This window comes from Macrotis lagotis, chromosome X (assembly GCF_037893015.1).
Source record: "Macrotis lagotis isolate mMagLag1 chromosome X, bilby.v1.9.chrom.fasta, whole genome shotgun sequence".
Lineage (NCBI taxonomy): Eukaryota > Metazoa > Chordata > Mammalia > Peramelemorphia > Peramelidae > Macrotis > Macrotis lagotis.
Genome location: NC_133666.1, coordinates 542719243 through 542863421, shown reverse-complemented (window position 1 = coordinate 542863421; position 144179 = coordinate 542719243). Strand labels below are relative to the sequence as shown.

At 35.6% G+C, this 144179-nt stretch overlaps 1 protein-coding gene and 1 long non-coding RNA gene across 4 annotated transcripts; one reads left to right on the top strand and one right to left on the bottom strand.

Annotated features, from left to right (window-relative positions):
* Positions 1-38724: 38724 nt before the first annotated feature.
* Positions 38725-109607, bottom strand: LOC141497336 (uncharacterized). Its single transcript, XR_012471298.1, has 3 exons — positions 109549-109607; positions 109184-109266; positions 38725-39149 (listed from the first exon to the last, which is right to left on the bottom strand). It is a non-coding gene; the product is annotated as an uncharacterized LOC141497336 (long non-coding RNA).
* Positions 87211-124679, top strand: TMEM64 (transmembrane protein 64). 3 transcript variants are annotated; one of them, XM_074199981.1, is made up of 4 exons: positions 87211-87953; positions 102356-102511; positions 112328-112513; positions 120540-124679. In XM_074199981.1, the coding sequence occupies exons 1-4, from the start codon at positions 87252-87254 to the stop codon at positions 120732-120734; spliced, it is 1239 nt and encodes a 412-aa protein (XP_074056082.1). In that variant the 5' UTR covers positions 87211-87251; the 3' UTR covers positions 120735-124679. The 3 variants fall into 3 exon arrangements, with proteins under 3 accessions (XP_074056082.1, XP_074056083.1, XP_074056084.1); XM_074199982.1 differs by lacking the exon at positions 120540-124679 and adding an exon at positions 114857-120533 and having other exon boundaries at positions 87213-87953; XM_074199983.1 differs by lacking the exon at positions 120540-124679 and having other exon boundaries at positions 87215-87953; positions 112328-114718.
* The last annotated feature ends 19500 nt before the right edge of the window (positions 124680-144179 follow it).

Below are 144179 nucleotides of genomic sequence, written 5' to 3'. Positions count from 1 at the left end.
TCCTAACATCTTTGGTACTTTGGATTTCACTTCCCCTACTTTTTTCTTATTTTCTTCACTTTACTTACTGAGTCCCTTCCCTCTGACTGTGGTTTTTATTAGGGTCTAGATTTCAAAAGCACATCAGTCTCTTCTCATACTGACTAATTCACAGTTCACTATCCTGAGTCTCTGCCTCATCTGGACCCACCTGGATGCTTGCTCTTTTGTCCAGGCTTGGAGAGTGCTGCACAGCAACCCATATGCATGATGTCCTATTCTATTGACCTATTCCATTTCCTCTTTATCTCATTTCTTTGATCCAGAACAAGCAATCCAGAGTCTTGAAATATTGGTGCTTCTAGCATGCAACCCTCAGAAGATTTTTGCTCCTAAAAAATAGGAGTCCAAGTTGGCTATTGAGGACTGAGGACACTGCCATAGCTTTGGTTATGGGGTCTTCACAGCACTGGTAAGTTTGCTCTAGAGAAAAAAAGACTTAGAATATGAGAATTTTTATTCAAGTACTTGAAGTTTTCCTCATGTAGAAATGGGGCTAAATTGATTCTATTTCACTTCCAAGGACAAAGCGAGGGCCAATGGGTAGACATTTCAGAAAGAAAGATTTTTTTTCCTTGGAAAAAATTTCCTATTAGCGTTCTCTAAAAGTAGATTGGGCTTCCTAAAAAGATAGATTTTTATGTAGAAGATAGATATAAATTTTTCATAGCATTATAAAGGCAAGGTTCCCATTTCTATATGTGCCAGACTAGATGATTCCTTACAATTTAATTATTCTGTGAGGGGAATCTTTTTTCACCCCTCTTCCAGATTTTTTAGTGAATTCAGAGCAAAGTCAAGTCTGTGGTTTCCCAGAGACCTCTCTGATAATCCTTAGACGTTCCTAGGAATAATGCTTAGCAAATATTAGTTAAATGAATTGCATTTAATACTATCAATGTCACTAATGTACATTTTAATGCATGAAACTTGTTTATTGTAATATGTAAATATCACCATTATTCATAAAGCATTTAAATCTTTATTAAGGTGGCCCTTTGTGAATAAGTAATGGTGATTTCTCTCAAGGGTATTTTGAAGATTAATTAGTTAATTTTCATAAAATGCCTGAGAGATGAAAAGTGTTTTGTAAAAACCTAATTATAAATATAGAATATGCATATGCAACAATTTATAACTAAAATAGAAACTCAATAGGATATAGATTGGAATTTAGCTACTTTGGAAGTCAAAATAAAACACCATAATGTAATGGATGCTATGGATTTCATACTGCAAAGGGAAATGATACCAAAAAGTAATCCTTTTCTTAAGTAGTTGAAGCATTTCCCTTACAATCCTATTTGCCCAACTAATTTGGCAGTAACTCCTTTGTAATAGCTAGTACAGTTTAACTCTGAAGTAATAAGATTTTATCATACTCTTATGAAGTTTAAAAACTGGAATAAATTCATATTTTAGCATTATTATTTACTCTGTAGAATCATTTTGCACAATTTCTTTAAGGTCTTTGAATGAGGAAACAAGGATTTTTTTGCTGTAAAATCAGATTTGGATTAATTTTTTTAATAGTCTAAATTTAGAAACAGCTGGGGAGGAGGAAAACATTGTAATGTGGTGTGATCTATATCACTGTAGAGACTACACACCTTGAGGAGATACAAGATCCATTCAAGAATTGGATTTTTATTCAGCCAGTTCAAAAATCTCTTGGAACACATACTGCACCACTCTACATTGCAAGAAATAACAATAATAATAACAAATATATAGCAAACAGCCATGATCTGCTAGATTTATGCATTGAAAATTCACTATTTTTCTAACAGATGACAAGTACATACTACAAGTACAGTCCTCAAAATATCCTTGAAAATTCAACAAATAAACTATACTGGAACAGGATATTTTCAATGACAAAAGTGTTGCCTATGATCACTTGGATATAACATAAGTGCACACAAATTAAAAGATTGTGGAGTGATTAATTTCTGTAATCCCCATTGCTGCGGGAAGCAGCTCAGGAGTTTTGAGCTTCAATGACTTAAGCCGATCATGTCCAGATTTAGTGTGGTAAAAATATTGTGAGTCTCTTGTTGTGGTTAGAGAAATTAACTCTTGTGTTATTCAGTTGGGATGTAAGACTATGAATAGCCCTTACATTTCCAGTCAGAGTAAAAAGTTAAAACAATTTTAAAAGCCTTAAAAAAATTAAAAGCAATGCTTTCAGAATAGTTCCAGTATCAAATGCTTACAATTTCCAAGGTAAATGGAATGAACAATTGTCAAAATGTAAAGAACAAGTACAAAGAAATCCAAACCATATGGATACAGGATGAAAACAAATATATCTACTAAGAAACATCAAACAAATGTCTGAGTCAAGATTTGTTTACAGAAATGGAGTGCTTCATAACAGTAAGACAGGGTTTCTATTGTTCTTCGGTTTTGACTGACCCTTCACAACTATTATTGTAGTTTTCTTGGCAAAGATTTTGGAGTGGTTTGCCATTTCCTTCACCTCATTGTACAGATGTTGAAGCTGAGGCAAGCAAGGTTAAGTGATTTACTTGCACAGGATCATATAAGTGGTAAGTATCTGAGTTCGGAGTTCAGATTTAAATTAAAAATGAGTCCTTCTAATTTCAAGAACAATGTTCTTTTCTCTGCACAATCTAGTTGTCCATATATTAACACTAGTATTTCATAGCACTTTAAGATATACAAAGTACTTTAAAAATATTAGCTCACTTTGTCCTCACACAACACTTGAAAGTTTTGCTATTATCTCCTTCTACAAATGAGGAGAATAAAGGCACAGAAATGTTATGTAACTTAAAGTTGTATATTTGAACACAGGTCTTCCTAACTCTGGGACTAGAAATCTGTTCACTGCCCTACCTAGCTTTTGTCAGTGATACACTAAAAACTTTCCATATTCTTCATACATTAATTAATGACCCAGTCTACACTGAAAATACAAATCTCAAAATGTTTCTGTGAATTCAAAAAATAATGTGCTCTTGTACTGGAGACCCTATCAAAAATAAACCATCTCCCCAAAACCCAGTTATAACATGCTTCCATTGAAGCATGATTTTATTGATTTATTTTTTTGTGTAGGCAATTCCTGTTATATGACTTGTGCTGGTTAACACAATTAGTGAACTAGAAAATTTGAGAATAAAACAAGAAGCCTTTTGTGAATTGATGCAGAGGAAAGTGAGAGCAAAACTAAAAGAACAATTTATATAATGGCAGCATCCCAGAGGAAAATAACTTTGAAATACTTTAGAACTTCGATCAACACAATCACAAGTTTAGAAGAAGGTTTCACTCACCTCTCATCAGAAAAGTAATGAATTTAAGATGCAGAAAGAGACATATATCTTTGACCATGGTTGATGTGGGGAAAATATTTCTAGACCATCTAGATATGTATCTAGGGATTCTTTTGAAAATTTGATTAATTGGGGAGGGGAGTAGTTAAAGAAATTAATTGTTTTTATATTTATTTTTAAAAATACATGAACATATGTTTTGTTGACCAGAAATAAGTATATATAATAAAGTCACTGGAAGAAGAAAGGTAAAACAAGGCAAAAAAGAAAAGAAGAAAAAAAAAGTCTTGTGATTAGAACTAATGAACCTAGGTTCAAATATTACTTTTACCACCTGTAAGTTATTAGGTGAGTCACTTAACTGCTTTTTCATCATTTATACAATGAGGAAGCTGTATTAAATGATCTCTATGGATTTCCACTAGCTCCAGATCCCCTCTAGAGGATGTGAATAGTAATGAAAGCAATATTCCCCACCTTTCAGGCAGTCATAGGGATTGCAGGGCTCTTCCTTTCCTTAGAAACTTCCACCTGTCCCTTTCTTCTTCTATGGTTAGAATAGCTCTTCCATCAATAATAAAGAAATCAAGTCTAGTTCTGCTCCTTCCTTTTTCCCCCACCTACAAACTACAAGCAACCAAACTCAGCTGGGACTCCTGGGAGTTCCTGGTTAGATTTCATAGCAACAAGAGCCACCTGGTCAATGGGCTTTATGTGGACCAGAAACTGAGAAGTATGAAAGATGAAGTTCTAACTCCTGGAAGTCTACAGATAAGCTCTGTCCATTTCCCTGACTCAACTCACAACTTTTAATATTTTAGTGGGGACTGATGGGGACCACATTATCTCTGGATTCCTACCTATGTTTAATTTCCATTCTAGCTCAATTGGCTAAGTTATTTTTAGGATCTGATAGATTTTCTGCTCATAAAAAAGATAGTAAGAGGCAGAATAACAGTATGTACAATCAACCCTTAAGCCAGAAAGACTTGGGTTCAGGTCCTACCTCTGGTATACACTAGCTATGCGACCCTGAGCAAGTCAACTTCTCAGTGCTATAGACAGCTAAGACTAAGTTTAGGAGAATGAGTAACTCTGCCTTGGTAAAAGGAGTTAGTTTCCTCATTTGGAAATATCCAAAATCAATGAAAACACAGTTCCTGTCCCTCCTTCTAAGAAAAGGAAGTACATTGACTAAAATTCTTGGTCTGAAGTTGGGAAGGCTCATCTTCCTGAATTCAAATCTAGCCTCAGACACTTACCAACTGTGTGACCCTGGATAAGTCATTTTTTCATGTTTGCCTCAGTTTTCTCATCCATAAGATGAGTTGGAGAAAGAAATGGCAAACCATTCCAATATCTTTGCCAAGAAAACACTAATTGGGGTCAATGAAGAGTTAGACACAATGGAAACAATATCATTAACGTGGATTTTCAGTTGGTCTGTTACAAGCAATTCTAAAGCAACCAACTTCCCAGGTAGTAACTTCAGAAATCAGGATTTTTTAATATCTAAATTTTTAATGATGTTACACATTGTGGCCCAATGGAAAACAAGATAGTAGGCGATTAGATATATAAGGCTATCTACTTTATTCATCTAAAGAGGGAAGTCTTCCAAATGTGTTATTCGTACAGTGCCTACATCTTCACTGGAATCTTCTAACCTTAGGGAAATAGAAGCCCTTTTGTGGAGATTTGGTTTTTCTAGTCAAACGAATACTATTTAAATTCTAATGCTGCTAATATATAACCTTAAATAGATTTCTCTAGGTCTCAGAAAGAACTAGAGAAAGGATTGAACTGGATGCTCCCAACTCTTGAGACATTCATAAATCAAATTTACATAGTGATTTACTTCCTCCTTTATACCTAATTCAATAATATAAAAATCTGTTATTTTTTTTCAAGAGGCAGAGGAGCACAGAAGAAATATGGCTAGTCTTTACTGGATCCAGGAAAACATTAGTTTAAGTCTTTCCTTTGACATATATATAATGTGTGACCTTGGGCAATATCTCTCAGGTCTATCTCCATTGCTCCAGTCATTGGTTCACTGTACTAGTTCATGGTTCATCACCTCTCATTATACTACTTCAAAATAGGAAGGGGGAAGTGGAGGAAGGAAAGGGAATAGCATTTATATGGTACCTACTACATATTAGGCAATATGGTAAATACATTTTCTTACAATTATTATCTAATTTTATCTTCACAACTCTTTGAGGATAGTGCTATGATTATGCTCACCTTATATTTGAGAAAAACAGAGGCAGGTAAGAGGTTGTATGACTTGCCTAGAGTCACATAGTTAGTGAGTGTCTGAGATGGTGCTTTTACACAGGTTTTTCCCTTCTGCCCAGAATACACTTCCTTTGGAGTACATCCATCTCTTTGCTTCCCTTGCTTCTTCCAGGGTTGAGTTCAATGGCCACCTCCTTCAGGAAGTCTCTCCTGATTCCTCTCCACCCACACAATCTAATTTCTTTTCTGCAGAAATTACTTTGCTCTTAATGTATACAAAATCTGAATTTTTATAATACCCATGTTGAATGAAGTATTTATTTAAGACTTTCTATGGGTAAAGCACTGTGAAAATATAAATAAAAAATAAGTCAGTCCCTGTACTCATCTTCTAGTGATGTAGGCAATACATATGAAGGATTTCTGTATAAATCAGAGGGAAAGCTTATATAGTCCTTGGGGATACAACAGCAAAAACACATGATGATGCCTTTTCTTTCATGCCATTTCTATAGAGAAGAATTGTTTCCATTTCTAATGGTGAACAATACCAAGGACCTGGAGGATAAGAGCTTTCTTTTCAGAGTCATCAGTAGATGTGGCTGCTGTCCTGGGCAGATTTTTGTCTATTTGGTTCAAGGTCCTGGGAAGGGATATGGTGGTCAAGATGGTGGTGGTGGTGGTTTGACCTGTCTAGTACATCCTGTCTCCTATCTCTCCCTCAAGCAAGTTTAACTTGCATAAAGTGAAAGTTGGTGGAGAAAATTGGCCCATCCTTTATAGGAGCTGATTCCCTAAATGGAGGCTTTGAGGACTGTGCTAGAAGCAAGAAACAGTGGTTCTTGGGATTTCTGCCGCTCCTAGGGGCTCATGTTCCTATCTTCCTATTGGTGGCAGTTGAACAACAGTGATTAATAGTGATAATAAAAATGAGCTCCTCTTCACAATGATTTCTCAACTCAATGATGGCAGAAGGCCCCAGAATCAGAAGCAAGACTGGTGATTTGGAGATAAATGCTATTCTAAAGGGTCTTTGGCTTAGAGTCCTGGAGCCATCTCTGTCAAGGTCCAAGAAGATACTAGTGGTCAAGGTGGTGGTGGTTCGACATGCCCTGGGCACACTACCTCCCACTTGCCCCTCAGAGTGTCTGTTGCTTCAAGGCAGTCTGACTTGCTTCACCTGTGAATGGCAATATAACTTCTGAGGGTAGTTAGTGGCTAACTCACTTTTGTACGGATATATTCTGAGCCTAATAGAGCTTCTGAGATATAGTAGGCATTTGATAGATGAATATGCATTCATCTATCAATGTAAATAATGCACATGATTTACCTTTATATCTGATGTTGAGCAAGGGAAATGATAGGATGACCTAAAAATAGAAGGAAACAGTTTCTAACTTATAATATTTGTTTCAAAAGTGTATCTATAAATCAGTTGCTTGGAAATGGGAACATATTTATCCCCATAGAAACCTATAGTTGTTGATTAGATCACTAGCCAGGAAAAGCCATAGAAGCCTCTTGATCATCTCTCAGGAATACTCACACAGAATTGAGAGAAAAATTAGACCAAATAACAATGGTCTCTTCCAAAAAAAAAACTATTTGATTTTGATCAAAGGCTTCATCACATTACTTTGTCTTCTCCTTATCCCTAAAGGTCCAAGTATCCTGCTCTTTCCCCTTACCAGGCAGTGTATGGAGATAAAGCGCTTTCCTCCAGCATCACTTGTGCATCAATATTTAAGAGACATTAGTAACTACAGTGGTACTAGTGAACACCTGTAGTTAATGGAATCTACAATTCTAGGAAGTAAAAACTAGCAAATGCAGAGGTTTTCCTTAGAAATCATGTCTTTATATCTAAAAGTCTATGCATTGCAATGGCTACTACGCCATTGCAAATCAATAGACACAAGGATTAGATAGGTCAAAATGGGACCAGTGCTATAAGGTATTTTATAGGAAGCCCCATTGGAAAGATAAGGTACACATTTCATTGATAAACTAGTTTTGGGGGATGTCCCAGATTATTAATCTGAGGGAACAGGGATTTTGCCAGCACTGTAGTATTAGATATAAGGATTTTATGTTTGTTTTTAGAGGGAGCCTCTGAAGTTGTTAACAGGAAAAGGGGATAATAACATTTTACATGCTGTTGGAAAAGTTTTCTATTATTTCTTATAATTTCTTGTACTGTACTAACCTTTTATAAAACTCATTTATGAATAGTAGTTACTTTATAAAACAACATAGCATATTATAATATTAAAAATAAAGACAAAAGTACCTTGACTCAATTGAATTGGAGATGGACTGAGGATTTGTATCTTGAATCATCCACAGTGCTTTCTATGAGACTTTTACAAAGTCATTAATCTCTTTATATTTTAATATCCTTATTTCAATTAGGAACCATTCACACTCTCAGGTCTCTTGGTAGTATTTTCAAAACCTAAAGTTGCTAACTAGCTGCTTTCTGAAATGGGTTTCTTTGTTTTTCTTAGGGTAGCTGGCTCACTGAGAGACTGTTATGTCATTTGCTCAGTCTATTTATTTGACTCATTTCCTCTGCAGAAATATAAAGAATAAGGAAGTGTTGGTATTCTATTGCATTATAAAATGGTGATATAGTAGCAATGTATTATAAATGGTTATATTTAGTGATGTATTATAATGCATTATATTACTAATGTAGTAATGGCTATATTTAACAGTTAGATGTCAGTGAATTCTAGGCCCAAGCCAAAATGAGTCATACAAAGGTATGATTTCCTTTTCCCAATGTAGAACTGAACCAGTAATCTTAAAAATCCCATTTTCTAACATTCCAAGATGGATTTAGTGCATGAAGAAATATTTGAAGTAGGAAATATGATTTCAGTCCCTTCACACTGAGGTTCATCTGCTTTGTCTAACTTGCTATTATTATTGCAGTGGTGCCATCTTCTGGTCTATGCTCAGTTGCAAATCAGCTGAATGAACATCAGCAGTGTTAGCTTGATGCTTCTTCTGGAGCTATTGTCAGTGCTCAAGCAAATTTTTTTTGCTTATCTTTTTACACTACATTCATGTCTAAATTAAAAGGAAAAATATAAAGTTAAAATGCAAGTATGGATGATCTCATAATTAGAAACTATCATTACTGATTCTGCAGAATAGTGTTCTAAATGCTTCCTGAATAAGGATCCTTGAATTATTTCAAACAAAATCTTATCTTCTGTAAGAAACCTTTCCCCATTTCCCTTAATGCCAGGGTCTGCTTTCTGACATTATCTCTAACTTTTCCCGGTATATAAGAATATGTCATTTTTAATATGCATATTGGACCTGCTTTTTCAATACCAGTGCATCTATATCTAGTTTCATAGAGGTTGTATTACAAAAAGTATTTTCAAGTTTCTCATTTGAAATTTTTGCTCTATTTCTACTTTTTGTATGCTTTGTATGTGAAAAACATTGCTCCCAAACATACATACTCTTTAAAAGAGACATTGTGTACAGCGCTTGTTCATGAAATGCCCTTTTCTTTAGGTGGGTACAACCTATAAAAGTTCAATAAAGACACAAATATATTTTTCTTTAAGTTCAATGTGACTGCGATTCCATACATTCTGTTTTCAAGTTTGCAGGCAATGTATTGATATCAACTGAGAATGGAGTAGCAAATATACTGAAGTGCAGTTGGTGTTTTCTACAATCTTGAAATCTATTCCTATATATCTATTCTTATTGTAAAAAAGCAACAAAACTGGTGGTCTGTGAGACTGCACAATGCTAGCTTCATGACAAAGTTGAGCTCATGTTAGTTAAGGTTAAGTTGGTTTGTGATATTGCAACACTGGGACATGGGTTCATTTATTTCTTCATTATCTTATATTTATTTATCTTGGAATCTTAATGTTTTCCCACAATAGAAAGGAAGGAACCTTGTTTTTTGTTTTCCTAATATATTCATAAATTCCAAAATGCTTGGTGAATTAAAATTGTATTGAATTCTTATTGTTTATGGCTCATATTGGTACCAACTGGGAAAATATCAGTGGTCTATGTCAGAAGGATACAGTAGAAAACTCATTGGATTTTAAGTCAAATGAACTATATTTGAATTTGAGTTTTGCCATTTATAAACCATATGACCTTGAACAATTTCTCTAAGTCTCAATTTCTTCGCTTATAAAATGAGGATTTAGACTAAATTACCTCTAAGATTTCTTCCAACTCTTAAAGTATGAGCCTTCATTTAGTTTGAACTTAATGCTTTTCATGTAAATTTTTTTATTTTTTCCAATTATATGTAAAGAATGTTTCCAACATTCATTTTTATAAGATTTTGATTTCCAAATTTTTCTCCCTTCCTCCCCCTCTCCCCAAGATGACAAGCACTGCAATATAGGTTATACCTGTGCAACCATGTTAAACATATTTCCACATTAGTCATATTGTAAAAGAAGAAACAGAACAAAAGGAAAAAATAAGAAAAAGTACAAGAAAATGAAAATAGTATGCTTGGATCTATATTCAGATTCCATCAGTTCTTTCTCTGGACGTTAATAGCATTTTCCATTGTGAGTCTTTTGGAATTATCTTGGATCATTATATTTCTAAAATAATCATAGTTGATTCTCATACAATGTTGCTGTTCCTATATACAATGTTCTCCTGGTTCTGTTTACTTCATTCAGCATCAGTTCATATAAGTATTTCTAGGGTTTTCTGAAATGTACCTACTAATCATTTCCTATATCACAATAGCATTCCAATTCATTCACATCCTGGAACTTGTTTAGCCATTCCCCAATTGATGGGCATCCCCTTGATTTCCAATTCTTTTAGTACCACAAAAAGAGCTGCTATATACTTGTAGGTATTTTTCCTTTTTTTAATGGTCTCTGAATATAATGTTTTAAATAGTATTTAAATATATATATATATATATATATATATATATGTTTTAAATAGTATTTAAATAGCATTAAATGACTAGAAGTCTAGAAAATGATATGGGAACCAAGCATGACCAATAATTCCTGTCACTGATATTAAGGGAGAAATATCTCCCTTATAAGAAACATTCCACTAGAGTTTCTATCATTTCTACCTAAACTATTTATTCTTCCTCATTAGTGAAAATTAGATTCAAAGTCTCACCATCAACCAACATTTTAAAAGCTATGCTCTCGGAATTCAAAGAAAGGCAAAAATACAATCTTTGCCCTCAGAGAACTCCTATTCTTTCCCAAGATGATTATTAAACTTTTTTTTTTAATTTTTGCAAGGCAATTGGGTTAAGTGACTTGCCCAAGGTCACATAGCTAAGGCAGTATTAAGTGTCTGAGACTGGATTTGAACTCATGTCCTCCTGACTCCAGGGCTGGTACTCTAGCCACTGGACCACTAGTTGCCTATTCTAAGGCAGCTTAGTTGCCAAAATAGATTATTATGCTAAATAAACCTATCACACTGCAGAAATTATAAGAATAAAACCCTGTGTTTTATCTTGGTTAAGCAGAGGTTCGGAAGGTAGAAAAATAACCCTGAATAAAGATTAGGAGTCTAACTGAGGAATTTATAGACAAAATAGAGACAGAGAAAATTTTTCAGGTACAGCAATCACATATATCCTCTTAGGTCATAAAACTTTGTCAAACAATCATAATCTCATGTACCCTATAAGGAAATAGATCTAGTTAAATAGACTCTATAGGTAGAATATGTCAGGTTGCAATTAAGCTACATTTAAAGGGTTCCCAATGGACTAATTGAAGAGAGGAGATAATCAAAGGCTTAGAACAAAAAGAATCCCTTCACAGTTGGCCAATTCATCCTGGAAAGCTTAAACTTCCCCTTTGGCTTCTTACCTGAGGATTATCAAAAAGTCTTCCCTTAATAATCATTAAATAAGTCATAATTTTAGCCAGGTGAACTTATTATTAATACGAGGCAGGCTTCAATCAGCCAAATAGTCCAGGAGGAACAGCATAATAAAATTAAATAAAAGAAAAATTTTAAATTCTCATAACAGTGGGGATGGGGGATTGATGTTAGCAGATACTTGGGGAGTTTTGAGAGACAGAAGGGCTAAAAGGCTAAAGATAGGTGTCAGCAGTGAGTCTAAAATGGTAAATTCAAGTGAATGAGGAACTATTAAGGTGCCTGAAGAATGACAAACATATCCAGGTCTTAAACTGAGAAAATCAAAATTTCCATGTTGCCCATCAATGGAATCAGAGTTCTGAGGGGTCACTGTATATCAAGCCTAGTAGAGATGATAAAATCTGGTATTGAAGATAAGAGGGAAAAGAGAGTAAGAATTAGAGAAGAGGAAAACAAAAAAAGAAAACAAAAAGAAAATGGAAAAGAAGAGATTTGACTTCTTGCCTTTTTTAAGATAGCTTCAATCTTTAAAAAGTTTAGTTATTGAGGCAGCTAATGGTCCAGTGGATAGAGTACTAGCCCTGGAGTCAGGAGGACATGAGGCACTTAATACTTACTTAGCTATGTGACCTTGGGCAAGTCACTTAACTCCATTCTCTTGCAAAAAATTTTTTTAAAAGTTTAATAATCATCTTGGGAAAGAATAGGAGTTCTCTGAGGGCAAAGATTGTATTTTTGCCTTTCTTTGAATTTCCAGAGCATAGCTTTTAAAATATTGGTTGATGGTGATACTTTGAATCTAATTTTCACTGAGGAAGAATAAATAGTTTAGGTATAAATGATAGAAACTCTAGTGGAATGTTTCTTATAATTTATGAAAGATAAGAAGAAATTCAGCATGTTTTGACATGGATCCCAGATCCAAGAAAAACAGATTTGAAATGATTTAGAAAAAAGAGAACAAGTTTCCCTGGATCCCTAAGAGGGATATGAAATGCCTAAGAAAGACATTCTTAAGACACAAAGGAAGCAATTCTAATGAGAAGGAAAAATTGGAGTTGTCTAAAGAGACCAAAATGCATGCACGATGAATTCACCAACCAATTTAGAATTTTATAGTTTTCTTTTATTTTTTTTTGGCAAGGCAATAGGGTTAAGTGACTTGCCCAAGGTCAAAGCTAAGTATTAAATGTCTGCGGTCATATTTGAACTCAGGTTCTCCTGACTCTAGGGCCAGTGTTCTATCCACTGGCTAGATAAAACTAGCTGCCCTTCAATTTAGAATTTTAAAAGAAATTTATTTTTAAAAAATGAAAACAAGTCCAGGTAACAATGGATGAATATAGGAGTATAGTTTTGTCATATAAAAATAGGTTCAGGACTGCTAAAACTTAGAATGGGCTAAGGTTGACATGGAAAGCTAAGGGCTTCAGAAAAGCTTTCTTCTCTATATTGGGAGAAAAATGAAGATATTTCTATGGGTGATGGGGCAATGATAACTGGCTCCAGAGAGAAGCCAGTTTGTTAATTCTTAGTTTGCCTCTGCTTTCCTCTGTCAAAGGGAATGCCCTTTGTCCTGTAAATGGGAGAATAAAAATCACTCACAGAGTAAATACCCAAATTGAGCAAGAATATAAGAGAAACATTAAAAGAAGCATAGCTTGCAGGAATTGAGAGGTGATAAACCCATTGTACTCTATCCTCTTGACCTTATTTGGAGTAGTGCTAGTTAAAAAGGATATAGACAAACTGACAAATGTCCAGAGAAGGTCAAATGGATGATGAAGGTCGTTCCATATATCATAAGGCCATGTTTAAAATTAGGCTTAGTTGAATTCAATCAGATTTAAGATTTTAAAAATGCAATAAGCAATAATGGACCATAAAATTCAATTAAAACCCACTTATTAATTAAGAATTTAAAAAAAACTTTAAAAGGATACAGTTCAAATATTATTTTCATAAGATTAAAAATACTCGGGGCAGCTAGGTGGCTCAGTGGATAAAGCACCAGCCCTGGAGTCAGGAGTACCTGGGTTCAAATCCAGTCTCAGACATTTAATAATTACCTACCTGTGTGGCCTTGGGCAAGCCACTTAACCCCATTTGCCTTGCAAAAAAAAAACACATTAAAAAAAAGATTAAAAATACTCTTCTCTGCCTCCAATATAACCAGGCAAGAAGAACTCAAAGCACATGCTATAAGCAATAAGCCTTGCAAGAGTCTGATGTTAATCAACTAACAGTGTTTTCTATAAAAATGTCTAGCAACCGGTATTTCCCCAAAGGAATGAAAGCTCAGTATTCTTTTGATAGTCTTTCTCCCTCCACTAAGCCTTTTATACTCAAAGCCCCATTGTGGACAAAACACTACCTGAGGAAAAAAGGGAAAGGGAATATACAGGATCCACAATTGACTGTTCCTTTCCAATAACTATCAGTCGATCATACTAGACCATTTCATAGGAAGTTTGGTTGCAGGCACTGGAAATACTTAATCTGGAGAAGGGAAGATTCTAGAGACACATGATTGTTATTTAAAAGGAAGGCAAAAAATAAAGGACAATCAGAAGCAGTAGAGGTCTCTTTAGTCCCAAAGGGTAGAAGCAGGAGTAATGGAGTGAAAGTGGTAGAAAGGTAAACTGAGGTCTGATGGTAGGAAATGTTTCCTAATAATTAGAGTTGTTCAAAAGTGGGATGAGAGATTATGGATTCTGCTCCTTGGAGGTTTTCTATTAGTGTCTGGATGATCATTGTTAGATATGTTCTAGTGGGGTTTCCTTTTGTATAAAAATTGAATCATATGGCTTCTGAGGTCTTTGTTATCTTTCAAAATCTCTGCTCATAAAATCAATATTAACATAATCTACTAAACATGCTATTAACTTAAAAAAATAAATGAAAAAAGGTCTTTGACTTTGATTTACACAATTTCTAAGAAAAGTTTATACTAGAATTCATAGCAGATAAAGAGTTGGTTTTAGAGTCAGGAAGATATGCTCAAGTATCACTTCTGATAAATTGACTTGGACCAAAACTATTAGTGCCCCAGGTAACTGTGTGATTATAAGTTGTAGAGAGTGAACCAGACTGCTTTGTAAGAGAAAATTTTTTAACTGAGAACTACCTACTCAGAAGACATTGCAGGTCCTGTCAAAACAAACTAACAAAAAAATTTCTTTTAATGAGACCAAAGGAGCTCTAAAACTACTGCAGGAAGCTAACATCTGATGGCCTTGTCAATTTGAGAGGTATGGTGGCTAAAAGCAATGGTAACTTGAAGTAAAAACCCACTCACAAAATATTACAAAAAGATAATAGAAGAATTTGAGCAATATTTTTTATGAAACAAAAAAGAATAATAAGGACAAAATGGGGCAGCAAAATCAAAACAAAACAAAATGAAATGAAAAAAAAAACCTTTTGTGAGACCTAGTTAAGCCAAATCATCCCAAGGGCATTTGTAGATAAAAATTGAAAGAAAGCAACAAAGTCACAAAATGCAGCAGATATAATGCTTTACTCCTACACCAATTAATATATTTAGCACTGGGAGGGAGCATGAAATCCATTGAATACAAACCCTTTATTTTGCAAAGAAGGTAAGTCAGGCATAAAGAGGTTGTCACTTGGCCAAGGTCATAATATTCTCATCAACAGGAATAATAGAACCAACTCATCTGGACTCAACCAGTTCAGCAGCCAGTGTTTTGATGTGAGGAAATGGCAACAGAAATGAAGAAAGAAACTGGGAAGAATGGACTGAAGTCATCAAGCATACAAAGAAGAATACTGTGCTGTAAGAAATACAATTTTAAAAAGTCTCAAAGATTGATGTTGAAGCTATTTCAAAGAGGAAAAAATTCTCAAGGAAGAAAAAGGGTTGTAGATTAATGACAAACAAAAATAGTGATCAAGAAGATGTTAGGAGCACTCATTAAGTGCTTTATAATCTCTATGAATTTTTAAAGTGATTTTTGTTCAATGGCATAGTTAATGAAAATAAGAAAGAAAGAAAACTGACTTTTATAAATAATTTTCTACAGGAGACATTTTTTCAGAATCATATAGTTGATTGAAAGGTATTTAATTTAAAATCTTATTGTGAGTATACTGGCTGATCACAACAAAGTATTTCCACTTAGTAGAACAAGTTCCAGTTTTAAAATCTCTCTGTCAAAAGAGGAGATTCCTTGAATATGTTAATATGGCACAACATTCCATGACAGCTGTGACCAGCAAGGTAACTATTTAATAGTCTTCAAAATGTCAACATCAAACAAAGCATCAATAGAAAGACATATGCTCTGCAAATTGCAGTCATATGGGGATTAAATACCTGGAAAAGTCATCTATGTTGAAGGCTGTATAATTTTTTTCAAATTGGTATTTTATTTTATTTATTTTTTTCCAACTACAAGCACAAAATAGTTTTCAACAATTATTTTTGTAAAGTTTTGAGTACCACATTTTTCTCCCTCCCTCTACCCTCTGACAGAAAGCAATCTAATATATTCATATTAATCATGTTATGAAAGAAGAATCAAATCAAAACAAGGAAAATACACTAGAGAGAGGAAATATATAATATGTAAAAACAAGTTTTAAAAATTGAGGATTGTCAGCTTTACTTTGTATTTAAACCTCCATAAGAATTCTCTGGATATGGATGGTATTTTCTATTGCAAATCTTTTAGAATTGTCTTTGATTATTGTACTGCTGAAATGAACAAGTGCATCAGAGTTGATCATCATCCAATGTTGCTGTTAGTGTGTACCATGGTCTGGTTCTTTTCACTTCACTCAGTCTCAGTTCATGCAAGTCTTTCCAGGCTATTCTGAAGTCCCATCCCTTATGATTTCTAGTAGAATAGGCTCCATCACATTCATATTCAAGGCTGTATGATTTTATTTATTTTTTATGGTTTTTTTGCAAGGCAAATGGGGTTAAGTGGCTTGCTTAAGGCCACACAGCTAGGTAATTAATAAGTGTCTGAGACCGGATTTGAACTCAGGTACTCCTGACTCCAGGGCCAGTGCTTTATCCACTATGCCACCTAGCTGCCCCCAGGCTATATGATTTTAAAGGAGAGACAACATGCAAACAAATACATATATGACTATATAACATATATATGATATATACTTATATATGTATATATCAAGCTATATCAGGAATAAATAGAAAAGAATTATCAGAGGGCAGAAACTAGACTCAACTCATTCCACTTGGTATCTGCTACTACTCTGACTGATTTCAACTCCATGGAACAAAATCCCCCCTTCTGGGTATTCTCTAGAGCTACCTCCACTCCTCCTTCTGCCTCTTTTGGTGTGTGTTCCCTCCATTTCTACATTATAAATTCCTTTAGGACAAGGGTTATCTTTTATTAATTGTATTGCTAGAGTTGACCAGCACAAAGAAGGTATTTAATACATCTTAATTGGATTGGATTAGATTTGAAAGCTTCCTATAGAAGGCAGGAATTAAAGGGACATAAAGAAAGTTAATAGTCTAAGTAGGGTGGAGAGCATTACTAGACATGAGGGACAGCCAGGGATAATATTTGGAGCTGTGAGACAGAATGTCTTATTAATGGAATATCAAGGAAGCTAGTGATGCTGGATCCAAGTGTTTATAACACAGAATAAAGTGTTAGAAGACTGAAAAGGAAGGATTGAGCTAGGTTATAAAGAACTTTTAATGCAAAATAGAACATTTTGTATTTGATCCTGCAGGCAACAGGAAATCCCTATAGTTTATTGAGTGATGTAATCCTCATTATCATAATGGGGATAATAATACTCAAATTTCTTATGTCACAAGATTGTTGTGAGAATTAAATGAGATATTGCATTCATGTACTTTATAACTATTTGAAAATGATGTAAATGTGAGTAATTTTAGTAGTAGTGTTGGTGGTGATGATGGTGGTGGTAGTAGCAGTAGTGGGGAGTAATGGTAGTATTAGTGGTAGTAGTAGTAGTAGTAGTAGCAGCAGCAGCAGCAGCAGTAGTAGTAGTAGTAGTAATAATAGTCATAATAATCTTAGTAGTTCACTGTCATTATTCATTTCTTCTTTGGGAAAGGACTAAAAGGGCTAGAGTTTCATAAGCAGAACCTTCATAGGGTTAGGAAGGTTGAGGAAACCAATGGATAAAACATCTACAGAGACTGTTTTGCTCAAGGAATTCTAAATATCTTTAGGATTGAGATTGAGCTCTTTGAGGGGGTTCACTTTCCAAGATACCCATTAATGAAAGAAGTTCTCACATTTCCCTGACTTTGTGAAAAGCTGATGCTGCTGAATATGAGACAGGAGAGTGAATGCAATGGGAGGAAATGAAAATATTGATTGAATAGATAGTTCCCTTTCCCCACACCTCATTCTAAGAAGTACTGTGACATCAAATTCACAAAGTACTATAGTACAGCAGGGGAGTTTTAAAGATTGAGTAGCTTGGATTCAGTTGGCTATTGGAACCTATTTACAATTACTAAGAAAAAGAATAAACTGGATTGGAATTTTCTATTAGAAAAAGTAATCTAAAATCATAATATAGAATGAATTAGAGGAAGAAGAAGAGAGATCACTACAGCAGTCCAAGACAAAAGTACAAATAGGCTAGACTATGGAACAGTTGATTAAAATAGCAAAGTAAGGATGGCTAAGTTGTTAACATAGGGTCTAGGGGTTTTGGCCTCTGTTTTGAGGAGGAAATCTAGAGTGATCTGAATTAAAGTTATACATTAAGAGAACTGTTGGGACAGCTAGGTAGCGCAGTGAATAGAGCACCAGCCCTGGAGTCAGAAGTACCTGAGTTCAAATCTGACCTCAGACACTTAATAATTACCTAGCTGTGTAACCTTGGGCAAGACACTTAACCCAATTTGCCTTGCAAAAACCTAAAAAAAAAAAGAGAGAGAACTAAGGATGTCAGGAAAATTCAGTCTATGACATAGAGTTGCAAACCATTATTTAATGATTTCATTTTCTGCTTACATCAGTCCTATGAGGTAGGTGGTAAGTACTCTATCCAATTTATAGATGAAAAGACTGATCTTTGGAGAAGTTAAGTGACATACTTATTTCATCTAGCTAAGAAAGTGTTGAAAGTAGAATTCAGAACCACATCTCTTTAAGTCTCATACTCTCTATTGTAACACACTGTCACTTTAATAACTATTATGTTAACAATGTCCATAATGATCATCAAGAATGAATGGATAGGGCAGCCATGGATAGAGCATGGACCCTGGAGTTAGGAGGACCTGAGATCAAATCCAGCCTCAGACACTTAATAATTACCTAGTTGTGTGACCTTGGGCAAGTCACTTATCCCATTGCCTTGCAACTCCCCCCCAAAAAAACCCTAAATGAATGAAGGAATGAAGTATTATTAAACCTTTGCTATATTCAAAGCATTGTACTGAGAGCTAGGGATAAAAACATGAAAAAGAAAGACAGTTCCTGCTTGCAAGAAACTTCAATTCTAATAAGGGAGACAACACACACACACACATACACACACACACACACACACATACATATATATATATATATATATGTATATATGTGTGTGTGTATATATATATATATATATATATATATATATAGAGAGAGAGAGAGAGAGAGAGAGAGAGAGAGAGAGAGAGAGAGAGAGAGAGAGAGAGAAGGTTTCAGAAGCTGCAAGATCCATGGGAAAAGTGTCAAGGTTCTTAGGGAACAAGACAAAGCAAATGTCAATTAATCTCTCCTCTTTTTCCCCCAGTTTTCAGTTGTAGTTGTAACACCTGTAGGGGCAGTGACAGGCTGCACTTTCAGAAGCATTGTTTCCCAAGATGCTGGCTGAGAACAATCAAGAAAAGATTAAATTATGTTCAATGTATTCTATATAAAAATAACAAGTTATATTGTTCTTTTTAGAAAGTTTCCATAAAAATGGTTCAGAAGTCTGACTTCCTAATGATTCTGAATTTACAAAAGAAAGCAAACTTCTCTAATGGTATGTATCTTGTATAGGTATAAGAGTAGCAATTAGACCATGATTCCACTGGATATTTCACAGGAAATTCCCAGATGAGGATTCTCCTCTCTACCAATGTAGATTAGAACCTTCTCTGTGTCTGTAGTCTTAAAAAGCCAGCTAGGGTGCTGAGAGTTTAAGTCACTTGTCCAGGATCACACAGTCAATATGTAAAATTAAATGTGTCAGAGGTCTATGGACAAAGAGTAGCCAAAAGCCACCTGTTTTGTTATTTGACTAAATAGCTTTCATCCAATCCAGTTTCTTTAATTGCCCTTTTCACAGATTTGAATAATTGTTTGACTGACCCGACAGTTTTGAAGGCTGTGTCAATTTGACTTTATTAGGTAAGAGTCAAGAGCTTTGGAAATGATTGTTTATACAGTCATCCTACCATGCAAAATCTTGCAATAAAAGTCAAAGGGTTTATGGGTAAATGGATTTAGGGGCACAATATTCAAAAGCTTCATCAGTGATATATGTAAAAATCAGACAGGAACTTAATAAAAATGATAGTACTGTTTTATGAATTCCAAGTGGTTAAAAATACATAGATTTTGTTATTGTTCAGTCGTGCCTGACTCTTCATGACCCCATTTGAGGTTTTCTTGGCAACGATATAGAGTATGGGGCAGCTAGGTGGCACAGTGGATAAAGCACCAGCCCTGGAGTCAGGAGTGCCTGGGTTCAAATCTGGTCTCAGACACTTAATAATTATCTAGCCGTGTGGCCTTGGGCAAGCCACTTAACCCCATTGCCTTGCAAAAACCTAAACAAAAAGAAAAAAATATATAGAGTAGTTTGCCATTTCCTTCTCCAGCTCATTTTACAGAAGAGGAACTAAAGCAAATAGGGTTAAGTGACTCATCCAGGATCCCATAATTAGAATATGTCTGAGATCAAACTTAAACTCACAAAAATGAGTCTACCTGACTTCAGCCCCAGTACTCTACTCACTGTGCCACCAATAATCGTAGGATCCAAGGTCTCAGGATGCTACTAGGTTGGGCCCTGGTTCCCTTGGGGATGACACAGTTGAGTTGCTGTAAGAGAACAGGATTGAGTGAGCTGCAACTCCAATGTCAGGGGTGGGGTGCAAGGGGATGAGGAGGGAAGAGACAGAATAGTTCTTTTTAGGTCACAGCTTCTATTGCACTAGAAGATATATAATGAATATGGTATCTTACCTTGATAAAAGACCTGAAGTTTACACGTGGAAGTATGTGTCCTAAGGGCTACAGGTTATGAGTTAGTGTAAAGTGATACAATTTTCAGTGTTCTCTTACTATATCTCCAAATGAAATCTTGAATAATCATAAGTAATGTTCAAATCATCCCCTAACATATCAGTTGTGTGGGAATAAATTCATATTTTCAAAGCAAGCATTACAGCAGAACTCACTGTAGCTCTTCTTTGTACAGCATCTGTTATAGCACAAAGGGATTTTGGGTGCTTTCCAGACATTTTTTTTCTAGAGTGCTAGTGATGATGGCAGTAATGGAAGGTGAAGAAAAATCTTTTGAAACAACAAAATTTCTGTTATTTTGAACAGATACTTGGAACTTCAAGACTAGAACAAGCTGATCAATTTGGGAATTTGATGAGCATGTTGATTCTTAATAGTTATGAGCTCCGTGAAGTCAAGGATAATGACTTATGTAATCTTCTCAATCAACTAGAAAGTGGTCTGCTTATAATATATGCTTAATAAGTGTAAGTTTGATAGAATTAAATTGGCCAAGACCAAATCAACGTCCTATGTATAGGGAATAAAAGGACATTCACTGTACTACTGTTAAATCTCTGGACACAAGGTAAAGAAAATATTGTGATGCTTAGTTTAATCCTAAAAAATAATTCTTATTATTAGTATTTTTTCCTTTATTTCCTTTCTTTTCACTCACTACCTTATACTGCTGAATTATAACTACAGTTTTATGACTGATATATCCTGTATGACGTTTATTCATCAAATGGGAGGAATCCACACAATTCATGGCTTGACTTTCAAGGCTTTCATTTTTAAATCCCATGAAACTCTCTTTTCAAAAGTAGGATCACTGAAGTCAAGTTCTATGAAAAGATCATTCTCTTTTCTTAATAACAATAGTCTGGCTCCCTTTCTTTGCATTATGTTTCTCTTATCTTGATAATTAATATTATCTAGAAGAAAGATTTAAAGCTTCATTTTTTTTTTGGTCCTACAGTTGCTCCCAGATAATCTTTCTAATCAAAATGCTCCATTATATTCCTCCTCCCAGTGAATTTCCCAGAAAACATGCTTTCTTTTATAATTTAACAAAAAAGAGGGAGAGGTCACTATAATCAAGTAAGATGAAATATTTTATTAGTTTTGCCCATTTTTAGGGTTTGTTTAAACTTTCCCATTGATTTAAATGTAAGAAAGCCCCACAATTTTCATTCTTATTAAAAAATGTAAACACGTTTTCATGCTAACCTTTAAAAAGCAGTCATAAAATCTTGGAGCTAGATTTAAGTCTGCTGACAGTTTCAGTGTAAAATTTAGATAAATAAATTCAACTCGTATGATGGTATTTTTGATGTGTGTCAATAGGGGAGGAGAAGACATGTTTTATATATACATATATATATATAAAATCTGTGTACAAATATGTGGATAAACAGTACATATATGCTTATACATATAGTATTCTAAACATCTTAGAGCTGTTTTAAGCTTTAAAAACCATTTTTAAGTTTTAATATCCATCAAAAAGCTATTTTAAATTTCAATAATTATTTAACAGCTATTATAAATGCTAATTGATTAATAAAATGCAAAGATACTAAATAGTGGCAATATCCAAGGTATTGATCTGCTGTTAAACCTGTGCCCTGTTCCCATAAGGAATGGCAAAATTAAAATGCTATAGATAAGAGGACAGGACTAGGTACATTGCAGTTCCAAGGTTCTTGGTGGAAGGGGTTAGAAGGGATAGGCAGATTATTCCTCTATATCTCATAGCTTCTACTGCACTCGTGGATACATAATAAATATGGCATTTTTACTTTTTAAAAATGATCTGAAGTTTATTTGTGGAAGAGTGTGTCAGAAGAGTTGTAGCCTGTGAGTTCTCTGTGTGTGTGTATGTGTGCTTGTGTGTGTGCGTTGTATGTGTAAGTGTGTAATCAGCTATAAAGCCAAGGAATCAATTTACATAAAAAGTAACTTGAAAAGAGGAGATTCTTTTCTCCTCTTATTTCTATCAAATAAGAGTATACTGGATTGTGAATAGATAAGATCACAGATCTAGCACTAGAAGGGACTTCAGACTTTAGACTGGTCCAACCTCCTCACACAAGTTCCAGGGAGGTTATGATTTATCATAAAAGAAATAGGTATCATTGGTGAGATTTGAACCATATCAATAGGCAACATGAAATGGAAGACCAGACCTTTTCTCTGATTCTTCTGATAATCTCTCAAACTTCTCTAAAACAGAATTTATGTGTCAAAGATAAAGCAATTTCAACTGTTTTGAGGATCTGACATCAAGAACCAAATGAAGATTAAAAAGTTCATTAACTAGTGAATAACTCAAGCCCACTCAGCACCTCTTCTCCAATAGCCCATGGTCATCCTACTAACTGAGCTTACCTATGGACTTGCAAAAGATTGTAATGCTGATGTATACCTGACCCTCCATGCTTTCTTTTCCATATCTGGAAATCCAAACCCTAAAATATAGAAATTTGCTGAGGCTTTGATAGCCAGTCAGAGTAGCATTGAGCTCCATAAGGAAATGGGGGCATAACATATATCTAGACTTATAAAAACAACTCAACTCTATACCCCAATTCCACCTCCTCCCAGAGACGTATACTCCGAAAGGAAGAAATTTGCTGAAATTGTAATAAAATCTGTTTGGCGGACCTTGATATGACTGGGTCAAAAATTTGAGGAACAGAGGGAAAAGAGCAAGACACCATGTGAGGAGTGCTGTGGGCAGGATTGAGGGGGTGGGGCAGTGTCTCAGATTCTACTAAGCCTGAGGGAAAGAGCACAGTATTAAGTGGACTAAGTTTCTGTCTCTTGAAAAGTCACATGGGTCAGAAACTTTGGCTAGAGAATTATCCAATGTGAAAAGTGGCTGAGAAGCTTTGAGATTCAGTCCCCAGGGAAACCATCATCAGAGGAAAAGGAATCAGAAAGTGACAAATAGAGGAAAATAAGGGGGAAAAGAAATTATCAAAGATCTAAATAGGAAGAATAGTCAAAGACCTTGAGCATAAGAAGAAAAATCAACAGACAAGACACTAAAAGCAGAGGAAAAATGTGGTCTCCACATCAAAAATACAAGTTCAGAATCTATGTATACATACTGTAAAACAAAGGAAAATGATTCAACATATGATAAGGCAGAAGATGTGGATTCTGAGAACAGAAAGAAGCACAACATTTTGTTCTGAATGATTTAAAACAGAAATGAGAATTGTGGAAGCAGAATTTATGGCCTGTACAGCAGAGATAATTAGCACAATAGAAGAACTTGAATCTGCAGTGGTGAATCTCACCAAAAATACAAAGTGAAGGACAACTGATAGAGAATGCAAAAACAAGGAGGTGAAAGATAATCTGAACCCAGTTTCTCTTTTCATTATGTCACATTGCTTCCATAACCACAAATTGTAAAGATTTCTTCAGAGGAAAACCATCTGGCCATTATTGAAAGTGAAGAACTGTTAGATAAACATTTTCCTTACTCTCCAAGTCAGACCCACTAAGAATACTGCGGATATTATCATATTACTAGTTAAAAGCAACGTTCAAATAAAAAAAAAAACGATGGCAGAAAGACAGTTTCAATACCAAAGAAATTAAAAGGGAAGAGGGAGGAATATTTGCAATTTTTATAAACTTAGAGAACTGAAAGTCATAGAAGTAGTTTTAATATTTCAAAGAAGGAGGGGCTCAAAAACACAGAAATATATGTTCTTGGCACTTCTACTTCAATCCCCCCCCTTTTTTTGCTTTACTATAACATAGTCAAACTTAATGATAGGAGCTGCTCAGGATTATGTTTCTTTTGAGATTGAATCCTCTCTATCATCCCATTCTCAAAGCCCAGATTCCTCTGACAAGATTTCCCTTATCTCTCTCTAAATAAAAGGTCTGAATGAACTGCTAACTATATTTTTTAATGCCTTTGGTTATGTCATCTTAAAATTAGATCCCTCAACAGAGGCGATATACTTCAGATGTTTATTTATGGGATAATAGCTTTCCTCTGATAAGCTCAAGGCATTTCTCAGAAGACATTTGCAAGAGACAGATGTAAGCTGATTCTGGAACTTCATGAATGCTTTCTTATCCTTTCACTCTATGACATATTATTATAAGAGCCACTTTTCTTTTACATTTTCTTTCTCGATTGATACTGAGAAAAACTTTCCCTGCCAATTCCTCCTTGATATTTTACACTTCAAAATTAATTATTCTCTGCTTGATCATTGTGCCTTGGTTTCCAATGTTTTCAGTTATCTAGTCTTAAAATTAATTAAATAAAATTTCTTGTAATTTATATATATATTATTTATGCATAGAAATGTATGTATATGTATTGTACATATACATATTGTACATATACATATATATATGTGTATATATATATATATATATATCTGTGTAGATAGATAGATAGTTGTCCATTCTTGCAAAGGACCAAAATGATACTACTATGTTAGAGTCAAGTTACAATATGTCCAACTGTGGTTGAGCAGATCAATATTAATTCTTCAGTTTCCACATTATTTTGCCCTCTCTAAAAATAGCATTTAATATTTGCCAAGATGAATTCTAAACAATTCATTAGTAGTGTTCCTTTAAAAAAGTTATTTTTGCTAGACAATCAATAAATGACTAAAAACAATGAAATTAGAGAAAATTTATAGGGAATGGAGAAAGAATTATCATTGAGATCACAAGTAAACTAAAAATTTTAAGTTGAATGATACTTTAGAAATCATCTAATACAATCCTTTCATTTTGCATGTTAAAACAAAAAAAAACAAAAACCTGAGAAATAAAAAAGTTAAGTGACTTAATTGTTGGTTGTTGTCTTTCAATCTCAAAGAGAACCAGAACACCATCACTGTACTAGAGTCTTACAGTATGTCTGACTGTGACTGATTAGAACAATATGGGTTCTGAATGCTCTACCATAGGACTGGCACAAATAGTCCATGTGAACACCCAGGGTGAATTCTGTAAACTTGTATGTCTTTCATTTCCTTTGAGTTACTTCAATTCTGTTTTGCTCATGGACAACAGTATTTTCTCCGATGAGGGTATGCCATGTTGACCCAGATGCCAATGTCTCTCATGTTGTACAATAGATTCCAAAGTTCTTAAGAGAGACTTTGAGAAAATACTTGTCTCACTTTTTCTGACCTCCATATCACTGCTTGCCCCATGTGGTTCTCCATAAAATGGCCTTTTAGGCAAATGTAGAACAGTATGACCAAGCCATTGGAGTTGCTCTTTCTGTAGTAGAATTTGAATGCTTGGCTGTTTTAATTCAAGAAAGGACCTCAGTGTCTTCCAGGCAGTCTTTAGAATCTTCCTAAGACAACACAAATTGAGGTGATTCAGCTTTCTCATATGGTGCTGGCATAATGTCTAAGTTTCATAGACATACAACAATGAGATGAGCACAACTTTGTAGACCTTCACCTTGATAGTCAGTCTAATACTTCTCTCACATACTTTCTCTCAGAGTTTCCCAAATACTTTAGGTAGCTCTGGCAATGCTTGTGTCATTATCAATGCATACCTCCCTGGAAAGTATACTACCAAGGTAAATGAACTTATCCACAGTATTCAAAACTTTTCTATTTGCTGTAACAAATGGTTTCATATATGAATAGTGTGGTCCTGACTGATGATTGTTAGATCAAAGCAGCAGAAAATTTATTCATACTTTGTTGCATTCTCAGTTTCAGAGGCTGCATTGAGTACACAATCATATGCAAACAGAAAATCATGTGCTGGGAAAATACAAGAGCATCATCCTTTATTTAGAACCCAGGCAAGTATACCATCATGAAAATGATGTACAATACTTATAAAATTCTTCAAGCAATCAAATTTTGGCATAATTTTCCATAAATTCTCATAACTGACAGTACCAAAGGCCTTGGTCAGATCTACAAATGTTGTATACAGACCTTTATTCTACTTTGCCACCTTTTCTGGAGTTGTTAGGCAGCCAAGGTCATTATACCAACTCTTCCTTGGTCCTTTCTGAAGTCACACTAGTTCCTCCCTCTTCCAGGTCAATACGTTTGAGGACTCTAGGAAGAATCTTGCTAGCAGTGACTATGAGAAAGAATCCTGTAATTGTCACAGGACAATCTATTTCTTTCACTTTTATAAGGATAGAAGAGAGAAACAAACTTGAACTTCAGGGGGATAATTTCCTCTTGCCATATAACTGGTAAAATTTTAGTTAGCTTTTATATTAGCAATGCTTCATCCACCTTGCAATCTCACCTGAAATAGAATCAGCACCAGGGGAATAAACTAATGGTATTTAAACCTCTTCCTCAGTTGAAAATTTGTCTCGAGAGGGACTGACTCAACCTGATGGTCAATGGCTTCAGCATTGATTGTAGATGGTTGAGAATACTATGGAACTGTTCAACCCACCTCTCTAGGATCATGTCCTTATCACTAATCAATGTGGCTTCATCAGAACTGAGGAGTTGAGATGTAGTTTGGACCATAAATAAGTCTTGGTATCATAAATAGCCATCACAACATAATAAAAATGCTTCAGATTGTTTCTATCAGCATAAGACTGAATTTCATCTGCCTTCTTACTGAGCCTAGAATTCTTTATCTCTCTACTCTTTGTTTGTACTTTACTTTTGATGGAATTAAACGCTGCCTTCTTAGAGGTGGATGAACTACACTGCTGGTAAATCCTGTGGAATTACTGGTTTTTATATAAGGGCTAATGCATTTTTGCTATCATTTTCAACAGACCAGTCCTGATGTTGGTGAATGTTCTAGCCCATATGAGCAAATGCAGTGTGGTAAAACAAATCTTTGAAAGCTGCCCATTCCTTTTCTGTTACACTTTTGCCAACAGTGTGTTGGCTCAACTTTCCCTTCAACTTAACCACAAACTATTTCAGTTCAAAGAAGCATTTTACATTCTTGAAATGGAGTCTTCTAGTTGTCAGTTTGCTTTGAGGCTACCACTTTTGTCAAATGCAGAATATTTAGCTTGGAAATGTGTCTATCATCAGTCCAATACTCTGCACCACATTCTGTCTTCATCATTTTCATATCTTTCTTTATTGGTGTAGGTTGAGGGCTGCCAAGCCCTTTCCAGGACTGCTTTTCCGCTTTGATGTCTACCTGAGCCACCTAACTCTTACTATGGCTCCAAGAAGCTGTAGTATGCACAGCTATCACACATTAGTAAACTGTTTTAACAGGTGAGCTAAATCAGGTTGAGAGTAACCAAAGGAGTCTCAAATTCATCATGAGTTGTGAGGAATGTCTACCCCAAGCATGCAAAGTCTTCCACTAGTGGAATGGGCAGATAAGAATACTTCATTCCAATGGCCATGAAAGCAGCTGAAGTAGGTGTTGTAGAGTGCTTGGAGCTTGGTTAGATATCAAGGTCATCCACTACATCTAGAGCCATCACCAGCTGCCTTGACTGTCTTGCCCTGCTTGACTTTGTGCAACTCTACCTCACTTAAATTCAATTTACCCATACATCAAAAATTCAATATATACATACATCACCCATACTTTATCATTTCTCAAAATCCTGTGGTGACAGGCAAATGATGTAGCAGCAGTTGCAAATACACTGGGAGCTGTAGTCACAACCCTGCACTCAGGTGGCCCAGGACAAAGGATCATTTCCCCACTGAGAGCAGCAGTGAGATTCAGCAGTTCCCCTGGGTGACTGAGCAGCCCTTAAGGATAGCACTGCTCATGTCCTAATGTAATGACGGGGCTAGAAAAGGTGCCCTAAAAATTGTCTGCTTACCTAACCCTGGCCTGATTACCTAACCCTGGCCTGATTACCATGGTAGATAGGGATCCCACAGTGTGGTTGAGACACAAAAAAATCTACAAAAACTTTTTCAAAGAAAATTCCATTCACCATCAATGCAGGAAACATGCACACATGCATAAACAACACCAGATCCAATAGACCTGAAAGACAAACAGCTCTTGTTGCAAAAGAATTCAGCAGGTGTCATATCAAAATAGCAGCCTTAAGTGAAACGAAATGGGCAAATAAAGGCCACCTTACTGAAACTGGAGCTGGACACACATTTTTTCTGGAATGGCCATAGTAATGGGGAACACTATGAAGTAGGTTTTTGCAATCAAAATGAATATAGTCAACATTCTTGAATGCATACTAAAAAGGAGTGAACAACAGACTCATGACAATGAGATTGCCACTTCCAGAAAAATGCCATGCCACCATCATCAATGCCTATGTTCTCACAATGATGAACCCTGATGAAGTCAAGGAAAAATTTTATGAAGATCTGGAAATCCTTACCATCAGTGTTCCAAAAGAGGATATGCTAATAATTCTAGGTAACTTTAATGCTAGAGTAACTCGGATTACTAGACATGGCAGGAAGTACTTGTGAGGAATGGAGTTAGAAACAGCAACAACAATGATCACCTACTGTTGAAGGCTTACATATATCATGACATTCTGTTTATAAACATTGTCTTCTGGTTACTAAATACAATAAAACATCCTGGATGCCCCCTCATAGCAAACAAATAAACTATGTGATCATAAGGAGAAGAAACAGACAGGATGTGAGAGTGACAAAGACAATTTGTGGTGCAGTGTTGGACTGACCACAGACTCATGCTCTCCAACCTAAATATAACATTCAACCAAAGCAGCAGATCCAAGTCAAAATGAGTACTAGAAGAATTAATGTCAAGAGATTAGAGTGTTTCTCTGAGCAGGAACAGTTTGTTACAAACTTGGAGGGGAAATTGAGCCAACACACACTATTGGCAACAGTGGTTAGCAGAAAAAGAATGGGCAGCTTTCAGAGATCTGATGTACAGCAGCACTGCAGTTGCTCATCTGGGTCAGAACACTCACAAACATCAAGACTAGTTTGATAAAAATGAAATATAGAAACTGCTAAGTGAAAAACGAGAGCTCCACAGGATTTACCAGCAGGATAGTTCATCCATTTCTAAGAAGGCATTTATTTCCATCAAAAGTAAAGTACAAGCTAAGCTTAGAGAAATGCAGGATTTTTGGCTCAGTAAGAAGGCAGATGAAATTCAATTTTATACAGATAGAAAGAAATCAAAGTGATTTTTGATGACCTGAAGGCGATTTATGAGCCAAAGACCTGTGGGGCATCTCAACTGCTCAGTGCTGATGGATCCACTTTGATCGTCCATAGGGACATGATCCTAGAGAGATGGATTGAACACTTTCATAGTGTTCTTTCACTTCCATAGTGCATCAGTCAATGCAGAAGTCATTGACCATTTACCTCAGGTTAAAGTCAATCAGTTCTTAGCTGGAGTTTAACTGATGAAAAGATTTTAAATGTCATTAGATTCCTCTGATGCTGATTCTATTACAGCTGAGATCTACAATGTGGGGTGTCCATTGCTCATACAAAAGCTGACTGAAATTTTCAGGTTATATGACATGAAGAGGTAATCCCCCAAGAATTCAGGGATGATTCCATTGTCTATCTCTATAAAGGTAAAGGAAATAGATTGTCCTGTGATAATCATGGCGTATTTATCTTTTAGTCATTGCTGGTAAGATTCTTGCCAGGGTCCTTCTCAACAGGCTGATCCTTCACCTGAAAGATAGTCACCTCCCTGAGAGCCAGAGTGGATTCAGAAAGGGTAGAGGGACAGTCAACATAATTTTTGTTACAAGACAGCTCCAGGAAAAATGGCCTGGGGCAGAACAGAGGTCTGTTTATAACATCTGTAGATATGACCAAGGCCTTTGACACCATCAGTTATGAGGATTTTGGAAATTATGTCAAAATTTGGTTGCCTGGAGCAGTTCATCAGTATTATATGTCAATTCCATGATGACATGCATACCAGGTTCTGGATAGTTGAAGAAGCTCTTGAGATTTCTCTGTCACAAATGGAATATAACAATGATGTGTCCTTACTCCCATACTTTTTAGCATGATGTTTTCAGCCATGTTATCAAATGCCTTCACTGAGGATGAACATGGCCTCAAGGTTAACTACCACACTGATGGCAAATTCTTCCACTTAAAGAGTCTACAAGCCAAGACCAAAGTGGAGGGAGTGTTGGTGCATGATCCTCTATTTGGAGATGATTGTACACCCAATGCAGCCTGTGAAGCTGAGAATTCAACAAAGTATGGATCAACTCTCTGCTGCTTGTGTTAATTTTAATCTTAACAATTAAAACCAAGAAATCACAGGTGTTTCATCAGCCAGCACCCCACCATCTATATGTGGAAGCATCAATTATTAGCAAATGGAGAAGTTTTGAATACTGTGGACAAGTTCACTTACCTAAGCAGGGAGGCACACATTGACAATGAAGTTCATATATACATTGCCAGAGCTAGCTCAGTATTTGGTTCTGAAAGAAAATGTAGGAAAGATAAAGTATTAGACTAACTATCAAACTGAAGGACTACACAGCTGTTGTGCTCACTTCATTGTTATATACCTGTGAAACCTGAACAGTCTACTAGTGTCATGTCAGGAAATTGAATTGCTTCCATTTAAATTATCTTAGGAAGATTCTGAAGCTCACCTGGCAGGAGAAGATATCAGAAATTGAGGCCCTTTCTCCAGCTAAACTGCCTAGCATTCCAACTTTACTACAGAGAGTACAACTGTGATGATCTAGGCATGTTGTTAGACCACCAGAAGTATGCTCACCAAAAAAAAGATTATTTTATGGAGAACTCATACAGGGCAAGTTATAAGAACTTTAGAATTGTACAACATGGAAAACACTGGCACAGGATCACCCAATATGGCATGCCCTCATCAGTGACGGTGCTTAGTTCTATGAGGAAGGCAGAATTGAAGCAGCTCACAGAAAATGTGACATATGTAAGTTTAGAGTAAGCATCCAGGTTTTCACATGGACTATTTGTGCCCAACCTGTGGTAGAGCATTCAGAGCTCATATTGGTCTGATCAGCTACAGTCAGACACACTGTAATTTGTTGCACACATAGTGATGTCATTTTGGTCTTCTTCAATGATGAAGAACAAGAACCAACCAACCAATCATCCTTGTCTATCTCCTCTTTATAATTATATAGTCTATTAAATGCCCATGTTAGCTGCAGGATGTATCCACAAAATTTTATTACATTTAGGTAAACAGAACACAGTGTTGGTGAGGAGAAAGTCAAGAGATGCACAAGTCTTCAGTAGCAAGTGACTAATGCTGTTGCTGTCTCCAACTCCATTTCTCCAAAGGACTCCCTTTGTATCTGATAGTCTGAGCCCCTTCTAGCATCAAAGTCACCTAGAATTATAATCATGTTCTCTTTCACCACTTTGATAAGCATCTCCAAGTATTCCTAAGAATTTTCTTTAACCTCATCAGGGTTTGTCATAGTGGGAAAATAAGCATTTTTATGTAAATAGCAATTACATTGTTAAGAGCCTGTCATTCGTTCCTTTTGGTAGGCAGATAAGATTGTTGACTTGATTAGTTTTGATTGCAAAATCTACTCCAGTTTCATGACACTCTTCTTCACTGTGGCTGCTCCAGAAAAATATGTGTACTACTCTAACTTCAGTAAGCTGTACTTCATTGGATGTGATACCTGCTGGGTTCTTTTGCAACAAGAACTGTTTTTCTTTCAAGTCTAATAGATTTTGTTGCCTATAAGTAAGAACATATTCCACCTACTGATGGTGAGTGGAAACTTCTTTGCTGAAGCTGTTGTACACTTTTTGGTGTGTTTCTACCACAGAGTGGAATTCTTATTGCATGAGCAGATAATTTTTACAGTACCATTTTTTACCCCCTTCCTAACCACCAGGAGGAGAGCAGTATGGTCCTTAAACAGCTACTCAGGAAGGTAGAGTCTGCCTGCTGCTTCTTGTGAAAAGACAACCCTATGACCTGGGTAACCTGTGTGCAGGGATATGACCACAGCTCCTAGAATATCCACACCTGTTGCTTCATCACTTGCCTGTCAACTCAGGGCTTCAAAGTAGGTAAAAATAGTAAAATCATATGGATGATATCCTTTTTATTTATGCATAAATTGGTTTTAGGTGAGACATAATTGCACAAAGTCATTGGTTTCACCCTCTCTTCTAGAGTTATCACAGTCCAGTGGCAGGATAGAGTCAAGACAACTGGTGATACTGTGGTGCCTTTGGCATCTTGAATGTCTAACCAAGATCCAAGTGCTCCACAGCACTTGCTTCAGCTCCCTTCATGACCACTGGAACAAATTGTTCTCATCCACCCACTCTACCAGGGGAAGTCTTCACTTGCTTGGGGTAGACACCCCCCCCCCCCGCCCAACTCACCATCAGATTTTAGAACTCTCAGTTACCTATAATTTGGTTTTTAGTTTGTCTGCCAAAATGTTTTACTGGGGTATGACCATTGTGCATGCTACAGCACACACTTAGCTCAGAGAGTTAGGTAGATCAGATAGATACTAGGGGTGAAAGTAGCCCTGAAAAAGGGCTGGACAACTCTCACAGCAGAGATATTAGTCCTTAATGAACACATGAATGACTAGAATCAAGAACAGAAATTGCTCTTGTTCACAATATATTACTGCACATTCCATACCAACTGACTTTTAGGGGATGTCAAAAAAGAAGAAAGGATGGTCATGTGGTTAGAGCACATGTTAGATGGCCTATATAGTTTTCTGGTATTATCACAATATCAAAAGAAAGCAAGAAAAGTTCTTGGTATCCTAGGTGGAACGTTAATGATGAACTTATGGAAAGCATGGACAAGAAACACACAGTGGGATGAGCAAGCAAGAATGGAATCTCATCTTCACTGTTTAAGAAAGTCTCCAAATTGGTAAGGTCTCTGAGTTATCTGAGTTAAATGCTTATTAAATATCTACTGGTGGGAAGGTAGGGGTGCAGTGGATAGAGCACTGGTCTTGGAGTCAGGAGGACTGGAATTTGAATACAGTCTCAGACACCTGACACTAAATAGCTGTGTGACCTTGGATAGGGCTCTCAACCTTGATTGCCTCCCATCCAGAGCTATCTCCAGTTGTCCTGATCCATATCTGACCACTGGACCCAGATAACTCTGGAGAAGAAAATGAGGCTGGTGACTTAGCACATCACCCCCTCACTCAAATCCAGTTCATGTGCTTGTCATGGCATCACCTCCCTGATGTCATGATCTTCTTTGAGAATGAAGGACAAATATCATCATCAACATCTGAGTTAAGTGCTGGGGATAAAAAGAAAGGCAAAAGACAGAACTGATTCTCATGAAGCTCACAATTTAATGGGAAAGACAATAAGAAAACATGTATAAGTAGCCAGGTGGCCTTGTAGATAGCGAATTGGACTTGGAGTTGTGAAGACTCATCTCCCTGAGTTCAAACCTGGTCTCAGACACTAGCTAGTTATGTGACTCCTGGTAAGTTACTCAACTTTATTTCTTCTGGAGAAGGAAATGGCAAACCACTCCAGTATATTTGCCAAGAAAAGCCCAAATAGGGTCACAAAAAGTCAGCCATGACTGAACAGCAACAATAACATATGCAAACGTGATATTTGCTAGTTAAGTTGGAGAAAATCAAAAGGAAAGCTGGGTATGCTGGCAAAAGTTTAACTAATTCCATGATGTAGTTTTATGTTTAGCCTGCATTAATAACATTTTCTCTATCACTTTCCATTTTAGATTCTAGACAGTAAATAAAACAATAAATCAAGTCCCATTTTGTAATGTTTGCCAATTTCCAAGGAATGAAGCTTACACTTAAAATTACCAGTTGCCTCTCTCAAGCCAGAAGATCTGGCTTCAGTCCCCAGCAATTGAAAAGACACTATCAGTAAAAGAGGACCAGAAATGGTTTCTTGTAGAAAGTGGAATTTCACCTGCTACTTGAAGGAAACCAGAGAATCCAAAAGATGAAGATGAGGAAGAAGAGTATTCCAAACATAAGACTAATGTCAATATAATGCTAGTAGCCCATAGAAGTGGTGGTAGAGAAAGAGGAGTAAGAAGTAAGAACAGATTTTTAAAGAGAAACAGGGGAGGAGCACTGTCTTTTAAGTATGGAATATTCAAGTATGGAAACATGAGGGGTAAAACATGATGAGAAAACTTTTGAAAGAAAATAAAAGAATGGAGGAGGAGAAGTGAATATCATTGTGGAGAGTCTTCTATAGATCTCCCAACCAAGTGGAAAATCTGGATTATGGGTTGTATAATGGATTCCTGAGCAAATTCCAAAGTTAGCATTAAGAAATGACTGTTTGCCTCAGTTTCCGCAATTATAAAATGATGGACTGATTGAGTTTCCCTTTTTGCCAGCAATGTCTCTAAAAATGTGTAAAACATTATATAAGTATTCATCTCCCTTTGTTTGGGGTTGTTCCTGTCCAGCAATCCACTTGGTGATGCTAACAAAATCTTTATATTCTAGTTTTGCCTCCTCATTTATTGATCTCCAGTCAAACAGATAAAATTGGGAGGAATTACTCTCCAAAAAGATTTTAGGACCTCTGGGAGGAATTACTCTCCAAAAAGATTTTAGGACCTCTAGTTTGAGGAATTTCCCATCAACCTGCTGGCAAAAGCCTATGGACCCCAGTTTAGGATAATGTTTTGCCAACTAGAAAAACTAACCTATAACCTGTGAATGACTAGAGCTGAACAAATTAGTCTATAAGACTGGAGAATAAGGCATCATACAGAAGTTTAATTTCAAAGTGAAGGAAATAGCTTGCAAGCAAGGTGGTGAACTAGACACATGTACTGGAACCCCATCCCATCCCATCATGAGAGGATTGGCTTTAGTGTGGCTAATCCTTGATTAATATACTTGTGCCCAAACAGTATAGTGTAGTAATAGGAGTGAAGCACAATAGCAACCGTGTAGTTACAAAAAGTACATTCATAGTAGGGTTTCATGTCTGGGCCTGCTGGTTCCAGAAGGTGAAGACAAAGGATTGTTGTTCAGGGCACAACTTACTTCTGGACCTTAGCCCTGGAAAACAGCATGCCTCCTAATAGTATCATGATAGTTTTTAAAGAGCTAGAATTATAAATTATATTGAAATAGTTATAAATGTTTTTTAAGTTTGTGATATAATTTATGCTCCCTGAAATTTCTCTGTAGACCTTAAAGAGACTATAGAAGGACCATTTTCTTAGAGCTAAGATATTACAACCTTCCAAGAAAGAGAAATAGAGCCAGAAACAGTCATCAAAGGGGTTATTGGAAAAGTAAAGGCTAGTCTCTATTGGTATATTGTAGTAACTCTCTAGCACCTTGGGCTATCAGGTAATCTTTTTTTTTTGGTTTTTGCAAGGCAGTGGGGTTAAGTGACTTTCCCAAGGTCACACAGCTAGGTAATTATTAAGTGTCTGAAGTCACATTTGAACTGAGGTCTTCCTGAATCCAGGGCCAGTGCTCTATCCATTGCACCATCTAGCTGCCCCCATTATTAGGTAATCTTGAGGCCATCCTTACTGTATTCTATGATCAACATATTTGAATCACCAAAGGAATGCAAGTCTTCTCTATTGCAAACTGCTAGGGAGGAATAATCAGGGTGCATAATGTTGATTGTAATGATAAATTTCAAAGGTTTGTGCCTAAAACTGTTATTATATATCCAACACCAGTAAGATTTATATTATTGGGTTAATCTGGTGAAAACTGAAACAATAGTTTTATTCTTAATGCCTAGGTATTGAAATATTTACTGGAAATTTATATATCAACTGTTTCATATAAGCTCAAATTTGACTGGATTGAACATACTGGAGAAGTAGCAAAGGTAACCATTTAAGTGTTTAGTTACTACAAAGACACAAATATGTAGAAAGACAATGTGCTGTAGGACAAGAGAGCACTGGATCAGGAATGAGAAGACCTGAATTTGTCAATAGGTCTCCTCCTTATCTGTAGGCAAAATGATATAGTGTTATTTTTATTACCTACCTTTGCAAGAGCAATGTGATGAATGAAAGATGAAATATTTGTTTAAGTTTTTTGGAACTATAAAATGCAATAAAATATAAACCATTAAGGAGGAAACAGAAGCTATAATTAAGCTTTCATCTGATTTTTTTTTAATTTTATTTTTTAATGTGTTTTCATTCCTAAAGGGAGCTTCCAGTTTGGAAATTCTCCCTATCAATGTAGTTTGACAACTATTGTACAGCTTTTAGTTGTAGAGAGCTATCTCGGCCACTTTGAAGTTAAGTGACTTGTACTTGATGGATTGAATATGTCAGATGCAGGATGTGTATCTGATCTGAAGGTCATAGCCAGGTTTTTTCAGTTCTTGGACAGATCCCTAAACACATGGTCAGACTACTTCCCCTGGCCTAATTATAGTTTTAATTAGATCATTAGGTAGATTTTCTCATGCCATTTAATTTAAATTTTTTATCATGATAAATCATTATGCTACAAGAGACAGCTTAAAGAGCAGATGAAGAGTTGGGATGAAGAACTGGTCTGGAAGTTAAGAAATCTCAGGTTCAAGACTTGTTTCTGCCACATACTGGCTATATGATTTTGGGCATATCTTTTAATCTACTTAATATCTCAATGCACCTTGAAACATTTAGACTATTAAGTTGCAGAGAAGGTGCTATAATTGCTAGAAGAAATTTTTCAATGGAAACTCCTTCCTTGGATGAAATCACAGGTCTGGTCAAAAACCCTTTTTGCCTGTCCTGGAGTCAGAGGTGTACATGTTGGAGAATGTTGGAGAATACTATAGTCATAATCTCTTCCATTGTCATTAAACTGCCAATATAGCAAAGTTCTGGGTAGCTCTTGGAGAATATAAAATGTTCACTGCCCCTTTTAATGTTGGGTCAACAGTATTAGGGTCTGAAGTCTCAGATTACTGCTGCTCAGTGTCTACTGTAACCTTTTAGTCAAGAGCACAATGGATCCTGCATGCCTCCAAGTGAGGCATTTCCCCAAATGTCTATTTTAATTATGGCCCCGAGTAAAGTTATCTGATTTAAGTGATGTAAAATTTACTTAAATTGTTGCATCCTTGTACCACATGGCTATGATTTCAACTAATTCCCTAGTTAAATGGAAAATAAATTAGTGAGTCAAACAAGAAATATGCTAAACAAAAGCACTGAACATATGGACATGGTAGTATAATTCTATATCCTAAGTTCTAAGTTTCAGATGATCTGTATTCAAATATTATACCCAAATATTTGTTTAATTGTTATAATTTAACATCATTTATCCAAAGAAGTAGACTAGCTAATTTTGTGTCACTTTAGATACTAGACTTGTGGGAAATCTGTATTTTAAATTCATCATCTGTAAAATGGGAATAACAATATCCATGCTGTCTAACAGAGGTTAAACCAATAAATGATAATATAAAGATTCTTGGGAAAGAATATAATGATGAATATATGAAGCTTTAAAAAGATAATTGTAAAAAAGGTAATTGAAAAAAAGCAAATCATTTTCTGAGTCCAAGCAACAATGAATAAAAATGTAAATTAGGAACAATTCAAATGATTTTATGTTAACAGCTTGGAATATTCTATAATAGAGCTAGAACTAGCACAAGGTAAGTGGGGTTGAATCCCAGATATTGACATCCCAAGGTGGGGAGGTAGCTCTCCTCCTTTCCCATTACCCCTTGTCAGCCTGGTCTACTGGACACCTCCACCAGATCTCTATGGTCATCATACTCTTCTCTAATGGGGTCTTTCCATGAGAATGGGACAGACTGCCCTTTTCTGTTCAAGTCATTTGACTTAGGTACCTTTACCACACAAGTCAATCAGGATCAATGAGTGGAGTGGATTAGTTGCTAAGATGACTTACTGATGGCTACCATGACTTCCTCTGTTCTTAATAGCCCCTCTCTAATAGCAAACCTCACCATCCACAATGTACTATTACTACTTTTTCTACCCTCTAAAAGCTTCTTCTATTGTGGAAAGACGAATGACTCTAGAGTCAGTGGAATTGAATTTGAAATCTTGTTCTCTTATTTATTGCCTCTGTGACCTGGACAAATCAGTTCTCTATATTTCAGTTTCCTCATCTATAAAATGAAAATCCTTTAAGGTCCCTTGTAGCTCTAAACTGGTGGCCTTATGACCAGAGATTTCCTTTTCTCATCTTTCTTCCTTCTTCTGATGCTCACCGAAATGTGAATTTTCTCCTGAAGACCCTGTCACCTCTTGTCATCCTCTCCAAGGCATATCAATCCTCTTAAATACAAAAGATCATGAAAAGGAGGCAACACAAACTGTTACAGTGAGCTCTCCCACTCAACTCTGACCTAAGGCCACCAAGATGCTTCAGTAATCAATACAGGTGAATCAGTCCAGGCCTGCAATGGAACAGGTCAAAGCTTCAGTGCCAGTTATCATTGGGGTCAAGTTGGTGAGAGGCTGCTGCACTTCCAACCTGGACAAAATATGGAGTCAGAATAAAACAAAACAAAATAGGAGGAGAAACAGGAGGAGGAGAAGGAGGAGAAGAAAAAAAGGAGAAAAAAGAAATTTCAGAAAATTTTTTTCTCATTATCTGAAAGTATATTCTTCTCTTATTCTTCTATGGTTACTATAATTTTCTCACTATAAATTTATGACCATGTGGAACTATTTTCTTTACTTCTCAGAAGTTAAGGACAATAAAGATTAAAGAATGCATCATTTACAAAATGTGCAGAGATATATATTATGAAATGCCCACATAAAAATAATAATCACTTCAAAAGATCACCCCACCACCACCAAAGACCTCCTGAAATGGTGCAGTGACTGCAAAGAATTTTCCATAGCTTGTTTACTTTCTAAAACGCAAAAATTAGTGAACTGGTATTTTGGCATCTAAAACACTGATAAGGGACTTCAAAAGCAAAAGACTCAGTGTTCTGACCTCTTGAACTTAACTTTGACATTCATAAGCATATAACTATGCATGAATGATTCAAACTTTCTCTGAGGTCTTAGATAATATTAAACATTACCTAATTTGTTGAAATATTCTGAAGGGATTCCAGTTTTTAAAAAAATCAGACAAATATTGAGTACCTAACACATGTATGATAGACACATAAAAAATTCATATGCATATATAGAGGAGACCTGCTCCCTGCCCTCAGAGTTCTCACAAGTTAGATGTTCAAACAAGTCATGGAGTCCTTCTTATACCTTACTTCCCTACATGTACTCTCTGACAGCTACTCATCAGTCCAGTGATACTGGCTGTTCCTCTCCAGCCATTCTCTTTGACTGTCCTCCAGGCTCTTCTTTCTACACCCTGACTACTTGCTTCCTTTAAATACCAACAAAAATCCCATCTTTTACATGAAGCCTCCCTCAACTCTTCTAAATTGTAAGGCTTCTCTATTAATTAGCTTCCTTTATATTTGTCTTCCCTATTAAGATGGTAAATTCCTTGAGGTTAGGGACTATCTTTTGCATTCTTTTGTATCCCTCACCATTTAGCATAATGTCTGGTGTTTAATAAACATTGATTGATTAGACTGTCAAAGAGCAGTTTGGACAATTATAACCCTTAGGGAGCTAAAGATCACTAAGTCCACTAAAGTCCACTAATGGTAAAGTGATTGTGGAAGGCTTTCTGGAAGACTTGAGATTTAAGTTGGCTGGCCCTTAATGATAAGTGGTATAAAGAAAAGAAATGGGTATAGTGAAAGGTATTATTGCAGTGGGAGGGACAAAGGCAAAAAAGCATATGATTAATTTAAGGACAATGAACTCTGTCTAGTCAATGTGGAGTGTAGAACAGATGAGAGTAAAAGAAAGAGACTGACAGACAGAAACAGAGACAGAGAGATAGAGACAGACAGAGAGAGAGAGAGAGACAGACAGACAGAGAGGGGTACTTAAATGTCTTAGAGAGTTGCTTTAGGTAGAGAGGTTAAGTGATTTGACATCAATCAGTTTATGGCAAAAGATGAGACAACCCAAGTTTTTGAAACCCCATGATCAACCATTTTTTAGGCAGTTTAAATTCTGCCTCAGTTGTGTGATCTAGGACAAATCATTAAAACTTTTTCAGCCTCAGTTTCCTCATGTGCAAATTAGGAAAAAATAATAGCTTTGGTAAGCTTTGTAAACCCGAAATACCTATAAAATGCTATTATTATAATTTTATAATGTTGCAAATCCTGCCACCCTTTATTTTTCAGGGCTAGTTTTAATTCTTCCTAATTTTCTTCCCTTCTCTTTTTTCCTTTTCCTCTCTTCCCTTCTCTAGTCCAAGCGTAATGATAAGAATTCCATCCTTAGAATTTAGTCACATCTCCTAGCAAAGCAGAATTGTGGAGGGGGTGTAAAGGAGAACAACCTTCAAACAGCAGCTGCCGATAAGCTACCATAATTCTCATCAGACTCTGTATGCTTGTCCTGGACTCAGTTCAAGTCTAGCCCTTGATCTATTACCATTGTAACTACTTGGCCACCATGACATGAATAGCAGTTAAAAGGTAATGAAGAACCAACTGTTACAGATGATGGAGTCAAAGTTAACTAAGCAGACAATGTCCTAACAAAAGGCTTTCAGTTAATTGGTATGCTGACACACCTGTACATCTTGTCATAGGATCTATGTTATCATCGATTCACACACAGCTCTAGCTTCTCATATAACTCACTCTTGCTTTAGCATACTATACAAGGTTATTGGTCTTATTCTAGAGAGTTTCAGGTCAGAATTGTTTCATTTCAGCCTCCCAGCACTCCATAACTGTCCTTTTGATAATTCCTCTTCTAGGGAAGATGTTAAATGTAGACTACCAAAAAGTTATTTGTGTTATTTTTTTCCCTTTTCTAGTTTTTTCTGAACAAGGGAAGCAAGTGATAATTTCTACATCTCATTCATACTCCTCTAGCCTCTTGAGATTTCCCAAAAATGTTCATTTCCTCTTCCTCCATGAAATGTTCCACAATAAAAATATAAAATGCTAGTCTAATACTCTGGCTAGTGAGACATTGCTAAACAGAAGGCAGAGAGACTGGCAATCTTTGCCAATCCATCTTCTTTACCTACTATCAGGTTTTGCTCAAGCTTCATTGCTCTCTGGGTGACGAATTTTGCAACATGAGAACCTAAGTTTCCCAGTGCTCCACCACTACCCAGAATCCAGAATTCCAAGAAACATTTCTATTTTTGTCTCTAATCTCAGGAATCATTTTCTTCAAAGAGGGAGCCAAAGTAAAAAGGTTATCAGGAGTATAAACTTGAACTAGGTATGGAATAACACCTTTATTTATATATAGAATAAATGATCATAGAATGATTATAACGATCATGAAATGATTATAATGATTTGAAAGACTAATATGTAAACCTCATCGACACCTTTACAACAAAGCTGCTCAATAACTATTTCACATTTTACCTTCCCAAAGAACAAGCCTGACCAATGCCAAGAGGGCTTTTTCTTTCTGGTGGTTTTTCTCTGTGTGGGTAACTACCTCTCTAGAAGTCTGCTACTGCCTCTGTTGCACTACAAGTGGTCCATTGCCCAGAAAGTGGGTAATACGTCAAGACTTGTGAGATCTCACAAAGCCTCATGCCATAAGAAAGAAGACACAAACAGGAGGTGTTCTTAAATCAGATTCAGACTTCCCTCAGAGGCCATAAGCTCATGTTGCTAATACAGGAGTGCAAAAGACACTTCAAAACTAGCAGGAAGAAGATGAGGAGGTGGCAATTGCTCCTTTAATATAAAGTACCAGTTCAGCAAACGGTAAAAAAAAAAAGTGTCATGGCATGATATGAAGCAATTAGAGCATAGCTATATCTCCTCTGGAATCATACATCTCTAAGGGAATGCTACATTTCCTGCATGTTCTGCTGATAGTATGCTAGACTTTGGCTTTTCTGACCCAAGATGTGAGGTTAGATCCCTAGAAAGAAAGAAAGAACTCACTGGAAAATGGAAAAAAGTAATGGGATCCAAGGAAGGAGGAAAATGAATATAAGACTAGAAAAAAAATGAGGTTTGACAATTTAAGAAAAAAAAATTTTGAATTAAAAACTCCCTTTCCCAAAGGAGAGATACTAAGAAAAATAATAAAAAAATTCTGATTCTTTCTGTTTGAAGCTGATCCTTTGGATTTATTAAAGGTAATTAATGGTTAAGGATATTAGGTGCTAAAAATATATAATTATCATCATGTTTTGGGTGATTAAAAATTTCTGAATTTTTCTTTAAAAAAGTAATTTAAACATTAGCAAATAAAATGAAATAAATCACAAATCCTTGACTATATAGTTAAAAATCCCTCAAGGCTAATGCTTTTCCTATTACTGGAACTAAACTATATTGATCAGTCATGTATCTTGGCTGACTGGGTTCCCTACAGATTTGTATTATATAATTTTAGTTAGGCCCTCACTGCCACAGGGAAAACCTATTATTATTCCCTAATTGGTTTTTATATTTTCAAACTTTGTTTTCCAAACTTTCACTTCATTCCTAAATCCTTGGAACATTCCATCTGCCTTATCTCAGTCCTCCATATCATCAGAGGACCTGTCTCATTTTTTATTAAGGAAATAGGTAGCTCTTTATCTCATCTTTGACATCATCCTCAATATAGATGCAGTCCTTCTCAAGAAAGCCAAAAACTTTACTTGTATTATTGATCAAATTCCCTCCCACCTATTCCAGAAGATTGCACCCTCATAATCATTTCCTCTCTGTTTAGTCTTCAGTCTATCTATTGACTACTACCCTGATGGCTGCATCCTTTCTCATCATTATCCTGACTTCTGACTTTATCATTCAATTAAAATTGTTTTTTGCAAAGTTACATTTTTTAATTGTCAAACCCAAAGGCTTTTTTTCAGTTATTAGTCTTCTTGAATTCTTTGCATCATTTGACATCCTTGGCCATCCTCTCCTGGTTACTCTCTCCTATCTATTTTCCCTATGAAGCCATTTTTCAGTGTCTTTGATGAATCATCAAGTCCCACATCTTAAGAATGGATATATCTCAAGATTGTAACCTGGACTGCCTTTTCTTCTCTCATATTTTGTAACACACTAGTGATCATAGGATCAATTATCACCATTATGTAGATGATATTAAATCTTTGTATCTAGATTTAGTCTCTCTCCACTTGTGCACTGACAACGTCCTCCTGGACATTTCCCACTGGATGTCCCATACACATCTCTAACTCAAACTATAGCAGAATTAGCTATCTACCCCCTAAAAATCATTCTCTTCTACCATTACCCTTGTAGTCATTCAGATTCAGCACGTTAGATTCATCTTCAACTACTCATTGTGACTCACTCTTCAATGCAATCAGTTTCCATGGCTGTCAATTTGCCTCCAAATGATTACTCCCATTATATATACAACATAGTGAAAACAATGCTTTAGGGTTATATAATATAACATAAGATAATATAATACCATATACTATTTATAAGATTTATAAGATTCATTATATTGATATTATATTGGTTAATATAATACATTTGTAATCAATTGACATACATGTTTCATGTAATATGTATGTTATATACACAATATTCATATATACAATATGTATGTACATATAATATGCAATATAATATAATTATATAACATCTAATAAATATAATTAACATAATAGCATATACTAGTATATATTTATATTGATTGTATACAATATTATAGTTTGTGCTATATATTATAGTATATTTTCTATATATTATAGCATAATTATTGCTATATATTTATTTGTTATATATTATAGCAAATATATATTTACACATAAATATATAAATATACTTATTATTTTATATATTTATTGTATTTATTTATATATTTACTTATTAATATATGTTTATATATATTAGAGCTATAGTTTGTGTTATATATTATAACATAATATATATTGTGATATTTTTTATAATATATTGTGCTATATGATATATTATGATATATTCCTAAAATATATTTTATATAATGCATTATATATATATATATATAATATATAAAACACAGTTTTCATTATATTGTTACTCTCCTACTCATAAAAGCTCTAGGTGACTTCTAGGATAAAATGCAGTTTTTATTGCATTAGTACTTAAAGCTTTCCATCAGTTGGCTCTAGTCTCTTTTCCCAGTCTTATTATATACTACTCTCCTTTACATATGAGTATTTCAGCCAAATGATTTACTTGTTGATGGTTTGTTCTTGTCCTTCTTTATTGAAGAAGACCAAAATTACATCATGATGTTTGAGACAAATTACAGTGCATCAGACTGTGGCTGATTAGATCAATATGAAATCGGAATTCTCTATCCTCCAGTTGGGAGGTTGGACACAAATAGTCCATATGAACACCTAGAGAGGGTACTCTAAACTTACGTATATCTCATTTCCTTCAAGCTGCTTCAATTTTGGCTTCTTTGTAGAGTGCAGCACCCTTACTGATGAGGGCATGCCATGCTGGTGGTCCTGTGCCAGTGTCTCCCATGCTGTACAATCAATTCTAAAGTTCTACAATAAGACCTTCAGGGTATATCAGTATTGCTTCTTCTGATCCATTTGTGAGTTCTCCACAAAATAGTTTTTTTGGCAAGCATACATCTGGCATTCTAACAACATGTCCAGTCCACCATAGTTGCACTCTCTGTCATAATGTTGGAATGCTAGACAGTTTAGTTTGAGAAAGGACTTCAGTGTCTGGTATCTTTTCCTGCCAGGTGATCTTCAGAATCTTCCTAAGAAATTTAGATGGAAGTGATTCAGTTTCCTGTCATGGTGCTAGTAAACTGTCCAGGTTTCACAAGCATATATAGCAATGAGGTCAGCAGAATGGCTCTGTAGATCTTCAGTTTGGTATCCAGTATAACACCTTTTCTCCTTTCAAAACCTCCCAAATATTGAGCAAGCTCTGGCGATTAGTGTTTCAACCTCATTGTGAATATGTACCTCCTTGGAAAGGATACTGCCAAGGTAAGTGAACTTGTCCATAGCACTCATAACTTCTCCATTTACTGTAATCAATGGATCCACATATGGATGGTGTGGTTCTGGCTGTTTTCTTGGTGTTTAATGGTTAAACCAAAATTGGCACAAACAGAAGAGAATTAATCCATATGTTGTTGCATCTCAGCTTCAGAGGCTGTATCAAGTGCATGATCATCTGCAAATAGAAGATCATGCACCAACACTCCTTCCAGTTTGGTCTTATCTTGGAGCCTTTTCAAGTGGAAGAATTTGCCATCAGTGTGGTAGTTAACCTTGAGGCTATGTTCATCTTCAGTGAAGGCATTTGATAACATGGCTGAAAACATTATGCTAAAAAGTATGGGAATAAGGATACATCCTTGTTATACTCCATTGGTGACTGGTAAATCTCAAGAATTTCTTAACTATTTAGAATGTAGTAATGCAAGCCATCATGGAATTGACATTTATATTACTGATGAATTTCTCCAGGCAACCAAATTTTGACATAATTTTCCAAAAACCCTCACAACCAATGGTATCAAAGGCCTTGGTCAGATCTAAAATGTTACATACAGTCCTCTGTTCTGCTCTTGACATTTTTCCTGGAGTTGTTGGGCAGGAAACATCATATCAACCATTCCTCTACCCTTTCTGAAGCCACACTAGGTCTCATGGAGCTGACCATCTTCCTGGTGAAGGATCAGCCTATTGAGAAGGACTCTGGCAAGAGTCTTACCAACAATGACTAAAAGAGAAATATCCATGTGATTGTCACAGGAAAATCTATTCCCTTTACCTTATAGAGATGGATGATGGAGGCATCCTTGAACTCTTTTGGGATAACCTCTTTATGCCATATAATCTGAAAATTTCAGTTAGCTTTTGGATGAGCAATGGACCCCCACCACCACCACCTTGTGATTTCAGCTGGAATAGAATCAACTCCAGGTGCTCTGTCACTTGAAAGGAGCCTAATGACATTCAAAATCTCTTCTTCAGTTGGAATTTCAGCTAGGAACAGATGGACTTCAACTTGAGATAAATGATCAATGATTTTTGCATTGATTGATAAATACTTTGGAAGTGTTCAAGCCATCTCTCTAGGATCAATTCTAAATTTCTATCCCTATCATTAATCAATATGAATCCATCAGCACTGAGTACTTGAGATGCACCATTTGTCTTTGGCTCATAAATAACCTTCAGGGCATCATAAAAGCATTTTGATTTGCTATTGTCTGCATAAAATTTTCTTCTTAATTGAGTCAGAGTCCTGCATCTCTCTAAGCTCCATTTTTACTTTACTTTTGATGGAATTAAATGCTGCCTTCTTAGAAATGGATGAATTATCCTGCTGGTAAACCCTGAGGAGTTCTTGTTTCTCATTTATCAGCTTCTGTATTTCCCCATGATTTTCATCAAACCAGTCTTGGTGTTTGTGAGTAAGTAAAATGCGGTGCAGTATACCAGATTTCTGAAAGCTACCCACTCCTTTTCTGCTCCTCTGTTGCCAAATGTGTATTAGCTCAGTTTTCCCTCCAAATTAGCAGCAACCTGTAACCACTCAGAGAGATATTCTAATCTCTTGACATTAATTCTTCCAGTATTCATTTTGCCTTGTGGTGCCACTTTGGTTGAATATAAATATTTAGTTTAGAGAGGATAAGTCTGATCAGTCCAGCACTCTTCACCACACATTGCCTTTTTCACACTCACATCCTGTCTGTCTCTTCTCCTTACAATCACATAGTCTTAGATATATCAACTTCTTGTTATTCATTTATAATATACCATTTTTCAAATCCTTTTTATAACTTGTCCCAAGGCATAAAACTCAGTCCTTCTTGATCTATAAGTGTTCAAACCCTAAACTTCCTTTAAAACTCAACTTAAATTTTACTTTTTATATGACACCTTCCCTGATTGGCCCATTCTCTAGTATCTCTTTAAGAAAAAATATTTTGTATCTGCTTTGCTTTCATCCCAAATCCTAAACAAAAAAGACCATAGGCTCAAATGGACCAGGTATACTTCTGAAGGTTTACTCCCAAGAGAGTCTATTTCTTTCTCTTTGACTTTTGATCTCACTCATTTTACTATGAGAAAATATTGCATGAATTTTAGATATAGCTTGAGTCTAACTGTCAAAATGTGGTAAGAGCAACTCCACATCCCACACGAGAACTCTGAAAAATATGGGTAGTACATGTGAGATAGTCTCTACTTCCCCCACCGAATTTAAATTTAAATTGCCTATTACACTGTAAGGATACAGACAATTTTGGGAAACAGTTAAACATTTGTTATTCATCTATTTCAATACTAGGGAAACAATTCACAATAAATAGCTGAGTTGGCAAGTTCCAGACTCTTAATCTCAGTGTTCTACTTCCCTCTCTCCATGGTGTGAAATGTGTTGGGGAAATTTCTCAGTCTGCAATGTGTTGGGAAAAATTCCCAGGGAGAACCTCAGCTACCAGCTGGATCCATTGACTAGAGGTCATGATTTGATTAGCCAAACTGAAAATGGAAATATTTATTGGTTCACTTAGAAAGACTGCTTGCTGATAGTAGCTCTGGATTCAGCTTCATAGGATACATATTTATTTTACTGTAACTTTCCAGTCTTGCTCAGAGTATACAGGCAATCTTCAGCATTCTGTGGCAACCAAAGATTGATAAGTAAAGCATTTCCCAGGAGAGAGAGGGATAAAGAAAAGGGGACAATTAACCAAAAGAAAAAGAGGGATTTCCTGAAAATATATGCTGTGTAGTATAAGGAAACACATTCTATTCAAGGGTAGCAAAGAAAAAGTAATCAAATAGTTTTATAATTATTAAAGAAGTACATTTTACTCTAGTACAAGAAGGCTGATTTAGCGATTTTAGACAAAGTCATAAATGACTTTCATCCAAAGATAACAAAGAATTTTTATACCAGCGATGAGACCATCTTTCTTTCCATGTACCACATAATATGTTATAATTTATTGTGTGAGTCCTGTAGTTCAGTTTCAGAATGACATCCTCCTTCTTCTACAAAAAACATACTGCTAAGGAATAGTCATGCTATAGAAGGCCAATACATGAACAGTAGAGGAACTGTCCAACTTTGGGGTACTTTCTAACTTGTCTGGAAAGTCCATTCTCATGAACTTTAGTGTCTGACTTCTTATAAAGAAAACAGAATAATAGGAAGAAATTTCCCCTCTCAGAATTATCATTTGAGACCACTACACTATACATTAGGATCCCTGACAGCCCATTTTAACTTAGAAAATTATATAGATAGATAGATGGATGGATAGATAGATAGATATAGATATTATGCTTTATTGTATTTTTATTTTAGTAAATATTTTTCAATTGCATTTTAATCTGGTTCAGGCTACCCTAATTTAACATCTCCAGTCTACAGCATTGCAAAAATGTCTGTAAGGGAACAATAAAACTTGAAAAGATCTTAATTTAAGGTCAAAGAAACCCATTGCATTCTGGGCCATCAGATATTTTGACTTGTTTCACACTATACTTACTATAGAGGAGAGAGAGCAAAAAATAGTGACTTTATAGCTCTGCTTCACTTAATTTCAGTTCAATCCCAAGTGAAGACATGACCCTCATGATTCATCTCTTCAGGAATGAGAGATGAACAAGAGATTTAAAAAGACTATAATGAAATGTGTCTCCCATCGCTTGGCAAAGATAATATATGAAAGATTCAGAATGGAACATGAATTCTGAGACATGGTTGGTATATTAATTTGTTTTTGCTGAACTTTATAGATTAGTTGTGGGCAATAGAAGAGAGTCAGATTAGCATTTAGGAATAAGCATGAATCTCAAAAGCATCATAAAAAATTTTTAATGCACAGAAAAATTAAAAAAAATGAAGGGAACACAATTTGTTACCACCTTGCTAAATTGAAGATTATAGATAATGCACACATATACACTATGCAGATACATATATACATATATGCATATTTGTAAGCATACATATCTTTTCCACATGATTTTCTTCATCTTTTTTGTAACACTGGAACTGATGCATCAATTCTACTCTATGGCGCTGTGTTTGTAGGGTAATCATGAAAGAAAATGAAATATATTTTTCAAGCCCTTAAACCAAATGAGTTCAAGATTCTTTGATTTCATTGTCAATCTAGATCATCACAGGTATACTTTGGAGGTGAATATGTTTGTTTAGTCAAGGTTATGCAGATGCCACTGAAACTGATGCAAGTTACTTAGGTTTTTTGGTTTCTATTCTTTATCCAAGCTGTTTCCCTGACAAATTTTGTAATCAAGGTAAAGATTTTAACATTTTTTCAGTCTCTAAGCCATAAACCAGTATTATTTCTTTGGAGGCAGTATCTGTAGCACATGACAGTGGGAGCTATGAGGAAAATAATTTGCCATTCAGAAGATCTGGTTCTGCCTTATCTGTGTGACCTTGGGAAAGTCACTTGATCTTCCTAACCTAAGTTTCCTGAACTTTAAAATTGAAGGGTTGGAAAGAGCAATTTCTAAGATCTCTTCCCTTCTAAATCTTATGCATTCAGTTAATTGAAGCTCAATTCTAATCCAATTATTTTAAAAGTCTGTTATAATTATTTTGGCTTTTCTTAGAGTTCTAGGATGATATATTCATACAAAACACAACTATCTTCAAAAAGCAAGTGTGTGGGGTGACATCTCTCCCACCCTCTTCTAAGTATCTATGTTTCAATCAAGATACTAAAACAATGACTCCAATAAAGCCATAAGTAGTTCTGGGGAGATTTATTTCCTTAGTTAATTCTTGGCACAACTTCCACTTTGATTTTAGCAATGCTTCAGGTATTTATCTCCTTGGAGATAGTGTCACAGACTAGCTTTATTCTGATGTCCTTCAATGTACTCAGCAAAACAATTTTCTTTTTTTAAACAGCAAATACAAAACCAGAGATGTAATTGTCTTTTCCATTCCCTTGAAGATGCCAAAACAAAAACCCCCTTCCTCACTTATGGCTGTTGGAATTCTTCACAGCTTTTTTAATAGAAGGGAGAGAGTGATGCTTATAGATATGCAAAGCAATTGAATGTCAGATGTGGAGATATTCTGAGTGACATTCTGTCTCTGTCTCTTTTGTCTCTCTATCTCTGTCTGTGACACACACACAGACACACACACAAACAGAACTTTCAGCACTTTCCACACAGGATGTACCTGGACTAGTTAAGAGAAAATGTGCAAACTCTAAGTACCTGATGCATTGTATGTCTATCTGTCTCGAAATGATGAATTTCATCATTTCCTGGATATTTTCTGATTTCTCTTGTTTAACTGCCATTGTCCCTTCATCCCATATAAAGTACAGAATGTCTTTGTCATTGAAATATGGGCCTTGACCTCTCACACAGATGCTATAGCCATAAAAATCATTATTGAATGTTCACAAATGATATCCATTTTGTTGACAGACCATAGTACAGTGAATAAAAAATTAATCTGGGCCTTACTTAGGTTGCGAGATGAAAGAAAAGATGGTTTTGTTTTTAGTTACAGGACTAATACAAAGCAGTTCCAAAAATTTATTTCTGTGAATATTTCGAAAATACACAGACTAATTTGGGTCAATTTTCTGTGACCCAAATACAAAATGCACATTATAATTACAATGTAATGTGACTAGAATGAAAAATGAGGTTTATTTTTTAAAGTATGCTATTTTTTCCCTTGATAGATTTAGATTATGTTGCAATCTTTGGGTTGCATTGGGAGCAGATATATGGCCTTGGGCAAGTCCTATAAACTCTTAGTGCACCCTAGTCAGCACTCTAAGCCTATAAATTGTAGAAAAGAGAATTTCCTCATTTGAAAGAGTTGTGTGTACAGTCTTCTGCTTGTGAAGAATCATTCTTTGACCTGGGAATGCAGGTGTAAAAAGAAAATAGAAATTTATTAAAAGAAGGTACAATACAAATGAAAGTGATAGAAATATTAAGAAAAGATTAAAGAAAAAAGTCACGTGGATTGCTAATTAATCTTGGCAGGCCAGCTGCCATTCTCAGCAGAAGTCTGGGGGGAGGGGGAGGCAGCAACAGGGCCTGGTTTAACCACATGGTGATGCCCATAGTGCTCCACGTGGATTAAGAAAGAGTAGGAGAAAGCCCCATCCTTATGAATGGGAGGCTGAGAGAAGCAAGAGAGCTTGAATGGGCAGTGCTTTCTGTTATATATCCCTCTATAGCAGGTGGTGCTTGGGGAGTGGTCTTATACTTTGGACCAGGTATCCTCCAATGGCAAGCCATATACTGGTCCTTCCTGTCTCAACATATTGAGCCAGCCCCAGGGCAAGGTGAAGTGAAAGGGGACCAGATACAAACAACAGTGTCCAGGGAAGGCAGGATCTTGAGAGCAGGAAACTCCACCCATTTAACAGGATTTTACAGCATCTAAGATCACAGATTCTGTTTCTGCTACATTCATAATTCTCTACATCATTTCCCTGCATCAAAAGTTGCCTATATCATTTAATTCACAGGTCCAGTCCTTAATCCTGTCCCTGGGAATAAATAGGAGTGGGGAACAGAAAATAATGTAAAACAGGTATACATGGGAATGTTTCTAACTTATTCTACTGGCATATCTCCATACCCAATTGATTTTATTTTTAATCAAAAACCTGTTTTTCCTTTTGGCTTTACTTTTTGTTCAGCACTTGCACACCATCAGTTAGAAATAATGCAACTTAACTAGTTTTGTTTTGTTTTTAGTTTTTGCAAGGCAATGGGGTTAAGTGGCTTGCCCAATGCCACACAGCTAGGCAATTATTAAGTGTCTGAGACTGGATTTGAACTCAGGTACTCCTGACTCCAGGGCAGTGCTCTATCCACTGCGCCACCTAGATGCCCCAACTTAACTAGTTGTTGATGCTTAATCATTTCAGTTGTCTGACACTTCTTTGTTTCCTTGAAAGTTTTCTTGGCAAAGATACTAAAGGTGTTTGTCATTTCTTTCTTCAGCTCATTTTATTTAACAGAAGAGGAAACTGAGCCAGCCAACACGACTAAATAACTTGCTCAGGGTGACATAACTAATGATTATCTGAGACAGGATTTGAAATCCCAAAGATGACACTTCCTTGCTCCAGGCCCAACACTATCCACTACCATCACCTATTTGCCCTAACTACTAGTTACCAAGGATAATTATATAAAAAAAAACAAGCTAACATCTTCCTATCTTCATTCTTGGTCAACTACTCTGACCCTGCTTGCCCACCTTGCTTCCCTCTCCTCATGCCTTCTCTTCACCTACTGGGTCTTATATCCTGGCCTCTCAATTCCTTACTATAATTCACCTGTGAGAATATTTTGAACTGCTTCCCCCAGACATGTTTTGAAATCCTTGACCTGAGTACAAAGTATCCATTTCTGTTGGCTTCTGCCCCTCCAATATCTTCCTCATCTATGTCTACCATCTCTATCAATACTGCCCCCATTTTGCCTTCTTTTTAGGGAATGTCCTGAGCCAGTTCACTTTCATTCCCCTTCCTGTCAGGTTTCTACTTTTCTGAACCTCATCACTGATGCATTCTTCACCTTCTCATCTCCAGGTCCCCCCCCCTCCACTCCGTGTTGTTTTCCACCATTAGAATGTAAGCTCCTTGAGGGTAGGCTCTGTCATTTTTTCTCTCTAGAATTGGTATTCTCAGTGCTTAACAGTGTCTGCCACTTGAAAAGCCCTTCATAAATATTTGTTGCCTCCCTATTCCAGTACCAGATTTCAATCCTACCCATCTGACCAACTGTAACGGCCTCCTAACCTGTTGCCTTGCCTTTACTCTTTCCCTTACATTCAAACATATATATGAAAACACACATATACATTGTATATACATATGAAAACAGACTATATGTGTATATAATTTAAAACAACCAACATGCCTTTCCTGAAAGTAGTATAGGTAATATTCAGAATAGTCAGGGGAATAACAGCTGCAGCATGTCCAAAATAGCAGTAGATCAAATGTATTACTAATTTCACCCTTCACCCAGAGTCTTAAATGAGACCTGTAAGTAAATGAACCCTAGTAATATGCTTCTCTGTAAGACAAGAGTCCTGGTGGAAGTGAAATCTCCCTATCCCTTTACCTCCCAGAAATTCTATAAAGAACTTTCCTACAAAGATATATTCCTCTCTCTCTCTTAAGTCTTTTGGGTCATGGTGCTCCTCAAATATTTAAAGAAACAATTCTACTTCTTCTTGTAAAAGATTCACACCGTCAAAGCAGTGCTTTAATTCTGGCCCTAAATGACAAAAGCAGAAAGTTACCATTGTCCACTGGGTTTTCAGTGTCCTTCATTAAAGTAATTGGTTGTCTAACTTTAATTCCCAAAGGATAAGCATACACAACCCAGAATCGACTCTAAAAAGAGAAATTAATTGGCTTCATTGTTATCTCTTTCATCAGAGGACAAAAACATTTAGGTGCATTTTAGTCCAGGGTTTATGATAACACTCATCTTATCATGAAACTGCTATGGTCCTAGAATACAATCATTTTATCACCTTTCTGGCAAAAAAAAATGTGATTCCCTGTTTCTTCTATGTTAAGGTGCAAATTCCTTGGCTTCCTTCAAGGCTCTTCTGAGAATAGTCATGCTCTACAGTAATTCTTTCTGGGTTTCCCATTATTATGTTCTTTCCCTCCCAAATTATATTTAATTTTTTTAATTAGTATAGATCAATTTTATGTCCTTTCCACCACCTTTTACCCAATGGGGAAAATTCTGTAAGAAATATTCCTAATCAAGCAAAACAAATTCCCACATTGGTCATGTCCAACAGATAAGTCTTATTCTTACTCATCACTGATGATGTTTGTCCTTCATTCTGGAAAAAGAACATATCAGGGGAGATGATATGATGACAAGCACGTGAGTTTGATTTGAGGGAGGGAGTGCTGTGCTAAGTCACCAGTCTCACTTTCTCCTTCAAAGCCATCTTGGTCCAATGGATAGATATAAATCAAGATGACTGGAGATGGACCCAGATGTGAGAAAATCAGGGTTAAGTGACTTGTCCAAGGTCACACAGCTAGTAAGAGTCTGAGGTTGGATTCAAACTCCTGTTCTTCTCACTCCATGGTCAGTGTTCTAACCACTGCACCACCTAGTTGCCCCTTACTCATCACCTCTGTTTTGGAAGATGAATTGTATGTTTCTTCATCAGTCTTCTGAAAATGTGTTTGATCATTGTTCATCACAGTTTTTAAGTTTTACAAAGTTATCTATGCAATATTGTTGTTGTTATTGTGTCAGTTCTTTGGTTTTAACCTATATAAAATTTTGTGACCCACCCTACTGTCTTAATTCAAGGAGATGAGGAATACCAAAGTCCTGTACAAATAAAGATATCAATCTTTCCTATCACTTATTTTTGCTTGAGAAAAGCACTTAGCTCCTGCTCCTAGCTCTGGTGTCAGGGAGGAGGAGGATTCAGCCCTTGATTTCTACATTCCCTAAGGCAAAAACTTGGGATATAGGCACAATGGATGAACCATTATTCAAGTCCCTGGACCACAGCCCAGGCTTCTAAGGACACAGCCAGCTTAGATGAGAGATGCAGCATCCCTTGGAGGAAAGGCAGCACTAGAATGGGACAGGCAGAGAAAGTGAAGCAAGTCAGCTTTGTGAGGGGTAGTCAGAAGGAAATGACCCCAGGACAGTCTGCTGTACTCAGGGATCAATGTGGTTCAGAAGGAAGGGTTCTAATAGGATGCTTTCCTGGGTCAAACTGAACCAGACACTGGGAGCTTGGGGGTAGGTCAAGTTTCAGGATTGGTGGTGACACCCTGGAAGGAACACAGGAAGAAATTAGTGTCTAGTCTAGAAGAAGACTCAGTTTAAGAGGGGAAAAATAATGATCCTTCAGTCATCTTTTATCCCTTGGGAATAGTCATTTATGAGAGTTTGGGTTTCTAAGCAGATGAATCTACTATTTTCATTTTGAGGTTTTGGCTCTTCCTTTGCCCTCATCATCATCTGGGAAGACTTTTAAACCTCATTCTCCAGGGCAGCTTCTTCTGCTAATTTAACCAAATTTATTTCTAATGGGTCAAGGTCAAGGTCCTCTTGTTGGGCAATGAGTATTTTCTGACTTTTCCAAATTACTGTGGGCTAAGTGGTCCTTAAGGAGTTCCTTTGACTCATTAGCAGTAGGTGGCTTGTCACATTGAAGAGGAACCAAACTCAATCACAGTCAGTTTTTTTTAATTAGTCCAAAGTTTTCCTCAAGTCCTCAGAAAGGAGGTGATGCAGTTAGAGCCCTTCTTCACAGCATACCAAGGATTCACCGAGGGTTGGTATGGGTTGTTAGGGAAGCACTTTGTACATCCTGAGAGCTTTTCATGGCTGCTTATCCTCCTTGCATGTCTACCTTTACCCAACTCTTACCTGTGGCTCCAAGAAGCTACTGTAGCATGTGCAGTGGCCATACCTCAGTAAAACTCTCTCAGCAGATAGGCTAAAGCAGGTTGAGAGCAAACCACAAAGCTCAAAACCACTGGTGAGTCGGGGGCGGGGGGTGTCTTCCGCCAGTGGAATGGGCAGATGAGAACAATTTGTTCATTGGCTTTGAAGGCAGCTGACACAGGAGCTGTGGAATGCTTACAACTTGGTCAGATCATCCAAGGTCATCGTCCATGTCCTCTTATCTTACCATTGGACTTAAATGACTCTGGAAGTCCATAAAGCTAATGACTTTGTGCAACTCTGCTTCACTTTAAATGCATTACAAGGGGAAATCAAGACATCAGCCACAATGCCACTGGTCCTATTCACTAACAAAGAACAAATAACAAAACCCTAGGATTCAAGGGAAGATAGGCTGGGGGGATAGGACTCTATATGAGCAACAATAATAAGCTATATTTAATTCTCTGCTTCATTTCTTGCCATATCCTAGCAAATTTATTTGAGGAGTTAATCTAGAAGGTTTGGGCTAGAAAATGCTTTTTTATTTCTTTTTAAATATATATATATATATATATATATATATATATATATATATATATATATAGAGAGAGAGAGAGAGAGAGAGAGAGAGAGAGAGAGAGAGAGAGAGAGAAGTCAGTAAAATTTCCCTTTCCAAACTCAAGGATCTCAAATACAGAAAGGTCACCCTGAGGGTAATTCAATAGAGACCAGTGGGAACAGAGTGTTCCTACATTAATTCAAATCTATTACTTAGGGTTTTCTTTTTAACTTGGCTGTCTATAATTATTTTGATATTTTTCTCTCTGTGCAATTCAGACATGAAAATCAATGTCAAGTTTTAATTTTAGTTTATGTTTATATGATAATCACAATTCTTTTATTAATCCTAAATATTGATCTAAATAATATTGTGTTTTGTAAATAAAATGTTTCCAAGATCAAGGGAAGAAAATGAGCTAAGTCCATAGACTATCTGAGCAAGATAAGGAGACTGGATGGATTTATAGTAGGTTTTAAGACCATAACAAACATTGGAGAAAGATAAAAATAGAATTCATAGATGAGCAAGGAGATAAAAAGACAGAGGTTCTAGTGATCACTAACAAAGTAGTTAATGAACAGGAGAATCTGAAAACATGCAAGAATTACATATGCAATCTATCCTGAATATCAATTTATAATCAGTAAAGACTAAAGATCACCAGGGCATGATCTCTGCAATTAAAGATACAGCATGATTATGTTTATTTTCTGTTAGTACTATAACATATATAGGACAATTGTAAAAATTTATGGTTAAGGGAACAAGACTTGTTCCAGACTGATTCTTTCCCTCTATAGGTAACAATCAACAAAGAATGAAATTGAGCCAACTAGCATTTTTATCTACATGATTTACAAATGACACAAAATCAGAAGAGTTAGCTTCCAGCTATTCCTGCATGACAGATTGAGGATTCACAATGATAATGAGAAGTTAGAACACTGAGGGAGAATATAATAAATTTAAATTATTAGGTTTAAACTTAAAATCTTAGTTTTTGGTTTAAAAAAATCAATTTCCCAAGTGTTATAGATCAACGATTAGGTCTTCCAAAAAAGGAAGGACATGAATGTATATCCTTTCCACCCATCTTCATTTCTCCTTTTTGAACTCAAAGAGTTTAAACAGGGTCTTAAGCAGCTGTTGCTGTAGTGTCATTTTACCATCGGCTGGATAAGCAGTAAAAAAAAAAAAAAAACTGGCAAAAGCATAGTCATACTCTCTTTTGGTGTGAATCTATGACTGGTCTCCAAAATTAAGATCTTATTTTGAACCCTATAAATTGCTTCTTTTGCCAACGATTCATCTGGTGATTGGAAATGTGTCCATATGGAAGATTGACTTACAAAAGATCTTGTTGGTACATCTAAGAAAGAAGAAAAATGACAGTAAAAATAATAATAACTAAATGGAGAGAGAGGGAGACAGAAAAAGATAGACAATGACAGAGTCCCAAAGAGAAAGAAAGAGAGCAGGGGAGAGGGAGCCAAAGTAGGAGAAGGAAGGAGAGGGAGACATAAGAGACTAGGGGAAAGAAGTGAGGAAAAGTAAACAAACTAACATAGTATAGATTTATCTTTGAGGAATGGTCCTATAAATTTTCCATTCTATATTGAGTAGCAAAATCCTTGATCTAATGATTCTGTCCCTATTGGAACCAACTGGGAGAATGGTGCAACTCCATTCAGGATAAGAGGTCAAGTAGTATTTCTGGAGTATGGGTAATTCACAAAAAGACCTTCTAATATCAAATGATCAACAAGGATTAATTTAGTACTCATTGTATGCCAGGCACCCATTATATGCCAAGTCAGAAATGAAATAACCTTGGTACAGTAAGGAATTTAGATAGTTTAGATGAGTTTACAATTCATTAGGGAAGATGATAAACACCTGGGGGAAAATGTTATATTTAAGAGTTAGAGTCTTGGGTCTTTTCTTAGTTCAAAGGTAAACTAGGTAATTCTTTTCTCTTTTCATTTGCTTAAGATGGGACCTTTTATTTATGTCTTATAGCTATTTGATCTTTTGTTGGTGTATGGTGTGAGATTCTTTTTTTAAAATCTAAACTTAATTTTGGTCAGACTACTTGCCAATTTTCCCAGTGTTTTTTGTCAAATACATAGTTTATCAAATACAGGTTACTGTGTTTGTTTATTTCTATATGTTGTGTACTTAATTACTAATATCTCACTGTCTCTTTCTCAATCAGTATAAAATAAAATAAAATATAAAAGAAAGAGCTAAAGGGTCAGAAGTTGTCACAGACAGCATTCTTCCCATATTAAAACTGTGTCCGAATGACGCTAGTGATGCTAATTCCTGCAGAACATCTCCTTTAAAAGTGACTCTTCTATATCTATCTATTCTACCCAGACAAAATGTCAAATGAGATCAAGGTACACAGGTTTAACTACATTTTGTTCTACTTTGGTAATTCAAGCAGCAAAGAAATTCACTTGTAAACAAAGTTATTTTAGCTGTTTTCATTCTTTGGGGAGAAATTATTTATATTATATTCCTAATTTAACATTTCAAAAGATTTTTTTAAATTTGTTCAATGGCAAGGGGGAAGCTAGGTGGCATAGTGGAGAGTGTATTGGCCTTGGGAGTCAGGAGGACCTGACTCCAAATTTGAACAGCCACTTGATACTTACTAGGATGAATGACCCTGGGCAAGTCACTCCATGAAAAAGTATATTATCAATGACAATATTTATTCCATTGGCACAGATTGTAGCCCCTCCATGTCTGTCCATGGTTTGACACAGACAAAATAGAATATATATAATCATAAAGGGAATAAACTTCTGATAAAAAACAACTTTTGAAATTACAAAGTCTGTTTTTCAGATTATAGTTTAATTGATAAGCCTATGTTCGAAGTCTTTCTGGCTTTTTAGAGTTTAACTCATTTGGCACAGACTTCAACAACCCACAGTCACATCCACAGTAAGATGAGGCTTCTGGTTAGGACTTTGATGATGATACTGAAAACAAAAATTTGAACTTTCTACTTCAGTTGATCTGTAATCCCACAGAGGATTATTATATCTTAATTCAGCCTCATGTCTCATCCCATGTGGTTCTTATCTATGCTACCGGATATATCATTCTTTGAAATTATGTTCAATAGGGATTTTTAAAAAAAGAATAAAGGGAGACTTGCATCTATAGACTAGTGTTTTTGTTTTGTTTTGTTTTGACTTTACTCCCTGGCAAAATTACTGAATGAATTATTGAAGGAATAGTTAAAGGACTTTTATTAAAAAGAAGAAAATCACAAAGAGGCATAGTGGCTTTTATTCCTTTTTTTGAAGGAAGAGAAGAGAGATGCAATATACAGCTTTAAGCAAAACATTTGCTGAAACCTCTTAGGCTAACCTATAAACAAGATAGGATAATAACATGGCTTGGTGGATTTAGACTTGGACCAGACCCAAAGAGTAGCCATTAATGGTTCAGTATCAGTTGGGAAGGAGATCCCCAGTGCCAGGATTCAGTGATGTGTACTTAGCCTTGGCTTAACATTATTATCAGTAATTGGATAAAGGTTTTGATGACATGCTTATAAAATTTTCAGATGACACAAAGCTCAAATGAAAAATAGACATGAGGGGCAGCTAGGTGGATAGAGCACCGGCCCTGGAGTCAGGAGTACCTGGGTTCGAATCCAGTCTCAGACACTTAATAATTACCTAGCTGTGTGGCCTTGGGCAAGCCACTTAACCCCATTTGCTTTTCAAAAACCTAAAAAAGTAATAGACATGAAGGATGTCAGAGTTAGAACAAAAAGAAAGAATAAAATTGGAGGTGTTTAGCTTGGAAAATATTGGTTTAGGGGAAAGCATTAGAGTTGTCTCCAAATAATTTAAAAGCTCACATATGGAATATGAGTTAGATAGGCTCATAAAAACTGGATCTATTTAGACTTCAAGGGGTAAAATCAGTAGGATGAGAGAAAGTTACAGTCTATCAGACTTTAGCTCAATTTTAGAAAACAAAACACAAACTTCCTAAACAAAAAAGTCTGAAAAGTTGAATGTGTTACTTGAAAAAAGAATAATGAATTTTCCATTACTAGAAATCTTTAATTTAAGACTGGAAGACTTGTCAGAAATTTTGTGAAGGAAATTCTTGGCCAGGTAATTGGTTGAATTGGATGATCTCCAAGATCCTTTCCAACTTGAAATTCCATAACATTTCAAAATCTTATCCTTTCTTACTTGGCTATTCTAATTGCTTTCTGTCTCTTTTCCACGATATCTTATCTTTAATCCATGGCTCACATTTTGCTCAATGCATTTTTTAAGGTACTTCAATCATATCACCCTTCTCAAAAAAACTTCCACATTCCTACTGAAAATAGAAATCTCTGACTGATACTCAAGGTCCTACTCTATATCCCATGTTGATCAAATTCTTCCAAACTCTTCTCTCAAAAGTCTTCCCCTACACTTTCATAAAAAAAAAAGTTTATAATAGTTTTGAATCTTGGTTTAAATTTTCCTACCTATGCAGAATACCTCATAATTTCTTTTTCTAGCCTAAGGAAGTCTAAATACAATATTGGCCATTGAAGGTTTTTTTTAAGAAATATTCAGCCGAGTATAATTGGGGATACCCTTAACTGCAAGGCATTTTGCAGAAGTTGAGGCAGATCAAATGGCAGATCTTGTAATATTCTCCTGACTGACACTAGGCCTTTATACAAGAGCAGATGCATCTTATCAACTTAACCTCATTTTTTTAACTAATATAATTAAACATTATCTTAATATATTATGCAGCTCTTTCAATCTTGATAGCAAATCCCCTTGAGCCTAACATGTGTGAGCATGAACACAGACCACTTTTCTCTTTGGATTCAGATATCCATTATATAATTATAGAAATATGTGTTCAGAGAAAAGAACATTGAAAAAAGGACTTTTTGTGGGGTATGTTGTTCCTTTCTTTTTGGATAGGGAGCATTTCTCCCTGTCTATATTTTCTTTCTCTTTGCAGGACCACCTACTATTAGACCATGACTTTCTCAAACATATGGTGATTTCTTGACTGAAAAATCTGGCCTATGTCCAAAATCATATAGTGGAAGCAAATTAAACACAGATCCTGTCTAACTAGCATAGAATCACAAAGTTATAAAAAATCTAATAAATCACAGATAACAACTTTACCTTGTATTTAACTCCATTTAATCCTTGCTGAGACAAGAGATATAACTTCCCTTGGTAACTAACATACTGCAATATCTCAAAATCTTTAAAGAGGAAATTTTTTCTGTGTATGCTAAATTAGTACAGCTGTCTTTAAATGTGCCTTTAGTGGACATAGTTAACAATTAATTCATTCAGGCATTTGCTGTGTATAAATAGCACCATACTACCATCCATCAAAATTGTCCTTCAAATAATTGGAGGTCATTGTGCAATTGAATTCCCTTCAATTTTTCCTTCTTCAAGTGAAATCATAAAATTTATTACATTATCCTCAAGATACCGATTTCTCTAATCTTTTTGCTTTTATTATTCCCCTTAGACATCCTCTAAATTTTTCATCTGGTGTAAAGTAAATTGAATGCAATATTTTAATCAAGCCTAGTGCTGAATACAAACAATTTTATATGACATATATATACATCCTAAAGAGTGGTGTTTATATTGTGCTTCCAGATCCTAATGTGGTGAGTTATTAATTATGCTAATTCATATTCAGCTAAAAATTTGCTAAGATTCCCAAATCTCCCCAAAATGTCTTTTCCTATAAATAGGCCTCTTTCAGTTCTTCAAATCTAGAGCTTGAAGGGACCTCAGAAGCCATTTGGTACAATCTTCTCATTTTATAGATGAGGTTACCGGGACCAAGGAAGTTAAGTGACTTGGTCAAGGTCAGACAAGTTCTAAGCATCAGAGATGGAGTATGAACCTACATCTTAGAACAAAGAACCAAAGACCAAAAACCAAACTCTTGACCCAGTGTGGTCTTTCCACTATGCCATGCTGACTCAAAATCTACTGTAATATTTTTATGTACTTATTTTTTTAGCTAGTCATGGTCAATTTCTGTTTAAATTATAGCTCATTGTAGTACCAGATCTCCCATAAACTTTGGGTTATCCCAATATCTGGTAATCACATTTTACTTGGGTAAGTTTCTAACAAAAAGTATAGAGACAGCTAGGTGGTACAGTGGATAGAGTACTGGACCTAGAGTCAGAAAGGTCTGGGTTCAAATACAGCTCAGATGTTTATTAGTATAGTCACTCCTATCTGCCCTAATTTCCTCAAATTAAAAAAAAGGTAATAATTAAAGCACTTCCTTCCTAGGGTTGTTAGGAGGATCAAATGAGATAATAATAATTTAGGATAATGTCTGACACTTGGTCAGCATTTAATACATGAATTTTTACCTTTTTTCTTCCTTCTGAGCAATATAAGTCTAATTATTATTATTATTATTATTATTATTATTATTATTATTATGAGAAATAGGTAGCATTTGTGTAGCACTTTGAATAGAAAAGTCCTTTATAAATATCTCATTCTATCCTCACAATAATCCTGAGAGTGAAGTGCCATTATTATTGCCATTTTACAGATGGTGAAACTGAGACAGATGGGTGAAGTGACTTGCATAGGGTCATACGGACAATAACTATTTTAGGCTGAATTTGAATCCAGGTCTTTGTGAATCCAGATCCAGTGATCTATCTTCTTTGTCACCGAAAAAGTCTAATTTTTATGCATATATGAATTGAAGTTTTTTGTGAAGTTTTAATCTTAGATTATTTTTTAGGGTTTTTCTTTTTTTTTGCAAAGCAAATGGGGTTAAGTGACTTGCCCAAGGCAAGGTAGGTAATCATTAAGTGTCTGAGGCCGGATTTGAACTCAGGTATTCCTGACTCCAGGGCCGGTGCTCTATCCACTGCACTACGTAGCTGCCCCCTAATCTTAGATTATTATACCATATTTCCTAAAAAATTATTAGGTACCTTGCAAGAATGAGAGCCATCCATCCTCAAAGTTCTAACTGCTTATGGATGTTAAGACAATATGAAAAGAGAATGCTCATTTATCCCCTGTTTTAAAAACTAATTAGGATCATGTCCTCCATGTTTTTGGATCATGTACCCTCATCTGCTAAAAGTTTTGAAATATACTACAATTATAAGTATATACTTTTAATAAGATATATGCATGTAGCACAATTTTATATATATATATATATCAATGAGTTATATACACGATAACATGTGCATTATAAAATACACAAAATAGACATTAAAAGGGATGAAATAAACATGAAATACCTTTTGACCCTAAAGCCAATAGAGAGCACCTGAAATTTGTTGAAGAGAGAAGCAATATGGTCAAAACTTCACTTTAGGGGTAGGCAGTGAATAGAGCACCAATCCTGGAGTCAGGAAAACCTGAGTTCAAATGTGAACTCATATACATAATATTACTTAGCTGTGTAACTTTGGCCAAGTCACTTATCCCCACTGTCTTGTCAAAAAGAAAAAAAGAAAAGAAAACTCCACTTTAGGAAAATTAATTGGGAATTGGGGGTGGGTTGAGCAGGAGGATATAACGTAATCAGATCTTCTCATCCTATACTACTCAATCTTATCAAAGTTAACTATAAAGTGAGGAGGGGGAAGCTTTCTTATTGGTGCCATTCAAGTACACAGTCTGCCCACTAAAGGATGTCTGAGGCAGCTCAATACACAGGATGTGGTGAACCCAAGGAGTTGGAATTTTGCCTGTTCAGCTGCTGTAAATCTAGTGAGAGGGGGAAGAGTAGGGAAAGATTGAAAGAGGTATTCTTGTTGTATTGGAGACAAGACCAGTCGACTAGGGGTTAGGGGAAAGTGGGATATAACCCATTTTTCCACCCTCTGACTGGTTGGTCACACAAGCCTTGGGGGCAAGTCACAGACCTTTTCGGTGTCATTTCAGAGTTCCACAGGGAACCCCAGCTTCTGCTTTGAAAACCACTGAATTAGGAAGCTGAAAAGTTCATAAGTGGTTTTGATTGCACAAACTCTTTCATAGAATCAGTCAGAAAATCTCAAAGATGGAAAGGGCCCTAAAGACCACCTAGATCAATTTATTGCTGAAAAGGAATACATCTATAACATATCTGACAAGTCATCATCCAATTTTTTGCTTGATGACCTCTAGGGAGGGCAATCCATTTCCTCCTAAGGCGGTCTATTCCATTTTGGGATTGATCTCATTTTTAGGATGTTTTCATTCTAACTCAAATATAAGACTTTATATTCATCTCTATTAAATTTCATCTTATTAAATTAGACCTAATGACCTATTTTGACAAGGTTTTTCTGGATCCTTACTCTTAGCCAAGGTCTTATTCGTCCCTCTAAGTTTTGGGTCATCTGAAAATTTGATAAATATGCTAGCTTTATCTAAGTCAGGGGTGGGGAACATGCAGCCCAAGGGTCATATAAGGCCTGATGCTGCCTCAACAACTGCAAGTGGGACTCAAAATTCAATCTAATTTTTTAAAGGATGAATTAATGGTTTGACCAAATAAAGAAGGTGAATTATGTTATAAATAGTCAAATTGAGGCAACTAGGTGGGGAAGTATAAAGAGCACTGGCTCTGGAGTCAGGAGAATCTAAGTTCAAACACGTAATACTTACTTAGCTGTGTGATCTGGGAAAGTCACTTAACTCCACTGCCTTGCAAAAACTTTTTTTTAAATAATCAAATGGTACTTGGCAGAAAAAAGGTTCCCCACCTCTGATCTAAGTCAATGATATCATATTAAATAGAAAATGGCCAAGAATAAATCCTAAAACAGTCAATTGAAAATATCCTTCTTTGTTAATATCAAATTATTAATGATTATTTTTTAGGTCTAGTCATTCAACCAGTTCTGATTTTATCTAGTTGTACTATTGTCTATCTTTCCACTTTTCCACAAGAATGGCATGAGAATTTTGTCAAACATTATGCCTAACTCTGCAAACTACATCTAAAGAATTCTCTTAAATATTCAGTAACCCTGTCAAAAATTAAATGTTTAGTCTCATATGACCTGTTGTTAATAAAGGCCAGCCATGATGACACTAGGTGTGTCATCCTTGGTCATCATTATTTCCTTTAGATTTTTTAGAAATCCCATTTAATAATACATTCTAGAACTTTGCTAGGAATTGAAGTTAATTAATTTCATAAATCTATAGTCTGAAGAATATGTTTTCTTTGTCATCCTACATCACGGCACCTTCCTTATTTTTTATCATCTTTCAAAAATTACTGACAGATGTGTATTGATTTCACACATCAGTTTTTTAAGTACCTTGAGAAGCAGTTCAACTGGGACAGATGACTTGAATTCATCTAGGGAAGTTAGATGCTCTTTTACTTGCCTTGCTAATTTTGAATGTCTATTTATGTTATCAATTTCCCATTTACAAATGATAATACCTAGAATTTGCTAAAGTACTAATTACAAATGGTATTTGCATTCAAGTGTAATTATTTAAATATGGGAGTCACATGAATAGCGCTGATTAATTATAAAAAGATATTTTTATCTAATGGAATGTAAAAGAAGAGCCACAAAGGAGTAAGCACTACTAAGAAATCATGCTGACATGTTCTTTTCAATGAAGTAATACATGTTTAGAAGATATTTTATTTGACCTTTTAACATTTAGGTATACTCTTATGGGTAGCATTTTTAAATACCTAGACGTGCTTATCATAGGCAGTTAGAATATTCTTATTATCTACTAAATCTTGAAAAGTTTCCAGGTGATTGAACATAGAAACAAATTTTCCAAGGAAAATTACAATACATGAGAAATTATATTAATAATCTGAATTATGACATTATCATATATCCAACAAAAGAAGTAAAAGTTCTAGCAAAATACTTATTTCAACCTTGAATGTATGAGAATCTCTGGCCTAGAGGAAGGCCTCAACTTGAGCTTTTTTTTTAACAAGTCTTTACACTTCAATAAATACTTACTGGAATATATTTTTGTGGTGATTAATGATCTTTATCTGTTCGCTACATTCTGCATGATATGGCTTTACAATATGACCCAATAAGGTCTCTGCTAATATCCTCAACAGAAGGATAAAATCAAATATGGATGTTCTTCCTAATGTTTAGCAATTCCGCAATCTTGCTCATGTGTGGCAATGACAAAAAGGAATGCTCACAACAGGGGTGGGCAATGCCAATGGTGTCTAAGGTTCAACTATGATATGTACTAATTTATTGCTAACATACTTTATTTTGGATTCCTGAGGATTTGATATATATATTTGAGTAATTATGAGTAAATTTCAATTGGCATTATAATTCACAGTTTTATAAAAAACTGGTATTTTATTAGTTTCATAAAATAGCTGTTTTAGAAAACTAGCTGGTTTTTTCCCTTGGAAGTTTATTTTTACCTCCTTTATATTAACGATGTTCTAAATTGTGAAAGTTATGCTGTAGTGAAATGAGTGCTGAACTAATAAGTCTAGTGGGATCTATGTGAGGATCTGTAGCACTGTACCAAGCTTGGAGTCAGGAAGATCTGAGTTTATATCTGACATATCTACTACCTGATTCTGGCCAAATCACTTAACTTCTGTTTGTCTGTTTCCTCTTCTCTAAAAGAGGGATAATAGCGTTTATATTTCAGGGTTCTTTTAAGGATCAAAGGAGCTAATTGTAAAAAGGTTTGGCATAGTGTTTAGCACCTAGTAAATATATTATAAGTTTTTTACTCCTACTCCTACTCCTACTCCTACTCCTACTCCTACTACTACTACTACTACTACTACTACTACTACTACTACTACTACTACTATTACTACCACTTAATTGTATCTTAACCTGTTTACTTATCTATAACTTGAAGATACGATCTGAAGTAACTACCTCATAGATTTGCTGTAAAGGTTGCAAATACAGTGTTTCAAAAACCTTAGGGTATTATATAAATAGTCATTATTATTCACAATTCTTTGGTAGTTGCCTTGAAGATGTATTTGGTGTAGTTTTCTATGCTCTTCACTATTTTGGAGTGTCAGAAATGTCCTGGGTTTCCCCAAGGACCTCTGATTCTTCCTTTCCTGAAGCTGGATTGGTGGCATCTCTAAGCACCAATCTTTGAAGATTATAACCATTATGAGGAACCTATCCCCATTTATTTAATCTTTCTTCACCAAAGGAAGTATTCTTCACTGGAACCCAATATACTACTGAAACAATATTTCCCTCTTTCTTCCCATTCATGTTGATTTAACTGAGTTCTTTCCCACTCGAGATATCTTTTATTTCTATTTTTCTTAATTCCCTATTTCTCACTCATTCCCTTTGATGAAGATTTTAATGAGTGTTAGTCTTCAATATTATCTCAGCCTCCTTCAATTCTGGACACTTTACATTTCATTAGATTTAGTTTTGTACATATTGTGACTAGAGATGGAACAGAACTGACCCCAGCTAAATGCCAGTCCCTATTTCTTCAGCTGGCATCCTGCTCCAGTTCTCTGAGTGTTGTTGGAATATATAGTGCTGACATGCTGAGGTCCTAAGCAGAAGAAACTGTTGCATTTTGGTTCCAAAAAACCATGAGGGAAAGGGAAATAGAGGAGGCAGAACTGAATTTCTTATTCAAATACATCAAGATTTCCACAATCATCTTTTTTTCCACCAATAATAGTAGAACTATCACATTTAATGTGATCATTTAAATTCTAATGTCAGGATATCAAATGTATTATATGAGGAAGTAGAAATGAAACTTAAAAAAAACCAAATTTCTAAATATTAGCTAAACCAGACTAAATATACACATAAGAGTTCTGTGCTGAACTCAGTAAAATTTTGAGTGTGTTATGGGGTCAGCTCTTAAGATATTTGAAATGGGAAATCAGTTAATGATTGGAAAAATCATGAATGTAATTGTTCCTGAAAAAACTGAGAGAATATAAATAACTATCGATCTATATACTTTTCCATCTCATTTCCATAAAATAAGGATTATTAGCAAAGGTCTTCCCTATTGAAAGCATTCTTGACAAAAATGAGAAAAGGCCCAATTTTCACATGATCTACAATAGGTCTCATTTTTTTCAATTAAATAACTGAATGGAAGAATCCAGTATCATTTGTTGATTAAAAAAAACCATTTAATTCATTTCAACAAAATTCAACATAACTACCAAGATTCCTTGAAAGATATAATGGGGGGGAGGTGGAGCCAAGATGGTGACAGGAGAGGACCTTCTTTCAGTTGCTCTGGAGCAAAACTTAGAAACTAAGGACTCTAACTACATTTTCAAGAGACAGAACCCACAGAGGGATCCAGTGAGGCAATTCTCCAACCCAAAGTAACCTGGAAAAGAGCAGAAAGGTTCAGCTCTGGGGGGTCAGAGGAGTGGCCCAGCAGAGGAAGGAAATTCAGCCTCCTGGAGGCAGCACCAGGGCACTGGGAGCCGCAGCTCACAGCATCGGGGGCAGTTTCCTGACTTACATCCCAGGGAGCATCAAGCACAACTTGGGGGAACAGCGGGGGAACCTCTACCAGAGCGAGCACATGAAGCCCAGCCCTCAGGGTACACAGCTAGCAGCTTGGCCAGGGCAGCCCAGATCCAGGAATCAGAAGCAGGCAGAGCTAAACAGGAGTCCCCAGGGCATGAGCACACTGAGCATGGCGGGGAGTGAAGAGAGACTGCCAAGCTCTGTCCTCTGTCCCTGAAACAGGACTCTAGGACTCTGACCACATTCAGATCCTGATCACAGTCTAGGCCCCCCCATAGAACAGCAGGGCCCTCTCCACCTCAGCCCCGTGGCAGGGCGGGGCACATATGGTCATTCACAGACCAGGAGGGAGGACAGAACCTCACACACTGAGATCCTTGTGGGTATGTCCCAAAAGCTCAGGAAGCACCCCCAAAATGAGTAAGGAGAGAAAATGAGTAAGGAGAGAAAAAAGAGGAACACCATTGACAAATACTTTGTCTGTGATCCCACCCAAGAAGAATCAAAACATTCAATCTGAAGATGAGGAGGTACAAGCTCCTGCATCTAAAGACCCCCAAGAAAAAACAGAAATTGGGCTCAGGCGGTGACAAAGCTCAAAAAAGACTTTGAAAATCAAGTGAGGGAGATAGAGGAAAAATTGGAAAAAAAGAAATGAGAGAGAGAGATGCAGGAAAAAACATGAAAATGAAGTCAGCAGCTTAGTCAAGGAGATCCAAAAAATTGCTGAAGAAAATAACATGTTAAAAACCAACATAGGTCAAATGGATAATACAGTTCAAAAAGTTATTGAGGAGAAGAATGCTTTAAAAAGTAGAATCAGCTAGATGGAAAAGGAGATAAGAAAGCTCTCTGAGGAAAACAAATCCTTCAGACAAAGAATAGAACTCAGGGAGATTTCTGATTTTATGAGAAATCAGTACTCAATACTTCAAAACCAAAAGAATGAAAAACAACTGATATGGAAAACAGATTTAGGAAAGATAATTTGAAAAATTATTGGAATACCTGAAAGTCATGACCATGAAAAGAGCCTTGACGTCATTTTCAAAGAATTATTACAGGAAAATTGCCTTAATATCCTAGAAGCAGAGGACAAAATAGAAATGGAGAGAATCCACCAATCTCCCCAAGAAAGAGATCCAAAAAAACAACCCCCAGGAATATTATAGCCAAGTTCCAGAACTCCCAAGTCAAAGAGAAAATATTACAAGCAGCCAGAAGGACACAACTCAAATATCATGGAGCTGTAGTCAGGATCACACAGGACTTAGCAGCAACTGCATTAAAAGCTTGTAAGGCTTGGAATATAATATTCCAGAAGGCAAAAGAGCTTAGAATGCAACCAAGAATCAACTACCCAGCAAAATTGAACATCCTCTTCCAGGGAAAAAGATGGACTTTCAATGAACCAGGGAAATTTCAAATGTTCCTGTTGGAATGGCCAGAGCTGAACAGAAGGTTTGACCTTCAAATACGGGACTCGGGTGAAGCATAGAGGGTGGAGGAGAAGGGAAAAATATGAGGGACTTAATGATGATGAACTACATGTATTCTTGTATAGAAAAATGACACTGATAATACTCATATGAACCTTCTCATTTAATAGGGCAGGTAGAAGGAGCTTTTATAGATGAAGCACAGGAGAAAACTGAATCTGAAGATATATTGTGGCATAAAAATGGAGTCAATAGATAAAAGGGAAATGTAATGGGAGAAAGAAAAAAGAGAAGAGGAATAGGCTAAGATATTTCATATAATAAGATTTTTCTTTATTACAATGAGCTATTGCAATGATATGGAAGGGGGGAAGGCTAGGGGGAAATTAGGGAATCTTTGCCCTCATCAGAGGTGGCTAGGAGAGGAAACAGCATATATACTCAATGGGGTATAGACATCTGTAGTAAGAAGGAGAGAAGGGGGACAGGGGGAAGGTGGGGTATGTGAGTGATAGAAGAGAGGATGGACCATGGGGGGAGAGTAGTCAGATATAACACATTTTCTTTTTTATTTCTTGTATGGGGCTGGGATTGGATGGCCTGTCCAGGACCATAGGGCCAGTTGTATGCTGGGTAAGGGCTGGTATGTGGGTTCGGGGCCTCTTGGCCTCAGGGCTGGGGAGCTGTCTGCTGTACCACTCAGCTACCCTACAGCAGAGGCAGAGTGAAAGGAGAGAGAAAATATAGTTCATGGTCGTAGAAAAGTATGAATGGAGGAAGTTACTATCAGCAATGACAATGGTGGAAAAATATGGAAGTAACTTTTGTGATGGACTTATCCTAAAGAATGTGCTCCACAAGTGACAGAGCTGGTGGTGTTGGAACACAGACTGAAGCACATTTTTATTATTTTCTGAGGGGGAGTGTTGCAGGGCAAATGGGACTGGGTGGGACCACACAGCTAGGTAATTGTTGGGTGTCTGAGGCCAGATTTGGATCTGGGTGCTCCTGGCTCTAGGGCTAGTGATCTGTCTGCCACTCAGCCACCCCTACTATTATTATAACTATTTTATTTTAAGTTTTTTTTGGGGGGGTTGTAGGGCAATGGGGTTGGGGTGGCTTGGATAGGGTCACGCAGCTGGGTGATTGTTGGGTGTCTGGGGCCGGATTTGGGCTCAGGTGCTCCTGGCTCCAGGGTCGATGCTCCATCCATTGTGCCACCTGGCCATACCTACAATTATTATTATTATTATTATTATTTTTAATTTTAATTTCAATTTTTTTCTCTCCCCTTTACTTTATCGCCTATGTGGGTCTATATTTTCTTGGGGGGGAGGGGGTATTATTTTTACTCTTAAACAAGAATATTTTCGTAATGTATAAAAAACATTATTTGTACAAAATAAGAATAAATAAATTTTAAAAAAAGAGAATCAATCTCCTATTCCTATCTGTAATCCAAGTCTAATTTAAATTTCCCCAGCAGTTTTTTCTCTTAGAAATGGGGAGTTTTCCTCTAGGTAATTTTTGTTTTCCACTCTATCACTGATATAGCTCTGTTCTTTAACCAGTACCAGATGGCTTTATAAATGTTGCTTTATAATAGAGTGTGAGGTCTAGAAGTACTATTGCCCTTCCTTCTTACTTCTTTTTCATCATTTCTGTTCTTCCTATTTATGGAAAAAAGAATTTTCATAACATAGTACTATAAAAAAGATGATTGTATATAAAAAGAAAGATATAATAGGGATAAATTTTATTAAATGGAATGCAATTCAACTAAAACACAAATTGACCAACTGTATAGGAAATGCAATTAATTAATCTAATTAATTAATTATTTAAGCAAATTAATTAATTAATAAAAAATTAATCAAATGGAATACAAAAATTAACTGAAGAAAATAAAACCCTAAAAATTAGAATTGAAACAAACAGAAACCAGTGAATTTATGAGCCACCAAGATTGAATCAAACAAGATCAAAAGGCTGAAAAAAAATCAAAGAAATGTAAAGTAACTTTTAGGAAAACTAAACAACCTAGAAAATGGATTCAGGAAAGATAATCTAGAAAGTATTGTCTACCAGAGAGTCTAGATCAAAAAAAAAAAAGACCCTGGAAAATGTCTTTCAGAAAATTATCAGGAATAACTGTCCCAAAATATAGGATAAAGAAGAAAAAATAATCCTTGAAAAAATATATAGAACACCCCCCAGAAAGATACCTCAGAATAGTTCCAAAGACCATCATAGTCAAATTCCAGAATTCTCAAATAAAGGAACTTTTCCCTATACTAGCAACTGAAAAGAAACAATTTAAATATAAAGGAAACACAATCAGAATTACACAGAATTTATCAGCTTCTACATTAAAGGATCAGAGTGCCTGGAATATGACATTTTGGAGGGTAAAGGACCTTAATTACAACCAAGAATTTATTACGTTGCCAAAATCAGCATATTCCATCAGGAGAAAAGATTGATTAAATAGAATGAATTCAATACATTCAATGAAATAGGGCACTTATTTTCTGATACAAGGACCAGAACTGAACAGCGAATTTGATCTTCAAATACAAGGCTCGAGACAAAAGCTAAATAGAAAAGGGGAAAAAAATGTTAATCAAGAACAATAATCGTATATAGCCCTACAAGGGAAGATAACTCTTGAGAATGGTATTTCTCTTAGGATAGTTAAAGGGTTGAATATAATTGAAGAGATCATACTTAGAGCTTATGGGTATATTTGGTTCTCATCCTTCAAAGATGACGAAAATGATCTCACTATGTTTGAGAAAAATTAAAATGAGTCCAACTGTGGGTGATCAGAACAATATGAGCTCAGAATGCTCTACCAAAAGTTGGACCCAAATAGTACACGTGAACACCTGGGGTGTTTACTCTAAACTTATGTGTCTTACATTTCTTTTGGCCTACTTTAATTCTGCCTTACTCAAAAGAGTTCATCACTTTCTCTGATGAGGGCACCCTATGTCGGGTGGTCCTGTGCCAGTATCTCCCATGCCTTACAATCAATTCTAAAGTTCCTAAGAGAGACCTTTAGAGTATCCCAGTACTTAAGAGTACTTATAGGCTCTATACATAATTAAAAGAGATGCGACTTTGCTGGATACCTAGAGCCTTGTTGTACAAAAGGGGGCAGAGGGTAGGAGCTTATTTAAAAGGATTAAACATAAAGAGATTCGGAAGTTATCTTATCTTAATCCATACTTTAGGGTTTGGTACCATGGTTGGGGTGCTAAAGGGACAGTGGAAGAGAGTGTGCAGGATACTTTGGTTGGGGAGAGTTGAAGGGTTATGGTTGGAGTGCTATAGAAATGGAGGGAAGGAGAAAGTATACTTAGAGGGACTAGACATGAAAATATCATGAAGAGATTTTGCTTTGCTTGAGGCTTTAGCTAAAACTGGAGGGAGTATGCTTGGGGGAAGGGGCATAAATGATTCATGAAATAATTTGGCTTAGCATGATGCTTCGGCTCATGAGGATTGTGTGTGTCCATGGAGGGTACTTGAAAAAGGGGTAAGAAAAAAATGAATATAATTAGATGTGATTCATGACTCTTGAGAAGTGTATTTCTAATGATACAGAAGAGGCATGGGTACTTAGTGACTATGGAGAGTTAAATCAATAAAAAGATAAAAAGGACTATACTAGGAGAAGGCTAGTCTTTAGTGGATAAATAATATCCAGTTAGGAGGCACAAAGATCTATTATGGTACAAGGAAAGAGTAAAACCTACTCAATACATTTGACCTAGAGAGAGAATAACAATTGTGTTTAAAAACTATCCTACCCCACAGGGAAAGGCAAAGAAAAGGGAAGAAGGGACTGATAAAAGATAAGGTAAAAGTTTAAGTGAAAGTAAACTTAAAAGTTAAAATTTAAAAGAAAAGTTAAAGGGGAAAGGGAGGAAAACATTAGAAGGAGGAATAAGAGAAAGGGAAAGAGAAAAGTACAAATGGGAAAAGATAACATGCAGGGAAACATAGAATAAGTAATCTTAACTGTAAATGTGAAAGATTCAGATCTTCCATACAATGGAAACAGTGCAATGGTTTAAAAACCAGAATCCTGGGGGCAGCTAGGTGGCACAGTGGATAGAGCATTGGTCCTGGAGTTGGGAGTACCTGAGTTCAAATCCAGCCTTAGACGTTTAATAATTACTTAGCTGTGTGACCTTGGACAAGTCACTTAACTCCATTGCCTTGCAAAAAACAAAAAAATAATAAAAATAAAAACCATAATCTTCCCATATCTTGTTTACATGAAACACATTTGAATCAGAGACATACACACAGGGTAAAGGTAAAAGACTGGAGTAATGTATATTATGTTTCATTAAAAGTAAGAAAATCAGGGGTAGTGATCCTGATCTCAGGCAAAGCAAAAGCAAAAATAGATCTTATGAACAGGGATAAGGAAAGAAACTGAAGCTTCTTTAAAGGCACTGTGAGTGATAAAATTACATTAAATAAAATTTTCAGAGACTGATCTGAGCAAAGGAAAGTTTTTATTTACTTTTCTCAAGAAAAGGGAGGGCAAACTTACATACACACCAAGATAGTATCTTAGAGAGCCATGCTGAAAGCATAGCAACTTTGGTTTATAAAGATTCTAACTGCAGTTTCCCTACTCTAACTCCCTTTCCCCTTTATCCCATTGGTTGGATTTCAGTCTATTCATAGAAATCTACCCCAGCAACAGATGCAAAGAAAGGAATTCAGTGTTTTCAAAACATGTATCTCACCAGATGGTGGGGTGACCTGTTACTGGACTCTCTTAGTTTAGAGATCTTGATGACCTTCATAATTATTTTGACTAGAACAAGCAGGATCCTCATGGTCAGTGCCTCAGCAAAACAGTTATTGCAAAAGAAAAGCTAGAAAAAGAATAAATTAATAATTCCCAAGTCCCTTGGAATTCAAGGTTTTCTTCACAAAAGCATTTCTTAATCCTGAGAGGACTTTACCAAGAACTTTCCCCACACAACACCATAGACAATAAAGTTATATCATTATTAAACATATATATGCACCTAGTGGTAAAGCATCCAGATTCTTAGAGGAGAAGCTGAATGAATACAAGGAGACAGCAAAACTACAATAATGAGGGACCTCAACCTCCCTCTTTCAGAAATAGATAATTCTAACCACAAAATACCCAAGAAGGAAGTTAAGAAGATGGATAATATCTTAGAAAACTTAGATATGATAGATCTCTAGGAAAGAAACTAAATGAAAATAGAAAGAATTTATGTTTTTCTCTGCAGGTACATGGCACCTATACCAAAACTGACCATGTACTAGGGCATAAAAACCTTACAATCAAATGCAGAAAGGCAGTAATAATAAATGCATGCATTTTAGTTCATGATGCAAAAAATATATATATAATAAAACATCATGGAAAGATAAACCTAAAATTAATTAGAAACTAAATAATTAATCTGACAGAACAAGTGGATCAAACAACAAATGAGAGAAATAAACATTTTATCCAAGAAAATAACAATAAAAGATCACACCAAAATATATGGTAGACAGTCAAAGCAGTTTTTAGGGGAATTTTTATCTTTCTAAATGCTTTTAGGAAAAAAAATAGAGAAAGAGGAGATCAATGAATTAGGTATGCAGCTAGAAAAGCTAGAAAAAGAATAATTAAAGATCACCAATTAAATACCAAATTAGAAATTCTGAAAATCAAAGGAGAGATTAATAAAATTAAAGGCAAGAAAATCATTGAACTAATAAATAAAACTAAGAGTTGGTTTTATGAAGAAAAAATAAAATAGATAAATCTTTGAGTAATTTGATTTTAAGAAAGAAAGAAGAATATCAAATTTCCAGAATCAAAAATGGAAAAGGTGAACTCACCACAATGAGGAAGAAATTAAAGAGAAAATTCGGAGCTATTTTGCTCAACCGTATGCCTATAAATTTGATAACCTGAGTGGAGTGGATGAATATGTACAAAAATACAAACTACACAGATCAACAGAAGAGGAAAAAATACTTAACCCCATTTCAGAAAAAGAAAATGAAGAAATTATCAATAAACTTCCTCAGAAATAGTCTCCAGGTCCAGATGGATTTACAAGTGAATTCTACCAAATATTTAAGGAGCAATTAATTCCAATTCTACACAAACTATTTTTAAAAAATAGGAGAAGGAGTTGTGTCAAATTCCTTTTATGACACCAGTATGGTGCTGATACCCAAACCAGGGAGAGTCAAAACAAAGAAAATTGTAGACCAATCTCCCTAATGAATATTGATGCAAAAATCTTAAATAAAATTTTAGCAAAGAGGTTACAACAAGTTATTACAAGGACAATACACCATGATCAGATAAGATATACCAGGTAGGCATAGATGATTCAATATTAGGAAAAAAACTCTCAACATAATTGAACATATCAATAACAAAATTAAAAGAAATCACATATTATCTCAATATATCTGAAGAAGTCTTTGACAAAGTATATCAACATCTACTAAAACACTAGAGTATAGGAATAAGTGTAATTTTTCTTAAAATAATAAGCAGTATCTATCTAAAACCATCAACAAATATTATATGTAATGGGGATAAACTAGGAGCATTTCCAAATAAGACCAGACGTGAAACAAGGATACCCAGTGTCACCATTACTATTCAATATAATATTAGAAATGTTAACTTTGGCAATAAGAAGAAAAGAAATCGAAAGAATCACAATTGGCAATGAGGAAGCACTCTTTATAGATGATATGCTGGTATACTTAGTAAACCCTAGGAAATCATCTTAAAAACTACTTAAAACAATTAAATTCAGCAAAGTAGCAGGATATAAAATAAAGCTGTATATGTCATCAACATTTCTATTTATGAGCAAAAAAAAAACAACCAAGGGCAAGAGACAGAAAGAAAAATTCCATTAAATTAACTGCAGACAACATAAAATACTTGGGAATCTACCTACCAAGACAAACCCAGAAATGTTATGAACATAATTACCAAACACTTTTCACACAAATAAAATCAGATCAAAACAGTTGGAAAAATATCAATTGCTCATAGGTCAAATTAATATAATAAAAAATGACAGTTCTACTGTCTACACTAATTCCCAAATTAGATTACTTATTTAGTGCTATACCAATCAAAATACAAAATCACTATTTTACTGAGCAAGGAAAAATAATAACAAAATTCATCTGGAGCAACAAAAGATCAAGATCATTAAGGGAACTGATGGAAAAAAAAAATGTGAATGAATGTAGTTTAGTTCCAACCAGATCTAAAATTCTAGGTGGCAGTCATCAAAACTGCCTGACTGGTTAAGAAATAGAGTAATGGACCAGCGGAATAGGTACAAAAGAAGCATTAGTAAATGACTATAGTTCTGACAAACCTAAAGGCATCAGCTTCTGGGATAAGAACTCACTATATGACAAAAATTTTTGGGAAAACTGGAAAATAGTTGGCAAAAACTAGGCATAGATCCACACTCACACACACTCACACCCTTTCCCAAAATAAGGTCAAAATGGGTACAAGATTTAGATGAACAGATCAAGAAATACTCTGTCAGATCTATAGAAAGAGGGGAAATTTATGACCAAAGAAGAAATAGAGTACATTATAAATTGTAAAATGAATGATTTTGACTATATTAAATTTAAAATGTTTTCAGTAATAAAACCAATATTGGCAAGACTAAAAAAAAAACAGAAAGCTGTGAAACAGCTTGTAAATATCCCATTTCTAAACTATATAGATAATTGAATCAAATTGACAAGATTGCATGTCATTCCCCAATGACAAATGGTCAAAGGATAAGAACAGGCAGTTTTCAAATGAAGAAATTAACTCTGCATAATCATGTGAAAAAATGTTCAAAATCATTACTGATCAGAGAAATGCAAATTAAAATAACTATGAGGTATTACCTCACACCTATTGATTGGCTAAGATGACAAAAAGGGAAAATGATAAATGTTGGAGAGGTTGTGGGAGAATTGGGACATTAATGCACTATTGGTGGAGTTGTGAATTAATACAACCATCCTGGAGAGCTATATGAAACTATGCCCAAAGAGCAATAAAATTGGTCATACTCTTTGACACAGAAATACCAATACTAGGCCTATATCCAGAAGAAATCATAAAAAATGGGAAAAGTTCCACATGTTCCAAAATATTCACAGTAGCATTAAGAATTAGAATTTGAGGGAATACCCATCCATTAGGGAATGACTGAACAAGATATGGAATCTGAATGTCATGGAGTTCTATTGTTCTGTAAGTAATCATGAATGGTTGGACTTCAGAGAAGCATGGAAAGAATTGCAGGAACTGATGTTAAGTGAAGGAAGCAGAACCAAAAGAGCTTTGTACACATTAATAACAACATCGTGAGTTGGTCAGCTTTGATAGATGTAATTACTTGCAGCAGTTCAGAGAGCTAGGACATCCCTGGGAGAACTGTTATGGACAATGCAATCCACATCCATACAAAGGAAAAAACATAACAAAACATTTAAAAAAACAACAACTACAGAATAAGAATGAACATTGTGTTCATGTTTTAAAATTTCTCCCTCTCTCATGGTTTTCTTTCATTTCCCTTAGTCCTGATTCCTCAAACAGAAAATGACTTGTTAGACACAAATGAATATGTGCAATATTCACTAGACTGTTTGACACTGGGGAGAACGGTGGGGGGGTGGAGGATGGAAGAAAATTACATAACATAAATATATAGGTGGATGAATGTTGAAAAAAAGAAATGACGAATTGGTTGTTTTTAAAAAATGTGGAAAGAATTCCATGAAAAGAATGAAAATGAAATGAGTAGTTCGAAATGACTTGTTAGAACCAAAGAACAACTTTGAATGACTAATTCATCTTGAGTATCATATTCAAATCAGCTATAAAGGACAGATGAAGGAAGAGGCTATCCACCTCCAGAGAAAGAACTGATAAATAGAAGCAGGAGAGTATATATATATATATATATATATATATATATATGATTTGTGGAGAGAGGGAGAAAAAAAAGTGAAGAGAGAACAAAAGAAAACTTAGAAGGAAGCACAGAAAAGCAGGATAACTTTGAAAACAATGTGCAGTACTTATTAGAGTTGTTTTTTAAGTGAATATTCTGAAATGAAAGTTCATGATAATATTTACTGAATCTTTTTATATGTTGTGCTGTATATATGGAAATGTTGTTTATCTTGTATTTAAGTTCAAAGTCAGTTTAAAATGTAAAAAAAATTGTAAATGTAGTCTGAAAGTATTCATTGAGGCCAAGATTATTCACTTACTTTTGTTTCCATTGTCAACCTGATTGTTTATTTAACTTAGTTCTTTTAGAAAAAAACAAAAAATGCATTACTTCATTCTGTTAAAGCTTACTAACAATAAAAGCTAAACATACAAATGATATGTTCATTGAACCTGGCAGAGTGATAAATTGTTTAAATTTATTCTTTATAAAATTGTTTAATCTCTTGTAAAAAGAAAGTATTATCTTTTAAAAACCATTTGCTTTTTTTTGAGAATATCTAATTAAGTTACATAAACAAATCATTAGATTTTTTGAACTAAAGTTTCAGTACAGGCTTAATGTACTCATTTTCTGATCTTTGATAGTCATTAGTCTTTATTGACATTCAACAAACTAAAGTACCATAAAAGAGACTGACTATAATCAACTTCTCTGAAATGTTATTTAGGCATATGCTTGAAGATGAGTGCAAAGACATTTGGAAAAGAAGATCACAATAAGACTGTGGGCAGGCATTATCTCAATTACTTTTTTCACTGTCTGATGATTGTTTCTCATTCTTATTCCATGACTGGCCCATCCTCCTTTTTCAGTCTTTATAGTTTCAAAAATTCCCTTGATACTACTTGCTTATATCTTTACAGAAGTAGTATGATCTCATCAATAGGAATGACAGAACTGGATTTAGAAAGATCTGTATTCAGATCTTGACTCCAAATTACTAGTTCTATGATCATGGGCAAGTGATTCAATTATTATTATTATTATTATTATTACTATTATTGATGATGATGATAACAAATTCAAAGTTCATCACTGTGCTTTGGAGGAAGGACAATGGTAAAACAAGGAAAAGCCTCCTGCTGAAGGTGGGATCTGAGAAGTGAAGGATATCTTGAAGGGCAAGCAGAAGGAAGAGGATGGAGTTGTGGAGATGAGATATCAAGTGTCATTTATCTATAATGGCTATTGTAAAATATATAGAAGAGATTAAAGGCTATTATTCAGTCATTTTTCAGTGTTGACTCCATTTGGTGTTTTCTTGGTAGAAATACTGGAATGGGTTAGCTACTGCCTTCTTTTTATAGATAAGAAAACTAAGGAAAACGGGTTGTCGAAGGTCACAAAGACAGTAAGTATCTGAGATCAGAATTGAATTCAGGGACATGAGTCTTCCTGATTCCAGGTCTGGCACTCTATCTACTGTACTGCCTAGCTGCACAATATGTACGATGATTAAAAAGGTATAAGAAAGGGACTAAGTTGTCAAAAGCTTTTAATGAAATAAAAATTTATATTTGAAGCTAGAGATAATAGCTTATGAAATATGGGGGTTATATCAGATTCATATTTTAGGAAAATCAATTTGGTGGCATTATGAAAGATAGTTTGGAGTGGGGGGGGATTTGAAGCTGGGAAACCAATTAGAAAACTACAGAAATAGCCCTGGAGAATTATGATGTCAACCTAAACTTTAATGGTGGTTTATGTGAGTGGAAAGAAGTAAATGTGTTCTATAGGCATAATAGAGAAAGGAACTAAAAGATCTGGCAAGTGATTGGATAGATAGGTGAGTGACAATAATGAGCTGATAATTGTGAACATGAATGACTGAAAGGATGGTGACACTCAACTGTAATTGGAAAGTTTAGATATGTTGAATCTGAGATAACCTAAGGGACATTTACTTTGAAATGATAAGAAGTAATATGAAATTTAAACTCAGGAGAAGAGAGCATAATACTGAATGTACAGGTCTATGAGTCATCTGCATAGAGATGATAATTAAATCAATTAGGCTGATGAGATCACCAAATGAGAAAGTATAAACAGAAAAAAGAACTCAGGAAAGAGGTTTGGAGTATATTGACATTTAGTGGACATGACAGATGAAGATCCAGCAAAAAAGTCTGAGATGGAGACTATGACAGGTAAGAAAAGAATCAAGGGAAAACAGGTTCACAAAAATCCAGAGAGGAGAGAGTATGCATCAGGATCATGTGGTCAAGTATCAAATGCTGCAGAGAGGTCAAGAAGGACGGCGATTGAGAAAAAGCCATTAGAATAGGCAGTTGAAGAGCTACAAGCTGTTTGGTGAGTGATAAACTGAAAAGCCTGAATGCAGAGGCATTAGAATCTGAAAGTAGAAGTGGCACCAAGTATAAGGGGGCTTTTTCAAGATTAAATGAGGAGAAATATAAGGCAATAGCTAATAGGGATTTTTATTTGCATGGTAACTAATGAAATCAGACGCTTTATGAACTCCTAGCACTCTAAGGAGGTTAAACCCTACCAGTAAATATTTTTTGAATGATTTGTCCCTAGTGCTCAAATTTATAGTTGCATTCATAAGGCATGCCTGCAGGATTAGCATGTTATTGCCAATTCTTCTACTTCAGGAACTAAATATTGACCCAATTACCAAATACTGTAATTACCTCTCCCTCCCCGCCCCACCCCCACCCCCATCAAGTTATGCTGTCTCATATTAATTTCATATAAGCCATTAATATTGGTCCTTGATTACATTTTATTTTTATTTTGTAAAAGATCAAAATTATGAAATAAAACTAACTGGGAGATACTAAAGATCTTTCTGAATGCTTCCCTTCCTTAGTCTTTAATAATAGTATACTTATTTTTCATCACATCTTATATGATGAAAAAGTGTTTCACTGCCCCTCATCAAGAAATGTGTAGAGTTATGCTGTGGGTAGTGAGCCAGCATAATGGAAATAGTCTGTCATAAATGTACAAAGATCTGAAAATCTTACTAGTTGCTGCTGCATTTTATGATTCCAGAATCATGTGACTTCTTTGCAACAAATTAGGCCATTTTTTTTGTTTTTTTTCTGGCTTTACTGCTATTTCTGATGAATAATCTCTTTCATCTCTAAAAATTCTATATCATCACTATGCAAAACTAGTCTATTACTGTTTTCTCCTATGATACAACTGCTGTTATTTTTTATTAGCTGATATGAAATACTCTTTTCCCTTTTCCCCTGTAGATCCAAACCTATAATTTCCTTTTAATTAGAGATCAGAACTCAATCCATTTATTTCCAATTTGTAGGTGAGGGCCTAATGAAAGGGAGAGAATAGAGAGGGTTGTTTCAGGGAAAGAAATGAAAGAAAAAGTGAGAGCTTGAGTAGGAAAATAAAATAATTTAAGAAAACAAAACTATACCATTATGCACCGTAATTAAGGAACTAAGACAAGAAGAAAGGCTAATGGAAAGTAGTTTTCCATCATTTAGATTAGGTTAGCAATAGAGTGTCATCATCATTTTCAGAACATTTCTTAAATGCTTGATGTTAAGCTCTGGGGACACAAAGAAAGTCAAAACCATGGCTGTTGCACTCAGGTAGTTCACATTCGAATAGCAGTCACAACACACAAACAACTAGATAAATACAAGATTTCATACAGTGAAAATGGGAGATAATCTCAGAGAGAAGGCACCAGTTGGGGGCTGGTAGTTTTTTAATTGATATTTTATTTCATTTTCCAATTACATGTTATGACAGTTTTTTAACATTCATCCACATTGCACATGCATATTTATAATTTACATAATTTCCTTCTTCCTTCCCATCTCCCTCCCCTCAGCATTGAACAGTTTGGTGAACACTGTACATATACATTTTTGTTTAATATGTTTACAGATTAGTCATTTTCTGTAAAAGAAATTAGAACTAAGGGAAAAGAAAGAAAACCACGAGACAGGCAGGAAAAACATAAGAGAATATCTCTTGTATCTGTTCCTTTCGCTCAGCATCAGTTCCTGTAATTCATTCCATGCTTCCCTGGAATTTGACCATTTATGGTTTCTTATAGAACAATAGTACTCCATAACATTCATGTACCATAACTTGTTCAGCCATTCTCCAATTGATGGGCATCCCCTCAATTTCCAATTCTTTGTCATTACAAAAAGAGTTGCTATGAATATTTTGGAACATGTGGCTTCTTGTAGAAGATGCATTTTGAACTGAGTTTTGAAGGAAGCTGGAGTAGCCAGGCTAAGTGGGGGGGGTCATTCCAGGTGGGGGGACAGTCAATGAAAAATGTCAGAGAGAGAGAGAGAGAGAGAGAGAGAGAGAGAGAGAGAGAGAGAGAGAATGCATGCGTGCAGTTATAAGGAATTGAGGGTCTACACAAGGGTGGACAACTGTGTGAGTAAATAGAATGCTGGAGAGTTTTAGAAATACATTCAATGTGAGATGTCCAAGAAAGAGTTGGTGATTTGAGGCTGAAAAGTTTCTAACTGAAAGGTAGAATTCTGGAATAAAATTCAGAAACGATCCTTGGAAATATTCCATCCTTTGACTTTTCATGGCACTTATTGGCAAACATTTTTAAAGCTTTTAGTGTGGACAAGTACAGTGCTAAATGCTGGGAACATGAAAAAACTAAGAATGAAAGACAGTCCCTGCACTCAAGGAGTTAAATTCCAAAGGTGGAATACAAGGAATTAAAGGAGACTGAAAGAGAAGGCCTAGTGGGGAGATGAATATAGAGAGAGTCTCTCCTGTAGCTAGGAGGAAAAAGGAGATATAGGGCCTAGACATCCTCCTCAAGGGGGGGTTTGGGGAGGAGTTATCTAAGCTGTGGGAGAGGTAGCAGTGCTATTCTTTTGTAATTCCTCACTTTCACTCCCTTCCCCCTCACCCAGGATAACTGGATTTGTAGGCAGGTAGAATTAACCTTTCAGGCCCAATATGTGAAAGAGCATCTATTTATTTTATGGCTTCTGGAAACCTGATGAGATAAGAGATGTTGATTTCTACCTCAGTATCCTAAGCCTAAAGAATACACCTAGATTATAGACAGATAAGAAATTGAGGATGGGAAAGACATTTCTTAGGATATTAGGAAAAGAGGAGGAATGGAATTTCCAAAACTAATCACTAATCTGTTTTCCTAATGAACTTTAATATTTGCTTCCAACACAACCTTTTACCAAAACATGTTTCTATATTTAGGGAGCTGGGGAGGTCAAAATAAAGAGTAGGACTTGGAGGACTAGTTCAAATCCTACCTCAGATGTATACTGAGTAAATCACTTAATCTCAATTTCATTATCTGAAAAATAGAAATAAAAGCATCTACTTTATTGAGATCAAATTAACATATGTAAAGTGTTTTGCAGGTAATTAAAGCTTATCTAAGTGCTAGTTATAGGGAAACACCCATTTACCAGATATCTAAATTTACCCTTCCTAAAGCTTAATACTTTGAGGTTTACAAAGTTTGATTTTCCAAACAGCACTGAGTAGGGTAGTAGTATTGTCTCCCTTTTATGGATAAAGCAAAAACCTAAGGCCAGCCTGTCACAGAAAAGATTTCACCCCAGGGGGTAATTGAGAAGAATAGGTGGAAGTTGTAGAGGCTGATTTTTGGCTCCATGGAGAGAAACTTGACAACTGAACTGTTTAAAAGAGTGAAGTTCCCCTAGAGTGGAGTGGATGAACAGTTATTGGTAGTCACTCTTTTTTTTTTTTTTTTTAGGCTTTTTGCAAGGCAATGGGGTTAAGTGGCTTACCCAAAGCCAAAGTATCTGAGGCTGGATTTGAACTCAGGTACTCCTGACTCCAGGGCCTGTGCTTTATCTACTGCACCACCTAGATGCCCCCACACTTTTCAATAGTATAGGGATTGGACTAGAGACTGGATGACTTCAGAAGGGCCTTCAAATTCTGCTGCTTCAAATTTGTTTTACATGACTTTATTTTATTTTTTTATTATTTTTGTATTAAAGATTTTTGAGTTTTATATTTTTTCTCCCAATTTTACTTCCTTCCCCCTCCACACCCCCAAAACTTTTTTAAAAATGATTTTTTCCCCCATCTGGCACTTCCTCAAGCTATTCCTTTTGCTAAAAGAACTTTCCTTCAAAACAAGGACCTCGGCTGTGTTTGTAAATGTAAGCCTTATTTCTCAAGTATCATCCATTACCCTCACCCTTAGTCCAGAGGCACATTTCACCAGGGAATACTCTGGGGTCACTATTGCTAATCAATGCTCTTTCCACGGGAGGCAGTTGGCTGGGCTGGAATTGGGGGGCACCGAATTGGAAGCCGGTCTCAATCGTTCCCCCAGCGAGTCCCTGCCTCAGTTTCCTCGACTGTAAAATGGGGCTAAGCAAGCCCCTTCCTCCCGGAGTCCCCGTGGGGGTCAGCTGGGACGTCTACCTCCGTCGCATCCCAATTAGACGGCGATTTGCCAGGATGTTACTTCGGTAACAGACACTGAAATAAACTGTGACGCGCAAGTCTTTGTATCGCGTTGGACAAGAGCGTGCCACGGAGCAGGGCCAGGGAGGCTGTGGCAGCTGAGCCCGTTTCCTGGCCCGGCCCCGGTGGCGCCGGGAGCCCGGGGACCCCCGACCCAGCTGGTGGCCCCGGGACTCCCGGGGCCGCCCGGCTCTGCTTGTTTATGGGCCTGGAAAGTCTGGGGAAACACCGCAGCCCGGGGGCAGCCGCGCAAACTTCCCGCATTCCCGCCAAGCCCGGGAGGAGGAGGAGGAGGAGGAGACGCTGCTGGTCCGGGCCCGCACTGCCCCCCCCCCGAGGCCATTCACCCTCCCGGGAGCGGAGGTGGCACCGCGGTGCCCAGGGCGCCCGCTCCTACGGCCAACTTTGAGGTAACGGTCCTGCGGCGCGCCAAGCCCTCTGGTCCGACTGCCCCCTCCCCGCATGGGTGAGGAGAAGTGCAGCCGGGGCTGGGCACAGCCCCCCGAGCGCTTCGGGGGAGAGGCAGGAGGCCCCCCCCCCCCCCCCCCGCCAGGAGCGGCTCTGGGCTCGCGCCAGCCCCCCGCGCACGCGCACGCGCACGCAGCGAGGCGTTCAGTGGCGGGCGCGCGCGCGGCTTCTCGGGTTCGCCCCCTCGCCTCTCCGGCCGGCCGCCCTCCGTCTCCCCACCCCCCCGGGCGGGAGGGGCCGGGGTGCTCCGGCCGCCCCTCCCCCCCCCCCGGACCCCCGGGTTCGGCCCGGTCGGCGGCACGCGACGTCACGGGGCGGGGCCTCGTGCTGGGGCCCGCCCCCTGGCGGGCGGGGCGGGGCGGGGCAGCGGCGGGGCTCTGCCTGTCTCCCGCCGGGCTGGGCCGAGGCCGCGGCGGCGGGGCGGGGGCCGGCCCTGGGCTCGGGGCTCGCGGCCGCTGAGCGGGGGGCGCCGGGAGGCGCGGACATGAGGCGCCGCGCGGGCCCCGGAGCGGCGGGGGGCTGGGCGGGCTGAGAGGCCGGGGCCGGTCGGGGGCGGGGCGGCGCGGCGGCGGCATGTGGAGCTCCGCGGGGAGCCTGCTGCAGCTGCTGCCCCGGCTCCTCAAGTACGCGGCCTCGCCGAGCCGGCGGCAGCCCCGGGACCCCGCGGACCGGCTCCCGAGGGGCGCGGGCGAGGCCGCGGGCGCGGCGGACGCGCTGCTCGGCCCCTACCCGGAGCGCAACAGTTCGCAGTCGGAGCCGCCGCCGCCCGCCGCGGCCGGCGGCCCCGCGGCCGAGGTGAGGACCTGGCGCCGCTGCTGCCTGCTGGGCACCTGTTGGTGCCGGAGCGTCCTGCTGCTCTGCGCCCTGGCCGCCCTCTGCTTCTCCTCGCTGGCCCTGGTCCGCCACTCTCTGCAGCACCTCCTGCTCTGGGTGGAGAGCCTGGACAGCCTGCTGGGCGTGCTGCTCTTCGTCGTGGGCTTCATCGTGGTCTCCTTCCCCTGCGGCTGGGGCTACATCGTGCTCAACGTGGCCGCCGGCTACCTCTACGGCTTCGTGCTGGGCATGGGGCTCATGGTGGTGGGGGTCCTCATCGGCACCTTCATCGCGCACGTGGCCTGCAAGAAGCTGCTGGCCCACTGGGTGGCCTCCAAGATCGAGGGCAGCGAGAAGCTGAGCGCCGTCATCCGCGTGGTGGAAGGGGGCAGCGGCCTCAAGGTGGTGGCCCTGGCCCGCCTCACCCCGATCCCCTTCGGCCTGCAGAATGCCGTGTTTTCGGTGAGTCGCCGCTTATTTCGAAGCGCCGGGATAGCCGTGCGTGCGTGCGTGCGTGTGTGTGTGTGTGACCGGAGTCTCTTCCACGTCGGACCAGAAAGTCCACTGAGACCTTGGGGACAGCCTCCGTGAGGAGTCCGGAATGGGGGCGATGGGCTGGAAGCACCCCGAGAGTCCTGCGGGCCGAGCAGCCTCTGACAGGAAGTGCTGGGGGAAGGCTTGTGGACTCCGTGGAACGAGGAGCTGGGAAGGCGAAGAGCCGGGGGCTGTTCTCTGGCCATTGGCAGCCCCTTCACCCCGGCCGAGGCGCTGAGCTCTACCAGCCGATTTTGTAAAGTGTTTTCCATGTGAGGAAGGCATTCTGATGGAGGATTCTACCTATGTTTAGATTGTTAGTTGTATGTGCACGATAGATCAGGAGTTGTGAGGACCCCGGGTGGAATCACTTGGTAAGGAGCCCGCAAGAGCCCGAATAGCCACAAAAAAAGTTGACAAATAGATCTTGGATACATTCTGTAGAGACTGAGAGGAGCCAAACTCAAATGTCTTTTCAGTAACTATTTTTTTCCTGGATTCATTTAGTAACTTTCACTTAATGACAGGCATTCATTCAGTGCTTTTTTAATATCTTAAAATACTTGATAAATATAGGACGTTTTAAAAAATGTTTATACTTCTCTCTTGCCTGCATTTTAACATTTGTCAAACATCAAAGGATAGTGTTTGTTAAAACAGGATTTGAAGTATGTATTTAGGCCTGGACCTATAATTAATTCATTTTTTTTTGAGGAGTTTCTGGTAAGCATCCTCTTCTTCCTTTTTAGTATTAGATAGCTTTTGTGAAACAAAGTGACCTACCCATGTTTACCATCCAATGAGCCAGAAACAAGACCGGAACACAGGACTTTCCAAGTTATATATACCAGCTCTCTGTTCTCTTCTGCTTAACAAAATTAAGAAACCACACTGAATGGTTTTAGCTTCCAGAAGGTAGATGCTTGTTGACTGACTTAGTTTCTTAAAAGTTGTTTAAATTCATGACATTTCAAATACCATTTTTGCTTGTTTAGGAATTATTTTTAAAAGTTCTAAAAGTTGGGACATTAATAAAATTTGTGTCTGTGTGTGTGAAAGAGAGGGAGATTTTTATTTACTTAAAAGGTTAGTCCTACCTATCTTTGTAGTATCTTTCAGGGATGATTGAATTCTGGGATTTCAAAATATATAATTTATGTAAAATTTAATAATCTTACATGTTAGGAATGATTATGTAACTGAAGTAAGTATTCAGGATAGAAAATTTTAAAACAAAACAAAAAGTTATCTTTACTAAGACTGCTTTTTCTGCCACTTAGGGTCTTAGAGAGTTGCCTACAGCACTGAGAAGTTAAGTGAAGTCACATAGCCACTATCTTTAAGGTAAAGGCCAGCCTTAAACCCTTCCTTCAAGGCAGACTCCCCAATCCACTTTGCCACATTGCTCCTGGATGGTAGACAGAAAAGATAGACAATTGTTGTGCTTCAACTGTAATTCTCTTCTTACCATTTCATTCCTGCATTTAGAAATGTAAAAAAAAATAATCTTTGACATTTCCAGAGTTTCTTGTGCCATCTGCAGAAAGCGAACTCAGGTTGCTTTCTTCCTGACACACTTATTAAGGTAGATTACTTCCATTCTGAGTGGATGGACTCTGTATCATTAGAGTCCATAGGTAGGAATCAGTCAAGTTTTCAATTTAAGAAGGATATGCTTTTTTCATATTACTTTAGAAGGATTTTATTTCATCATTGAGAATATTCTTTCAACTTAAATAGAAAGTAGCCCCTTGGGGCAGCTAGGTGGCGTAGCAGATAAAGCACCGGCCTTGGAGTCAGGAGTACCTGGGTTCAAATCCTGTCTCAGACACTTAATTACCTAGCTGTGTGGCCTTGGGCAAGCCACTTAACCCCGTTTGCCTTGCAAAAAAAAACAAACCTAAAAAAGAAAAAAGAAAGTAGCCCCTCTAAATTTTAGTTGATGGTTGTGGAGAGTTATGATTGAAAAAAGTTACCATCAACTATATACTTGGTTTGACTTGTCTTTACATAGCAAAAATAGAAACAATCACCAACTGGGTCTACTTAAAATGTTGTAGGTTAATCAGAACTTGCTTTCTCCTTTCCTTACTTGGAAGAACTCTTGATTACTCCCAGGACACAATGAGATTTAGGAATAGAAGAAAGGAATAAGTATTTATATTGTGCCTGCTATGTGCCACATACTGTCTTAAGCACTTGACCTATATCTCATTTGATCTTCACCACAGTCCTTTGAGGGAGATGATATTATCATTTCTATTTTACACGTGAGGAAACTAAGGCATTCATTTTAAGTTACTTGTCTGTGGTTATACAACTAGTTAAATGTCTGAGGTAGATTTGAACTTCGGTCTTCCTAACTCTAGGCCTCATGAAATCTAGAACAGTCATGTAGATCTTTCCATTTATGTGTAGCTAAGGGTAATGGGAGTGATAGTAGTTATTGTTGGTGGTCATAATTCTTTTTTTTCCCTTGTCTTTCTTCATGTTTAGGGTAATTACCTATCTAAAATAGTAGAAACATTATTTGGTGGATTTGATAGCCTTAAGAATGACTTTCTAGATGTCAAAGATAGTAATTTTTAAATTAACTACTATATTTTAAGGCTCTTATTAAGCAAAATAGATGAAGACCTTTGTAAGTACTTTGCTTACTTTTACTGTGCAGATTTTTTGTTTTTAGGAGCAGACCTTAAACCCATTTTCTCCTTCAGCATGTAGAGCAGGAATGGGATAGTTATTAAGAAGAAAGGAGATTGGGTTTAAATAGTTATGCAGTCTCATATTCAGTTTTTTTCTTACTCATCTTGGCTCTGTTGAAGTCATCTAGTGACTTTGTCTCAGTGTTCATTAGGTTTTAAGAATTTCTTTCTTTTCTTTTAAGAAATTCACCTTAAAGTATAGAAAAAGAAGTTGACTAGACAACTAGACTTTAGTACAGATATTTGTTTTTTACTTTTTTTTTTTTAAGGTTTTTGCAAGGCAAACGGGGTTAAGTGGCTTGCCCAAGGCCACACAGCTAGGTAATTATTAAGTGTCTGAGACCGGATTTGAACCCAGGTACTCCTGACTCCAAGGTTGGTGCTTTATCTACTATGCCACCTAGCCGCCTCTAGATATTTGTTTTTTAAAAGGAGATGTTATCCCCAGGAGATTCCAGGTTCAGATATTGATGGAGAAGGGATCTTAAAAGTCCTCTAATACAACTTTTTTTTTTTTACTTAGACCTGAAGAGAGGTTACATGACTTGCCCAAAATCTTATAGGTATTAAATATAAGGGGTGGAATTTGTGGGAATACTGGTTCAGTGCTTTTTCACTATCCCTTTTCAAGGTAAAAATGTTTTTAAATAGAGTAAGGGTGGAAAAAGGGGAGGGGGTGGCTAGTGCCTTTGCATAAATCTTTCTTGTTACTTCTCTTCAGAAGTCTTGAGTCATTAATAGTTTTCTTAAAATTTATACTCAAAGTATTTTCTCTAAGAATAAAAATTCTTGTAATTGCATTAAAATGGAGTCTTTTTAATAAAGCATGGGTTATTTATTTTAAATTTTTAAACACAATTTAAACAAAGTTTTAAACATTTTAAACAAAATTTTTAAAATACATTTTAAAACAAAATTGTTCAGTATGTCAACTTTTTACCCTTAGGGCTTGTATTTAAGTGGTCTTTAAGTACTAACATGTCTCCATCAAACTTGAATTTGTGTTTAGAAAACATAAACGAGAGCAGCAATATCCCTACATAACTTAGAAATGAGATTTTCACCATCTATGGTTTTGGAGCAAAAAGGCACTTTTTGATAGAGTAAGACAATAGATTTTCTACTCAGAGAATATTATAGACTTAAAAGGACTATGAGAGGCATCCTCAGCAACAGATTTGATAAAGAACAGTATAGCTAAGAAGAAATGGGGTGGTGGTGATACATAATGCCAGACAAAGAAGGAACTACAGAATTCAGTCAATTTTATCTTATGGGAGGCATGATTCATCCCCCTTAATATTTGTCCTTCATTCTTGAAAAAGACCATGACATCAGGAAGCTGATGCCATGACATGAATTGGATTTGAGTTGAGGGGGTGCTGTGCAAAGGCTCCAGCTTCCTTTTTTCTCTCTGGAGCCATCTAGGTCCAGTGGCCAGATATGAATGAGAATGACTGGAGATGGTCCAAGATTCAAGGCACTTAGGGTTAAAGGACTTGCCCAAGTTCACATAGCTAGTGAGTGTCAAGTATCTGAGGCTGAATTCCATAGGTCCTCCTGGCTCTAAGGCCAGTGTTCTATCCACTGCACCACCTAGCTGCCCTAAGGCAAGAGGATAATAACAAATGAACTGATAACTAAAACTTTGTGAGAGGCAGAGGAAATCCTAGCTAGTAGGTGTTGGAGGTCACTTTTGAACTCAGGTCCTCTGACTTCATAAGTCTGAGTGCTATGCTACCCACTGATCCATCTAGTGCCCTTCACCCCTAAAACATTGCTGAGAAATGGTCAAGCCTCTTTATTTGAAGTAGTTTCTTCACCTTTTCTCCACCCTTCTTCACTCTCCACCCTCTTGAATCTTTTTCTTAAACCAGAAAGCTTTGTACAATAACTTTATTGGAATGTCTATCTCAAAATGAGATTTTTGTGGTTTTACTGTTTTTAATATATTTAAAGTTTATTTTAAAACTCAAATATGAGAATTACTTAGAATACTTTAGAATTTTTTTTTTCCACAGAAAAGAAATTAGATGTTTTGAAAGAGGCTAAGTTAAGGTCATTTTGAGAAGCTGAAAAATGTTGTCCAAAAGAAAGTGGGTTTATATTGCTTTTTTTAGTGCTATTTTGGATATTTTAATTGAAGAGAGGAAATCTTCAATTAGAAGAACTAGGATCATTCTTTGAGCTGTTCACATGAGAATCCATACACTCACCTGTAGGTGCTTTGCTCAAAGGAAAATAAAATTTGGTTCCTGAAACCTTGCAAAATATCTTGAGGTTTATGGGCTAGATTTCTTTTTAAGGACCATGTCTCAAACTCAGTTCATTTTAGTTCTAATTAATTAGCCAACAGTAAATCCCAGCCCATAGTTTGGGCTTTGATGGCTCAGAGTGACTATAAGTAACAGTTGTTTCTGTTTTGACCAGAAACCCTGAGGGGTCATTCCCTCTTGAGATTTATTTAGGGGTGTTTTTTTTTTTTTTTTGGACTAAGTAAAAGAAACCGTTTTTTCCCCTCACTTCTTATCTAACCTTAGTTTCTGAATGGCATTGTCACAGACAAAACTGAGTCAAGGGAAAGATCTCTACTTGAAAATCCAATGTCTCCCACTGCATTCAGGGCCATCTCTAGTGCTTCTGATAAGAGTCAGTGAAGTTGCAATTCACTTGCAACTCATGATTTTACCTTTCTGATATCTTAATCCTTTTCAAGACTGAAGGTCAAACAACAGCACAACATTTTGTATATTAAATGATATGTATATATGTATAGACATGTACCTTTCTCATATGATAATCCTATTAAGTTCCCGAATATCAGCAATCCTGATTTAACCTGATTTTTTTTTTAAGTTTTTGCAAGGCAAATGGGGTTAAGTGGCCTGCCCAAGGCCACACAGCTAGATAATCACTAAGTGTCTGAGACTGGACTTGAACCCAGGTACTCCTGACTCCAGGACCAGTGCTTTATCCACTGTGCCACCTAGAAGTCTCTTAACCTGATTTTTTGACCATTGGAAACTGAAAAATCTACTACAACAAAGCATTAATTTTAATAGGACCACAGGAACTATGGGGCGAGCAGGACAGAATCTCCAATTATAAATATGCTGTTCTAAAAATGATGGAAGAGGGACGGCTAGGTGGTGCAGTGGATAGAGCACCCAGCCCTGGAGTCAGGAGTACCTGGGTTCAAATCCGGCCTCAGACACTTAATGATTACCTAGCTGTGTGACCCTTGGGCAGGCCACTTAACCCCATTTGCCTTGCAAAAACCTAAAAATAAAAAAAAAAGATGGAAAGAATCTCCTAATTAAAATTTATCCAAATTACTCTGAGGTAATAATTTTTCATATCTCTTTCTAGAAAAACTAAAATATTACCACTTTTTTAAGTTGTAACTAAACTAAAATATTACAATCTTAAGAGTATAGATAATTAAATTTGCATGAAGTTTCAATTCCTGGTGTTACAGTAGTGTTTTTGAAAGGCCTAACAGTAACATATTTCCAGTGAATGGTTTTAGTAAATGAAATACTGTGTCTTGTGAGTCTACTCTATTTCTCTGATCCAGCATTCTCTTAGCCAGCATCAAGTAGTTTTGATAAATATTTCTTTATAATATAGTTTTAGATCTAGTATATCTAGACAACACCTTCCTTTGTTTTTTTTCCCCATTAATTCCCTTGATATTCTTGACCTTTTGTTTTTTCAGTTGATTTTTATTTAGTTTTTTTCCTAACTCTTATAAAATAATTTTTTGATAGTTTGGTATGGCACTGAATAAGTAAATTATTTTAGTTAGAATTGTCATTTTATTATATTAGCTTAGCTTACCCATGAGCAATTGATATTTTTCCAGTTCTTTAGATCTGACTTTATTTGTGTGAAAAGTGTTTTGTAATTCTGTTCACATAATTCCTGGGTTTGTCTTGACAGGTAGATTCCCAAATGTTTTAAATTGTCTACAGTTATCTTAAATAGAATTTCTCTTTCTATCACTTCTTGCTGAGTTTTGTTGATAAATATATAGAAATACTGATGATTATTTATGTGTTTATTTTATATCCTGTATAATCCTGACTGTGGCTCCTTGATATTTGAGTTGTTTCCTTTTTGCCTGCTTTTGTAATATCTTCTCCTTGACCTGATGATTCTGGAATTCAGCTACAATATTCTATGCACTTTTCACTTTGTGATCTTTTTCAGGAAGGGAGTAGTAGATTCTTTCAGTGACTATTTTTTACACTCTGGTTCTAGGGTATCAGGGCAATTTTCCTTGATAATTTCTTGAAAGATGCTGTCCAGGATCTTTAAAAAAAATATATTTATTTTATGGCTCACAGGAAGTCTTATAATTCTTAAATTAACTCTTCTAGGTCTATTTTCTAGATCAGTTGTTTTTTCCAATGAGGTATTTTGCATTTTTTCCTATTTTTTTCATTCTTTTGATTTTGTTTTACTGATTCTTGATGTCTTAGTCATTAGCTTTCACTTGTCCAATTCTAATTTTTAAAGGATTATTTTATTCTGTTGGCTTTTGTACCTCCTTTTCCATGTGACCAATTTTGCTTTTAAAGGAGTTATTTTCTACAGAGAATTTTTTTCCTTCCCTATTTGGCCAGTGCTATTTTTTGAGGAGTTTTCTTCAATGTTTGTGCTTCCTCTTCTAAGCTGGTGACTTTTCTTTTTTCATAATTCTCTTGACTAACTCATTTCTTTTCCCATTTTTTTGGTCTACTCTCTTACTTGATTTTTATAATCCTTTTTGAGCCCTTCCAAGAATACCTTTTGGGGCTTGAAACCAATTCATATTCCTCTTGAGTCTTTGCATGTAAGGCATTTTGCATGATTGCCCTCTTCTGAGTTGTATTTTGATCTTCCCTGTTGTCATACTAGCTTTCTATAGTTGAGCCTTACTTCTGAGGTAGAGGAGTGGGGGCCCTGTCCTAAGCTTCTTACACTAGGGGCTAGGGGCCTGATCACTAACATATAGCACCAGGACTTCTGGGGCTAGTCCTTTCCCACTATGCTGAGGTGGCATGTCTATTGTGCCCTTGAATCTGGGGCTGGCAGTTTGCCAGCGGTATTGGACTTTGAGTCTTCACAGCTCATCTGCTGGGCCAGAACCATGAAACTTTATCTGCTCATCTGTGCTGTGGCTAAGAACCTCCCCCTGCTCTGCTGGGACACTTCCTTTGCTGGGCTGCAATCCCTTTACCAAATGAGACAGATCTTTCCTGAAGTCCTGGAAATTGGTCTGGAAAATTGACTCAGTCTTTCTGTGTTGCTCCAGGATTCTTTTGGAGGCTTGATTTAGTGTTGTTTCTAAGAGTTATTAGTTGCAGGGCTCAGGCAACTTCCTTTCTTCTTTCTGCCACCTTGGCTCCAACTACTTGTAAACTTTTAATAATGTCACTTTATAATTGTACAATGCATTATATTCTTCAAAACACTTGAACTTTATTTTTTCTCAATTATTTAGATAGTCTGTGTAAATTTAACTTTCTTAAAATGAGCAAACTCACTTTAATAATTATAATAAAAAGGAGAGGTGCTTATAAATCATTCTATTGCTTTTTTTTCTGTGTCCTGTAAGATAGCAGGCTGCAACTTAAATGACTCACTCAACAGTGAGAGATCTAAAGATAGAGATTTCTTTGCTGAAAATTTTCTGTTGCCAGATGTCTAAATATCATATTCAGAGATGAAGACAGGATGTTTCTCCTGTTGAAAATTAAGTACTGATTTAGGGGAAGTATTGTCTATTATTGTTAGGTTCTAATTGCCTCCGGATAATGCAGTGAATCACTTCTTGTAACTTGGGTGGGAGTGTAGAATGGAATGGAAAAACATTTATTAAGCACTTAGTATGTTCTTACTGAAAAAATATACATGCTATAGATATAGATATAGATCTCTCTCTATGTGTGTATATATATATATATATATATATACACATATATAATCTTGTGATAGTGAACAAATAATATCTTTTTCCTTTAAAACGCACATTATGAAAAGTTTTGATTATAGTATCAACTCCACTGGGGTAGATTGTATTTTCTGTTTTGAGGATTCTAGGATTTTCTCAGCAATCTCCAAAAGATTCTAAAGTCAAAGATCCTATTTTTCTTAGAAATTCTTTTACTTTCATGATTAAATGGATCTATGGTTTCATCCATGCAAGTGTTGGCTCTGTCAACACAACAGCAATAAAACATTTATTGAGCACCTCCCATGGGCAGATAGCTTCTCCATGTTTCCCTGTGTAATAAATTTTCCTTTGGCAATCCAAATAATTCACTAGAATACTTTTTAAAAATGTAATTATCATCATAGCATATAAACAGTCTATCTCTTACTTTCCTGATTTAAAGCCTGCTTCCAGCCATGTACATTTCCAAAAAATAGTTTTTAAAATTGTCCAAGAGAATTCTTTGTTGTATGCTGTAGACTATTTGGACCTTTTTGTGCCTTTTGGATTTCTTGTGGTTTTTAATTCTTTGAAGATTTCAATAATCCATGATTCATATCCATGTAACCTTTTTGGATAATATTGGTTTTATGACAGTGTGTAGTTTGAAATCATTGAAAGTCTGGCTTAATCTCAAATGCAATTCAACTAGATCTCTTCTCAGCCCAAGACATTATCTAATGCTTCTTTAAGATCAATATATTGACGGAATAATCCCAAAACTTCCTCTAACCATATGTGTTGTTGTGAATAAGCATTTTTATTCATTCTGTTATTGTGTTTTCGGTTTGTTGGGTGTTGTTATGAGCTTCACTGAGGAACTTAAGAGTAATTTTCTGGGACAAATATTGCCTCTTCTCTTAAAAAGAGTTTTTCACTTTTTTGACCATCCAGAGGGCAGTTGGGTAGAAATTACAGAGAGGTAGATTTCAACCAGATAAAAGGAGAAATTTGATAAAAGTTAGTGTTTATCCAAAAGTAGAAGTACCGTGGGAGGTAATGCATTGCTTTCTTACTAGAGGACTTCAAGCGATGTCTGGTTGACTGTATTTTAAAGTTATAAGAGGAATTTTTGTTCAAGTATAAATTGGGCCGTTTCATCTTGGTTAATCCCTATGAACTATGTGATTCTATGATAGTATAGTATAGTATAGTGTCTTTTTCAGGCAGAAACATTTGACAAATGTCAGCATCAATGGAAAAATCTTCTTTTATTTTAATTATGCATAGGTTGTCTTCTTCGACCCTGTTGAACACTCCTTTGGAGAAAATATCTTTCTATGTTGTACGTCTTATTTCATGTCAATGTTCCGATCATTGAACAAGGTTATTTCTTTGATCACATCTATTATAATGTATTATACAAGATATTTCTTGATGGCTTTTATTCCACTGAGTCAAATGTTTTTAAAAAATAAATAATATAGTGGAGTATCATTGTGCTTTTTTCTCATTGAATAATGTTACTTTCAAGACATAGTCTGCTTTAGAAAAACATATATGAATGTTTGCTTTTTTCCATTTAATCAAAAATATTCATTATTCATAGAATGTTCAGAGAAAGATTTTTATTGAAATGAGAAAGTAGGCTTATTATAGGTATTTCTTGAGTCATTTATTGGGAGTTAGAAAGTATTAGCCATAGAAATCTCACACTCTTTGAAAATTGATCCCTAGATAACTTTAAAATTATATTGCTCTTATTAAAAATTTCTACTGCATTTCTTTATCACCTTCAGCACCATTTTCGTTTTCTTACATAGTATATTGGATACTGAGGTGGTAGAGATCTGGCTTGTTTTTAACAGTGATGATCACCATAAAATGTCTGCAGATATGTTGCATTTTGATTTTTTTTATTGGAAGGCATTTGTTAAGGTATAAGGAGACGAGAAAGATAGGACTTTGAGTGTTAAACAGAATTTTAATTTGATCTGAGAGATGAAAGGGAGCCACTGGAGTCGATTAAATTGAGTGATGACATGATTAGGAATAGTGCTTCTGGAAGATACTTTTGATGGCTGAGTGGAGAGGATGGACAGAAATAGGAGACTTGAGAGAGACCAACTAGCCGGCTATTTTTAATAATTCAGGGATGGATTGAGGAAGGCCTGATTTAGGGTGGCAACAATGTCAGAAGAGAGACTGAGACACATAGAGAGATGTTATAAGATAGAATTGAGAGGCTATGCCAACTGTTTGGACACATGGGGCCAAAGAAAGTGAGGAGTCAGGATGATATCTAAGATTGTAAGCTTGAGTGACTGCTTTTTTCTGATTTCATTTACCAATTGGGGGATGTTATAGAATGGAATTCTATTTATATAGAGGTTGAAATAGATAAACCCTGAAATTCCTTCTGACTTCAACTTTCTATAATTGTGTTTTCAAGATGATAGATTTTTATCATGCCAAACTGTCTACAAGGTTCATCTCTTTATAGATCTCTTAGTCTTTGATCCTCCTGTGTCATCCATGACATTGTAGTTGATCATTTCATGAAGATGAAGTGATTACTAGCTAAGGTTTCCAGGCTCTTTTGACTTCCAAGTGATAACTACTTTTCATCAATTACATTTCTTTAAGAAATAATAGTAGGTAGGTACTTTTATCTCTTTAATTTTTTTTATAATTGTGCTATTTAAGTAGCTCTTAGTCAATATAGTATTTTTTTATCTATATACATTTTAATTGAATAGTTTGTTTTCTCTAGCTAGTTGAATACCTGATTGCACACATATATCTGATTCTGAAATGCTTCCATTATTTTAAACTTTTTTTAAGATATGTGCAGTTTCTTTTTTTTTTTAATGTCATTCTATGCTTTGACATCTAGCACCTTCTGATTTCCTTCTTAGGGTTAATGTTCATCATGGAAATATACCTTCTTGATCCAGAATCACATTTTCCAGTATAATGTTTGTAGTTTTTGCCTTTCAATTTTTTGATAATAGGATTTAGCCCTAGAAGGGAAATTAGAAGTGATCTAATTTAGCTTGTTCATTTTACAGTTCAGGACCTTAAAGAGCAGAAAGGATAAATTACTTGATCAAGGCCACAGAGATAATAGCAGAACAAACAAAATCTACTTTAGGTTTTTCAATGCCAAATTCATTGGCTTGGTTTCATACTTTGCTTTATGAGTCTTGTCACATTGTGAAACTTTTCTATTTTATTCTTAAGCAACAAATCTTGACACTTAAGCTATGGATATCTTTGTGATGGTATATTTGAGTCAACTTGTAAGAAACACTGTGAAGTGATATGACCAAACTGTTCCATGAAACTATTTCCTGTTAAGATTTGGTGCATTATAAAATCAACTCTGTTCACTACTTATATTTACCTTTTCAGGGAGAGCATTGCAAGATAACCTTCATTTTATTTGTGTATTTTTTGTGCTTGTTTTTCTGATTTCTAGTAGTAATTAGTACCAATATAGATGTGACTCAATTCTTCTAGTAAGTTTGTCAATTTCTTGATCCTGGACAAAGATTACACAAAAAAAGTGTTAGCAGTTAATCATAGGATCTAGAGCTGTCAAGGGACATTAGGACATGATCTAGTTCAGCCCCCTCATTTTACAGTTGGGACTCAGAAAAGTCACATAATTTGAGTAAAGGGTCACAATTAATAAATAATGAAATCAGGTCTTAAAACTAAGCTAATCAAATGAAGTCTTCTTTTCACTGTGCCCTTATTGCCCAAGTCTAGAAGAGATATGACAAAATCACAGATAACTACAATATATCATGTTACATATATAAAAGTTATAAACAAAGTTCTATATTAGTTAGGGGGAGGGATCAAGATTTTACTCTGGAAAGAGGCCCTTGACGTGTGTGTATGAGAGGGAGGGGGGAGAGAGAGAGGAAGGGACCCCTTTTCAGTCAGATTTTTAAATGCATAAAATAACTCTCTTCCCTCTGTTTGGTTTGCCTTGATGATTTAATCAACTCCCATGAATTCAATTATAATTTCTACAGGTGATTCTTAGATCTACTTATCCAGCTGTGACCTTTATCTTGACCTCCCATTTTCACATCTCCAACTGTCTGACATCTTGGGCTGCATGTTCCATAGACTTTCATCATGTCCAAAACTGAATTAAGTCTTCTCCTATTTTCTGGATTACCGTCGAGGATACCCTTCTTTTTTCAGTCAACCAGCCTTTCAAAGAAGGTGCTATCCACTATTCTTCAGTCTTGTTTCTCCCATGTGCAATCAGTGCCAAATTATCCCAAATCTATCTGACATTGCCACTGCTGACATTGCCTGCTGCACTATTGAAGCAGGAGACCTGGCTGGTCTCCTTACCTCTAGTCTTGTCCTGTTTTTGTCCATCCTACATTTAGTTATCAAATTGATCTTCTAAAGCAAAAGTCTTCTCAAGGTTTTCCTGATTCTTCTCTTCATTTTAGTGCCTTTGTGATTGCCTCCAATTTATCCTGTTTTCCTGAACTTGTTTGTATGTAGTTCTTTGTATGATGTCTCCATTGAACTTGTTGAAAACAGTCTTTTTCTTTTTTGTTTTGGCATTCTTTTTATCCCCTGCACTTAGTACAGTCTGGGAAATACCAGGTGCTTAATAAATGCTTTTTGAATAAGTACAAAGTAAACCAGTTCCATTTTAAATATAGTTATCAAGATTTTTTTTTTAAATCAAGTTCAGGAATAGCAGACTAAGAACCTTTAAGCAAGCTCCATGGCACTTTTTTTCACCTTAGAAAATTTGAAAGGTTATATGTTTAGGAGAAGGAATGAGCGCACACTTACTTGCTCATGGTGATTATTTTTAACTATAAGGATCAATTCTTAGAGGAAGGCTAAACAATAAGACCATTTCATTTCCAATGATTAGAAGAAATAAGCATATAAGATGTTTTATATTAAGCTCTTCAAAAGAGAAAGAGGATGAGAAAAGCTATAGAGGATGAGGAAAAAAGATTTCTTTGATAATACTCTCAAATTTAAAGGTTTGACATTCAATTTTGTTCCTTGATTGCCATTTTTATGTTATGTCTGCTTAAAAGTTTGAGTTTGTTGATGAATTGTAATTATATGTTGTAATTAAAAAACTTTTGTTGTGTTAAAAGTTAAGTAAAAATTTGTTTTCTGACATTTTAGAATTTAAAGCATAAATTTTTTACCTGAAAAGTATATGTTATAATAGTACCATATGGTTACAGACTTCAAATTCATTTCATTTTGTTAGAATTATACTGTCTTTTTTATATAGTAGATAGTACATAGAGGTATAATAGATTTAAAAAAAATGGTTTCCCAAGTTAGGAAGAAGAGGTGAGTTCAAGTCCTAGCTCTTATAAAGACTGCATAATCCTGAGTAATTTAGTTATACTCTCAGTTTAAACCTAAACTTTAAACTTAAAATTTCCAAGAGGCAAAGATTGTGGAAGTTGCTGATTTTGCTTTGTTAGAGGAAGCTCCTCATCAGGTGTTCCTTATACTGATTTTCTAATTATTTGAACTAAGATGTTTGTAATGTCTTTATTGGATACTAATAGTTTAAATGAATAGTAAAGTTTATATACATTTTATGCATCCCTTGCTTGTTTCAGAAACATTTTTGTTCAATCAGAATGACATTAAGTAATGCATTCCTCCTTTTTAATCTACTATTTTAGATTACAGATCTTTCATTGCCCAACTATTTGATGGCATCTTCTGTTGGACTGCTTCCCACTCAGCTCCTTAATTCTTATTTGGGTACCACCTTGCGTACAATGGAGGATGTTATCGCAGAACAGAGTTTTAGTGGCTATTTTGTTTTCTGTTTACAGGTAAGTTTTGTTGAATAATTATCCTTTTCAGTGTTAATTTTTTTAAAATCTTGATATCTTTGAAGAAAATAGTTTGACTAAGATCTTCCCCCTTTGTTTTCTTGCTGGAGCAATGCTACCTTAAATTTTAATCATATTTAGATCAACTTTAAATATTTAATACATATATTTTATGTATTATAAATATTGTCATTCCTTGGGGGGAGGGGAAGACAAAAACAAGGTATTACAAAGTGAAATATGATGATGGAGTTTTGTTCACTTTGTGTTTTTTTCTTAAGTTTTGGAAAGTATTATATAATATGCTTTTTATGTAATATATTGCATTCTAATTGCAGTTGGAATTGCATGGGTATGCAACTAGTTTGTAATTTTTAGAACATTTTTCATTCCACAAAGATGCTGATACTTTGTGGGGGGTGAAGGAATAGACCTGATGGTGGTAGAAAATAGAAACTCCAGATATGGAAACTCCTTCCATCAATGTAGCTCTGTAGTTGCTTTGCAATTTAGTCTTTGAGAATTGGCTGGAACATTGAGAGAATAAGTGATTTGATCATGGTCACACAATTAATATGTGACAGAGGCAGAATTTGAACCCTTATCTTGTTGACTCCAAGGTTATCCAAACCTCTATCGCTGCCTTTGATAATATCACTAAATAAATATTATTTTAATTTAATTTTGTTGTTATTCATTGTAAATGAACAGCACAAATAAATTCTGCCATCTTTAAATTGCAAACAGAAGGGGCAGCTAAGTGGCACAGTGGATAAGAGCACCAGCCCTGGAGTCAGGAGTACCTGAGTTCAAATTCGACCTAGAACACTTAATAATTACCTAGCTGTGTGGCCTTGGGCAAGCCACTTAACTCCATTTGCCTTGCAAAAAACCTAAACAAAAAGTAAATAAATTGCAAACAGAGTTTATGAGAAAACCATTCAATGATGTTACTTATATAGCCTGAGACTGACCCAAATCAAATTAAGTAGTTGATGGGATGATAAAACTGTACCAATGTCATGATAAATTGCCTTTTTGAATATGTAGAGGTAGCAGCTGAATGACTTTGACATATACATTAGTTGAACATAAAAAAAAATTATGATTGAAAATTTATAGTTGGTGCTGAGCTTCATAAATTCTCAGGGGACTGTATTGATAACAGAAAAATGTGATAATTCAGCATTGAGCCAGTTAATTTTCTGTGTGCTTTGATATAAAAGTTTAATAAAGAAGGCCTTGGAATATTTTCATCTTGATGAAAAGTTACTGATTTTAAAATAAATTCATGTTCTTGTTGAAGTTTAGGGATTATGCTCTTCATTATTATTTGAAGGTCATAATTTATTAGTGGACTTTCATTTAAGAAAATGAGATTATTTAAGATTAGAAATTCTCATTAAGTGGAATTTTTATACATTACTATTTCATGTTAATTGATCCTGTATGATTTAGAAGTACTTTCTGAATCATCAAAGAAAGATTTAGTTATATTTGAAATAATATAATATTAAACTTAAAAAAAATTACCAAGCCATGTATGATATATATACTGGTCAGAATACTTCATCCTTAAGTATTTGTAAATTAGAATTTGCTTTTTGCATTTCTAGTTAAGTTGTAACAATTTGAAAGAATTATGCTCATATGTTAAGAATGTTGGTTCCCTAAAACATCAGGGTCTTTTGTCTCTTTGAATGAGAATTGGCCTTTGGACTTAAGCTACAGATGGTAAATAAATAACAATTGAAGTGATCCTGGGTGGATACCTGGGGAAAAGAAAATAAACCCACTTGAGGTTCAGATGGGAATGGTAGATGAGCCTTAGTCCAAATATTCAGAGTGATTTAAAGGATATTTATTTATTGAAACAAGTAAAAGCATGTTGACCTTAAAGAACTTTTTTTTTCTTTCCCAAGAACCTTGTATCCTCTCAGTCTCCTATTATAATCTCCCATTGTAAACATTTTTGAATACTCTGAGGTATAATTACTGTTTGTCTTTTTTAACTAATTAAGAGTTGTAATTGAAATGAGTTTTCAGTTTTTATTTAATGCTACCATGGAAGAAATGCAGCAAATTTGCAGACCACAGGTGTGTGGTTTGAAGAGCTTGCTTTACTCCTTAGCAAGTTCTGGAAATTAGTATTTGTTAGAATTATTATTTGCAGTGTTCTTAGAGATAAAAGGAACCTTAAAATTCACTAGACAATATATAAAGCAGGAAAGTATACTTTATAAAAATTTTAGTTTGCAAATAGTTAGAGATGTTATCCAAGTCCTTACAATCATTTTTTCTTAATAGTATTATTCTTTGGAGTAGCAAACCTTGTATCTTTTGTGGTAGAAAAGGGACAAGGCAATTCCATCAGTTTAATCTGTCAATAAATACTACCGAAATTTGTGCTAGTCTCAGTTAAGCAATGGGGATGCAAAGAAGGGTAAAAGACAGTTCTCCCTCTCAAGGAGTTTACAATGGAGGAAACAATATGAAAAGGAAACTTGTACAAATAAGATATATATATATATATATATATATATATATATATATATATGCAATATATTGGAGATAATACAGGAAAAGCACTAGAATTAAGGGACATCAGAAAGGGACATGGAAGAAAGAATTTTCTTTTTTCCTGGGACTTGAAGGAAGCCAGGAGGTAGAGATGAGGAGAGAGAGCATCTCCGGCATGGGGGCAACCAGTGAAAATGCCTGAATTCTGGAAATGAAATGTCTTATACAAGGAGTAGAGAGGAGGTCACAGTCACTAGATGTTACAGTCTAAGAAGAGTAGGAGGGAATGGAATGGAGGAACTTAGGGAAGATTTTCAGTAACAAATAGAAAATTTTATAATCGATTCTAGGGGTGATGAGAAATCACTGGAATTTATTGAATTGATTGGTTATATGGTCAGATCTGTGCTTTTAGAAAGATTAAATTGATAGCTGAATAGAGGAAGGACTAGAATGAGAAAAGACTTGAGGCAGGGAGACCAGAAAGGTCATTACTGAGGGACAACAGTCAGAATCATGTATTGTTATAAGGGAACAGAGAACTAGGAATATGATCTTTCAAAAAGGCAAAAAATACTGTCTTCTAATTGAGGTAATATAATGTTGTTCAGTTGTTCAGTCATGTCCTATTATTTGTGACACCCCCCCCCCCAAACTCATAGCATGCTAGTCTTCTGTGTCCTAAAATCTGTCCACCAGTCATGTTCAAAACATTATTTATCCATCTCATCCTTTGCTGTCCTTTTCTTTTGCATTCAGTCTCTACCAACATCAGGGCCTTTTCTAATCCTGAATTCTCATTATTTGGCTAAAGTGTTTATGCCTTCAATGAACTGTCTTTAATTAATAATTTCTTTAAGTATTGACTGGTTTGACCTCCTTGATGTCCATGGATTCTCATAAATTTTTCTCTCACCACAGTTCAAAAGCATTGATCCTTCAAGTATTCAATAGTCCAACTCTCTCACAGTCATACATTGCTCCTAGAAAATCCCAGCTTGGACAATACAGACTTTTGTGGGTAAAGTGATCTCTGTTTTTTGTATGTTGACCGGTTTTTATCCAGGGAACAAGCAAGGAGCATCTTTTAATCTAATAGCTGCAGTTACTGCAGTGATCTTTGCATCTAAAAATATAAAATATAACATTACTTTCATTTCTTATCCCTCTTTGCCAGGAACTGATGAACTCAGTTGCCAGGATCTTGGTGTTTTGTTTGTTTTCATGTTAAGCTTCAAGTCAGATTTTATACTTTCATCCTCAAGAGACTACTTTTTGCCATTAGGCTGGTATTATCTGCATATCTGAGATGTTAATTCTGACTTTTGATTTGTCCAGGTTTGCATTTTGCATGATGCTCTCTGCATATAAGTTAAATAAATAAGGAGACAGAATACAAATTTTGTACTCCTTTTCCAAACTTAAGTCAGTCAATTCCATGTTTAGTTCTAACTGTTGCTTCTTGACCCCCCATGCAGGTTCTTCAGGAGACAAGCAAAATTATCTGGTACTCCTATGTCTTTGAGGATTTGCCACATTTTTCTGTGATTCACATAGGCAAAAACTTTAGTGTAGCAATGAAGCAGAAGTAGATGTTTTTCAAAACTCCCTAGCTTTCTCTATAATACAATTAATGTTGGCAATTTGGTCTCTAATTCCACTACCTCTTTAAAAACCAATATGCACTTCCCATTATTCTTGGTTCACATGTTTCAGAAACCTAGCATGCAGTATCTTAAGCATAACCTAAGTATGATGTGAAATAAGTGCTATTGTTTGGTAATTTGAACATTCTTTGGTATTGCCCCTCTTAAGAATTGGGATGTAAACTGATCTTTTTTCAAACCAGTGACTATGTTGCGTTTTCCAAATTTGTTGGCATGTGGAGTGTAGCATTTTTATATCATCTTCTTTTAGGAGTTTTTAAGAGCTCAACCAGAATTCTATCCTTCACTAAGCCTTATTGTTAGCATTGCTTCCTAAGGCCCACTTGATTTCTTTCTCCAGCATGTCTGACTTTAGAGAGTTAACATGTGTGTAGCAAAATTGACTATAATCCTAGAGAGTAAAAAAATAAACTTTTAATGAAATATTCAATTCCAATCAATCAATAAATATTTATTAAAATCCTATAACATGTCTACAATGTAGGCAATAAGCACATTATCATATTGCATGTTAGATTTGTTGAAATTATATCTACATGTACATGTAGATAATTAAACTATTCATATATCAGATAGAATTTCTTAATGAAACATTACACAAAATGTTAACTTGAGGAAATATCTTAATGGTCACTATAAACTTGAATACAAGAAAATATTCTCCTGTTATCCACACAAAAACCGAGATACACACTTTATCAGGTCAAGACCAATATAAACAGAATGAATGTCTTCTTCAGCTCATTTATATTAAACATAAAGTTATCTGTAAATTATATTGACTTTATTGAAATTCAGAAAAAAACAAACCAACCAACCCATCAGGACTATTCAAAGCCATTAGAATTATGGGCAAATAATTCTTTTAATTAGTTCAATTCATTTTTTTACTGAACTTTTTGCCAAGAACTTAGAACCTGACTCAGTTGTGGAGTCCCTCCTATTTGACACCTCCTCACCGCATGAGGGCAGTTTATTGTTCCCTAATGCAATACACAGGAGGAGTGAATGACCTAGAGAAATGTCTCTTAGGAAGATGGAGAGAACAAACAAGTAACTAAGGCTGAGTTGCTAGTGCCTGCTTCTCCAAGATCAGATATCTCCTTGGTATCTTGAATTATAACTCTAAATACATTTTTCCTTTGAAAAAATGTTATAATTGAAATAATACGATTACTAGAATATTTGAGTTAAATTAAAATAAAACAATAAGCATCAGATTTGGAATTAGAAGACTGGATTTATATGTTAGCTTCTAGTGCTAATTGGAGGAGAACAATTTTTGACCCTCAGTCACTTTGATTTTTATCTACAAATGAAAAAATGTACTTCTATTACTTATATCACAGAGTTATTTGTTTTCCTATTATATACATGTGAACAATTATTGTTAACATTTGTTATATAGGGGTGGCTAGGTGGCACAGTGGATAAAGCACCGGCTCTGGAGTCAGGACTACCTGGGTTCAAATCTGGTCTCAGACACTTAATAATTACCTAGCTGTGTGGCCTTGGGCAAGCCATTTAACCCCATTTGCCTTGCAAAAAAAAAAGTATCTGTTATATAAATTTAAAAACAATGAAATTTTTTTTAATGAGAAAGTACAACTACTAAATGACTAAAGTTCGGAGGCTGCCTTTCCCTTTGTTTTCAATATTCTTTGTTTTGTTAATTGTAGTTTTATGACCCCAATTTAGAATTGGATGAAATTTTATTTGTTTCATGCTTAGCTCTGTGATAACTGGTCCATTTGCCAAGTAGGAACATTCTTAAATGAACTGCATTGTAGCAGACAGATTAAATCTTAGTTGAAAGTAGTCATCTAGTCTTACCTTTTTACTTAATACAGAAAACAAAACAAAACTATTGACAATATCTCCAACAGATACTTATTTAGCACCTTCTTGAAATGTGTTCAAGTTTGTAACTTAGGGTAGCTGACTCTAGTTTTGGAAAACTTAAGGAATTTTTTTTTGGGGTGACATCTGCATCCCTATAATTTCTACCCATTAGTACTAGTTCTATTTTCTAAAATTTAAATAAACAATTCTAATATTGCACCTTTTCAAATAAGCAGCTATTCCCTTTTCCTGCTCATTTTCTTTAGGTTAAATATCCCTAAATCCTTCAACTTGTCCGCTTAATAATGTAGCTTTCAGACCCTATATATCCTCCTGGATGCACTCCATTTTAACTGTATGGAACTTGCAGTTATATATGATATTCCATGTATTATTTTACTGGGACAAAATAAACTTTCCTTGATATGTGATAATGCTTCTTTTAGTACTGTTTAAATATTCATTCATTCTTTTGTTATGTTTTGTCACTCTTCTGACTCTACATGAATCTATATTTGACTAAAAGCACTATATCTCTCCATGTCTTTTAAACCTATTGAAATACCCTCCTATAATTTTCTTTAGCACTTTACTTGTTTTTTGCCACAATGCATTTCTAATTTATTTCTGTTAAATTTCATACCTTTCATTTTCATCTGTTGTTTCCAAGCTATGTGGGCATCTTCCAGTTATTCTCAGATTTGATAAGCTTGCCTTTATTTCATCCTGATAGTTCATAAAAATGTTGAACAGAATAGATATAGTTCAGTAGCCCCACTATTAGAGACACTCTTAGTTAAGAGTCACATGACTCACATCTGTCTCCCTTCCTACATAATATGAGATATGCTACAAAGATCACAGGCTTCTCTGTCAGAAGAGCTATATTGAGATCCTCACTCTTATATTTATTACTTTTGTGTCCTTGTGTAAATCACTTAACTTCTCTGAGACTCTTTCCTCATTCCCTCCCTCCCTTCCTTTCTTCTTCACTAAGGATATCCTTACCTGTGGGTACTCTGCTCAAAGGAATGTACATTTTGACCACCAGATACCTTGCCTTTCACTGGTCACAAATAACTCTGGCTCTCATTGATTGACTAATCATTGTTTCCAAGCCAGCCCTACTCTGTCTTTGTTTGATCACTGACTGGCTCAGAATGAACATAAATGGTAATTGTTTCAGTTTTGGCCTGAAACCCTTCCCCCTCCCCCCCCATTAATTTTTTTTTTGATTGCACAAAGGAGCCCATTACTTGGCTTCATTTCTTTTTTACCTTCCTTAATCACTGAATGTGTGTTGCCTCCAGACCTTAGTTTAAAAAGACCATGGTCTCCTACTGCATCCAGGATCATCTCTAATCAACAAAGACCCAAATGGTTTCAGAGGAGAAAGTGAGGTTGGTGACTTTGCACATCACCCCCCCTCACTCAAATTCAGTGGTCCTCTTTGAGAACAAGAAAAAAACAGCAATAATCCAGATTTTAATGAAGACAATGTGATTATGGTGTTTATCTGATTCAACAATAAAAGTTTTTTCAAAAAAAAAGGAAATTAGGTTAGTTTGGCATGATTCATTAGTGAATCTCATACTTCCCAGTAATTATTTCTTTCCAGAATTCTCACAAATAATTAATGTGGAAGTCCAAATATATTCTTAAATTTGTTAGGAACTGGCTTCAAATTCAGTTACTTTCCTGATTCAGGTTTTAATCCTTTTTTAAAAGATGGAAATGTGCTCATCTGACGTTTTTTATTTTCTATTGGTTCCTTGTACATTCAAGACATAAGATTAAATCACATGTCCAGCTTCTACTAATTGTAAATGGCAAAATATACTTTTAAAAAATCTCCTAACTTGAAGAAATATGTCATTCCTTATAGGAAATATTTTGACATTAAAAAAAAAGTTTAACTTGAGGAAGCCTACATTTTTCAGGAATGGTGGATAATTTCCCAAGACTGAGTCATAAGTCCTCTCTTCTCCTTCAGGACTATTCTGTTTGATGATCTCATCAGCTTCAGTTATTCAATTATCATTTTCCTGAAGCTGATTTTTAGTTCTGTTTATCTAGACCCAACCTCTTTTCTGATCTCGCCTCAAATATCTGACTGCCAATTGAACATCTCATCCTAGATATCCTTATATTTTAAAGTCAGCAAGGCCAAATTCAGAATGAACTTATTATGTTTTCCCTCAATTCTCCTCTCTTCCTATTTTATACTGTCTAGGGGAATCACCACTCATTCTCATAGCCATCCAGTCTTTTTCTCTTTTCTTTTTTGGGGGGGATTTTTTGCAAGGTAATGAGGTTAAGTGACTTGCCTAAGGTTGCCCAGCTGGGTAATTAAGTGTCCAAGGTCAAATCTGAACTCAGGTCCTCTTGAGTGCTGATGCTATATCCACTTTGCCACCTAGTTATCCAGTTTTGCAACATAGTATCCTCTTCTCTCTCTCACGTGCCACAACCCACTCTCCACACGTAGCTAGTTGTGAATACATCTCTCAAAAATCACCTTCTGCCTTCTGCCATTGCCACACCACCCTGGTGAAGGCCCTTATTGCCTCATGCCTGTACTACTGCAGTATCACATATCTTTCCAGTTCATCACCCACTGAGCTGTGAAAGTGATCTTAAAGAACCAGTGGCCATGTTGCTCCATATTCCATAAACTCACTTCTCAGATAAATAGAAAGACTTTGGTTTGGTCTTTTCTTCTCTTTTAGTCTGAAACCTTACTCTCCTCTTTGTCTTGTGCTCAGGGTATTTTCATTGTTTTCCCCAGTCTTGGAACTCTCTCCCTCTCTTTCTCCTGACTTCTTTTGCATTCCTTCCTGAAAAAGAAGCCTTCATGCTAATGCCTTCCTGCATAGGTTTAATTTTTATAAAGTTGTTTGTGTATTGTCTTTTTTGGATTGTAAACTCCCTGAGATCAGTGACTTGTTTTTGTATCTGTTTTCTTTTTTTGTTTCCCCAGTGTTTTGCATAGTACCTGGTACATAGTAGATGTTTAATAAATGCTTGTTGACTTGTATAAAACATCCATGAGCAAAAGGGAGTTGTTTTATTTGCTACTTTAAAATAATTAATGAATTATTTATTTTATTTATGTTATTTAAGGCAGTGGGGTTAAGTGACTTCGCCAAGGCAATTATTAAGTGTCTGAGGTCGGATTTGAACTCAGGTCCTCCTGACTCCAGGACAGGTGCTCTATCCACTGCACTACCTAGCTGCCCCAATGAATTAGTAATTAAATGAATTTTGGTTGCTTCTGCCCTCAAGGAAAGCAGCTAAGAAAAGGAATATATATATGTGTGTGTGTGTGTGTGTGTATACATACATATATATATATATATATATGAGAATATAACAATGACTAATGACATAGTTCATTATACATATTTATTTGTAAATTTTTATAAACATACAAATATCTCATTTTATCTTCACGACTCTGGTAGGTAGTTGCTATTATTATCCCCATTTTATAGTTGAGGGAAACTGAGGCAAATAGAGGTTACATGACTTGTTCAGGGTCAAATAGTAAGTTCCTAAGACTGGATATGAAGGGTCTAACTCCAGAAAAAAGCATCCTATCCACTGTGTCACCCCCCTAAATAATAGTTCCCTCTTCAATATTATTCTGTAATAGTTTTCAGAAAATTCACCTGTTGTAAACATTTACAGAAAGAATTTTATTTCTTCTTTGAACTTAAATATTAATAATTCTGACTTTTCCATATAAACATATTTTCAATTCTTAATGTTTCTCTTTTATTCACAGATTGTCATAAGTATAGGCCTCATGTTTTATGTAGTACATCGAGCTCAAGTGGAATTGAATGCAGCAATTGTAGCATGTGAAATGGAACTGAAAACCTCTATTGTTAAAGGCAATAAACCAAACACCAGTGGCTCTTCGTTCTTCAACAAGAGGACTCTAACATTTTCTGGAGGAGGAATCAATATTGTATGATCCGAATTTAAAAAATGTATATAATTATTAAGAAACTGATGTGTTGCTAAATGCCTAGAAATCACTTCAGTAGTGGACAGAAATCAGGTTAGAGATTAAAAGTCAAGTTGTATTATGGCACAACCAACAGACCAGTTCTTAAATTGCACAATGAATTTTTGTTTTATTTTAAGTGGAGGACCATTAGAGGGTAAAGAGTTTAAATCTAGATGTACTTTTGACTGCACCTTTTTATTATAGCCTGTTATGGTCTGTAGGTCTGCACTTTAGTGATTCTTTGTTTTAAAAATTATTTTATTTCTGTATATCTTTCAAACAGAACTAGCCCAATATTTTTTCTCATAGCATTTTTATTTATATTTCTGTGAATAGTTGTATGTATCTTTCTTATTGATATAGAACCATAAAGGTATGCAATTTAGTGTACAATATTCTTGAATGTCCCTTGCTTTGGAAATAATTCTGGAACTGATAAACAGTATTTTATATATTATGGGACCATTTGGCTTTCCCTTCCCTTTTTATTTTAAAAAAAGACATTAACTTTTTGGTTGAATGTATTTTTGTATATCATCAAATCATTGCAGGGCCATATATGCATATTCACACAAGCTTATATCCTACATTGTGGGACTGAAGTGCTCTTAAGATACTTTTTTTTATTTATACTGTGTAATATGCAAAGTAGAATGGAGGCTTTAGGATAGTTGACAAATTGTGTGACTTCAGTAAGGCTGGTTTAGAATAGAAACTCATGATTTAATTGTGCTACAGTGACATATTACCCTCACAAGTTCTTTCATAAAAGGGCTGTTTCATTGCAATTCTATTTAAAAAAATGTTTTTATTACATATTTTTTCTTTTTTTTTAGTTTATAAAATATATTTGATTAGGCTTTCAAAAGGAGAAATTTCTCCCCTTAAAAATGCCAGAATTAATAATACTACAAATATAACACAGGTGGCCTTTAAAAAAAAAAGCAATGCCTTTTTCATGTAAAAAATAAGCTTTAAATAAACTTTATAGTTTTATTCTACAATATTTTCCCCAGATTTCAGCTTTAAAAAATAACTATATTACTAAGTATATGTCCACATTTGGGGACATTTTTCTCTTTAAGGAATAAGGATTTTATGTTGTTCTTGTTATTTTTTTCCCCCATTTTGTTTTGGTAAGACTCAGGAATTCTGAAATGTGAAATTGGAATAAACATGGGGTCTTGGTTCTTTTACAGTATATTCAATATATAGCACTTATGAGCATAGGTACAATATATTGTTTTTAGACATGTTTTTATACAGTGAATATGCATTCCTACCCATTTGTCACCTCATATTTTAGCTTGACTTTGAATTTATAATTTGCTCTTTACAAAGTGATTGTATATTTTTGTGTTAAGTTAAAATTATGGTTTATATTATTTGCTGTAATGAGTCAACAGTCTTATTACAGTGTCTCCTTCCATTTGGGCTTTAGGCCAAAATTTTGACCCATTGTTATAGCAAACACATTCTAAAAGAATATTTTAGAGGCAGAGGTTCTTGCCTAGTTCTGGGGATGCATTTAATAATTTTGCTATTTTAAATTTTACAATTTTAGTTTTATTTAATGGTTCATATGTAGATGTAGCTCTCTCATTTTGGTTCTTATGATCATGCAAACAGCTGGATGGAGCTAATAGTGAAATTAAGAGACAATCAGTGCAAAAGCTCCAGAGTCATACAGAGTATAAAAATGACTTTCAATTTTTTATTTTCCATTTTCTTGGATCACTTTTAGAAGAGAAAGTTCTCTTATTATTTGGTACAAAATTATTTAAAGTGATTTTTTTTATTCAACCAACGTGACAGTATGCCCTATATTATGCCATAGTTTGACTTATCTGGTAAAAGATTTAACCGTATTTTTTTCTTGGTAGATTTCTTTGGAAAAAAGATGATCACATTAATGTTAGTTTATTTTGCTAATTGTTTAAAAATTCACAAATGTATTTTGAAGTGCATTTATTTACATAGCATTTTGTAACTTGAATAACTTCAAGTTTTTGGTAGTTTGAAATGAGTTCTTCCAGCTGCGTTTTGATTGGTACTTGTAATCCTTGTGTACAGATTAAAGAATAATGTACATTTAAAAAAAATTTTCTGTATCCTGCCAATCATAATTTTATATAATAAATTCACTCAGATTCCTTAAAGAAATATAGCTTGAATTGAATGTTCTTAAAAATCTTGAAGCATCAGGAATTTAACTTTCACTCTGTTGTTTCTGTTCTCTATATTAAACTCAGACTCAAAATATTTTATTTTGATGAACACAGCAAGATTTTTTTTTTCCAGGCTTCATAGCTCACCTGAAGATTTTGGTTATTAAGTAGTGTTAACTATTCCTGTTACCCTGATTTCAGTAAGTCATTTAACTCTGTTTGTCTCAGTTTATTCATTTATAAAATGAGCTAGGGAAGGAAATGCCAAACTATTCCAATATCTTTACCAAGAAAACCCCAAATGAGGGTCACAGAGTTGGATATATGACTGAAACAACTAAACAAATTATGATATACCAGAGTTTAATGGAAACAATTAAGAATACTGTTTTTGCTTTTATCTTAAAAAAAATCCCATAAGATAGGAATAGTGAAATCTTTATTATGATTATTCCTGGGTTTCTAATGATGTTATATAATTGTTAATAAAAATTTAAATTCCAAACCTCTGATTTATTATAGAATACTTATGAGTTTCTTGGTGTTGATGATAAGATGCTCTAGCAGTTAATTCTGTCAGAGTTCTTGATAGTGCATTAATGGACCTAAAAAAATAAGGAACTAATCCTTTTGTTTTCTTTTTAGTAGGAATATGCATTCAATTTCAAATTTAATTATTTAGATCTTATCTAATTTTTTATATTAAATAGTTGTTAATGAAGAAATAATTAAAGAACACATTTATATTATCCTCTACTTTTGTGATAACTTACTGAATGAAAGAGCAGTTTTTATAGAAAATTTCCTAATAAAGGAGCGGTAAGGGCAAGATTTAATGGAGGGCATAGTGGAGCTTTTTATTTTAGTACTTGCTTATACATTTTGTGACATAAAAATAGTGTTCAAAATTATCATTAATGTTTTAAACTCTGAAAGGTTTAAACAGTGAAGATAAGAGACCTTTTTTTCTTACACTCTATAATTGTAAATCCATTGAAATTACTTTGGATTATACAGTAGCCTGCTTAGACTATAGCTGCAATTTCCCTTCTGAGTTAATATTTTTCCTTAGTTTTCCTTCTGCTTTGCCTATGGAACCATCTTGTCAGATTTTTTCCAAAAGAGCCATAATTAAAACATTTGAGTACCACTCTATTTACTAAGAACCAACTGAAATGGTAGGCAGATGTCTCCTGACTAATGGAGGCTGGAGGGTTAGAAGGCATGGTGGGTGGAGTAAGAATGAGGAAGTAATGTTTAATCCTATAATCAAGAAACAATCTCCTGACTGATAGATTAGGGCGATTACTGACTACCTCCAATTGATTTCCCTGGGAAAGAGATCAGAGAAGAGATTTACTATTTACTTGAGATATAGAGAATGTTAAAAAAAACAAAGGCATTTTGAAGGGCTGTTAGTAGGTCCAGTCACTCCCTTCAAAGAACTGATGATTCCTTAGAGGGACTATATATGCACACACTCAAGCTACAGAAGTATAGTTTTACAGAGCAAAGTATTATACTGTGGATCAAACTGAGTACATGAATTCAGCCTATAAGTTTTGAGTCTTTCTCAAGATGATAAGGTTTATAAAGTAAGAGAAAGTGCTGGACAATTCAGGTAGTGGGAAAACATTTGAAAATAGTAGGAACATTTATAGTTCCTTAATTTTAGGGAGTGTGATTTGCTCCACTACAGTTCTGAATTTTTCCTTTCTTTTAAATCCCTGCAGGGATTCATAACTTTAAGTGTTCTGCTGTCCATGGGCAATCTGGTGAAGTCAATGGACTTCTTCTCAGAATAATGTTTTAACTGAATATAAAAATGGATAGGTTATGGAAGGCTTGATTGATCTTGTTCAACTCCCTCTTGATACAAATGAGGGATCAGGGCCAACAAGAAAAAGCAACTTGTTCGTAAGGGAAGCTGATAATTTTGTCAGAAATCAAGACATAATAAAATAATACCAAAAGAATGAAAAACTAGAAGAAAATATGAAATATCTCAGTGGAAAAACAACTGACCTGAAAAAGAGATCCAGTAAAGATAATACTAAAATTATTGAACTACCTGAAAGTCATTATTGATAAAAGAGCCTAGAAGTCATTTTCCAGGAAATTATCCAGGAGAACTGCCCTATTATCCTCGAAGCAGAGGGTAAAATAAAAATTGAAAGATTCCTACTCACCTTCTGAAATAGATCCCAAAATGAAAACTGCCAGGAATATAATATAGCCAAATTTCAAAACTCACTAGTCAAGGGGGAAAAAAATACAAGTGGTCAGAAAGAAACAATTCAAATATCCTGGAACTATAGTCAGGATTATACAAAATTTAGCAGATTCTACATTGAGAGCTTATAGGACTTGGAATATGATATCCCAGAAGTCACAAGAGCTTTTTAATATGTGATATATATATTATTCTTTAGGTGCATATAGTTATAAAATGTTTTTCAAGTTAAAAGTGCTCACATTGAACTGACAAATATGCTTTAAAATGAGTTTTTATTGATGTCTTTTGACTTTTGTATCCTCATAGTTTTCTTCAGCATCTTCCTCTTTCCACAGAATCATCCTATATAACAGTGTTTATTCAAGACAAAAGAGAAATATAAGCATAACTGCTCAATACAATGAAAAAATTCAATAATATGTGCAACATACAATACTCATTGACCTCCCTTATCTATGAAGTGGTGTGTTTGTTGGTAGTGTTCTCTCATGTCTTTTGAGTTATTCTTGATCTTTTTACTCTCATACATTGACTTCTGATACATTTTTTTGCATGTAGTTATTGATGTAATTGTGTATATTGCTTGAGTGTTCACCATGCTCTGTGTCAGTTCATAAATATCTTTTAACATGTTTCTCTGTCTTCTCTTAAGTCATTTTTTATGCATAGCAATTTATCCCTCATGTATCATAATTTGTTCAGATATTTCTCAATTGATGGGCATCTACTTTGTAATTCTTTGTGATCTCAAAAAAGTGCTACTTTTTTTTTTAAAGTGTAGATGAAGGAATTTCTCGTCGAGTTCCTTGAGGTTTGTCTGGTAATTGAATCTCTGAGTCAAAGTATGGGCTTTTCATTCAGTTTGCATAAATTGCTTTCCAAATTGGCTGTACCAATTCTCAGTTCCACTCACAGTGCATTAAATGAAATTATCATTCCCACAAACTTTTCAGCTGTGACTATTGCCATTGTTTGTCATTTTTGCCAATTTTCAAGGTGTGAAGTGAAAGCTCAGTTATTTTGATTTGCGCTTTCCTTATTCTCCCCCCCCCCCCCCCCCAAGCAGTGGGGTTAAGTGGCTTGCTCAAGGCCACACAGTTAGGTAATTATTAAGTAGCTGAGGCTGGATTTGAACTCAGGTGGTCCTGACTCCAGGGTCTGTGCTCTATCCACTTCAACACCTAGCTGCCCTTCATTTTCCTTATTCTTGATGATTTGGGGCATTCTTTCATGCGTTTGTTAATACTTGCAATTCTCGTTTTGAGAATTGTTCACATCCTTTGGCCACTTTCCTACTGAGGAATAGTGATTACATTATATATACATATACATATATACACACATTTGCAGGTGTGTGCAAACACATGCATATATGTATTTGTTATTTTATATGTCTTAGACACCAAACCCAGAGGCGTTTGATACAAAAGTTTTTTCCATTTGTCCTCTTATACTAAGTAGATTAAATCTGTGCAGAAGCTTTTCAGATAATTCACATAATTGGTTATCTCTTTTGTAATTTCCTTTATCTCTTATTTGTTTAAGAATATATCTACTTATAGCTCTGAGAGATATGATCTATTTCTTTAGTAATTTTTTAATACTATGATCTTCAATGTTGATAGTGTCCATGTAGAATGTATTGTGGAATATGCTATAGGGAATTATTCTAGGTCCAGTTTTTGCTAGACTACTTGCCAGTTTTCTCAGTAGTTTTTTTTTCATGTTTTTGCAGGGCAAATAGGATTAAGTGACTTGCCCAAGGCCACACAGCTAGGTAATTATTAAGTGACTGAGGCAGGATTTGAACTTAGGTACTCCTGACTCCAGGACCAGTGCTCTATCCACTGTGCCACCTAGCTGCCCTTCTCAGAAGTTTTTAGTCAAATAAAGGAATTCTTTGCTAAGTAATTTAGGTTTTCTACATTATTGAATACTAAGTTACTGAGTTTTGTTTCTCATTCTCCCTTCTCTAGTTTTTCCATTGATCCTTCCTCTATTTTTTCACTAATATTAGATCATTTTCATGAGTGCTGTGCTATTCCCTCTTTTCATCATTTTGCTCAATGTCTTGATCTTCTATTTTTCCAAATGAATTTTTAAAAATTATTTCATCAGGTTTTATAAAGTATCCCCTAGATAATTTTGGTGGAATGGCATTCAAAATATAAATTAACTTTGGTAGTATTTTTGTTACATTGACATAACTCAGCTATCAGCACTAAATAACCCTCTAGTTGTTTAAGTTGTCCTTTATTTCTTAAGGAATACTCAAAATTGAAGCTGTTGTGAAAATTCCCATCTGCTTTATAGATTTTGTAGTTAATCTGGAATGAAATTTTTCCTTCCTATTACTATTACTTCTTATTGGATTTTGAAATAATTGATTTTATGAGTCTTTATTTTGCAACTTACAAATGAAGATCTTATTTCTATTAGTATCTTTGCTGATTCCCCAGAATTTGCATCAGCAATAGGCATAGTTTTTAAAATTTATTTTTATTAAAGATATTATTTGAATTTTACAATTTTCCCCCAAATCTTATCCTCCCCCACAGAAAGCAATCTGTCAGTCTTTACTTTGTTTCCATGTTGCACATTGATCCAAATTGAGTGTGATAAGAGAGAAAATCATATCCTTAAGGAAGAGACAAGAAGTCTAAGAGGTAACAAGATCAGACTATAAGATATCTGTTTTTTTCTAAATTAAAGGGAATAGTCCTTTAACTTTGTTCAAACTCCACAGCTCTTTATCTGGATATAGATGGCACTCTCCTTTGCAGATAGCCCAAAATTGTTCCCTATTGTTGCACTGATGGAATGAGCGAGTCCTTCAAAGTTGAACATCACCCCCATGTTGCTGTCAGGGTGTACAGTGTTTTTCTGGTTTTGCTCATCTCACTCAGCATCAGTTCATGCAAATCCTTCCAGGCTTCCCTGAAATCCTTCACTAAGCCATTCTCCAATTGAAGGACATTTACTTAATAGGCATAGTTTTTAATCTCATCTTTACCTATCTTTATGTCTTTATCTCTTGTCTTACTGCTATTACTGTCATTTCATAACTATTTCAAACAAAAAGGGAAATGAGACATCCTTAATTTATTCCTGTATTTATTATAAAAGGCAGATGTTGTTATGATTTAAAAAAAGCTCCCAAAACAAATTGTTCCTTTGTGCCTGTACTTTGTAGGAATTTTAGTATAAATGAATATTGTACTTTATCAAAGATTTTTTTTTTTTGCTTCAATTGAGGTGATATGGTTTTGGTGTTTGGTTTTTAATAATTATGTTGATGATTTGGGGCATTCATGCCAAATGAACTTAAAGATATGTGTGAATTTTAATAATTCTTTATTTTCTAGAAATCAAATTAGAAAAGATAACTCATTTCATTAGCAAAACAACTTATTTCTACTATAACTCTCAGAAAGTTAGTGTATTATTTATGAAATAAATATATCTTTTTGATTATTTTATTTTGAAATTGTGTTATGGTTGAAAGATTGCTGGATTTGGGTTCCTCTGTACTGGGTTTGTGAATATGAACTCTTTAATGACAGGACCTTATTAATTGCAGGTCATTGCTGGCAAAATTCTTGCCAAAGTCCACCTTAATAGATTTATCGTTTGCCTGGAAGTTGGTCACCTCCCTGAGAACCAGTGTGGCTTCAGAAAGAGTGGAGAAGCAGTCAATGTGGTGTTTGCGCCTGACAACTCTAGAAAAAATGCCAGGAACAGAACAGAGATCTGTATACAACATGTATATATCTGACCAAAGCCTTTGGTACAATCAGTTGTGAGGACGTATGGAAAATTATGTAAAAATTTGGTTGTCCAAGAAGTTCATCAGTATTGTATGTCAGCTTCATTATGACATGCATGCCTGGGTTCTGTATAGCAGACTCTGCTCTTCTGCTTTCCCAGTCACCAGTGGAGTGAAACAAGACTATGTGTTTGCTCCATGCTTTTTAGCATGATGTTTTCAGCCACGTTATCAAATGCCTTCACTGAACATTCCAGATTGGTGTTGGTCTGTACAACCACAGTTGGATCCATTATAAAACACTTTAACGTAGTGATATACTTTTGCTTCTCTTTGAAAAGAAAGAATTACTTTAAAGTCACTCAACTTTTTTGTTTCTCAGTTTTTTAACATGTAAAAGGAAAGGATTGGATTAGATGACTTCTAAAGTTTCTTTCAACTTTAAATTTTTAGTTTGCTCTTGTGATTTCAACAGTAATTCTGTCTTCATTCCCTAGAAGTTAACAGTCTTCTCTAGTATTTTTGTTTTTATTCACTTATTAATTGCTTAGCAAAAATAAACATTTTATACTTTTAAAAAAATGAACAACACTACTGAATGCTGTTTAGCATTCTAGTCTTACTTTAAGGATTTTAGCAAATATTAAATATTAGTTCGATGATGGTGATGATGATGTTTGTCTTTATTCTTGAAGAAGACCATGACAAGCACATAAATTGGATTTGAGTGAGGGTATATTGTGCTAAGTCATCAGTCTCACTTTCTTAACTTCAGTGTAATCTGGGTTCAGTGATCAGATATGAATCAAGACACCTGATAGCCCTGGATGTGAGATGATCAAGATTAAGTAACTTGCCCAAGGTCACACAGTTTGCTCAGTGTCAAGTGTCTGAACCTGGATTTGAACTTGAGACCATATTCGAACTCCTGTCCTCCTGACTGCAAGGCTAGTACTCTATCTACTGTGCCACTTTCTGCCCCTAGGTTAGAGGGAGTGCAGAAAAATAAATAGTTGTATACTTCCCAGTTGGCATCAGTTGCTCCAAATGGCTTTTTGAAACTTTGTAGTCTGGTTCACATAATCTTGGTTAAGTTACAGATATGTTCTTACTTTTTATATTTCTATGGTTTTTGTATAAATTATGTTAGTTATGATGCGATGAATTAGAAGTATTTTAATGTTTCTATTTAAAAATAGAATATTTTACAACCCAAATTAAGTCAAATTAAATTTTACCATAGTCAAATTTTGTGTGCCTGAAATTTAAACATACATACATGCACACACAAAAATCTTGCTAGTGTTTGTCTTAGTGCTTAGTATGTTAGAAGTAAGGACCAAGGAGGATTCAGTATAGAATTTTAAATACTCTGTTAATCTCTTATAGAAAAGCAATTAAAACTAATTAAAGCCTATTGAGATTAAGAATATTGAAAAGTTTTATCCACAAAAGAAGGGATGTGAATTTTAAAATACAATTAGAAAATTAACTCAAGTTAAGGAACTATTATGGTTCTATTTTAATCATGAAGTGATGTCTATAGACATTTGATTTCAATCAGTATTAATTTTTTTTAAGTTTTATTTATGTTTTGATTTTATATTTTCATATTATTCTGATTATAAGTTTTCTTACAACTATTAACACAATGACCTTATCTTAAAATACATTCAACATTTCACATCTTTTGTTTTTTTAAAAACTAACAAATCTTGGGGCAGCTAGGTGGCATGGTGGATAGAGCACTGGCCCTGGCATCAGAAGGACCTGAATTCAAATCCAGCCTTATGCCGAATAATCACCTAATAATTAATAATTACCTAGCTGTGGGACCTTTGGCAAGTCACTTAATCCCATTGCCTTGAAGAAAACAACCCAAAAAACCAAAAACAACTAACAAATCTTTCTTTTCCTCTCATCCCACTTTCCCCACTTCATTGGGAAAAATACAGAAAAAGAAAGAAAGACATATTTCTTGTAATAAAAATGTGTAGTAAGGTAAAAGACATTCCCTTCATTACTATGTAAATATATATATATATGTATCATTTTCTATTCTAAATTCATAATATCTGTGCAATGCATAGCAAGTTTTATTGTCAGGACAGGAATCATGCATGGTCAATGTATTGATTATATTCCTTCAGCTTTTGAAATTTTTATAGTGTTATTTTGTAAATCAGTGTGGTTTGGCTCATTTTATTCCAAGTTCTCAATTATTCATATTTATAATGTTATAGAATAATTTTTTCTTCTGGTTCTGCTTACTTTATAGATCAGTTCATATACATCTTTATATTTTGCAGCAATTGTTACTAATAGTTTTTTTTTCCTTAGGACTTTAAGAATACCAATTCCTCTACTATATTGTAACATCTTTGAGAGAAAGAACTGTATTTTTATTTATCTTGGTCTCTTCCTTGACACCCAGTTGACACCCAGTATAAGAATAAATATTTTAAATAAAGCCTTTTTTGATAAAAAATATACAGTTTATTTAAATTTGTTCAATATTTGATAACATAACTATTTTCCCAATTAGAAACAATATGAGTAGGTCTGATTAGATTATTCTGGAACAAGGCTTAAATATCACTGCCAGAGATCTCACTGGGGAAGAAGCCCTGTCATGCAGGGAACTGATTCAGTGTTCCAAAATGCTTACAATTGAATTCCCTCATCCTTGAATTATTGGACATGACATAATCATTATTCTACTCCATTGGAATATTACTTTTATGGTGCTCTAGAAGTATACTGTAGACATATTAAGACACTATGGTTCATATAAAATGATTTATCACATTCCTAGGCAAAAATTTTGATGATTATTTAAAAAAATCATGTCATCCATAAATCTGTACTTCAGTAGATTACGAAAGACATTTCTTTCTATTAATAATGACCCAGTCTATTTTAAAGCAAGAAAACAAAAGAAAATTTTATCAGAGATCAAGCTGCCTGTGCTATGTTAATAAATGTTGAGAAGTGCAGGATCAATTTACCTGGCATAGAATGATATTAATCAAATGGAATGTGAATTGAATGTACCTAGTTGTTATTTCTTTTCATCTCCTCAAACCCTTAACACTCTACTCTTTTAATTTCTGTGTCCTTATATAAGTTTTCTTCTGTTTTAATGTACTCTTCATATTTCTCCATTTTCTGCTATTGGCCTCTCCCTAACCTTTCCTCCCCCCAAAATCAGCTGAACATGAAATTACCTAATTGTACATTGAACTAACTTTCCCTTCCTCTTTTCCCTTTTCTGTGCTTTAGATTCTGTACTCTAGTTTGCTCTTAAAAGCAGTTCTGCATTGTATATATTTTTTTAGAAATTAAGGTTGCTTAGTGACCAGGAATTTGCAGAATTAATTCTCTTCCTGTTTATGAAAATTAGGAAAATATTTGCCCTTCTCTCCTGGAGTACTGTCATTCTAAACAAATTTTCAAACATGCTGATAATCACCTAACAATTGTATACTTTTTTAGTAAGTTGGGAATATAACTCATTTAGGTCTAGTGCCTCAAACTCATCAGTGCAAAGTATGGTATCATGGAAAGGCTCCTTTTGTAATCATTCAAGATATACTTAGCATGTCCAAACCTGTTTTTCAGATTACTTAACTTGTCTGAGCCTGTTTGTTTTCATTTGTGATATAGACACAGTAATACTTCAAATACCTACTAATCTGGATAAGGATGAACTCATGTGTATAACTGAACTTTACAACTATATAATTGCATCTCTCTCCACTTTCAATATTCAACTCAACCCAATACTGATTGTGAAGTAAGAACAGCAGAAATCTTCCTTTTCTAACAATTCCTTAAGGTGGAGGATGTGACTATAATACTACAGGGGAAACATTATTCAATACTTCCCTGCTCTGGACAAAGAATAATCCTCCATTTCTGGTAATCAGTTGTCCATAATAAAGGGGAATGGGAGGGTTGGGAAAGAAGAGAGACAGAGACAAAGAAAAACGAGAGAGAGAGTGAAATACTACTTTTCTTTTAAAGAAAAAAAGGGGGAAAAGAAAAACTACCTCTTAAGAGGTAAAACCCTTTCATTAGAAGGAAAAAGATAGGGGCAGCTAGGTGGTGCAGTGGATAGAGCACTGGCCCTGGAGTCAGGAGTACTTGAGTTCAAATCCAGCCTTAGACACTTAATGATGACCTAGTTGTGTGGCCTTGGGCAAGCCACTTAACCCCATTGCCTTGCAAAAACCTATTTGAAAAAATGGAAAAAGATATTGCCTCTTTTTAAAAGAAAAAAATCATTACAAAATGACCTTGACAAGTATAGAACTCCTTATCCTCTTTCAGTGAAATGCTTGGTAACTATGACATCTTAAGATACTGAAAACGCAGAGGAAAGGACATTTTTAACCGCCCCCCCCCCCCCCCAAGAAGTTGATGTAGAATTGTGTACAAATTTTCTTCCCTATAGGATTATCTTGAGTCACTGACACTGTCAAGTAGTTGCCAACTTCAATTTAAGGATTGCTTTTTTGGAGAATGTTGTTAAAAATAGAAGTCTTTTGAAAATTCCATGTAGTGCATGTTTGAGAAGCTTTTTGCTGAATATGACTGGCTAGAGAAAAGGTCTTTAGTTTTTATTTTTTGGAGAGGGAAAAAAATTAAAACAACAGAAGCATTTGGTTAGCATTTTTAGTGTACCGGCCCAATTAGGACATTGTAAATCCTATTAAAATTAGACATTTTGAGAATCATGGACAACATTTTTAGTACTAATATTTACAACCTTATTAGTACTGTTAAAATGTATTCATTAAATAAAGATGCAATTTGGAAAGTTGTTTTTGTATTTTGAAGGAGGGGGGAAGGGAGAAAGGGACCAGGTATGTATTAAGTGCCCACTGTGTACCAAGCAATATACTAAGTCTTTATTGGCTCATTTTATGTCATTTAATGGGCATCTAGCTGCTCAGGTCAAAGATATCAGTAAGGGAGAAAAAAATAATTTTGCATATTGGATACAGTACTCATCTTTGAATTTAGAACTACCAGATTTCTAAAGGGCCAAGGGAGAGAGGATGAAAAGGAACGGAAGAAGGTGAGAGGAAAGGGAGGAAAGGAATTTTTTTTAAATCCCACTATCACATTGACTTCACAAAACTCTTATGAGCCTCAAATGCAATCATGTAAGCAAAGTTTTTTTGTTAATGTTTAAGTGCTATATAAATGTTAGATGAACTGAGCAAAAAAACGGTCATTATACAAGGGAAAAATTTGCCCCCAAAGCAATAGTTATGGTTTTAGAAATCTAGATATTTCAGTAGTGTCCCTACATACAGAGCATTATTGAAAATCAATACCTTTTAATCTGCTTTGAGTGATGTAGGAAAAAAATGGGAAATAATTTAATTGAAATTTTATTTTTCAAGATATATGTTATGAAAGTTTTTTGATATTCATCCATATGCATATTTTTAAAGTTACATAATTATCTTTCACCCTCCCACCACCACCCTCCCCTCAGTAGTGAACAGTCAGGTGATTATTGTACATGAACATTTGTGTTAAACATATTTACAGATTAGTCATTTTCAGTATGAAGAATGAGGATTAAGGGAAAAGAATGAAAACCATGGGATAGGAAAGAAAGAGAAATTTTTTTAAAAGTGAATGTAGTATTCATCAAATTCTGAAGGGTTTTTTTTTTTTTGGTTTGGTTTTTGTTTTTCTTCCTCTGGATGGGGATAGCATTGTCCATAGCCAGTCGAATAGCATTGTCCTAGCTCTCTGAACTGCAGAGAGGAGCTTTATTCATCAAGACTGATCAACTCACAATGTTGTTATGTATTCAATGTTCTCTTGGTTCTGCTCCTTTCACTTAGCATCAGTTCCTGTAATTCCTTCCATGCTTCTCTAGAGTCTGACCCCCAAAATGGAAATGGTGTATAAAAATTTCTATAAGTAGTTCATATATATATATATATATGTATATATATATATAAACTATATAACTATAACTATCAGTGACAGTGGAAACCATCATATCTGAGTTCTTAACATCTTAGTCGTTGGTATGTGCTTATAACTAGTAGTAGAAATGACTCTAGAGAAAAAAAGGAGAGGAGAAAAATCTAGAATCAAGTATATTTAGAAGGCATCTGTACTGAAGGTGACAACATTTTGAAGGTATTGAAGTATCAATTTTCTCAAAGAGAAATATTACCAATGCATGGAGAAAAAACTTTAATGTTATTTACAAACTAACAAAAATGAGAATAGCAATAACTTTTGACTCTTGTTCATGTGCTCTTATTCTTACAAAATTCTTATTAAAATAATCTACAGATGCATCAGAAGCATGAGAAAGTGGAAGGAGGAGAAGGAAAACAAGCTGTCATAAACACTATACTATAAAATGAGACATTTAGTTCCACATAGTTGACTGAAAATTTCAAGGAATGCAAGCTACCCCTTCCCCTTTATTTATCAGGCCAATAAAAAAAAGACTTGATTTGATCCCCCCCCCCCCCCCGCCATGGTTTGAGAACCTTTGGAATAACTTTTTTGATTGAAAACCTTATATAGGGGTGGCTAGGTGGCGTAGTGAATAAAGCACCGGCCCTGGAGTCAGGAGTACCTGGGTTCAAATCCAGTCTCAGACACTTAATAATTACCTAGCTGTGTGGCCTTGGGCAAGCTACTTAACCCCATTTGCCTTGCAAAAACCTAAAAAAAAAAAACCTAAAAAAAAGAAACCTTATATAAATGATTTATCAAATATTTGAGGCAGACACTTTGAGTAGACATTGAACTCGACCCAGTACTGAATAGGAGAGTATGCTAGATGTTTGTAAATGGGGGCAAGTAGGTGACCCAGGTGGATAGTGCCCTAGACCTGAAGTCAGGAAGATCTGAGTTCAGATGTGGCATAATGCACTCAGCAGCACGATGCTGAGAAAGTCACTTTAACTCTGCCTCATATTCTTCTCTAAAATGAGCTGGCAAAGGAATTGGCAAATCACTCTAGTATCTTTGCTAGGAAAACCCTAAATGGGGTCACAAATAATCAAAATCAACTGAAAATTGTGCTATTGTAGCATAAGATGCTATCTTAAAGATTCTCCTCCAACAAAGATATGCAATACAAATGCCAAAATCATACAAGATTACCTGAAATTTGCAACAGGAAATTTCATTTGACAACCCACTGTTAATCTCCAGTTAGGCATGATGATGATGTGTGCTTGCCAAATGTTTTTCATTAACTGAGATGATGCTTGTTACAGAGTTCCTGCCAGAAAGATTTCTCCATCCTTAGATACTCTTGTTTGTAGACACTTTTCTGTTTACAAACAGCCCTGTACGAGTTCAGAACTTCCTGAGTGATGATCATTCAAAAGAATTCAGCCTAACTAGCCACACTGGAAATATCACAGGGGCACAAAGCATGCCAACTATTTAGATCATAAGTCATGCATGAATCAATCCTATAAGCTAAAATACTTCTTATATTTAAAAAAATATAACTAAAATTTACCTAATTTTTAAAAAATGTTATTGTAGTTTTTAAAAATGTAAAAACCATTTTTAGCTATCAGGCCAGTACAAAAAAGACTTGATTTGCCCCCCAGGCCATAGTTTGAGAATCTTTGGACTAAGTATTTTGATTGAAAACCTGATATAAATGATTTGCCAAATATTTGAGGCAGATACTATGAGTACACGTTGAATTTGACTCAGTATTGAATAGGAGAGTAAGCTAGATTATATGAAAAATCATATGGTGTTTTAAGTTACTCCAAGCTTTTTTCCTTAAGGGAGAAAAGATCAATCTTTTTAAACGTGGCATTCTTCCATTATTGTTGTTTGGTAATGAGTTATAGAATACTAGTCTCCAAAGGATTGATTTGAACATAACCTGTGGGGTAATCATAAGGTATGTGGTAGTCATGTGTACGCTTTGACACATCTAACTAGCAAAATAATTGCTTGGAAAGAGATAAAAGTTGTTGTCCAAGAGATGAATAACCAAGGGTGTGCTGGAATCATCTTAAATTGGCTCGTGAAATGATTATTTTTGTAGTATAATACTTCAGAAAAATGAAAATCCCTAATAATAAAGGCTTAGTTTTATGGCTTTGTTAATTTTCTATTCTTAATAAATGTTGAAGAATGAAGAAAATGTTAATGATACAGATTAAAATTAAAAGTATATATATGCATACATATTTTTTCAGGAAACGTATATATTTTTATATATATATATATGTATATATATATATATATATATATATATATATATATATATATATATATATATATATATTTCCAGGAAAGCCAGCTATTACATATTTACCAGCATACCTAGTTTTGTGTGCAGCAACCCAGAAGGTGGGCTTTTCAAACAGCTTGTGTGAAGGATGGGAGAACTATGTCCCATTAGCATTAGGCAATATTCAGAGAGCAAAGGGAAGATCCTATCATGTTGAATGGACCTTCTGTGGAAGATTGATGAAAACGTATAAACAAGATTCACATAATCAGCCAGCATAAATCTGTATTACTAAAAGGATTACCCACTTTGATGAAATCAGATCATTTGAAGTATTCAAGAGTAGTTTGTCAGCTTGTATATGTGTACATAAAAACTTTTGACCCCTAAATTGGACTATAAATGTGATTATATGATGATGTGGCCATCGGATAATGTTTTAGGGATATTCTTCATTATAATCTTCATGGAGTTAATATATTGTAGCAAACTGAAGTTTATTTTTAAAATTATGGATGAATCCAGGTGGGGTGAGTTTTTTCATTTTTCATTTGTATAAGTAAGTAGTTTTATTCCTCATACACGCTTTGGGAATTATCTCTTCATATTATATACACTGTTGCCCTTGGGTCTAATTAGGAACTTCCTAAGTTGCATAAACAGGTAACTATTTACCTCATTACATTGAAAGAGGTTGATATCTTCTCTTTTTAATTAGTTGGTGACTTAATCGCTGATAGAAAGTTTTCTTAAGTCAATATTAAGCTCTGGATTTTCATAATCCTTGCACAAAACTTTTAACTTTTTTTCACTGGTCTCTATCTGCAGAGAAGTTAGCTGGTTGATTTTGTATAATCTCTAGGCATTTTTGGCTATAACCCAAGTTGAATAAAATGTCATAGTTGACATTCTTGAGATAGAACAGTTTAACATTCTGTTCTGAGTTTATTGGAGGCTTTGTGTGTGAATGCTTGAGGAGCAGTTGGCACTTTGTTCATTGCACAGCAGGTTGATCAAGGAGAAAGCAAGGTTAAGTAGCTGCATAAGCTGCTTCTTGTGGACTGCCGTAGACAATTTTTGTGACATTGTGTAGAATGAGTTTCCTAAACATTATAATATCGGTGCCCAGGAAGTATGGACGTTGAAGAATCTGTACTGGCAGGTTATGGGTTTTGCTTTTCTGCTGGAAGTTTCATAAGTCTTTTGCAAATGCTGTATCTTCTTTGTGATATAAGAGGTGAAAAGGTCTGAAGAATATCTCTATCCTGAAGCCTATTAGAAAGAATGAGGTGTTCCTAGGGAAGATAGTTGTAATAATACCTTATGCTCCTGAACAAAAACTAGAAGAAAATTATAATAACATGCTATTTTAACATGGAGGTAAATCATGACAAATTGGTAAATTGGTACTCATAATTCTAATGCAACAATGAATGACCATTATACTGTGTTTAAAGAAATAGATAACAGAGAAAAGGGAATAGTATATGACTTTCAAACCTGATAGCATGGAGAAGAATATTTAAATGGGCATTAAAAAAAGAAACTATAGTGATTTGAGTACCAGATCTAGAGACAGGACAACTAAGTGGTACAGTGGATAGAGCACTGGCCTTGGAGTCAGGAGGACTGGAGTTTGAATTTGGCCTCAAACATTTGAGACTTACTGTGTAACCTTGGGAAAGTCAGTTAACCCTGATTGCCTTGCCTCCAGGGCTGTGTCAGTCATCCTGATTCATTTCTGACCTCTAGACCCAGATGGTTCCAAATGAGAAAGTGAGGCTGGTGACTTAGCACAACATACCCTCACTCAAATCCAATTCATGTGCTTGTTGTGGCATCCTCTCCCTGATTTCATGGTTTTCTTGGAGAATGAAGGACAAAAAACCCATCACATCAACAGATCTAGAGTCAGAAGGTATAGGTTCATTTTCCTTGAGTAATTCACTTTAAACTCTCAGAGTGTATTCATTCTTCCAATGTAAAGAGGAGATAAAATTACTTGATTCAGAATATGAAGCTGGGTCTTCTGACTCCAAATCCATTCCTTGTTAAGTACAGTCTCAGTATAAATCTTAACTATGTAATTTTTTAAGGATCACATTTCATCTACTACATATGGAGTAATTGCTATACTTGGAGTCAGAAAGATTTAGGTTCTAATTTTGCTTCAAAAACTGACCATATTGACCCTGCCCAAGTCATTTAACTTTTTTGTCTTAGTTTCCTCATCTGTAAAATAAGAGTCTTGAACCTGATGTTATCTAAAAGTGACTTCTGGTTCTAACTCTAGGATCCTTTCAATCTGTATACGCAGAGTGAGAATGCTGTTGAATATGCAAAAAACTTGTAATATATCTTAATATTGTTTTCAGTGAGGTTAAGAGCCTCTGACCAAACACATAAAATCCTGAGTCTCAATTCCTTTAAAGTTTTATATTGTTTAGTCATATGTGCTTTCTACAAGGGAAACACCAAACCATCATAAATAAGATCCAGTTCAAATTACAGATGAGGCAAACAGAGTAAAAGTGAATTGCTCAGGGTCATTCAGCTAGTAAGTATCTGAGGCTGGATTTGAACTCAGGAAGATGAAGCTATCCACTATATCACCTATAACAATTCACAATATTTAATAATGATACTGCTCTAATTAGTTTTCCTGCCTAAAATATTTACCTACTTCAATACAACCTACAAATTGCTGCAAAGATGATTCTCCTTAACTGCAGAGCCAGATCAGATTCCTCCCCTACTTATAAAACTCTAGTAGGTTCTTATGACCAAGGAAGAGATAGAGAACATCATTAAAAACAAACTAGACAATTTTGATTACATTAAATTAAAAAGTTTTGTCACAGACAAAACCACTGTAACGAAGATCAAAAGAAATGTAGTAAATTGGGAAACCATTTTTTACAGCTAGTATTTCTGACAAAGGACTCATTTCTAAAATATACAGAGAACTGAGTCAAATTTTTAAAAAGACAAGCCATTCCCCAATTAGCAAATGGCCAAAGGATATGCAAAGACAATTTACAGATAAAGAAATCATAGCAATCCATAGTCATATGAAAAATTGCTCTAAATCACTAATTATTAGAGAAATGCAAATTAAGGCATCTCTGAGGGGTACTACCCCACGCCCCTCAGACTGGCCAATATGACCAGAAAAGGATAATGATCGAAGTTGGAAGGGATGTGGGAAATCTGGGATACTAATACATTGTTGGTGGAGCTGTGAACTCATCCAACCTTTCCTGAGAGCAATTGTGCCCCAAAGGCAACAAAAATGTACATACCCTTTGATCCAGCAATACCACTACTGGGTCTATTCCCTGAAGAGATAATGAAAAAGGGTAAAAATATCACTTGTACAAAAATATTCATAGGATACACCACAGTTGTGGTGGCAAAGAATTGGAAATTAAGTGACTGTCCTTCACTTGGGGGGGAATAGCTTAACAAACTGTGGTATATGTATGTGATGGAACACTATTGTTCTGTTAGAAACCAGGAAGGAATGGGAATTCAGAGAATCCTGGAAGGATTTGTATGAACTGATGCTGAGCAAGATGAGAAGAACATTGAAGCAACACCCTAACAACAACAGGGGGGTGATGATCAACCTTAATGGATTTGCTCATTCCAACAGTGCAACAATCAGGCACAATTTTAGGTTATTTGTGATGGAGAATGCCATCTATACTTTATGTTTCTTCCTTAAGGATATGATTTCTGTGTCATCACATTCAACTTAGATCAATGTATACCATGGAAATAATGTAAAGACTAACAGACTACCTTCTGTGGGGGGTGGGGAGAGGGAAACAAAAATAGGGGAAAAAATGTAGAATTCAGAATGAAATCTTTAAAAAAAATTTTGTCTATAGAGTTTTTATTTTTTATTTATACATTACTAAAATAGTCTTGTTTAAGAGTAAATATAATCCCCCCTCCCCCACAAAAATATATAATCTCATGAGACATAAAGTAAAATAAAGAGAAAAAAACCATGTTTTAGTCTGTGTTCTAATACCATCAGATCTGTCTTGGGTGGATCACTTTCTTTATCATAAGTCCATCAGAGAAGTTACTTCCATATTTTTCCACAGTTGCTGTTGCTGATTGTAATTCTCTCCATCCATTCCTCCCTACTACCATATATTATATTTTCTCTGTCCCTCTTCAAAAATGTTCTGTGGGACAGCCCAGTGGAGTAGGGGACAGAGTACATGCCCTGAGGTCAAGAGGCCCCAAGCCTGCATCCCACCCCAGAGAACCAGCAACCATTCGACTTCTTGGTCCCAGACAGGTCACCCAATCCCAACACCTTGCAAAAAAGTAAAAAAGAAAATGTGTTATACCTGACTATCCTCTCTTACGATCTACACTCTCCTCTATCACCTACATCCCCCCCTCCTCTCCCCCGTCCCCCTTCTCTCCTTTTTCTTCTAGATGTCTATACTCTATTGAGTGTGTGTATGCTGTATCCTCTCTGAGCCATTTCCGATGAGAATGAAGACTCCTTCATTCCGCCTTGCCTTCCCCACTTCCAAACCATTGCAAAAGCTACATGAAATATCTTTTATATGAAGTATCTTAGCATATTCTCTTACTCCCAGTGCATTTCCCTTTTCATCCATTGACTCCATTTTTACAATATATTACATCATCAAATTCAGCTTTCTCCTTTGCCTCATCTATGAAAGCTCCTACCTGCTCTATTAAATGAGAAGGTTTATATGAGTATTTTTTAGTATCATCTTTCCATGAAGGAATGCATGCAGTTCATCATCATTAAATCCCTCATAATTGGGGCGGCTAGGTGGCGCAGTGGATAGAGTACCGCCCTGAAGTCAGGAGTACCTGAGTTCAAATCTGTCCTCAGACACTTAATAATTACCTAACTGTGTGGCCTTGGGCAAGCCACTTAACCCCATTTGCCTTGCAAAAACCTAAAAAAAAAATCCCTCATAATTTACCCTTCTCCATTCTGTGCTTCACCTGAATCCTGTACTTGAAAGTTAAGCTTTCTGTTCAGCTCTTGTCGTTTCAACAGGAATATTTGAAATTCCCCTGGTTCATTGAAAGTCCATCCTTTCCCCTGAAAGAGGATGTTCAGTTTTGCTGGGTAGTTGACTCTCAGTTGTATTCCAAGCCCTTTTGCCTTCCAGAAGATTATATTCTAAATCCTATGAGCATTTAATGTAGTTGCTGCTGAGTCCTGTGAGATCCTGACTGCAGCTCCACAATATTTGAATTGTGTCCTTCTGGCTGCTTGTAATATTTTCTCTTTGACTTGGGAATTCTGGAACTTGGCTATAATATTCCTGGGTTGGTTTTTTTTTTTTTTTTTGGATCTTTCTGAGGGAGATCAGTGAATTCTCTCAGTTTCTATTTTGCCCTCTGCTTCTAGGATATCAGGACTATTTTCCTGTAGAAATTCTTTAAAAATGATGTCAAGGCTCTTTTCCTGATCATGACTTTCAGGTATCCAAATAATTTTTAAATTATCTTTCCTGAATTTTGTTTTCCAGATCAGTTGTTTTTTCAATGAGATATTTCGCATTTTCTTCTAATTTTTCATTCTTTTGGTGTTGAATTATTGTGTCTTGATTTCTTGCAAAGTTTTCATCTTCCTTTAACTCCATTCTACATCTGAAGGATTTGTTTTCCTCAGAGATCTTTCTTATCTCTGTGTGGGATAAAAATCCACTTAAAAAATGTAGAACCTCCTATGAACAAAAAAGAAAATTTATTTTGGCATTTCTCAAGAAAAGGGCACACTTCAAGTCTCACAAAGGTGGTGAAGATCAAGCAGCTACCCTGAATTGACAGTCAAGCAAGATTATATGACCTAACATGATCCCCTTCTCCTTCCTATCATGCCTCTCTGTCAACTCATTCGTTAGTCTTCAGAGTTACATTATACTTGTGAAAATCTACCCCAGCAACAAAGAAAAGAATGAAAGGTTTTCATAAAATATCACCTCAACATCCAGATGGTGGGAATAACCTTCATGATTATAACTTTTATTGAAGTAACAGTCTACTTATCATCAAACAAGAGGAGTCTTATAAGCTTTGTTGGAATGCAAGGTTTTTCTCATAGGAACAGTCTACTGTTCTTTCAGTTAAAGATAGTTTTATCATCAAATAGGTGACTAACTAAGAATGCAAAGTCTCTCTGGAAATACTACACTGTTTCTTCCCGTAACAGAATCGGGAGGGTGCCTGGCTTGGAGTGCAAGATCTCTCCCTCTTTCTTCTAAGAATAATCTAAGAGTAATACTCTGTCTTTGTTTTAGTGATTTTGGGCCCTGAGAGGACTTCACTAGGAATATTAACCATGAAATGGTTTTATTGGTAATATTCCACTCATTAAGTTTTCCATCTGGCCAGGTCTGCTTTTTAAAGCATTCTTCTCCTCAATAATTTTTTGAATTGTTTTATCCATTTGACCTAAGCTGGTTTTTTTTTGTAATTAGATATAGATATAGATAGATATATCTTTTATATGAAATATCTTAGCTTATTCCATCTCTCCTTTCTCTTACTCCCAATGCATTTCCCTTTTAGTCACTGACTCCATTTTTGCCATATATTATATCTTCAGATTCAGTTCTCTCTTGTACTTCATCTATAAAATCTCCCTTTTCCTGCTCTATTAAATGTGAAGTTTCATTTCAGTATTATCAGTATCAGTTTTCTGTGCAGGAATACATGCAGTTCATCATCATTAAATCCCTCATATTTTACCCTCCTACTCCACTCTCTATACTTCACCTGAGTCCTTATTCGAAGGTCAAATTTTCCGTTTAGCTCTAGTCATTTCAACAGGAACAATTGAAACTCCCCTGTTTCATTGAAAGTCCATCATTTCCCCTGGAAGAGGATGTTTAGTTTTGCTGGGTAGTTGATTCTCAGTTGCATTCCAAGCTCTTTTGCCTTCCAGAATATTATATTCCAAGCCCTATGAGGCCTTAATGTAGTTGCTGCTAAGTCCTGTGTGATCCTGACTACAGTTCCAGAATATTTGATTTGTGTCCTGGCTGCTTGTAATATTTCCTTTTTGACTTGGGAGTTCTGGAACTTGGTCATAATATTCCTGGGGGTTGTTTTGTTTTGTTTTGGATTTCCTTTTAGGGGAGATCGGTGGATTCTTTCAATTTCTGTTTTGCCCTCTGCTTCTAGGATATCTGGGCAATTTTCCTGTAGGAATTCTTTAAAAATGATGTCAAGGCTCTTTTCCTGATCATGATTTTCAGGTATCGCAATAGTTTTTAAATTATCTTTTCTGAATTTGTTTTCCAGATCAGTTGTTTTTTTTCAATGAGATGTTTCACATTTTCTTCTCATTTTTCATTCTTTTGTTGTTGAAGTATTGTATCTTGATTTCTTGTAAAGTCATCAGCTTCCTTTAGCTTCATTCTACATCTGAAGGCTTTGTTTTCCTCAGAGAGCTTTCTTATCTCTTTTTCCATCTGGCCAATTCTGCTTTTTAAAGTATTCTTCTTAATAACTTTTGAACTGTTTTATCCATTTGACCTATGCTGGTTTTTTTAACATGCTGTTTTTTCAGCATTTTTTTGGATCTCCTTGACTAAACTGCTGACTTCATTTTCATGTTTTTTTCTGCATCTCTCCCATTTCCTTTCCCAAGTTTTCTTCTACATCCCTTACTTGATTTTCAAAATGAGCCTAACTTCTATATTTCTTGGAGTCTTTAGAGGCAGAAGCATGGACTTTCTCATCTTCAGATTGAGTACTTTGGTCTTCCATGGGATCAATGTAATTGTCTATGGTCAGGTTCCTTTTTGTCCTGTTTACTCATTTTCCCAGCTTGTGCCTGGTTTTTGGGTGCTTCTTGAGCTTTTGAGTATTATTGGGACACCCCCACAAGACCTCAGTGTGAGGCTCTGACTGCTCTCCTGGTGTGTGGATGACCACAAGCTCACCCCTCTGCCATGGGACTGTGGGGGAGGGTTCCCTGCTCTATGGGGGGCCTAGACTGTGACCAGGGTCTGAATGTGGTCAAAGCCCCAGAGTCCTGTTTCAGGGACAGAGGACAGGTCTCAGCAGTCCTCCACATGCCCTTACCTTCAGTGGGCTGAGTGCTCAGGGAGCAGCTGCCCAGAAGCTCCTGCTTGCCTGGCTTCATGGACCTGCTTGCATTTCCTGGATCTTAGCTGCACTGAGTGCTGGCCATGCTGAGAGCCTGGGCTATGCTGAGTGCACTAAATCTTTCTTTAAAAAATCACTAATAGTTTCCATTTCCCTCTAAAATCAAGTATAATTCCCTCTCTGTAGTCTTTAAAGTACTTCCTAACTGTGCTCCAATTTACTTTTCTACCTTCCCCTTTTTACCTTCTGCAGTTCTGCTGAACTTTGTTTCTTACATATGGAACTTCATCTCCCATTTCTCTGCCTTTTTGGTAGCCAAGCCAAATGCTTGGAATGCCTTCCCAATTCATAGGATTTTTTTTTTTCTTTTAAGACATAGTTCAGATATCACTTTTTACATGACACCTTTCCTGCTTTCCCCATCTTCTTGTTCCCTCTCTGTCAAATTTTCTTGTATTTTAACTACTTTGCATTCATTCTTTATATATTTATATATATGTCCTTAGGAATAGGGATTGATTCTTTTATTATATTAGTATCCCCAATAGCTAGCACAGTGCTTGGTACATGGTAAGTAATTAATAAATATGTTTTGGTTTAAAATATCTTATGTATTAAGTTCATATAAGACATATATAAACATTTACTTTCTTATCATTTGGTGTTACCAGCAATCCTCTATATTCATACTCTATAGTGTGTTATCCATAGTACATTTCAAAGCAAACAGCAAAATAATTTGATATAATAATAAAACGATGATGTGAGACTTTATGTTAGTAATGAAAATTTATAGAGAAGTAATAGGGGCTTACTTAGGGTAACAATGATATTTTATAAGATTAATCAATATGACATTATATGAAGTTGTAGGGACTGCAGGTGTTATCCTTTTCTCTGGGGAAGAGATGTTATCAACATATTCACAATGTTCTTCTATTTCAATATGAAAGTCAAATGTCTCTTAAATCTGTAGATTCCAGTTTGTAGATCTTGATGTTTAATAATAGTAGTAGTGGTCAGTTAACCTGGTAGGAATTTTTTCATTTTTCATTCCCTCTTGTCCTCCATTCCTTCCTGTCTCTCCATTCCCCTTTGTCTCCTCATTCCCACTTGACCAAAGGAAGAACTTGTGAATTTTGAAAGGTTCAGAACACTTTGACTTCTGTGGGTATTGCAGCAATATCTCTGGGAACAACTGACCCATAGGACCTGTGTTGAGAGCCAAGGATACATCAAACACTGAGGAAAGGCAACTTCAGAGCTCCTTGAAGAGTCCAGTAGAAAACTATGCCATACTTAAGACCTACACAAGGACTCCACAAAAGGGAGAAGACTTCTATCCAACTAGGAATTGTGGGTCTTTTGTCCTTGTGCTTTCAAAACCTGAGTACATTTCCCCAGGTCTCTTTATGTACTTGTTGGCTTCTTGCAGGAATTTTTTAGCAACTATTCTTTCTATCTTAGTAAGAGTTAATTAAGTTTGTTTGGCTAAATATTATAAACTGATAATTGATGGAAGGGGTGTACTGTTCCCTAGCATCCTTAGGGAGAAAAAATAGCCTCTCACCTTCTGAGACTCTAGCCAACTAGTTTAAGTGAGAGTTGAGAGAGTAAGCCCAGGGCCTACTTGTTTAGAATTGTGCCTTGCATATTAATATTACTTCATAGAAATTGGCACATAATGATTTTGATGATGATTAGTTAAGTTACTAGTTTTATTTTTGTTCATATATAGTGAAATCAATATGAGCATCAAAAATTAGCCACCAAGAATTTGAAACTGAAAAATAAAATGAAATTGAATTAAAAATTTAAAAATCAGCAATTACTACAAATCAGGGTTTCATTTATTATTTTATCAGTTGCCTAGTCTTAAGAAAATGTTGATGTGGATAAAATTAAAAACTTTTCTTTTTAGAGGTCTGGTTGTTAAATATTTACCAGCATGCCTCTTCATTACTCGAGTCTTTAGCTTTAGCTCAGCAAGAATGTAGAGTGGAAGGATCAAGGAGTGAAGTTATCTCTAGATTGAAGGTCTGGTAATTGTAGGTTATCATTATTATCATCATCATCATTATTATTATTATGTCTATTAATAATAATAAATGATGTTTATATTGTGCTTTAAAGTCTTCCAAGTACTTTACAAATGTTATCTCATTTGAATTTCATAACAACCCTGCATATAGATAATAAGCAGGAATAAACCAATGGTTGAAGGATTGTCTAATAATTCATTGAAAAACAATACAAAATAACACTCATTTCCTTATAAAAATATATTTATTAACTCAAACATGTTTTCATTTTATAACAATTCCATGATATTTTGGTTTAAATGGAATAACAAATTTTTAAAAATCCTACTTAATCTTGGATTATTCAAAACATAACCCTGTAAGTAAGTAAAGGTCATAAATATGAGAATGTGAAAGCAAACTTGAAAATCATTTGATTTGAAGTATTCATCAAATTGTTGGTTGAGCAGGAAAAGAAATCTAGAGAGACATGGGTTAAATTTTAGATGAAAAAGTTTCATTTGGCAGAACCATCTGAAAATACTCATGTTAAGTTTTACTTAGTATTCGCATGAGAAGATGAATTATTTTGACCCTTACCTTTTCTGTAAACATTAAAAAAATACTTTATGATGCAACACAATTGTTTTTTTCCCTTAGGGAAAATAGCCATCACAGAGGTATACAGAGATATCTTATATTCTTGCACACACACATATTTGAATAAATTATATTTACAAATAAACAACATATATGTTTATACATACATATGTATATGTGAGTGTGTGCTTTTTACTTCTTCACTTTAAGCCCAAATAAGCCCAAATTAATGCCATAAATTGTCTCTCCCCAATCTGACTAATATAATATTTTAATACTAAACTGGGATTATGACATTTTAGAGTTTGAATGGAACCTAGAGATTATAAAAATCTAATGAATTTATTTACAAATGAAGAAATAGAGACCTTTAAAGTTCAAGTGACTTAGTAGAGGCAATTTGGGACAGAGTAGAGCCCAGATCTTCTAGCTCTATGGATATTTTACTAGAAAGCATCAGCTAAAATATGGATTAGCAGAACTCTCTAATAGGGTAGCAAGCTACCTCCACTAGTTGTGTGTTCCCCATTATTAGAAATATTTAGATATTTGATTTTCTTTCCTGTCATGAAGAGAATACTTCACTGGGATAGGAAGGGTGAACTAAGTCAGAAGTGTCAGAAATATTATGGCCCATACAATATCTTCTCCACAAAAATTTTGGGTTAGACCCTAATTATATTAAAATATAATTGGGACATATTTAACAATAAATAAAAATACAAAAGAACATAGTGTTGCCAGGTGGTTTCCTAAGTCATTATGTGGCCTTCAGGCATCCTTATGTACAGTTTAGTGGCCATGTTTCTATTTGTGTTTGAAATCACTGATCTAGGTAATCTCTTAATTAATCTTAAAATAATTTATTACTTAAGATTCTGTGATACTGTAAAAAATTTTATTTTATTTTTTAAGAAACTAAGTAGCATTCCTATGACGTTCTTTTGGATTTTATATAAATAAGATTTAGCTTTGATTATTCCTTTATCATTATTGGATAACCAAGTGTGAAATTTTTCCATTTCTTCAGGGTTTTTAGGTGAGTAGAGTGACTGGCACCATAGTATGATTCTATTTCATTTTTAGGCTTACCAGTATTTGATGCCATCATCTATTGCCATCTGCTGGATTTTTGTTGCCATCACTCCACTTGGCTTAATGGGGTTCCCTTAATTCTAAGCTCTTTACAAAGGAAAGAAGAGAAAGGGATTTAATTTACCTTTTTATTATCTAATAATAATTACCAATATTTTAGATGTTTTAGAAAAAATTTTGAAGCCAATATTTTAGATGCCTTAAAGAAAAATTTGAAGCATATATAATGGAGGGTAGGGTGGAATGAGATGAGATAGAGGTTCTGAAATCTGAACAATGGGTAATCAAATTAATATAAGGAGTAGAGATTCTTATTTGGATTCATAGCACCAACTATTAAGGTACTAGGGCTTCTCTGCCTTGTTTCTCTCCTGGATGCAACTTTATTTCTGACCCTGGCCTTAATAGAGACTTATTTTTAGTTCTCTTTCTGTGGATTTGGTTGTCTAGGGATACTATCTCAGGTTTCTAGAATCAGTTTTTCCAGCCCAAAATAATGGATTGTAGGTATATAGATCTTAGGATAATTTTCACTTACAGCCCCCCCCCCCCCCTCAGATTCTCTGTAAAATGTCACCTCCTAGTTATGGTGTGTGAAAGTGCCTCCTGGTGTCCAATCCCCAAAATCTTAGCTGGGAGTGGGAGAGGACCTTAACAAATACCTCTCCCCCATAATTAACCCAGTCTGGAAATCTGGAGAGATGCTTTCTGCTCTAGGCCTCCTTTTTTCTTTGAGAGTTTTGCAATGTGCTCTCCTTGGAAAACATTCTCCCCTCTTTGTCGCTTGCTCTTAGTTGACTCAAACCTGGAGGCAACTAGATGGTACTATATATAGAGAACTGGATCAGATGTCAGGAAGATCTGAGTCCAAATCCAACTTCAGGTGTTTACTCTGTATGTGATCCTGAAGAAGTCACTTAATCTCTCTTTCAGCCTCAATGTCCTTTTATATGTAAAATGGGGATAATAATAGTCTCCTTTCAGTGTTATTATGAAAACTGCATGAGATAATTCAGACCTTAAAGGTTATTATTCTTCACTACTCTGGTCATGCATGACAGGGCCAGAGTCATGGCTACCCTTCCTAAATGAATTGAAATTTGGTTATGAATCCATGTTCCCACATTAGCCTCACTATTAAAAGAGCTAAGGTGGGGGGGAGGAAAGAGGTGTAGTGCCAAAAATGCTAATGTGGTCTAAAGTTTGGATATGAATTCTGAGGACTCTTCCAGCTCTACATCTTGAAACAGTCTGTATTTGAGCTGCTTGTGCTGATACAGGTAGAGAGCTCATAGAAATTGAACATTACTAAATAACTAATTTGAATCTCTCACCATAGGAAGATAAATTCCTCTTGACATAATTTGAATAATTATACCAGAAAACAAAGCTGAATTGATATATAAGATAAATAGGAAATAATTTTAGAGAGAGGAGTACTGAAAAGGCTTTTTGAAGAAGGTGAACATTAGGTCATTTATAACCTGTGTGACCTTGGTCTTAGTGGCCTCACTGAGGCCTCATTTGTAAGATGAGCAGGTTGGGATAGATGACTAAGAAAGTCCCTTGCAGCAACTAATCTATTTGCTTTTATATGACTGAATTTTCTTCATAACCTTTTGATAATATTTGATGGGAGAACAAGGAAGAGTAGGACAAGAATAGTCAAAGAAATGACTAGATTGTATCTCCTTTGACTTTGTGTCCCTGAAAACCAACAAGGCTGTGCAAACTAAAAATTGAAGTAACTGGCTCTCAGCAACTCTTCTGCAGCAGATTTCCATGACTGCTAAGTTCTTCATAATTAAAAAGGAAATAGCCTTGACCCTCTTAGATCCTTATATTGACAGCTTTAGCAGTTTACAAATGATTACAAAACACTTTAATTTCAATCTTTCAGCCTCAGTGTCCTCAAATGGAAACTGGGGATAATAATAGTCTCCTTCTTTAAATCTCATTTAAATCTCATAACACTGTAGATAGTGCAAGATAAATTGGGTATGTGCTGATAACATTCTGTTAAAGCCTTATTTTTATGGATATCATTTATTTTTATGTCACCTTCAGCTCTGTATCAGCATCTTTTTCTCTCCTCTACTAAATAAGACTTTTTTCTTTTCCCCTCCCTCCCTCCCTCCCTCCCTCCCTCCCTCCCTCCCTTCCTTCCTTCCTCCCTCCCTCCCTCCCTTCCTTCCTCCCTCCCTCCCTCTCTCCCGCCCTCTCTCCCTCCCATCCTTCCTTCCTTCCTTCCTTCCTTCCTTCCTTCCTTCCTTCCTTCCTTCCTTCCTTCCTTCTGTCTTTTCTTCCTTCCTTCTGTCTTTCCTTCCTTCCTTCCTTCCTTCCTTCCTTCCTTCCTTCCTTCCTTCCTTCTGTCTTTTCTTCCTTCCTTCCTTCTGTCTTTCCTTCCTTCCTTCCTTCTTTCCTTCCTTCCTTCCTTCCTTCCTTCCTTCCTTCCTTCCTTCCTTCCTTCCTTCCTTCCTTCCTTCCTTCCTTCCTTCCTTTTCTTTTTTTTTTTTTAACAAGGAACAAAACAGTAAGGAAAACCAACCAATACATCAACTTCCATCTGATGACACATTCAGCATTTCACATAATGGAAGCATTTTTGCCAAGAGAAGAGGGAGCTTCATTTTCTCATTTCTCCTCCGACAACAAACTTGGTCAACATAATCACACATCATTGTATGATTTTTCTTTTAGTCCTTTCTATTTATATTGTTATGTGACATTCTGTATATTTTCCCTGGTTCTACTTACTTCATTCTGCATCTTTCTTTTTTTTTTTTAGATTTTTCAAGGCAATGGGTTTAAGTGGCTTGCCCAAGGCCACACAGCTAGGCAATTATTAAGTGTCTGAGGCTGGATTTGAACTCAGGTACTCCTGACTACAAGGCCAGTGCTCTATCCACTGTACCACCTAGCCTTAGCCTCCCCCCATTCTGCATTTTTTAATCCAAGTCTTTCCATACTTCTATAAATTCATCACATTTGTTGTTTCATGTGCTATAATTTGTTTTATCACTCCTTAATTGTGTTTATTTCAAATTTTTTATTTACATATTTTTGTACTTACACATTTTTATATTTATTCATTCAATTTATATATTTTACTTACCCATTTATGCTCATGTATCCATTTGTTCATTATTCATCTTTCTTTCCATCTATTTATCTGAAGTTTCTTTATAAAAGCAGTTAGATGGAACAGTAGTTAAAGCACTAGGTGTGCAATCAGGAAGACTAGAGTTCAAATCTGGCATCAACCATACTGACTATAACCCTGGGTATGTCACCTAGCCTCTTTGCCTCGGTTGCCTCAACTATAAAATGGGAATAATAACAGCACCTGCCTTG

Bases quoted from the DNA above. Each gene is read 5' to 3' on its own strand.
- TMEM64 (XM_074199981.1), top strand. From the start codon at position 87,252: ATGTGGAGCTCCGCGGGGAGCCTGCTGCAGCTGCTGCCCCGGCTCCTC. The intron at 102,512-112,327 runs GTAAGTTTTGTT...TTTTATTCACAG, and splicing joins ATTTTGTTTTCTGTTTACAG to ATTGTCATAAGTATAGGCCT. The intron at 112,514-120,539 runs GTATGATCCGAA...TATTAATTGCAG, and splicing joins CTGGAGGAGGAATCAATATT to GTCATTGCTGGCAAAATTCT.